This window comes from Grampus griseus (assembly GCF_964374135.1).
Source record: "Grampus griseus genome assembly, chromosome: 12".
In the NCBI taxonomy this organism is placed as follows: Eukaryota; Metazoa; Chordata; class Mammalia; order Artiodactyla; family Delphinidae; genus Grampus; species Grampus griseus.
In genome coordinates this window covers 15,034,157-15,177,795 of record NC_139006.1, presented here as the reverse complement: position 1 = coordinate 15,177,795, position 143,639 = coordinate 15,034,157, and the positions used below count along the sequence as shown (strand labels likewise).

The 143,639-nt window shown below is 46.4% G+C and overlaps 4 protein-coding genes across 8 annotated transcripts; all 4 read left to right on the top strand.

Moving 5' to 3' along the window:
* Positions 1–35,114: 35,114 nt before the first annotated feature.
* On the top strand, positions 35,115–96,498 carry RPH3A (rabphilin 3A; the record flags this gene model as incomplete). Of its 4 annotated transcripts, none has more annotated exons than XM_082667190.1 (20): positions 35,115–35,185; positions 39,224–39,235; positions 47,586–47,732; positions 64,703–64,832; positions 66,231–66,317; positions 68,697–68,862; positions 72,085–72,123; positions 72,223–72,351; positions 73,623–73,730; positions 75,437–75,499; positions 76,554–76,796; positions 78,979–79,058; positions 81,771–81,845; positions 83,413–83,522; positions 87,312–87,438; positions 89,461–89,517; positions 90,217–90,371; positions 93,588–93,669; positions 95,231–95,327; positions 96,368–96,498. In XM_082667190.1, the coding sequence occupies 20 exons, from the start codon at positions 35,115–35,117 to the stop codon at positions 96,496–96,498; spliced, it is 2,109 nt and encodes a 702-aa protein (XP_082523316.1). The 4 variants fall into 4 exon arrangements, with proteins under 4 accessions (XP_082523316.1, XP_082523315.1, XP_082523318.1 ...); XM_082667189.1 differs by having other exon boundaries at positions 72,223–72,375; positions 73,644–73,730; XM_082667192.1 differs by lacking the exon at positions 39,224–39,235.
* Positions 96,499–102,368: 5,870 nt separating this feature from the next.
* LOC309830992 (2'-5'-oligoadenylate synthase 1-like) lies at positions 102,369–109,277 on the top strand (the record flags this gene model as incomplete). Its single annotated transcript, XM_082667922.1, is given in 6 exon segments — positions 102,369–102,548; positions 103,354–103,545; positions 103,549–103,642; positions 105,305–105,489; positions 108,030–108,262; positions 109,088–109,277. Coding segments are annotated over 6 exon segments (1,044 nt in total). The 3' UTR covers positions 109,248–109,277.
* Positions 109,278–111,982: 2,705 nt separating this feature from the next.
* On the top strand, positions 111,983–121,585 carry OAS1 (2'-5'-oligoadenylate synthetase 1). Of its 2 annotated transcripts, XM_082667474.1 has the most exons (7): positions 111,983–112,256; positions 113,046–113,334; positions 114,564–114,748; positions 117,989–118,221; positions 119,344–119,497; positions 120,586–120,736; positions 120,900–121,038. In XM_082667474.1, the coding sequence occupies exons 1-6, from the start codon at positions 112,077–112,079 to the stop codon at positions 120,715–120,717; spliced, it is 1,173 nt and encodes a 390-aa protein (XP_082523600.1). In that variant the 5' UTR covers positions 111,983–112,076; the 3' UTR covers positions 120,718–120,736; positions 120,900–121,038. The 2 variants fall into 2 exon arrangements, with proteins under 2 accessions (XP_082523600.1, XP_082523601.1); XM_082667475.1 differs by lacking the exon at positions 120,586–120,736 and having other exon boundaries at positions 120,900–121,585.
* Positions 121,586–126,454: 4,869 nt separating this feature from the next.
* Positions 126,455–142,764, top strand: LOC309830991 (2'-5'-oligoadenylate synthase 2-like; the record flags this gene model as incomplete). Its single annotated transcript, XM_082667921.1, is given in 14 exon segments — positions 126,455–126,631; positions 128,581–128,851; positions 130,836–131,014; positions 132,397–132,502; positions 132,505–132,631; positions 133,127–133,268; positions 135,477–135,650; positions 138,480–138,852; positions 140,271–140,437; positions 140,440–140,451; positions 141,445–141,621; positions 141,625–141,713; positions 142,596–142,686; positions 142,690–142,764. Coding segments are annotated over 14 exon segments (2,160 nt in total).
* Between the last annotated feature and the right edge of the window lie 875 nt (positions 142,765–143,639).

The window sequence follows — 143,639 nt, the reverse complement described above, 5'->3', positions numbered from 1 at the left end:
GTGTGTGTGTGTGTGTGTGTGTGTGTGTGTGCGCAGTTGCTTCGATTTTATTTTGGGAAGAGTAGGAGAGTCAAATGAACAATTTTCTTTCAGGCATCTCCGCTGAGCTTTCAAACCAAGTCATCCGGAGTTAGCATTTTCCCACCCGGCAGGGAAGAGAGGAGTTGGCAAGAATTTGGCTCACCCATTCCCCCTGCAATCCTCTGGTGTCTCGGTAAGTGATATTCTTCTTAACTGTGCAAATGGGCTAGGGGTATTGGAATCCCAGTTGCGAGGAGATGTGTACATGAGCTTGTGGGATAGAGGGCTGGTGGGAGGGGAGGGATGTTGAGGAATGACCACGTTTGTTTGCCCACATTCTGCAGTGTTTGATCGCCTAAGCAACACCCCAAAGCCAAATGAGATTTCTGCTCACTGCCCAGGGTGAGGGTAAAATATGCTAATGTTTTAGGTAATGCGATCAAAATTGTGGCTTCTGCCCAATTTGTCTTCTCCCTTGCAGCAGAAGCTGTTGGAAGTAGCTGGCAGTTCTCTGAGTGAGTTAACCCTTTGTGGGGCTGGCCAGCCTGGCATGGGGGGGATCACTGGGTGTTCTGATCTAGTGGGTGGGCACTTTGACTCTGGATGAGAAACGGTCACCTAAGGCTGAAGGGTTCACCCTTGCCTAGGGTAACCTAGGCATACCAAGTGAGTCTTGCATAGGACTGGGCTCAGAGAGTACCATCTTCCAGGGAGAGCTGAATAATTTAATTGTGGTGGTTTTTTCTTTTGCAAGCTTGGCTGTTATAAGCTTCCTGAAATGAGAGAACTGGGAGACATGAAAGGACCACATTTTGCTTGGAATGAGTGGTCAGGCAGGCCAGAGGGGAGCAGTCAGCTGTCTGCTGAGCAGACAATGTTTTATTTTCACAGGTGGTATAACCTGTAAGTGATTGTATAGAGGGTGCACCAGCCCAGGGGACTTTATCCTTGAGTCTGTCTCAGAGTAGGGAAAGAAGGGAACAGTGTTTGTTCAGATTCTGGGGAAGGGCTTCAGGCTCCAGGCTCCAGGCTCCAGCTTCAGATCTGTTCCAGGGCAGACCATACCCTGCTCTAGTTTCTTTATTCTGATGGAATAAGCCTCACCAACCTGTTAGTGAGTGGGAAGGGGAGGTCCCTTGTAACTGAATCCAAAGCTCACATTTAATTTTAAATGCCTTTGCTGCTAATCTGTGACCCATCAAAAGGGGATTTTCTTTGCTTCCTGCTTTGATTACATCTATCTTTCTGGAAATGAATGTCCTTATTTTTAGCATCTTCGCTATTATCTCATGGGCCACTTCAGTGTTCTGCACCCCCAAGGATTTCCTCTTTCAGTTCTTGGTCTTGGAGGTGAGAGGAATAAAATATCAGCCCCAGGGCTTCCCTGGTGGCACAGTGGTTGCGAGTCCGCTTGCCGATGCAGGGGACACGGGTTCGTGTCCCGGTCCGGGAAGATCCCACATGCCGTGGAGCGGCTGGGCCCGTGAGCCATGGCCGCTGAGCATGCGCATCCGGAGCCTGTGCTCCGCAATGGGAGAGGCCACAACAGTGAGAGGCCAATGTACTGCAAAAAAAAAAAAATCAGCCCCAGAGACTGGCAAGTGTAAGCAGAGTCACTCAGTCATTTTCTCCAGCCCCAGAGCCAAGTGGGGACACCAAAATCCCAGGGCATATGACTGCTCAGGAAAGATATGTGAGGCAGAGGGGGAGGGATGCTTGGTGGTTAGTACCAAAGATTTGGTCCTCAAAATCCTAGGCTTTCCTCGTCGGGTGACCTTGAGGAGGAAGTTGCCTTCATTTCCTCCCTGGGAAGCCTAAGTGTGAAGGATGAATGTGGGGAAATTTGGTTCAAATCAGGAGCCACGGATCTGTCCATGGGCGATATTTAAAATATTGAACTTTCCATTAACTGGTCAGACTGGACCATGGCTGGGGCCCTGGAGTGGGGGATCTTAGGGATCCCCTGCTGTGCTGAGTGTTAACTCTTTAATTGCTGGATTATGGGGAGGTTTAGGGGGACAGGGGAGTATCAAGGGAACCACAGGGGCCTCAGTGCAATATAACCATACAGTGCAGGGGTATTAATATATATATATAATACATTATAGAAGAATATTATATATTATATATTAGGATATGTAATATATATATCTAATATTCTAATATATAATATGTAGAATATATAGAGTATATAATATGTAGAATTTATATGTTTTTATATATCTATATATAGATAAGTATAGTTGACTTACAGTGCTGTGTGAGTTTCAGGTGTACAACAAAGTGATTCAGTTATACATATATATTATAACAACTGGTTCAGCCATGCAGTGCATGCCAGCCCGCCTGAGGTAGCTGGGACTGGGCTGTCCACACGTGGGTGTTTTTGAACATCTACTTGCTGCCTCCCAGCCTTACTTCCTTGGGGGTGGTTAAGATCCAAGAGGCTGCCCTCCCTCCTCCCTCATCACATTTGAATTGGTGCATTATGGTGCACCAGGGAAAGGGAAACAATCTTCTGGAAAGAGCCTTGGACTTGGATCAGGAGACCTGGGTTCCAGCCCCAGCTCTGCCCCCCCTTTCTGGGCCTCAGTTTCTCCATCTTTGCAATGAGGTAGTTGGTCTATGTGACCCCAAGGCCCCTTCCAGCTCTGAGGTTCTATGACTATGTGATGAGTGTGCATGTGTGTGCACACACTAACGGTTCTAGGAATGGTTAGCACTGTGTTTGGGAATTTATCCTATGTGTTGAGGAGGTTTTGTTTGGGTGAGTCAGGATGGGGATCAACCCTCTGAGAACTTTGCTAGTTCCTAGAATCCTATGCTCAGCTGGAGAGGGGTCTTCTTTGTTTATGGCTTCAGTTGCGTAGACACCCAGGTTTGGCAGCACTTGCAGTCCTTATAGAGATTTATCCCAGGGAGACACCAAGGACCCCTTTGAGAACCTCCACTCTGAAAAGATGCATATACCCTATAGCCCACCTGAGCACCTCAAGTTCGGAACGTCTGATCTAGTCTGACCCTTCACAGGCCCCAGAGAGGGAAAGCAACTTGCCCAAGACCACACAGTAAGTCATTCACAGCAACATAAAAAACAAGGCATTACGCTTTCATTCCTGGCTCCAGCAGCCCCCACTCCCCCCACCCAGCCAGGGTGCAGGGGGAGGACTTTCAGCAGCTCCTCTCCATCCTGTGCTGGTAATCAGGAAGCATAACCGTGGAGACAAATGTGGACATTTCCTTTCTCGCTGGTGGGAGGGAGGCAGCGGCCAGAGATTCTGCAGTCCAGAGCGGTGGCCTGGGAAGTCAGTCTCCCCAGCTTGCTCTGCCTTTTCTCTTTTCTTGCTGCCTGTACACATCCTGGCTGCCTGTCTAAGGCTGTGGGTCTGGTTAGGGTGGTTTATTTGTAGGCTGTGGTATTTACTTTTATTTAACCCTCTCTTTCTTTCTCTCTCTCTCTGTGGGTCATAGAGAGTTTGTGACTTTCTAACAAAAACCACCATGACATATGGACCTGTCTTCTGTTCTTTATCGCCTTCAAGAGGGGAGCTGATCATGAATGCAGACAAATCGGAGTTGATGTAAAGGCGATGAGAAGCGAACAGCATGGTTTATTTCTGTTAAGCACTGTGGCTGTAACCTGGGATAAAAATAAATCTGGGACCCAGTAGTGGTGGGCTGGAGCCGATGAGCTTAAATTATTCAGCTGCCACCCAGGATGGAGATCCTTGATGTGCTGGGAGAGTGAAGGAGGCACCACAGAAATAGCCCCCTCTCCTTCCTGTTCCCCACCCCTGTCTGCTTCATTAACAGCCTTTTTAGCCTCCAGGGGCTGCAGTGTGGGTCCCTGGGAGCAGCCAGACCTGAGTTTGAATCCTGGCTCCAATGCTTCCTTGCTGTGTGACTTCAGGCAAGACCCTAAACCTCTCTCAGCCTCGTTTTCCTCAGGTGCAGTGTGGTGGTGAAGAGTGTGGGCTCTGGAAATAGATCTCTTGGGTTTAGATCCTGGTTCTAACACTTTATAGTTATGTCGTATCATCGCTCTGGGCTTCAGTTTCTCCATCTTTAAAGTAAGGATAGTAAAGGAACTGTGAGAATTTTGAGTTAATGTTTGCAGTGTGCTTAGTACTGAGCCTGGCAAGGAGTAAGTGTCCAACAAATGTGAGTGATGGAGATGCTGTTGGTGATGGTAACAGTGAAATCACCCCGACCAAAGTAAGACTGGGCTAGGATAGAGGAAGGTGAATCCTTTGTGCCAGGCATACAGCTCTGGGACCCAGGAGAAAGAGGACGTGGCTTGGAGACAGTAGACTTCCAGTCCCACTATTCTGTATGTGGTCTTTGTGCAGTTGCTGAGGGTCCCCAGACCTCATTTTATTCACCCATGAAATGGGCATAATGACCTCCTTTCTTAAGCCTGTGAGGCTCTGAGGAAACAGGGCAGTTGTGAGTGTGGTGGGTAGGCCCTGGAGGAAGGAGTTCAGGAGGAGAAGCCCTCCTGACTACTCTGAGTCTTTCGTTCCTCCAAATCCTTGGGAGGCTTTTGCTGAATCATCTCAACTCACCAGCTCGGAGCCCGAGGATTTTTCCTAGGAGACCTGAGCTTTCCCTCCCTTCCCTGCTATGGTGCTTTCCCTGCCACGATGCTCCTGCATACGGCTCCTGAGATGCTACAAGGCGAGATCCTTGCAGGCCAAGGCTGTGCCGTCTTCCTTTTTGGAGTCAGATTTAGCACACAGCAAATGCTCAGCAATGACTTGCATGAATGAATGAATGAATGAAACCTGGATTGACGAGTGAACTGGTCAGTTTGGGGAGGTGCCTTTGGCCTATGGTCCAGCAAGAGAGCTGCATACAGTAGGTGCTGAGTTACTGTTTGTTGATTATGATGAGTCATTGGTGAAGAGTTTAAAAGGGCTTGGCTTTCATCTCAGATCTGCTACAGGCAAAGGACTGGCCTCTCTCTCCTCCTGTCAAGAGTGTTAATTGACATTTATTCATGTGTCATACATTTATGGAGTACTTACAGTATGCCTGGTACCATGGCGGGCATTGGCAAAAAATAGTGACAAAGACATAATCCCTTTGGGACTTAGATAAAGTAAGCAGCTGCCTACAAAATGTGATCTTTTGGGGGGCTGGTACAAAGAGGGCTTCCTTTGTCACCCTAAAGCACTCAGTTCACTGATATGTGAAATTCCATCATTAAAGTTTCATCCTTTGTCTTTAGGCTTTGCTCTTGGATAAAGATGCTTTTGGGTGGAATAATGCATCCAGCCTTATTAGTCATTTACACTTCAGTGAGGAGGAGTTGTAAAATCCTCTCTGAAAAGTGAGGGGAGTGCTTTTTTTTTATTTTTTATTTTTGCGATACGTGGGCCTCTCACTGTTGTGGCCTCTTCCGTTGCGGAGGATGTGCAGGCTCAGCGGCCATGGCTCACGGGCCCAGCTGCTCCGCGGCATGTGGGATCTTCCCGGACCGGGGCACGAACCCGTGTCCCCTGCATCGGCAGGTGGACTCCCAACCACTGCGCCACCAGGGAAGTCCGAGGGGAGTGCTTTTTGGGAATGGGGAGTGGAGTTTGCACATACTAAGCTTGAGGTTTCACCTGAGAGGGCAAAATGCAAAGAAAGACAAACACTGCTGGATTCACATTCTGCTGTAAAAAGCTCTCAATGCTCAAGACTGATTCGCCTGAATTGGGTGATTCATCTAACTCAGTGGTTCTCAGACTGTGGTCCTGGCCACCTCCCCGCCCCCCCTCCCCTCCCCCTCCCCCCTCTCCTCCCCCTCCCCCCCCCCCCCCCCCCGCGGTATTGGCATCACCTGAGAACTTGTTAGAAAGGCAAATTCTTGGGTTATATTCTGGACCTGTCCCATCAGAAACTCTGAGTGCAGGGCCCTGGGATCTGTTTTCCTAAGCCTCCAGTGCTATAAAGGAGTTTTTGAAATGCAAAACACTTTTACAGGTGTTAGTTATAACAGTTCTGGGTGTGTTGTGAGCTTCAGAATTTTTGCCAAGGTCCCCCACCCTCATCATCCCCCGAGGGGCTGAGGTCTGTTGCCTCCTCAGCACACATCATTTACTTTTTGCTACTGGATCCCTCTGTTTCGCACGGGAGCACGAGCTGGACCTACCAGGTTTGACCCCATTCCCTGCTAACCTGAGTGCTCCAGAGGGCTGCTTCTTTCTCAGGCAGCACCCAGGGATTCAGGTTATAGGATGGCTCATTGTCAAGGCGTCAAGGGTCAGCCCTCCAGCCTGGCCAGGGAACAGACCTGGTTCCTCTTAGCCCAACACAGCTTCCCATTTGGGCCAGGGAAATGTGGGACACCACTGTGCAGTGCCGAGGCACCAGACTGCCATATGCAATGTGTCACTGTGGTTTCTTCAAAGTAATTGTCTTGCCGTCATTACTTTTAATGACATATAATGCACACTTAAATCTCATTGCAATGGAGCTGTGTCAGACTCTGTCTTAGGAATCCAGCTAGTGAGCAAGATAACATGCCTCAAGAAGCTGGGGTTTTGCCCACCACTCTGCAATTAATCAACAAGGGAAAATTCATCTGACAGCATCATTATGGTGTTTGGTTTGTGAAGGATTTATTTGCAGAGTGGAAGGAAAAAAAATTTCTCCACATCTCTTAATATAATCTTCTAAGTTCATTCACCTGCCTTTTTCTTTCTTCTCTCTCTGTCTCTCTCTCTCTCTCCCTTCCTAACTTCCTTCCTCTCTCCCTCCCTCCCTCCCTCCCTCCCTTCCTTCCTTCCTCCCTTCCTTCCTTCCTTCTTTCCTTCCTCTCTCTCCCTTTCTCTCCTTTCTTTCCTCTTCTAATGCATCTACACCATGACAAGCGGCAACTTGTGAATGGAAGCAGCTTTCAGTAGAGAATAGATTTGGTAAGCAGGTTTGGTGCCAGCCATTGATGATGAGGCTGCATTCCGGGGCTGCTGAGAAGAGAGATGATTTCTTGAAGTTTGTTGGGAGGCCCTCCATGCGAGATGCTGCCAAAAGGCATCTGTGTGGTCCATTCTGCCCCATAGCCTGTGCCTGCCCCCATCCCCTCCCCCTCTACCTGTCAGTTTTTCCTCTGTCACCATAGCGCTGTGTCTCTAAGTCTGTCTCTGTCTTTCTCTCTCCGCTTTTCACACCCCCAACCCATCCCCTTCCCCATCTTTCCCATCCTTTAAAAATTCCCTTTCTTTCTTCCTGTGGTTCATCTTTCCTCCCCTTTTTCCCCCCCTCATCTGACCTCTCCTGTCTCCCTTCCACTGGCATTTTCTCCCAATCTTTTTATCTTCCTGTCCTAACCCCTGCCCTTCCCCATCCCTTCTTTAGTCTTGTCCATGCAGATATACCAAAGTGACTTGGGAAGGGAATGCATTTGTGAGTCCCAAGACCCCAAGTCAGGCCTCCAAGTAGGATGACCAGCTGTCCCAGTTAGCCTGGGACTGAGGGGATTCTTGGCAGGCAGGACTTTCTGTGTTCAAGCTGGGAGAGACTCAGGCAGACCAGGACGAGGTGGTCATCTTACTGCGAAATCAAATGCTTGGGATTCTGTGGAGCTTTCAAAAGGCCAGAGATGTGGCTTTCTGGGCAAATTGCCGGCCCTTCTGCTCTGGGGAGGGACACAGTGGTCTCTGAAGCCCTTCCCAGCCTTGGTGTGCTCTGCATGGCTCTGGGGCCTGAAGACTACCTGGGCATGCAGAGGCCAGTTGTCAGTCAAGGGCACAGGGCTGACTCCTTCCTCCTTCCCTACTTCCTTCCCCCGACAAGACTGACCACCCAGTCAGTTAGTTATGCACTTTTAGTCATAAGAGGGGATCCAGTGAGAGACTGTAGGTGGTTCTATGGCAGAGATTCGCACACCTAAGCCTGTGTCAGAATCCCTTAGAGGGCTGTTAAAACAGAGTTTCTGATTCAGTGGGTGGGGCCCAAGAATTTGCATGTCTAACACATCACTCGCAGGTGATGTGGATTCTGCTGCTCCAGGAACCCCACTTTGAGAATCACTGCTTTCTGCAAACTCATTCCCTTTCATTTATTTGCTCCATCATTCATTCATTCTCAAATATTTATTGTATACTGCCATGTGCCAGGCACTGGGGACTCAGCAGTGAATGAGACAGAGTTCCCTGCCTTCTTAGAGCTTGCAGTCTAGTGGGGAACAAAGGCAATAAACAAGGAAACACACAAATAAGATGGTTTTAGACCATGTTAAGTGCTATGAAGGAAATGGTATGACATGATCGAGAGTGATAAATGGTGGGGGAAGAGAGAGAATTTAGTTATTACAATTTAGTTATAAAAAGGATGGCCAGGGGAGATGGTAACATTTGGATTGAGAGCTGAGTTTCTAGAAGGAGCCAGCAGGATCCAGGCTGGAGGAACAGCAAGTGCAAAGGCAGAGACACCTGTGGTGTCTTGAGGGAATAGCAAGAAGGCCAGTGTAGTGGGATGAGGGGAAAGTGAGGGGGATGAGGTCGGAGGGCCCTGGGGACTGCAGGACCTGCCAGGGTAGGCAAGGAGTCTGGATTTTATTTCACTGGGAAGGGGGATTTAATCGGGAGAATGACATGACCTAATTTACAATTTTGGTAATGATCACTTTGGTTTCTGAGTGGAGAAAGGACTGCAGGAGGTGGGGTGGAAGCCAGGAGACCGGTGATGGGGAGCAACGATGGCGCCTGGGCCAAGCGGTGGAAGAAAGACGGTGGTAAGATCCGGGGTGGGGGGCTTCGGCAGTAGCTCAGTCAGGTCAGATATGGGGGAGAGGGAGGAACCAGGGCCCACACCAGGGGATGGGACCCTTCTTGGCAGTGGTTCAGCGGTTGTGATTCTGGGGATGTGGAGAGGGGCCAGTGGGTTAAGAGGCAAGACCAACAGGGTGTTCAGAGGGAGGGGCCTTTCAGTGAGGTCTGCAAATTCCCTTCCCACCCGGTTAACGTGCACCATCCCCCCCTCCCCAGAGGAAAAGGCAGCGGCAAAGCCTAAAACCAACAGAATGTGACAAAATGCTGGAAAAAGCAGACAGTTAAAATTGTGCCCTCAGCATCCTTCCTGGTGGGGCCCCAGCAGCTGGGGCTGTGAGCGCTTCCAGGTGGGTGCTCCAAGTCACAGAACACCTGGCTACCGGCAGGTGGCTGATTCCCATGGGGAGCTGGGAGCCCCAGGGTAAACATACAGGGTTCTGTAGGCTACTTCTCATGCTTTGGGGGAAGTTGGGTATCTCCCTCTCCCTCAGCTTCTGTCTTCACCCCGCTGCATGTGCCATGAGCAAACCTCTGGGCTCTTTGTTCTTCAGCACCACCAGTTGGTTGGCTCAAGCCAGGGGCGTGTGTGTACCAGGCATTTGTAGAACCTGACTTGCTTGTGGGATAGCCCAGCTGTAAGGGCCCCGCAATGACAGCTAAGACTCCTTGGGTTCAAATCTGCACTTCATCCCTGTCTAACTGTACAGACTTGGCCAGTTACCAAAGCTCCCTGTACCTCAGGGGTTTTTTCCAACTATAAAATGGGGATGCTGTTAACGACAACATGTATTTTATAGGGTTCTCATAAGGATCAAATTGGTTCATATGGGCAGAGATCCCAGGACCCTATCGTCACCATTGTTGTTATTTCATAGTAGCCGATACAAACTCGTTCTAAGATCTTTGGATCTGCCTAGTTCAGGAAGGCTCTTGGAGATCACTTGCTTATGCTAGTGGTTTCCAAACATGCATCTGGCCTGTTATAAAGTTCGCACTGGCCTTGATGAAAGAAGGAAAATTAGGCCTTTATAGATAGGCAAAATATTGCCAGCTAAATTTTCCTAGAACGGATTTTCCTTTAGTCTGACATTGTCTTTTCTGCTCATTTAATGTTAAAATATGTTCTTTAAAAATGAAACATTGGCAATAGTTGATGGTAGTTTCTTTCTTTAAAAAAATATTTTAGTGCCCTTCCTTGGAAAGTAACAACAACAGCAACAAAAGTTGACAACCCTAGGGAGGGCTCCCCTAAAATTTGGAAGAGAATTTTACTCACTTGAGAAATCCAAATGTCTGGGCGCTAATTTTGCCTAGTCATTAACTTCAGGGGTTATCAAATTTTACCGTATTCAAGAATCTCCTGGGGCTTCCCTGGTGGCGCAGAGGTTGAGAGTCCACCTGCCGATGCAGGGGACACGGGTTCGTGCGCCCGTCCGGGAAGATCCCACATGCCGCGGAGCGGCTGGGCCCGTGAGCCATGGCCGCTGAGCCTGCGTGTCCAGAGCCTGTGCTCTGCAGTGGGAGAGGCCACAACAGTGAGAGGCCCGCGTACCGCAAAAAAAAAAAAGAATCTCCTGGGGTACTTTTTTTAATTCTCAAGGCCCATCCTTAGAAATTGTGATTCAGAAGATTCAGGGTTGTACCCAGGAACCTGCAGGGTAAAGAGTTTCCTGACCGATTTGGTTGCAGCCGGTCCTTGGGTCATTCTGGGAGGAACGCTGCTCTTTCCCGTGGGTGAATCCTCTTCATCACTCCTAGGCCAATGGGCTTGAATGCCTCCATGGTGGTTGGCTCAGCACCTACAAAGTCATTCCACACATTGCTGGACAGGTCTGATCAGCATGATTGTCCTTCCTGGTGTTAACTTTGATCTGGCTCCTGTCGCTCCTGATCATTTTACCTTCTGGAGCCAAACTGAAGAAATAAAAATCCTAAGACAGAACATGATCTGTAAGAGTTAAGTGCACATTAGGAGGTGATTGCATGAAGCTATAAATCTGAGTTCGTTTTTGTTAGGGGGATAATTCAGAAAAGAATGTCTAATCTTCTCTGCATTGAAGTTAGGGGTCACCTCAGTCAACATACAATCATTTTATTCATTCAACATATAATCATCACTATTCAGTTAATAGATATTTATTGACTATCTACTACCATGTAGGTCAGATGGCCCCAAATACAAGGTTGACCTTCAATTTCCACATTTTTCCAGTAAAATCAGTCCCTCCGGGCTTCCCTGGTGGCGCAGTGGTTGAGAGTCCGCCTGCCGATGCAGGGGACACGGGTTCATGCCCTGGTCCGGGAAGATCCCACATGCTGCGGAGCAGCTAGGCCCGTGAGCCATGGCCGCTGAGCCTGCGCGTCCGGAGCCTGTGCTCCGCAGCGGGAGAGGCCACAACAGTGAGAGGCCCGCGTACCGCAAAAAAAAAAAAAAAAGCAGTCCCTCCTAACTTGCACAAAATGGTTAGCCAGACTTTAAAAAATAATCTGTTAGGAGCTGAAAGAAAGAAAACAAAACCTATTAGGGATGTAGATGAAATGGTCAAATGTCCATTTATAGTATTTGATTCATCAATCATATTATACAAACATACTTAAAATCACATATTATATAAAATAATTAATCCATAAAAACTATTTTTTCTGCCACCGACACATATTTTAAAAATAATCAACAGGACTTTGCTGGTGGCTCAGTGGTTGAGAGTCCGCCTGCCGATGCAGGGGACACGGGTTCGTGCCCTGGTCCGGGAGGATCCCACATGCCGCGGAGCGGCTGGGCCCGTGAGCCATGGCTGCTGCGCGTCTGGAGCCTGTGCTCTGCAACGGGAGAGGCCACGGCAGTGAGAGGCCCGCATACCGCAAAAAAAAAGAAAAAAAATCAACAAAGCAGAAAAATGAGGAAAGTTTTATAACTTTAATAAAAGTCATCTACTGCAAAAACCTTTTGTTGAAGAATAGGAAAAGGAAGAGATACCATTTGGAGCCTGATGGATGAAAAGTTTAGAAAGAATTTACGTAAACTATTCCATTATTCAAAAAAGTAAATTGAGAGAGATAATGAGAGACACTTGACAGTGTAAAAAAATATTTTAAGGACCTGGATAGAAGGTGGATTTCTGTTTTCTGAGGGATATTTGGTTGGGGGATCCTTATCTTCTATCTGGTCATTAGTAGTATTTGTCAGGCACTGTGTTCACTGTTGGGATATAGTAGAAAACAATTTAGAGTTGGTACCTTCCCTCAAGGAGGTAGACATAAATCAGTCATGATACAAATGGATGTATAATTAGAACCTGAGGCAAGAGTTCTAAAGAGAGGAACACAGGTCTGTGAGAGCATGTGACAAAGAAATCTGATGTAATCTGGGAGGGCTTCCCTGAGGAAGTGACATTTGACCTGGGAGCTGAAGGATGAATAGGAGTTAACCAAGTAAAAAGAGGAGAAAAGAACATTCATGGCGGTGAGAACAGCATGTGCCAAGGCCCTGAGGTGGTGGTATTCCAGGATCAAAGAAGGCCAGCATGGCTGGAGCACAGGTTTGGGGGGAGCACAGTGTGAGATGAGGTTGATAGTACCTGCAGGGCCATGGTATGGCAACTTGTCTTTATCCCAAGAACAATGCAGTTTCACAAGCAAAAGGATGACCTGATCTGATCTGTTTTGAAAAGGGCTCCCTAGTTGCAGCACAGGATTCACAATCAGGGGAGGAAATACTCTAAACTGACCCAGAAGGAGTTTCATGTATTGGCCAATCCCCCTGCACCCCACCCTCTTTACAGCACTGACTCCCTAGAAAGGAGGAGGACAGTGGGACCCCAACCAGGGAGAGATTATGTTCTGCAATTAACCATGGTGTGGGGTCCCTTCTTGAAAATGAGGGTGGTGAGAGTGGAGGGAGGAGGTAGGGATAGTTGCCAGTCTGCCTAGGTTTGAATCCCAGCTCTGCTGCTGTGACTGAGCAAGTTACTAAATCTCCCTGTACCTCAGTTTCCTCATCTGGAAAATGTGGATGACAATAACATCTACCTTCTGGGGTTGTCTTGGGAATTTAACAAGTCAATATATATAGTCTCTGCTTGGAACAGGCATGAGAGGTGCTCAATAAACATTAGTTATTTTTATTTTGATGGTGGTGATGATGATGATGATGAAATCTCAGAGCTCAACATTCTAAAGAGGGTACTCTTAATCCTTTCCACTCTCTGCCCACTACCTCACTTCCTTTTGGACTTTACTTAAACATCACCTTCACAGTGAGGCCTTTTCGGATCATCTTATTTAAAATTGCACCCCCCTCCAGAATTCTACTTCTTCCTTCTTTATTTTATTTTTCTCCCTAGCACTTAGCACCATGTGACACATGATTTTACTTATTTATTTCATTTGTTGTCTATCTCCCCTCACTAGAATGTCAGTTCCACCAGCGCAGGAGGATTTGAGTGTTTTATTTATGACAGTAAGTTCAATACACTGTATCCCACAGTGTCGGCACACAGTAAGTGCTCAATAAGTAGTATTTGTTAGATAAATGAGCACTGACAGTGTCAAGCTAATGCTCCTTGCTCTTGTTCGAAACCTGACCCACTCCCCAGGCTGCTGTAACTCATCCTATGGTTCATTAAACAGCAAAAGCAGTAAAAGAAAAAACAATCCCCATATCTTGAAAGGGGTGGGGGACAGTCAGGGAAGGTGTTGAGCCACCAGAGATTTTGGTGATGGGGAAGAAAGTGAAGGTCTTTTATAAAACCAGCTCAGCAGCCTGAGCTTTGTAACCTGATTAGTCATATTAAGCCTTTGTCGACATCGACATTACCTCAGCCCTGGCTGTGGCAATTGGTGGAGCAGCAGACTTATTCAATATTTAAGAAGACCTGCATTGCAGGAGAAGGGTTTGGGCCATGTGTGGAAGAACAAGCAGCAAATGCTCAGTGACAGTCTCTTAAGTGGTGGATTATTTTTAAAAGGAGAGAAATAAGAGAAGAAAAAGCCCCAAAGTATTCAGCCTCGCCCCTGGCCTTCCTTGGTTTCTGGTAACATATGCTCTGACCCAGAACAAAGAGAATGCTGTTGGCAGAAGGGAAACCATGGACCAGGAAATTTGGTCTCCTGGGTTCCGTTTTTCTAGCACTGCACACAGGGGTGGTCCCCAGAGTGTGTGTGGCCCCTAGACCAGCAGCATAACATCACCTGGAACTTAGAAATGCAACTTTTGGGGCTCTGTCCCAGGCTTCCTGAATCAGAAACTCTGGGGCTGGGAAGTGGGCATCGGTCTCCTTTCCTGAGCCCTCCAGGTGACTCTGACGTACATTCAAGTTGAAGGTGCTCTGGCTGGAGGAAAGGGAGGCTGGAGAAAAGGGAGGCTGGAGAGAGTGTGGATCGGGGCACATGGTTCTAAGCTAGTGGTTCTCAGCCCCAGCTGCACATTATAATCACCAGGTGGACTTTCAGAAAGTATGATGTAGGTACCCACCATGAGCATCTTCTTTAGTTGGTTTGGTTGGGGTTCTGGAATTAGCATTATTAATTCCTCTCGTCCCCCACCATGATTCTAGGGTGCAGCCAGGGATGTGACACTTGGTTCTAAGGCAGTCCCTCTGTTTACCACTGATGTGCCTTTGGTGAGTCATCTTAACCTTATGTGCCCTCATTTTTGGCATCTTTAAAGTGGGCCCTAAAACTCCTATCTTACGTGACTTGCAAGGAAATGGTGATGCTTAAGAGGGATGCTATTGTGAAATCTTTGCAGTGTGTTAAAGTGCTATGCAGATAGGAGAGTTGATGAGGGTCTCCCGGGTTCTGTCAGTGCCTTTTGACAGTTCTTGACCACTTCTTTCTGGTTGCCCCATCAGCCCCCCTCATCATCTTGGGGATCTAGGGCCACAGAATGCTCACCCCCCGAGCTTTCTAAAAGATCACTGAGGCTCCTCAGTATGGAGATTACTGTACCTGGGAGAGGAAAGGGCAGCACAAGGTGCAGAAGGCAGAAAAAACAAAAGGACATGAGTATAAGTTCAAACCTTACAGGCTATGGTTGGCAATGAGGACTTTGTATTAGAATTATCATTACTCTGGATTGAGAGCTGCCAGTTACTGAGCATTTAATGTAGGCCAGCACCATGCTGGGAGCACTACGTGTCTGGTTTCAACCAGTTCTTCCATCGGTCCTGAGTAGAAGGTACAATGATAAGCCCTATTTTCTGGACAGGAAAGCGAGGGGCCAAGGTCCCAGGCTAGCAAGGGATAGAGCCAGGACCAGCCCTAGTGAAGTGTCTAGATTTAAATACTTCATATCCAATGAGTCCCTAAACTGAACACAGGTTGGTTTCCTAGGAGAGGTGATTATTGAGGAGAGGTTCTGAAGCACCAGATGAAATGACAGTGGTAGGAGTTGAACATCACCTTCTTTCCTCTTGCCTCTAAATCCAGACCCTTAACACAATGCCTCCTGCTGGCTTCAGTTCTAAGTCACAAGAGCTTGGTTTTTCACTCAGGGTTTCTCTGTCCCCAGGTCCCATGAAGCCTTCTTGGGGACACTGTCGTTTCCTTTCTTGATTTTCCTTGCAGCTTGGCCATGCAAAAACCAGACCCAAAACTCAGAAATAACTGCAAAGCTTTAACTCCTCTTTTAGAGAGAAATCACCTTCAAGTTTGCCTTGCTTTCCTGAAGAAGGAGCTGGAAATCAGGGCCAAGGGGACTCAATCCTCACTTGTCCTCAGCTTTGAAAGATGAGGACCATCCTACTCCCTCAAATCAGCCCTCATCAGTGACTCATTTTATTGCAGAAACTGAGCTGGCAGCCTGGCTGGAGAGGAACCATTTGCAACTACCCCTGGCTCACTGCAAACCTTCCGCCTCTGAGCATGCTCTGCAGAGGCTAGAGATTGAAAATATACTTACCAACCCATTTGCTCCCAGCCCTGGTTTGTTATCTGATTAGGCTCCAGAAGGACTGTGTACTAGATGATTCCTGCAAGTTTTCCATCCCCAGTGAATCCCCAAGTCAATTTGTTCACTCCTGGCTGGTTTCTATTCTTCTGCTTCACCTCATTCTGCCCCAGAATGGTGATGGTGTAGGAATGGGGTTTGAAATGCACCTTTGGTTTTGCATGGGAGAAACTGGCCAGGAAACAAGCCATAATGACAGTACTTTGTATCTCCTTGGCAGTTTTCCTCCCTAATTACCTCTTTGCATCAATTATCTTATTATCTGCCCTTTGCCTCTACCACACTTGAAAAATACAATAGAAAACAGACCAAACTACTAAGCATTTGTCCCACTTAATAGTCCTTATTGTAAGAGGAAAAGTGGAAATGTAGGAGTGCTTGCTGATTAGTATTTTATATATATTTACATATAATACATATGTATGTATATATGATATATAACATCATTACATATTATGTATATATTATTTATTTTATATATACAAATAACTTGTATATATGTATGTATGTGTATGTATATATCAATATATACATATCTATACATATATAGGGGGAGAGAGAGAGAGTTGATGATCATTATTTGTAGTAGTTATGTTCTGTGAAGCACCATGATCACTGAATTAGCAAATACTCAACCATTGCTCCCAGGGGAAATACAGGGTTAGGTTCCTGCAAGCTTCTGGTCACACTGCATCAACCAGTCCATACATATCCATGTTTTATGTGTTTCTGTAAAAAAAACCTTATGTAATACTGATGGCAAACCTAACTCAAACTAATTCAAGTGATACAAAGGGACATCTACTGGCCAATGTAATCAAAGAGTCCAAATCACAGCTGAGGCGTGACTGGATCCCGTGGCTCTAGGACTGAGTTCTAACCATCTCTTAATTCTGCTTTCCTTTGGGGTAGCCTCACTAGCAGGCAGGCTTTCTCCACCTGGTCGAACCTCACCAAGTCCAAGTTTGTATTTTCCCATCTTCAGCCCAATAAGGAAAAAAACAGAGAATCTCCCTCCTAAGATGTTCCAACAAAAGTTGCAGAATTGAGTCTAATTGTCTTGTATTGGGTAACTAAAACAACTTTGAACCAGAAGAGGGGAATATGCTGATTGCCCATACCAGGGTCACGTGACTGCCCCATAGCTGGTAGTTGAGGTCAGCTCCATCAGAACCCCATGGATAAGATAGGAAAAGGATGGTTCACTAAAAGAAAATTGGAGCATTGATAACAGGAGAAGTTCCATTCCTCCATGGAATTTTCAGTCTTGTGGATGATGATTTCTGTGAACTATGGGAGGCTAAGCCCTGAGTTTCTGAATTCCAAGTACATTAAAATTTCAGAGAAGAGAGGGCTCAGGTGACTGTAGAAGGCATTATGGGACGGTGAGGGTTGAACTGGGATTTGAGGTGTTAAGTGGAGGAGCAGGAACATTTCAGGGGATGAAAAAGGCTTCTCAACACCGTACCATCCTGGTAGCTTCTGCTGCATGAACCTCAGGGAGAAAAGTGTGAGTCACATCATAAGAGGATGGTGGATCCCAACTTTTAGGAAGTGCATCAATTACTGGTTTCATTCCTACACACACACACACACACACACACACACAGAGAGAGAGAGAGAGAGAGAGAGACACTTCCATATATTTACTAAAACGGGGAGTAAAGTACATGTGCCACTGTCTATGGTCTTGAACCATAGCTTTGGCCAAATCTCTGCTGACATCTCCCCAACTTTTCTGAGGAATGAGGGCTTCTAGTTTGTTGCTGCTGTTGTTTTCTGTCTCCATGAAAAATATGTGCTGTTGACACTGCCTGTGTCAGTCAGGATCCCAGCAGGAAACAGATGGCAATTCAAACTGTAATTTGAGGACAGTTTTTAAGAGGAAAAAAGCATGAGCAGGATTAAGGAAAACCAGCCATGGTTAGTGAAGTACCCTGGGGCTAAGAATAATGGGGAGCTGTTACCACCCCTAGTTCTGAAGGGGGAGATAAATAGAATTACCAGAATCATGTGAGAGCTGGAGATGTAGTTATAGGCCAGGGCCTTCTGACCAGAGATGTGACCTTTGTCAAGGGAGGCAGCCCTTGACTGCCCATGACAACACTGCAGAAAGGGAGCCCTGACCTCACTCTCCTACCTCCATCCAGTCTCCCCTAGTGCTCTCCATGAGAAAAATCAGAATGGAAGCCAGAGGACAAGGGAGTTGTTTGAAGTAATATATACAAGTCAGCCTTCCACAGAGTAGAAAAGCGTGGGTAGTAGATGTGGAGGGGCAAGCAGAAGACATGGCACACTACCAGTATCAGTTAGCTATTGCTGCAAAACAAATCAGTCCCAAAGTTAGTGGATTAACACACAACCATTTATTTACTTGTAATTCTGCAATTTGGGCTAGAATCAGTTTGGTGGTACTTCTGTAGGTCTTGCCTGGGGTCACTCATATGGCTACAGTCATCTGGAGGCTTGATAGCTATATAGTACAAGATGGTCTCACTCACCTATCTGTTGATTATCTGGGCTCTTAGCTGGGAGCCTTAGTTTTCTTCCATGTAAGTGGACTGGATTTCTAACATGGTGGTAGGAACACTCCAGAGGGTAAGTCCCAATAGGCAAGCACTTATCAAGCCTCTGTTTGTGTCATATTTATTGACTTCCCATTGGTGAAAGAAAGTCACATGCTAAACCCAGAGTTAATGTGGGAGGGACTACACAATGTGGAGGCATGTTCATTGAGGACATCATTCCAACAGGCTACCGTGCTGCCGCAGTACAGATAGAATCATTGCCAGTATTTTACATTTTTGCTGCTGGCTTCATATCCTTTTGCCAGCTCATGCAAGTTCCTATTAAAAAAATGATTCTGGAAAGTGGATGTTGAGAGGGTGTGTGTGTCCATGTCTGCCCCAGTGCAATGTAGATATTTCACTTACTAGAGTGAGAAGAGAAACTAGACCAGCTTCAGATGTAGTTTTGATATAATGTCTCTTGAGAAGGTCTTAAATCAGGGAATAGACGGTGGCTTATCTGGTGTAGCTTAAGGTAGGGTGTATGTGTGTGTGGTGTAATACATGTATGGTGTATGTATATCTCTGACATCTGGAATTTGAATACTGGCTCATTGTTTGTGACTTTGGGCTAATACCTAACCTCTCTCTGCTTCAGTTTCTTGGTATAAAATGGGGCTAATGATTGAGCTGAGGATTAAGTTGGGTAATACTGTGTTAAGTACCAACATGTGGAAAGCACTTAGCACTGTGCCTGAAACAAGATGAAGGTTCTATATTTATTAAGGGTTCAGTGAAGAAGGACGGGGAGGAGGAAGAAGACGGTAGGGGGTGATTTAAAGTCAATCAGGACTGTGTTTAAAGAAACCCTACTTCTTACTGGTTCTGATTCAGTCTTGGGGAAAGCCAGTGAACCTTTATAAACATCAATTTTTCTATCTGTAAAACGGACTCAGTGGTGTCTCTTTGCAAGTGTTGTATGAGCCCATGTATGTAAATCACTTAGTGTGGTGCCTGGCACACAGTAGATGGTAAATACCATTATAGCTGTTATTCTCAGCCTTTATATCCTGGAGATGTGACAAGGGTAATGTACTTCTCTCTATTTAATTCTAACCATGTACCAGACACTCTTCTAAGCACTTTACAAGTATTAACTCATTTAATCCTTTAACATCTCTATGAAGTAGATACTATTATCACTATTATTATGAAGTTTTTCATACGAGGAAACTGAGGCACAGAGAGGTTTAGTAATTGTCCTAACATCCTACGGCTAGAAAGAGGCAGAGCTGTAATTTGAACTCTGGCCGCTCGGCACTTTTCAGCCTCTGCACTCCCCTGCCTCCAGTGATGAGGGACATAGCGCCCACCTGCCTGGTCATTGTGAAGACCGAGGGCTTTGTAAATTGCAGAGTGCTCCATCCATACTTAATGTTCTGATGGCTGCTTTCATGGGGACATAGGGAGAGGAACAGGAACTTTGAGGTTCATTCATGTTCTCCAGCCAGCACTGACCAAGGTTCATTTTTCTGCTGCTTTCCCCCACCTGGTGTCAGGACGGCCTGGGAGGGAGAGAGGAAGGGATGGAGCCCAGTCTTCAAGACTTATTATTCATGGGAACTTCCTGATGTGGTCTCAGATTTCTTAGAATCCACATCCCAGGAAAGTAGCCATGGCTGGACTGTATGAGGCAAGAAGTATCCTTCCTGGCCAGAGACCCTGTAACCTATGTTATTTTGGAGGGTGGGGTTCTGCAAGAGCCCCTGGGTGACACCTAGTGAGGATTTACCTTGCACCAGAACTAGCCTTGATACTCTCTGCTGCTGTATTTTCCACTCCAGCCTCTCAACAACCCTATGAAGTAGGTGCTGTTACAGCCCCCATTTTACAGACAAGAAAATCGACGCTCTGAAATGTTAAGTATTTTGCCCAGGCTCACCCAGCTTGAGTTTAGCTGGGGGTTGAATCCAGGTGTATGTGACTCCAAAGCCTGAGCTCTTGACGGAAGATTCTGTCATGACATTTGTACCATGGGTGAAAGTGAGGGTGGTGTGCGTGTGTGTGTGTGTTTTGGAGCTGAAGGTGCTTGGGGTGTAGGTGAAGTGGGTATGGGAGTGACTGGCGTAGATGTGGGTGTGTTGTGGGTGGGATGGTGCTGGGGGAGAGGTGAGCAGAAACATGTGGAGTGTGTGGCGGACGGCGTGTGGACGTGTAGTGTGAGTGTAGGTGGGAATGAGGGCATGAGGACGTGTTGTCAGTGGGAATGGGCAAGTGTAGGTGTGTGGTGTGGGTGGGTAGGAATGGGGCTGAAGCAGATGTGTGTGTGTGTGTGTGTGTGTGTGTGTGTGTTGAGGTGAGAAGACAAAGCTCTTCCCTGGGCTCTAATTGCCTCTTCTTCCAAGGATGAAGTGAAATATGCATTTTCCCAGGATAGGGAGCATCTAAGGCCAGAGTACTTATTCTTTCTGTCTGGTAACCAGAAACTGGCTCTGCTTGCTTGGTAAGAGAGCCAGACCAAGTCAAAGATGAAGAGCTTTGCCTGCATATGAGAGGAGAGTCTGTGAGCTTGAACCATTCCTTTCCAAATGCAGAAAGAGGCCATCTCAGAAAAGCATATTGCCCTTTTTACAACAGCCCCAGTGAGTAGTTTTTCTGTTCGTGCTTGATTACCTCCAGTGAATGGGAACGCATTACTTCTCAAAGTAGCACATCCTCCTTTTGATACCTCTGATGGTTAGAGAGCTGTTCTTTACCTTAAGCCAGACTTTCTCTTACTGTACCTTTCACATTTTGGTGCCGGGTCTGACCAGGCAGCTTATATGAGTGGCTGTCCAGAGTAGTGGTCAAGAGTGTTGGTATTAAGGGGAGATACACCGGAATTTATACCCTGGTTGGCTCCACCATTCCTGGCTGGGACCTTGGGCATATTAAGGCATCCTTCTGAGTCTCACGAGTGGAAATAACCTCATAGGCTGGTGTTGAGGATGAAATGAGGTGGTATATGGAAATTGCGCACCTGAAGGCTTGTGATGTTAATTTCTGTGCTACCCTGCCTTTGCTAAGTATAGACCCTCAGGGCAGGAGAGTGAGTTGGTCAAGAGCACAGGCTCTGGAACCACACTGCCAGGATTCTAAATGTGGCCCCATCATTTACTAGCTGTGTGACCTGGGAGAAGCTACCCAACCTCTCTATACTCCAGGTGTATCACCTGTGAAAAGGAAATAGTCATTGTTTATTAGATCATTGTGAGGATTGGGTGATTCAGTAGCCAGAACAGTGCCTGGTATATAGAAAGCACTCAGAAATTGATCACATACCCAAAGGAGTAAATGAAGAGAGTTTAATTAAGAGACTATTTATAGTCATGTGAAGGAACCAACAAGGTCAAGGGAAACCAGGGTGCTGAAACACCCCAGCATCCATCAAAGGAAGCCATCACCATCTCCAGGCCTGGAGAGGCAGGAGAAGGAACAGTTATGGACCCAGAAGAGAAAGGGTTATATGAAGAGGTCCTCCTGATGAGAGTTACCACCTTTAGTGTAGGGCCCCAGCCACCCCGTGGTGACCACCACGAGGGGTCCAGGGAAGAAGTACCCCAGCCTCTTGCTCTTTCTTCCCTCCAATCATCTGCAATCCCTCCAATTAGACAAATCCAACCAGAAACCAGAGGGTAAGGGAACCACTGATGCTGTCCACACAGGCCAACCTCCCAGGGCACAGAGTAGGGTGGAAGGGTGAATAGATCTGGAGAGTGAATGGAAGATACTCAGCAAACCTATTTTTTATTATTAGTTTGGCACGATGATGCCACTTTTTAAAACCATATTTGCCATATAAAACCAGCATATGCTTAACCAAATATTATATTATTTGCACCAACAGTCAAGATAGCAGGTGTCTCTCTCCCACCTGCAAGAGGGAGGGGTTATGGGGGTATGTGTATACGTATAGCTGATTCACTTTGTTATACAGCAGAAACTAACACACCATTGTAAAGCAATTATACTCCAATAAAGATGTTAAAAAAAAAAAAAGATAGCAGGGTGGTCCGAAGGCTCATTTATATAAGACCCAGGTCCAGGAATATCTTTGGATATTCCACCTGCTACCAAGTGACCCTGGCAAGCCAGGGCCTGTTTCCTTATCTGTAAAATGGGAATGCTACATCTCCCATCTGTGATTTGTGAAAATGCTCCTCAGATGAGAGGATGCTGTTTTTTTAAGGGGTAGATGCCCCTCTCTACCCTGAGTATTTCATCCCTGAGGCAGAGAAGGGATCAGGGTGACACCTGTGGTCTCTGTGGCATGAGGATAGTTAGGGCTGCAGATAAGTCAGTTCCAACTGAGTTTTAATCAGAATGAGTGTCACTGCAACTTGACCCTGGGTGGCAGCTGGAGGCCATTAAGCTAAATGACTTGTTTTAATACTCAGACCTGTCTAATCACATTTTCTTGTTTGGAGCCGAGTGTGTCTGTGCATGGGTGCTCAAGTGCAGAAATAAACCTGAGCTTTTCCTCTTCTCCTTACTCACCACAATGTGGTTGGAGCAGAGATAAGCTCCATAAGCAACACAACAAAGGCAAGCTTCCACTTTATCAAGGAATCAGGTAATTGGCTGGACTGTGCAGGGAGCCCTGAAGAGTGTTCTGTTAACAGTGTCTGCCTTTGCGTTTTTTTGTTCAGTAGTTGGGTCTGTAGACTCAGGGCTCAGAGGGATTCATAACCCAGGGGAAGAAGGAAATGTTGAGGGTACCACTGTCCAGCAAGAGACATTCTCCCCAGGAAGATCAATTCTAGATGCTCTGCCTTGCCTTCAGTGTGTGTCATGTGTTTTCCACTGTGGACTCATTTCGAATGCATGCACTGTTGTGACTTACTCGCTGTGTGTCCTTGGAAAAATGACCTTACCTCTCTGGGCTTCAGTTTCCTGATCTGTAAGGCTGGGTAATAAAAGGTCTTATTTTCTAGGATGGTTACGAAGATCCAACAAGATGTTGCACGTGAAACACTTAGTGCAGTTTCTGGCCCCTAATGAGCACAGACAGGATGGGTTAGGTTTTGCTGTGGTAACAAACAATCCTCAAAGTTTCAGAGACTGAAACAACAGAGATTTGTTGCTCACTCATGCTCCCTGGATATGGTGGGTTAGCAGGGGGTGTCTGCTCTGCATTTGTCCTCACACAGGGACCCAGACTGAGTGGGGATGGGGCTTCATCTTCATTCATCCATGATTGTCAAGACAGGAAAAAGGGGAAGTGCTAAAGTGGGCACCAGCTTTAGAGTTTCCACCTGGAAACTTTTATTGGCCAAACAGGTCATGTGACCACTCCCAGCTTTCCATGGAGAGGGAAGGGCAGTCCTATTACATGGTGGAAAGCCAGAAATATTTAGTTATCAGCACTAATGACAACCATAGCACTATCAAATGACCCTTGCTTCAGTACAATTATATTGTCATTATAATAACAGAATATGTTTTGTTGTTGTTTTTATTTCTGTCATTCATCATTATCATGCTTCATGTACTTAATCTGGCTTCAAGAATCCTGAAACATTTCCCTCTAGTGCCGAAGTCGGGTTCCCATCTCTTTAAGAAAACATACCTGAGATTATTATTAATAATAACATAAATTAATAATAGCTCCCACTTGGCCCCAGACCAAGGACTTCACATATATCATTTCATTTAATCCTCACAGTTCTCTTTTGAGATAGGTCCTATTATTGTCCCCACTCTACAGATGACGAAACTGAGGCTCAGGAAGGTGAATTCACTTGTTGGGCTCATAAATGGCAGAATGGACTTGGCCCCCAAATCCATACCCTAAGTTGCCTTGCTGAACTGTCTGCTAAGAATATGTTGTCTTAGCCTCTGGATCTTTAAATGGGGAAGCAGTGGTTGTCTGGGTGGAGAGTGCTGGAGACACTATGCATGATCATTGTTGAAACCCACAGAGACAGGGGTTCATCGCTGGGACCCATCCACTCTTTTCTGTCCTGTTTTCCCCTCTTCTCAGCCCTGCAATCACCCCAGGCTCCATCCTCATGAATTTCTCCATTCCCTAAATATTCCACATCCATTGAAGCCTCTGAGCCTTTGCTCACTCAGTTCCCTCATCCTTTCCTCCATCCTTCATGTCTTGCACACCCCAGCTCATCCTTCAGGGACCAGCCCCAATATTCCCCTTTTTGGGAACACCCACCCCACCCCCACCCCCACCCCCAGGCAGAGCCAATCCTATAATCTGTCTGCTCCCATGGCATTTTGTACATTAATAAATCTAAACCTTTTCTACACACACACACACACACATACACACTCTCACACTCACAATACAGTCCTTTTAGAGGAGGGAAGAAATTATTCTTTGTTTTTTTTTTTTGCGGTATGCAGCCTCCCACTGCTGTGGCCTCTCCCGTTGCAGAGCACAGGCTCCGGACGCGCAGGCCCAGCGGCCATGGCTCACGGGCCCAGCCGCTCCGCGGCACGTGGGATCTTCCCAGACCGGGGCACGAACCCATGTCCCCTGAATCGGCAGGCGGACTCTCAACCACTGAGCCACCAGGGAAGCCCTATTTTCACTGAATTTTAATTGTCAGTGCAGGGTCTCAGCAGACCTTGGTGAGGGTGCTTTACAAATGTTTCTTGTCCTCCTGCACCACCTCAGCTTTGGTGGCAGTGTCTCTGAGGTAAAGTAGGCGGGGATTCTGGGGGTGGCTGAAGGCAGGTGTGTTTTTTTTCCATACCTCAGCCAGTTCTGGTTGCCTTTGAGATTCCTGTTTGCTTCAAGGTAGCTGGTCTATGAAGACACATAGAGCTTAGGAGCGTTGCAATGGCAGAAATTCAATTCAAATTTGACTTCAGGAGAAAAAATAGGAACATATTGGCTCGTATGTTCAACATATGGTACCAAAAAGACCAGGATTGATTCAGGTGTGGCTGGATCCAGCATTGTCATCAGGAATCAGTCCCTCTCCATCTGTCAGCTCTACTTTCATCCCTTCACAGACCTTTGCCATTTGGTGGCAAAAGTGACCAGTAGCAGCTCCAGGCTTCTGTTCTACCAGTTTAGCAATCCCAGTGGAAAAAGGGTGCTTCTTTCCATATAGTTCCAGCAAAAATCTTAGGGCATGCCTTCATTGGTCCACATTGGGACATGTGCCTATCCCTGAACCCATGGGGCATCATACATTGATTGATCAGAGGTGGATCATTGGCCCACCTCTAGGGACCAGGTTTGGGTGCCCCCTCATCTGAGTCACACAAATTGATACTGAGAGAGGGATGGTTTCCCAAAGGAAAATTGGGGTGCTGTTACTCAAAAAAAGAAGGGATAAGTGCTGGACAGGCAAAAAACAAGAAATATCTACCCCAGGTGTCCACTGCAGTGTCTCACTCAGGCCTAAACAAACACCTGGAATTTAGACATTTGTTTTCCTCCCCAGCCCCACCCTCAAATAACACTAACAGGGGGCTTCCCTGATGGCGCAGTGGTTGAGAGTCTGCCTGCTGAAGCAGCGGACACTGGTTCATGCCCCGGTCCGGGAAGATCCCACATGCCGCAGAGCGGCTGGGCCCGTGAGCCATGGCCGCTGAGCCTGCATGTCCGGAGCCTGTGCTCCGCAACGGGAGAGGCCACAACAGTGAGAGGCCCGCATACCACAAAAAAACAAAACAAAACAAAACAAAACAACACTAACAGTGACCTCCTTGCATAATACTTAAAAAGCATTTTATATTACCAGGCCCCTGCACATGTGTTAACCCTTCAGCTCTTCCCAACAACCCTTTGAAGTTGGCATGACAAAGATGGGAATTTTTATGTCCTCATTTTACAGATGCAAAAACTGAGGCCCAGAATGACTAAGTGATGTGCCAGGAGATGAATAGTGGAGCTAAGGTTGGATCCCAGGACTCTGGGTCCAAGACCAGCAGTTGTTCTACAACAATGGGCTGTACTATCAGCCAGCTTTTGCTGCATAACAAACAAAGCATCCCACAGCGGTTTAGAACAACAGCCTTTTTTTTTTTTTTTTTTTTGATGTGGACCATTTTTAAAGTCTTTATTGAATTTGTTACAACATTGCTTCTGTTTTATGTTTTGGTTTTTTGACTACGAGGCATGTGGGATCTTAGCTCCCCGACCAGGGATCAAACCCGCACCCCCTGCATTGGAAGGCGAAGTCTTAACCACTGGACTGCCAGGGAAGTCTCATAAGCCATTTATTTATCTCAAGATTGTTTAAGTCAGTGACTGGGTTGAGTTCAGCTGGGCAGTTCTTCTGGTCTAGGCTGGACTTGGATGATCTTGTCTGGGCTTGTTCACATCTGTGGTTAGCTTGTATGTTGGCTGGGCCTGGCTAGTTTATGATGGGGCCCCCCGACAAACGTGGCCTCTGTAAACTGCCAAAGTTGCAGAGCAGTGCGGGATGAGCTCTGTGCCTCCCTTAAAAACCCATAAGATGGGGACTGTCCTATGGGATTTCTTGAAGGCTCATGGCAGGAACCATCTGTTATTGCTATATGGTGATGGGAGACCCATAGGGAGGTGACAGTAAATTTGCTCTGTTTCAAGGCCAGGAGCACAGAGGTGCCTTCATCTCGAGCATCTCTCAGACCTGTCTCTGTCCTTGTCTTGGATGCCTGCCAGCTCAGCATGGAAGGAGTCAGGCCTTGTCATTCTAGCTTTGGCCTGGTTCAGCGGAGGCTGGGGATGTCCCATCTGGCTCTCGGAGCAAAGAGAAGCTAGCAGCAGCCTGCACCCTCTGGATGTAGCTGGACCTGTAAGGGATGCTGGGGCTCTGAGAGAGGGAGCTGGAATGGCAAGGCTTGCAAGCGTGTGGAGGGGCACTCAGCTCTATCAGTAGTAGGCAAGGCAGGAGACCACCATCTTTCTCTTTGCTGAACCAAGTGTTCTTGCCATGGCAAATGTGTATAGGAACCCTTAGTGCCTGGCAAGTGATCAAAGCTGGATGCATGGTTGAGGCAGAATAGAATATATTCAGTTCACTTCTCAAAGCCCTTCTGTGGCTCCTGCATCACTCAGAGTAGAAGCTTAAATGGTCCTAATGATCTGACGTCCCTTACCACCCCCACTGCTGCTTCATCTCCCACTTACCTCCCCCTTGCTCACTCTACTCCAGCCACTCTGACTTCTTGTCATTTCTTCAACTAACCAAGCACATACTCACCCCAGAGCCTTTGCACTTGCTTTCCCCCCCAACTTAGAATGCTCTGCCTCAGATATCCACGTGGCTCAGTCCATTAACCCACTTCAGTCAGGTCTTTGCTCAAATATCATTACTCAGTGAGCCCCCATCTGACCACGACCAGCTTTTTTGTTTGTGTGTTTTGTTTTGTTTTGTGTTTGCCGAGGCTTGCAGCTTACGGGATCTTAGTTCCCCAACCAGGGATTGAACCTGGCCCCCCTGGTGGCGAGAGCTCCGAGTCCTAACCACTGGGCCACCAGGGAATTCCTTGACCACCTACTTAAAATCAAACTTCCCTCTCAATCACCGATCCTCCTTCCCTGTTTTTCTCTAAAGCACTCATCACCAGCTAACATGCTTTATATTTGACTTACTGTTTCCCCACTAGAAGCTAAGCTCCCTGAGGACAATGATTTTCCTTTTTTATTTGTTTTAATGCTGTATCCCCAGTGTCTAGAACAGTGTCTGGCACATAGTAATAGATGTTCTATAAATATTTTTTTTATTCTTCCCATTTCTCAAGAGAAGCTGGTAAACTGTATTATTAATTAAATCCCGTGCTTTTAAAATATTGGCTTAATTTTCCTTTTAAAAAATACTGCTTGGGCCAAACAAAAACATAATTTCAGCCTGGATGCTGTTCGTGGAGGCCGCCCAACCCCACTCCACCCTTGTTTGGTGCCCTTGGTGTAAGTTGCATTTCTCACGCTGTCAGACAGTCCAGGTGATTTTTTTCCAGGTTCTTTTTTTTTTTTTTAACATCTTTATTGGAGTATAATTACTTTACCATGTGTGTTAGTTTCTGCTTTATAACAAAGTGAATCAGTTATACATATACATATGTTCCCATATCTCTTCCCTCTTGTGTCTCCCTCCCTCCCACCCTCCCTATCCCACCCCTCTAGGTGGTCACAAAGCACCGAGCTGATCTCCCTGTGCTATGCGGCTGCTTCCCACTAGCTATCTATTTTACGTTTGGTAGTGTATATATGTCCACGCCACTCTCTCACTTTGTCACAGCTTACCCTTCCCCCTCCCCATATCCTCAAGTCCATTCTCTAGTAGGTCTGTGTCTTTATTCCCATCTTACCCCTGGGTTCTTCATGACCTTTTTTTTTTTTTTCCTTAGATTCCATATATATGTGTTAGCATACGGTATTTGTTTTTCTCTTTCTGACTTACTTCACTCTGTATGACAGACTCTAGGTCCATCCACCTCACTACAAATAACTCAATTTCATTTCTTTTATGGCTGAGTAATATTCCATTGTATATATGTGCCACATCTTCTTTTCCAGGTTCTTAATTGAGCAGAGGTAGGCTGGACTCAGGAGAAGAGGGAAGGGGCAGGAAAAAAGACAGAGGGACGGAACTGACAGGGCACCGTCCGAGCTGGTGGCTACAGGCTCTGCTGTGAAGCATCTGGTTTAATTCCAACACTGTGGGGCTGGGAGGCTGACTGTGGCATTGAACTCTACGCAGATAGCTGCAGCTCACACTGGTTCCCTGCAGCGCCCTGAAGTACTGCGTATGGCCCCTGCCAGCCCAGCCCAGGCCCACCGTGTCCCTCTTAGACACCTGCTGTGACTCTGAAGCTAAATGGATTTTCAGGGTTGTTTTTTCAGTTCAACTAAAACCAGCAGAAGACCTTGGAGGTTCTGGGGGATGGAGGCACCGTTCCTTAACAAACTGTGCTAAAGGGAGTCAGGGGAGAAGTAGGTAGAACAAAATGTAGAGGGAGAAAGGCAGGGTTCTGGAATCTGGCTTTTCTGGGCTTGGGACAGGGTCTTCGTGTTATTTTAAGATGCAGGTGGCATAAAGATTAGTACCAAGCTGTGGAGGTGGGCAGATCTGGGATAAGGCCTGGCTCTGTCACTTACATGCAGATTTATTGAGTGCCCACTGCACTCATGGAGCTCTGTGACTTGTGTGAAGATTTATTGAGCATCTACTATATACCACACTCAGGACTGGCTGCAAAGTGAAAAATGCAGGGCCCCTTGTTCAAATATTATAAAGAATTTCAAGATGATGACAGCAGAGCATTAAACCAAGTGTGGGCCTATCTAAGTACAGGGTCCTTCTAAGCTTAGGGTCCTTCTATGCATGGGGCCCTGTGCACCAGTATAGGTCACAGGGCCATGAAGCTAGCCCTGCATGCACTGGAGTTACAACTGTTGAACAAATACAGACCCGGGCCCTGCTCTCATGGATCTTACAGAATAGGTGGGGAGACAAACAGCGAATAAGTAAAAAATAATAATTGCAAATCACAATAACTATTATAAAGGAAACAAACAGGATGCAGTGAGAGTAAGTAAGGGGTAAGAGGAGGTGACTTAGAGAGTATAGTCAGGGAAGGCTTCTTGGAGGAGGTGACGTTTGAGCAGAGACCAGCAGAGCGTGAGCAGAAACCAGCCATGAGAGAGTGAGAGGAAGATGCTATCAGTTCAGAGAAACAGCAGAGGCAAAAGCCTGGCAGCTGGAAAAGCCAGCGTATCTGGAGCACGGTCCAAGATATACAAGAGTAGCAGACAGAGGGTCATGACAGCTGTTTGAGGTCACGGAGAGAGTCTTAAATCTTATATGCAATGGACAGCCATTGAAGCACTTTATTATTTATCTTTTAAATAAGTCACTTATTTTTGAATAGCCAACATATCCACATGGTTGCAAATACAAAGGGGTATCATGTGAAAATTCTTCCCATCTCAGTCCCAGCCTTCCAGTTTCCCTGCATAGAGGCAAACAATGTCGTCCATTTCTTGTGTGTTCTTTGCAGAGAACTTTATGCAGATACAACCCAAAATCACATGCACATATCCTACTTGCCCTTGTGCACACAGATGGTGTTGTTCTGGAATATTGTTCTACATCTTGGCCTTTCCACTAGACAGTTAATCTTGGTGATCAATCCATATCCGTCATAAAGCATCTCATTATTCTTTACAGCTGTGCAGTCCTCCACCGTACAGATGCACCAACATCCAGCTAGCCAGTGCTTGTTATTCGGCATTTAGATTGCTTCATTGAGTAAAGCAGGTCATTGGGAAGCCCACTTAAACTCTCTGTGACTCAGTTACTCATCTGTGAAATGGAATAAGAAGAACATCTACCTTCTAAGGCTATTGTGAGGATTAAATGAGATAAAACCTGAAAGGCACTTAGCAGGTACCAAGCCCTTGATATTTGAACTAGCGATTGTTGCTGTTGTTGCTTTCATTCCTAAAAGCAGACTGTTCCTTGGGGCTCACACCCAGGCTGTGGGGGACCCTGTGCCCAGGAAAGACCTGAGCCTCTGGCTTCCAGGGGAGGCAATTATTTTATGCTTTCTGAACTTGCAGCTGCAGCACTAGATTTAAGCCAGGACTTTGACTCTGGTGGAGCCGAAGCATGTGATCTCTCAGAGTCTCCAGGCAGGGGTCTGGGTGGGCAGGTCTCTGTTCGTTGCTGAGGCTGAGGTGGGAATGCAGCTAGGAGCCAATGGCCATCAAACACTCGTCAGAACCCAACAATCTGAAGTCCAGGGAGGAGTGTCCTACAGGTGTGAACACAGTGGTGCGTAAGCACCTGGGCTTTGGAGACAGAGTTCAAGGACTGGCTCTGCTACTTGGTAGCTGTGTGATTTTGAGCAGGTGGCTTAACCACTCTGGGTCTCAGCTTTCTCGCCTGTAAAATGAGGATAACACCACTTACCTAGGAGTAAGAGTATAAGGATAAAAGTTTCATTATTTAATGAAGCTATGGAATTTGGCGCATAGTAGATGCCCAAGAAATGTTAGTCCTTACTGTCGGATAAACTATGATCTAGGAGAAGTAGGAAAAGGGAGTTACCACTCTACAAGTGCTTACTGTGCATCAGGGACCGTGGAGGTGCTTAAACTCATCATCTCAATGACCCCAAGGTTCTGCTGCGGTCCTAGGGCTGGAACACACATTTACCTCACACACACATCTCTACCTCTGCTCCTGGGACCAATGGTTGGTTTCCCTCTGCTGGTCCTCCCTGGCTTCCTGTCCATTATGGTGATGCTTTCTCTGTAGTGGGCAATGAGAAAGATGGGATGATCTGAAAATGTCAGGGGCTCACCATTGGGCTTCCTCCGTTTCTATTAACTCACCCTTAAACTTGAGATCTTGGCTGGACTTCATGGAGTATTATTTGCAGGCAGGCAGGGGATATGTTAGGATCCAGCTCTGTCAGATTGGAAATGGTTAAGCAGCTTGCCTGGGGTGACATAATGAGCTCTGGGACCAGAGCCCCGCTTTCCTAAGATTCTCCCCTCTACTTTCACATGAAGTCAAGTTCTCTGGAAGCAGAACCTGAGACAGGTTTTTTAAAAAAATTTTATTGAAGTATAGTTGATTTGCAATGTTGTGTTAATTTCTGCTGTAAAGTGACTCAGTTATACATATATGTATATTTTTTCATATTCTTTTCCATTATAGCTTATCACAGGATATTGAATATAGTTCCATGTGCTATACAGTAGGACCTTGTTGTTTATCCAGTTCTATATATAATAGTTTGCATCTGCTAATCCCAAACTCCCAATACTTCCCTCCCCCACCCCGCTCCCCCTTGGCAACCACAAATCTGTTCTCTGTGAGTCTGTTTTTGTTCCTTAGATATGTTCATTTGTGTCATATTTTAGATTTCACATATAAGTGATATCATATGGTATTTCTCTTTCTCTTTCTGACTTATTCGCTTAGTATGATAATCTCTAGGTCCATCCATGATGCTGCAAATGGCATTATTTCATTCTTTCTTATGACCGAGTGATATTCCATTGTATATATATATACCACATCTTCTTTATCCATTCATCTGTCAGTGGACACTTAGGCTGTTTCCATGTCTTGGCTATTGTAAGTAGTGCTGCTGTGAACACTTGGGTGTATGTATCTTTTCAAATTAGAGCTTTGTCCAGATATATGCCCAGGAGTAGAATTGCTGGATCATATGGTAACTCTATTTTTAGTTTTTTGAGGAACCTCCATACTGTTTTCCATAGTGGCTGCACCAATTTATATTCCTGTCAACAGTGTAAGAGGGTCCCCCTGTCAATTAGTCATGGCCCTGGGCTGCTCCCTGGGGTGGGGGTAGCTTCTTAGATATCTCTGGACAAGGCAGCTGCTCTCTTTGGCTGAGGGCAATGCTCTGTAAAATGGGGCTACCATAAGCCCCTAGTTGCTAACACTCCTAGAGGCTGGGGGTGGGGTGGGAGCACCACCTGTAAAGGGCATCAACAATTTCTGCTATACCCACTCACCTCCACCTGCATCTCCACCCCCAGCTGAGATGTGGACCCATGACCTTCTTTCTCTGGGCTGTTACTCCAGTTGTTCAAATAGCCTTGATTACTCAGGCTTCCCTCTCCAGGCCCAGGCTGCTTGACCGGGACAATGAGCCCATCCTGGGATGTTACACTCTGAGAGGCCTGGGTGGCAAAGCTGAAATAACCAATGCTGTCCAGGGTGGCTTCTGGCCTGGAGGGACAGAGCTGGGTGGTTTCCATGGGGCGGCCAGCCAGTGAGTTTGGACTTTGCAGGCAGAATTTTAACAGGAAATGAGCTCCCGGTATGCCTGGCTGAATGCAGGAGAGGGTGGGCAAGCCACATTCTGCCTTGAGGGCAACAGAATTTGGAGATCAGAGTTCCTGGGAGGGGACAGTGTATTCCTTGTCCCAGCTCCCCCCCCCCACCCCAGCCGCCACCTCCTGGGATCCTCCAAGGTCAGTGCTGCCTCTCTGCCTCAAAGCAGGAGGCGAGGCAATCAAATGAACGTTCGCTGTCCAGACCAAGGGCAGCTGAGGACGCTCATTACCGGGAACTGAAGCTCTCGGTACCAGCAGGGGCCAGGGGTTCCCAGGGGGCCCAGGGCAGCCTCATTCAGCTCTTGGCACAGGCAATAATGAGACGTTAAGGTTCTCTTCGGCAGATTTCCTTCACAACAGGAGTCATCTCTCCTTTCTTTCTGTTTTCAAAATGGAAACAATGAAATGGTCATATTAATCTGGGAAGATTATGTTAACCACCCGGGAGCAGATGAAATGGCTTTTCTCTAAGGGGCCTTTCCTTCCCTGTGTCCAACCATCAGCCCCCTGATCCCTGGCTTCACCCACACGAAGATTTAATAATTGCACTGGCTGTAGAATAGGAAAGAGAGTTCTCTCCCTGTTCACCTCCCAACTGCTCATCTATTCAGCTTCCTAGGAAAAAAGACTGTGTTGTACCAAGACCTTCAGGGAAATCAGAACCCACTGGACACAGTAACCTACCTTCTAAGGCTTTTTTAAAAAATAAATTAAATGTGATCTCCATGGTCTCTTTCTCCTTATTCTTTTTAGAGATTTATTTATTATTTACTTATTATTATTATTTTTGGCTGTGTTGGGTCTTAGTTGCGGCATGCGGGATCTTTTGTTGCACCGCGCGGGCTCTTCATCGTGGTGCACGGGCTTCTGTCTAGCTGTGGCGGTGAGTTTTCTCTTCTCTGGTTGTGGTGCTCAGGCTCCAGGGTGCGTGGGCTCTGTAGGTTGTGGCACACAGGTTCTCTAGTTGAGACGCGTGAGCTCAGTAGTTGTGGCGCGTGGGCTTAGTTGCCCCACGGCATGTGGGATCTTAGTTCCCTGACCAGGGATCGAACCCACGTCCCCTGCATTGCAAGGCGGATTTTTTACCACGGGACCACCAGGGAAGTCCCTCTTTCCCCTTATTCTTTGCTTAGACCCGGGGGAGGGGGAAGGAGGGGAAGTTCAGAAAGGACATAAGCTTGGCTGAGTTCAGCTAAGCTTAGTGTTGATGGAGACTCATTCACACATTCAACAAATATTTATTAAGTGCCTTCTATGTGCCAGGTGCTATGCTGGGTATTGGACATTAAGCAGAGAACAAAACAAAGAGTTCTGCAAGAGGCTTAGATTTTAGCAGGGAGATTCTAACCGTGATGGTGCTGTTTTCACAAGCTGTGATTTAACTTTGTGATGATCTCCCTAGTCACTGTGTAGAGCATGGACTGAAGTGGGCCAACGGCAGAGGCAGAGAGACCGGTGAAGAGGCTCCTGTAGTAAGCCAGGCCGGGATAGTAGTGGTTTGGATCAGCATAGTAGCAATTTAGGCCCAGAACATTGGGAAGATTCTGGATCTATTATGACAGTGAAGCCAGCATGACTTTCTGATGGCTTGGGTGTAAAGTATTAAAAAGAAAGCAAGCCAGGGATGACTGTGGCATTTGGGACCTCAAAACTCTGAGACATGGGTTTGTTTTCTTTTTGACCTGAGCAAGTCCAAGTTAACTAGTACATGAGTCAGATGACTTCCTCTAGTAGAAAGACCCTGGATTGGAGTTAAGAGCTCTGACCCTCCCTCCTGGATATGTGGTCTTGCATCAACAATGAATGCGACGAACACAGATTAAAGGGAGGAAGTTCTTCCCTCTGATCCATTTCTGCCACAAGGGAGCTGTGACAGTTTCCCTCTTGGGGCCCGAAAGTCCCCATCTGGAAAGCGGAGAAGCTGGGTGAAGTTCCATTTCTTCTCTGTATCCCCCAGAGTGCTTGGCATAGACCAGGGGGCTGAGAAATAAAGGGTGATTGAATGACTGTTTGCATGATGTCCTTTCTGGGCTGTTGTTTTCCAGGAGCACTGGGCTTCTACCATGACTGACACCGTGTTCAGCAACAGCTCTAGCCGTTGGATGTGTCCCAGTGACCGACCCCAGCAATCAAAGTAAGTTGCTGGGTGTTCCTGGGAGTTGTTTGCTTTGGGGCAATGAGGTCCTGATCTACACTTGAAGGAGGAGAGGAATAGCAAGGAAAGAAATTTCTCTCCCTGGGGTGGAGGAAAAAGAACCTAGTGGGAGTTTGTCGTGGAAACTTCACTGATTTTACTTCTTTGCAAGGTTGGAGTAACAAGATTAAATTCTGAGCTCCATGCCCTAAATGAGAGGTGGCTTGGTGGAATGGAAACAGCACTGACCTGGTGGTTAGAATCAGACTTGGTTCTGGTTCTAGATCTGAGCTACTCTGGGTGAATCTCTTTCCCTTCTTTGGACCTTGGTTTCCTCATCAATTAAATAAGGAAGTTGGACTAGATCAGAGATTGCAAACTGGCAGGCCACCAGCTGACTCTGACTTGCAGAAATGTGTTTTTTATTTTTTATTTTTGGCCTGATCATTTAAAAATTGGGAAATTTCACATAAAATAACTTCACATACTCTTTCCAGTAACTATTATACCTGAATCAGTGGTGTGCTGGATCTGTACCATGGTGGTTCCTTAGAGCTGATGTTAAATTTTCAGGAATTTTGCAAGTCAGTTGTTAAACATGGCCAGTATTAAAAATTAAGTTGTATAGTTTTACAATTAAATTATATTAAACACAAAGGTGGTGAATACTTAACATTAATCACTTCTTAATTTTTTTTAACACCTTTATTGGAGTATAATTGCTTTACACTGGTGTGTTAGTTTCTGCTGTATAACAAAGTGAATCAGCTATGCATATATCCCCATATCTCCTCCCTCTTGCGTCTCCCTCCCATCCTCCCTATCCACCCCTCTGGGTGGTCACGAAGCACCGAGCTGATCTCCCTGTGCTGCTTCCCACTAGCTATCTATTTTACATTTGGCAGTGTATATATGTCCATGCCATTCTCTCATTTCGTCCCAGCTTACCCTTCCCCCTCCCCATGTCCTCAAGTCCATTCTCTATGTTTGCGTCTTTATTCCTGTTCTGCCCCATCACTTCTTAATTATTTTACTATGTTTTGTTAGTCTCCATGTTATTTGTGCCTATGATACCTGTATGGTGAAATACTATATAATAGTACACTACTGCATGTTTCCTCCCAGTTCTGCATTTAGTGACATCATATAGGTACTTGAAATCAGCCACAGTGGGGCTTTTTCTCCAGAGGTTCAACTGGTAAACATTTACCAGCACACCACTGCCTGAAGACCTTTACAGTGTAAGTCTATTGTTTATCATCCCTGCAGATTTTCACTCAAAGGTCTTATTTTTTAAACGCTTGGTAATTTTTATTGTTAGCTCAATCTGTGAGAATCCTGGGGATCTACCATAGGAATATTTTCCTCAGAGAGGTTTGCACTTGCTTCTGCCAGGAATCAGGTGTGCTGCTCACCCAGGATGTGACCTGAGCTCCCTTAGAGGGTCCTGGCTCAAAGTGGGGGTCTCAGATTCAGCTTCCTCACCTTGTTAGGAGCTCAGAGTCAGCCTCTGGAACATAATGCTGGTATTTACATTGGCTTACTGCTCACAGCTCCCTGTTCTGGATTCAGTTTGCTGGATTTTCTTTTTCTTTTTTAAAAATTTGCCACATAAAGGGGTATAATTGATTTACCTCCAATAGTACACATTTAAAGTACAGTTTGATCATTTTTACACATATGTGCATACTCATTCCCCTTTGCAGTCTCTCCTTTCTGCCCCTCCCTCTCCCCACCCATCCCTAAGTAATTACTAATCTTCTTTCTGTAACTATAAATTAGTTTGCATTTTTTAGAATTTCTATAAATGGAATCATTCAGTATGTACTCCCTTTTTGAGAGATGTCTTCTTTCACTTCGCATAATTATCTCATGATCCACCCATATTGTTTTTCATATCAATAGTTTATTCCTTTATATTGCTAAATAGTATTTCATTGTGTGGATATACCACAATTTGTTTATCCGTTCACCTATTGATGAACATTTGGGTTGTTTCCAGTTTGGGGCTAGTACAAATAAAATTTGTATAAACATATATTTTCATTTCTCTTGAGTAAATACCTAGGAGTAGAATGTCTCAGTGGTATGTATAGTAGGTATATGTTTAACTTTTTAAAAAACTGCCCGTTTTCCAAATTGGTTGTACCACTTTAAGTTTCCACCAGAAGTGTACAAGAGTTCCATCTCTCTTCCTCCTCACCAACACTTGATATGATTAGTCTTTTCCATTTTAACCATTCTAATGTGTGCATAGTGGTATTAGTTTTGTGATTTTAATTTGCACTTCCCTAATGACTAATGATGTTGATTGTCTTCTTTTGTAATTTTGCCATTCGTATAACCTCTTTGTTAAAGTGTCTGTTCAAATACTTTGTCCATTTAAAAACTGGGTCATTTATCTTCCTGTTATTAAATTTTCTAAGCTTTTTTTCATGTGTTGTAGATAAAAGTCCTCTGCTGGAGACACATTTTGCACATATGTTTCTTGGTCTATGACTTGCATTTTCTTTTTCATAACAGTCTTGAAGAGGAAAAGTTTTTTTATTTTGATGAAGTTTGTTTTGTTTATTTGTTTCGAAGTAGGAGGGTTGTTGGAGAATTCCCTTATTTTCTAACAGTCCTAGGGTCTTTTGGAATATTTAGTGCACTCATATTCTTGAAGCAAAAGTCCCTGTCTATTTACTACTTCTACCTAAAACCTCCTCTAGTTATACAAGTTTTATAGTTTTGAAGACATTATTGAACTCTGTTGGTTTCCTTTTTGAAAGGAAACTTCTAGTTTCCAAGCCCTTCCCATGATGTCCTCTTGAAGCCAACCTTACTTGGCAGACAATATTCCATCAGCCAAAAATTGTCTCTGTAAGATAAACAGTTGACTGAAGGTGAATGGGGTAAAATATTTATTTTATTTAAGAAATGTCAGTTAATTAAAACCCCATACATAAGAGTTTACTTTAGTCAATATGAAGCCAAACAATTTGCCTTACAATTAAATTAGAATTATTCAAACAGTCTGGATGCAGTTTCATTAAAGTGCTTCTGGGCTCCTGTGAAACATCTTGGCATTCTGAATGCATCCGGCTGGCTTGATTGCTACTGCGTTTTCTTCAGATGTTAAAATTATTTTCCAATAAATGCTAATGGGTGAATTATAGTCATCACACATGCTATCTAGTCTGCAGCAGTGATGATGTGCAAATGCAGACGCTTCAAATGTCTTTCTCCAGTAAATTAAGAAATCTAGTCTTAATTAACTGCTGGCTAACCAGATACTCTTTACTCCCTTTGTGATTTCTCTCAGCCTCCTTGAATCTAACGATGGTGTTTGGAACACAGTTGTGGTTGTGTTTGAAAGAAGTGAATGTATCTGTTTCTTGCATCGGTAGGACAGGGCTTCAGCTGTCTATGTTGGGGATACATGCGGAGAAATGCTGGTCTCCGATAGTTGATACTTCTCTATAGTTTTCAAGTCTGCAAGCCTGAGAGTGCCAGAGATCAGAGGTGGAAACTGAGGCACAAAGAGGAGATGTGACCTGCCTATGGTAGCATGTCTAATAAGTGAAGAGCCTGGTCTCCTTTTTAGAGTGGAAGGACTTGCTTCCCCAAACTGGGGCACTGCGAGTTCTGCTTTCGGATGATCCAGTCACGGTTCAGGGCTCATTGCCTACCTCAGTGTGCTCCTTATCCCCCAGTGTTTGAAACAACAGAAACCAAGAATGTTATCATTAAGTGATTCCTTTTTAGTGCCAAAAAACATTATTCAAATACATAAATGATCAGATTGGTTAATTAATAAGCTGAACTGATTGGTCATTTTAATCAAGGCTGTGGCTCATACAACCCTACATTGCTGCAGCCTTGTTTTAGATGTGCTGGAATAAGATAATAATGACTGATAACAAATGGAAGTAGGTCATTGTGATTTAAACAGAACTGTGCGGTTGTGGCATCCAGGCAGTGTTGATATTGTTAAGAGATTTTTTCCCCTAACTTTATTCATTTTGTTCTTTCTCTTCTTTCTTTGCCTTCCTTCAGTGATAAAGAACAGTGAGTATTTTGTAATACTTTTATTTTTCTGCAGACTGAATTTTATCTCTTTTCTGATTAAAGTGGCTTTAAAGATAGATGAAGAGAGATGGTTCAAAAAGGAACTAGCATGTTTTACATATCTAAAAACAAATTCAAGTTGTTAAAAAAAACACATACCCCTCTTGATAAAGAAAAATATGAAATTTCAAAAAAAAATCTTGGTAAAAGGTTGGAAAATATTCCTTGGGAGAGCCCTCAATTTAATTTTTGTTAGCAATTAGTGGGATTCAGCAAGGTTATTAACCGCCCTGTGCCTCTGTTTCTGCAACATTTTGCCTGGGAACACTGTTTTTATTTAAAGAAAATATTAACTCAAATGACTACTATCATTAATCAAAGATGATGATGAGTAGAACAGAGCTTGTGGGAAGTTATGTGCTATACACATGGTCTCTGTCACATCATGGAAGGTCAGCCTGATTTCCCAGTGAAATGCCTTTGACTCAGAGGTCCTATCTTTGCTCATAACTTTTGTTTTAAATTGGATTCATTTCCTAAATATGCATGACAGATTGGATGCTGGGTCTAACAAATGAACAGTCAGGCTGCAAAGCAGATGGGACTTTGGTTGTGTGTACACATTGGGAAACTATGGGAGGTCATTTTTACCTTCCCCTTGATGGGGAAGTGTTCACAGAGCCACAGCCAGAGCGCCGAGTCTAGCCTCAGAACACCCAGGTCTGAGTCCTGCTCTGGGACTCAATGTCAGTGTGGCCTTGGGGCACTGCCCTTCACCTCCTTGAGCCCTGGCCATAATGTGGGTATGTTAACCCTGCCCTTCCACCTTCACTGGGAGGTGGTACGGTCAAATGAGATGCATGGGAAAGCTTTGTAAACCGTAAAGCACCAAAATCAGAGGAAGGTGTGGATCACAACCTTGCTTTACCCTTGTGTGTATTTTATATATATATACCTTGTATGTATACATTGTGTGTGCATGCATATATGTATGGTGTGTGTTCTACAGTCTCTGTGTTGGCTGGTAAGATTTTGGTCTCTTTATGAATATTGTGAGCATATCATTCAGACATGCTAGGGAGAGATGCTGAGATGTTGTGCGATTATAAATATGAACATCACAAGAGAGAAGTTCAAGACTTCAGAGGGTCCCAAGTGCTTCAGGCTTCCTGAATGCTGAAAGCTGAAAGGTAGGGTGTGTGTCCCTCCTCCTTCCCTCTCTCCTTCATCCTCTCCCTCCTCTCCTCTCCTCTCCCCTTTCTCCCTCCCTCCCTCCCTTCCTTCATTAACAAACACATATCATGCACTGTGCTAAGCACCAAGAATACAAGGTTAGCCAAAGTCTGAGTGGGGATGTCTAGAAGGGTTTACAAACAAATAGTCAGTCACCAACAAATACACTTTATAGTGCAAGGAGCTATAATAGCAGAATCACAGCGGCCAAGGGAGCACAATGATGGGCACCTAACCAAACTTTGGGGTCATGATGGGAGAGCTTCCTGGAAGAAGTAATGTGTAAGCTGAGACCATGTAAAGGAGGTACAAGATAAAGAAGAGACAGAGGAGTTCCAGGTAAGGGAACAGCATGTGCAAAGTCCAAATAGGAGAGAGAGCATGGGATTTTAGAAAAGCTGAATGGCACTCAGTCTGGCTTAAAAGATTACCAGGAGCCCGAGATCCCCTTAGCTTTCTGAAGGGAGTCGGGGAACCACAGCATCCTTTTGGCACCCTCTTTAGTCTGTTAGGGGTAAATTTCATCAAAACGGGCCTTTTTACCAGCAGGGCTTATGTAAAGTGTTTTGTGGTGTGGATGCCCCTCCTTCCACACTCTCCCCTTCAGGATTCATTAAAATCTCATTCACTGAGCTGTAAAGAGACTTCCTGCTGACACCTGCTTCTGTCGGCATCCTGGGGGAAGGGAGGGGATAAGAAGAAAGGAAAGAAAAAGGATTAATTTTCTGCACACCACCGCTGTTTAATGCTTCAGAGCCTTCGTGCCCTGACAGCATTTCCATCATCCCACTCCTTTTGGGAGTTATAATATATTAATAGAGACATCCAGTGGGTATTTATTATGTGACTGTTGTGTGCATGAAATGAAGAATCAAGGTGGGAGGCAGGAAGGAGCTGGGAATCTGCCTTTTGCAGTATTTTAGGGGGAAACATCTGTGAGGGGCTTCCACCTGCAGTCAGGACTAATTTCCTTTTGTGTTAGAGGCCACTGGTGCTAGTTTGTTGGGAGAGTTCCTTCTGACCATCTCTAGATGCACCTAAACAAGTACATTCAGGTCACAGATGAAGCACGTCCAGAATGCTGGTGTCTCGAGCCTCTGACCATATTCTCCCCACACAAGAGAATTTCTTGGCAATTCTCTTCCCTCTTCTGAGTGTCAAGCATCTGGAAGATGAGCAGGTCAACTGCAGTGATCTTTAGACTTCTATTAGCAGCAAAATTCTTTCTTTGAATACTGTTTTATTCAGAAGCTAAATATATAAGACAGATAAAGAGTGGCGATGGATAAAGACCTGTCATGGCTGAAAGCATTAAACATACCACCGTGCAACTGTAAGTTAAAATAATACCAAACTGTAAAGTAGGGAGTTTAACAAGCTTCACTTTTTTGTTGCCACAGTAGATAGTGTGTCAGTTATCTTTTGCTGTGTAACAAACCACCTTAAAACTCAGTGGGATAGAAAAACGATGGTTTATTCTCAGGGACCTGGGCTCAGCTGGTGGCTCTGCTGATCTTGGCTGGGCTTTCTCATGTATCAAAGGGTTGTCTGATCTAGGATGGCTGTGGCTGGAGTGACTCAGCTCTGATCCACATGCCTCTCATCCTCCAACAGGCGGTCCTGAGCTTTTTGTCATGGTGATGACAGAGAGTCAGAGAGTAAGTAGAAACACACAAGGCTTTTGCAGGCTTAGCCCCAGATGGCACAACATCTCTCCCCTGTCTTTTATTGGCCAAAGTAAGCCATAGTCCAAGCAGGATTCAAGGGGTAGGGAGAAAGACCCAGACCTTTTGGTGAGATCAATTTCAAAGTCACATGGCAAAGGGCATGGATACTTAGAAGGGTGAAGTATTGAGGTCACCAATGTAATAAACTATATCTCATGATTTTATTAAATATCAAAGATTAAATTCTTAAAAAAATTTTTTCTCTCACTCTCTTTTTTTTAAAACTGGCATCCTTGCTTTGCTAGTGTTGGGAACCCAGCACTGCCATCTGGGCTGACATGAGGATGGAGGGCCTGGTTCCCTGCCCACTCTGTCCATCTACGACCCACTCACCTGCAGCCCTTTGAGATCCCTCCAGGGAACTACAGACAATAGTTTGAAAACCATGGCTTAGACAGTTTGGGGAAGTAGGAGGCAGGTGCCCTTCAGTGATTCTCCAGGAAGCATTGTCCTAGGTATGTGAACGAGAGCAGAGATGGGCCAGCCCTCTTCTCCCTGTCTCAGCCAGTAAGCCAGGGGTCACTCCTCATGCAGCTACTGAGGGTCAGGAGTAGCCTCTGAAGGTCCCCGCAGGAAACAGACATGAAATCATTCCCACTTAGCAGATCTGGAAACTGACATTCAGAGTGTCTCAGGGCCCTAGTACACACTGCTAATAAGCCACAGGTCCAGGATTCCAATCTTAAACCCCGCCAGGTCAAGGAGGGCTCAAGTTGGTGCACAGTAGGCCCTCTGGGTATTTACTGGACTGGATACAATGCTCTGAGTAACTTGTCCAAGGAGGCAACACTTTAGTCTCCACCTTTGGTTTTTAACGAGGTCCCAACACTGGACTCTGGTCTTAAGGACGTGGAGCTGGAATCCTGTGCCCAGAGGCCCTTGGCAAGGGTGCCACCATCCTGTCACAGGAGCATTCCTAAGGCCCCCATGCTCACAGTGTTCTCCAGCCCAGAGGAGGCCCAGACGAGCCCATTTTCTCCCTTGAGAGCAAAGGCTTTGGTTTGAAAAACCATCTCCTTTCCCTCTGTTTACTTTTGGGATTAAAACATGAAAATCCACAGGAGGCTTTCGAGTCCCCACTGAGACCAATCAGTGACATTTTCAAACACTAGATGAACTGTTTGTCAACTGCGTGTTTTTGAGCAGAGGATGGGGGTCTGCAGAGGTGCCGGCAGCCTCTAGCAGGCCTTCTGCTCATCTGCAGATGGAGACAATTATCCTAGGCAGGCCTCCTGTGGACCCCCATTCCTGCTTATCTTTCTGCAGCCGTGCATTTCCTGTGCATTCTGATTCCAGCGAGTTGTGTGGTGGGGTGAGAGGCATTGGCTTCAGGTCTGACCCATGGCTGACCATACCCATGACCAGACTGTGAGCTGTGGGAATGTGCCCTTGAAAGGGTCTCCACTGGGTCTGAGGCCCAGCATCTCACCTGTGCTCTGTCTTGGTCACTGAGCTACTTTGTAGAGGCAGGAAATAAATGGAGGTGGCGATCAGAAGAGAATGAAGGAAGAAAAGAAGGGATGAAGGAAGGAAGAATAGGGGCAGTTGAGGCATCCATTTCCACGGAAAACCAGAGGGACCTGGGGAGGTGGCTGGATGAGGTTATAACTAAGGCTCTTCGGGAAGGATGGGTGGTCTTCATTATGCAGGAGTCCAGTGTATCCTTTACAGTTAATGGGAAGAAACATCAGGCTGAGGGATATTAGCACACTGTAAGGAAGATCTTTCCAACAGAATGGCATAGACTCCTAATGAGAGAGTGAGGTCTTCATCACGGGGAGCATTCAAGCAAGGCTGAAAGACCCCTGTAGGGAGGCTGTGCCAGATGGGCTTTCAGGTGATCCTCAGTGGCCCTCATGCCTTTGTGTAACCTCCTCGCCTTGAATGCGTGCAGGACCTGGGATGTGTTTCTAACCTATAGAATATGACAAACAGGATGGAACATCACCCTTGTGATTACATCATGTTATATAAGACCCTGTCTCATTTGACCGGAGCTTGAGAGTCACCTTGTATACTTGATGAAGGAAGTGGCCCACAGGATGAAGTTGGAGAAGTCTGCTTGGTTAGGAATTGCAGGCTGCCTCCAAGACATGGAGGTGACTTCCTCCTAATAGCCAACAAAAAGCTGGGGTCCTAGGTCACATGGCTGCCAGGAAATGAATTCTGCCAATAACTCAAATTTGCCTGGAAGCTGATTCTTCCCCAGAAAGGCTCAAGATGAGAACCCAACCCAGCTGACGACTGATTGCAGCCTTGTGAGATGCTGAGCAGAGGACCCAGCTAAGCCATGCCTGGACTTCTGACATGGAAACTGTGAGATAATAAATGTGTGTTGTGTAAAGCCCCTAAGTTTGTAATAACGTGTTATGTAGCAGTCGAAAATGAACACAGACAATATCAATGGGGCTTTGTGCCACCCTGTCTCTATCCTCCAGCTGGACTGATTTTTCCAGTTATCTAATGCTACAGAACAAATCATATCAAACGTAGTGGCTTAAACAACAGAAACTACTTACTACTTCTTGCAGTTTTTGTTGGTAGATATTTGAGAGTGGCTTGGCTGGGTGGGTCTGGCACAGTTGTAGTCTTACGTCAGCTGGGGCTGCAGCCATATAAGGGCTCGACAAGGGCTAGAGGATCACACAGCTGGCACGTTAGGTGCTGGCTGTTGCCAGGGGCCTTAATTCCTCTCCACATGGGCCTCTCCACAGGGATGTTTGAGTGTCCTCATGACATGGCATCTGACTTCCCCTAGACTGCATGACCCAAGACACCAAGGCAGAAGTTGCAATGTCTCTTGTGACCTAGCCTTGGAAGTCACCCACGGTCACTCCCATTGTATTTAGCTGGTCACACAGGACCAGCTGGGATTCTGTGTGGGAGGGGATGGCACAGGGAGGGTGTGAATACCAGGGGGCAGAGATCCTTGGCGAGCATCTTGTAGGCTGGCTACCATATTGATCTTCCTTCACCTCCTCAAGCACACTGCCCACTCTCTCAACTCCAGGCCTTTGCAAAGACCATTTCTCTGTCAGGCTCAGTTTCTTCCTCTGCCTTCCTCTCGCCAACTCTAGTTTATCTCTGAGGTCTCAGTAGGAGCCAGCCATACCTTTCTGCAGCCTGCAGTTTATGTAATTTAGGAGAGCCCTCTTCAAAATAAAGAAGACAAAAATATCTCTCTTTTACAAAATTTTCAGGACAGATGATCATTACGAGAGCTCTTCCCAGGGCCTTGGAAGGTGCCTGTGCTAACAAAGGGTCCCAAATTTAAGCTCCACCAGCATCACAGTAAATCCTCTTCAGGGTCTCAGAGTAGATGTCACTCCCTCAGGGCGCACTCCTTGGTCCCCTAGAATAAGTGACTTCTGTTGCTTCAGTCTTGCTGTGGGTCACACTTATAATCAGACATTTATCATCCCTTTTGGCCATAAGGTATTGTGTCTTATTCAAAAACTCTTTCTGTGCTTACCCTCAGACACTATTCTAAATGCCATTGAAATGATAGTGACCCAGACAGGGTCCCTGTCCTCCTGGAATCCTACGTTCAGGTGGGGGGAGAGAGGCAACAAACAGGTAAACAACAAACTTCTTTCAAAAGATAATTTCAGTTAGTGATGGATACAAGTGAACCTGGGCAATGAGAGCTCAAGGAAGACCTCTCTGAAAGGCTGACATTTGAGCTGAGACCTGAATGATGAGAAGGGGGAGATCTGGGGAGATAAGTCATCCTGGAAGCCGGGACAGCAAGTGCAAAGGCCCTGAAACAAAAACAAGGTTTCAGTGTTCAAGATTGAGCAGGGAGGCCAGTACAGCTGGAGTGTAGTGAGAGGGGGCGAAAAGGATGGAGAGTCAGGTAAAGCACAGATTGGGTAGGACTTTGCAGATAGGCAAGAAACTAAGTTTTACTTTTATTAAGGTAAAATTCACTTAACATGCAATTAACCGTTTTAAAGTGCACACTTCAGTGGCATTTAAGCACATTCACCACATTGTGCAACCACAACCTCTATGTAGTCCTGGGTTTTATTCTAAATCAATGAGAAGCCATTGGAGGGTTCGGGGAAGGGGATTTGAGTATGTTTAGCGTTTGTTCATCCCCTGGATCAGAGGCCCCTGATCCAAGGCAAGATGTGTTTCCACCAGAATTTCCCCAGGCTACCCCCTCCTTCCCTTTCTCGCAACAAGACTTGCCCCCAAGACATCTGCTTCCATTGCTTTCAAACTCTTCCTTCTGTGCTCTTCTGAACAAACGAACTAAGGTGGGAGGATGGAAGAAGAGACGGGAGCAGGGAGGAAGATGGGGCCTTTAATTTCCAACTTTGAGTGTCAAAAGGGAATTTCATGCCTGCTGACGTGATTAGAGCAGTGGAAGTAATAGAGGCTGGCAGCTGATGGGGTGCTGGCTCCAGGGGATTCATAGTTACTGATTTTTGCCCCAACAGGGACAAGAATTTCTAGTGGTGTTGAACCCTGCATTCCACTTGGGCGATGCACCTCAGTGCCCTGGGGTGCATCGCCCAAGGAGATAAGGTCCAAGGTCTATACTTTGCCATAGACCACAGCGTTAGCTCTCTACCCAGCAGCCTCTGATCCTCTGCAGCGTTCCGTTCTCTCCGTACTGTGGAGGTTAAGTGTGCAGACTGCCCAGGTCCGAATTCCACCTCTGCCACTTCCAGCCATGTGACCTTGGGCAAGTGGTCTAATGTCTCCTCACCAGAAAATAGACAATAACAGTCCTGCCTTGTGGAAATGTTGTGAGGATTAAATGAGAAAATGTGGGCAGCCAGTAGGTGCTACATCAGTATTTGCTTTTTTTATTTTAAAAAAAAGATCAAGGAGAGCACAGGATGGAACCCAAAATGCTATAGGAGCTTTGGAGGCAGGAGGGCTAGATGTTTATGTGAAATCAAGAGATTTTTATAAAACTAGTTGACCACTAGTTTAAACTTTTTTTTAAGGACTCTGTGGCCTACACCAAATGTATTTGTGCCAGACAGGGCCTGGCGTCAACCTGGGATCCAGGGCCTCAGACCAGCCTCCCAGAATTGTTTCCGCTCCTGCTGTAGAAGTCTACTGTTGAGATTCTTTTCCTGAGAACACCATTATCCTCCAGGTTTCCCTGAACTTCCTGCAAATGCTACTTCCAGAGTGTCTGCCATGTGCTAAGCACTTAATAAACTCATCAGAACCTTATGAGGGAGGAGGTATGTGTGTCCTGTTGTACAGATGAGCAAACTGAGGCTCTGAGAGATTGGATTCTTTTACCCAGGGTCTCCCAGCAGGGATTTGAACTGAAGTTTACCAGACTCCAGGAGCTAGAGCCCAACCACCACTCTGCAACTGCTGACTTTGTCTGCAGCCTCACACCTTCCTATATTGCCTTTCAGGCTCCAGACGGGATGGTCTGTTCACCCCAGTGGTCAGGCAGACAGAGGGAGGAAGCAGGAAGAGCTGACAGATGAGGAGAAGGAGATCATCAACAGGGTGATTGCTCGTGCTGAGAAGATGGAAGAGCTGGAGCAGGAGCGCATCGGGTGAGGCCTGACGCCGCGCATCCGCATCCGGCCTGAGAGCCAGAGACGCCAGGAGGCTGTGCTGCTCAGGGCGGGTGCGCTGTGGTGGGGCAGGGCTGCCCTCGGGGTTTGTGACCTGTGATGTGCCAAGCCACCCGCTCAGGCAGAACTGGAATCCTTGGTGCATGAGCTGCGAGAGCTGGAAGACAGAAAAGAGAACAGGGGAGAGAGTGGGCTGGGGGCTGGCTGGGGAGGGGCTTCTGGGCTGGGGGTGCATTAAAGATGGAGAAGGGAGGATCTTCTGAGAGGGGGATGGGAGATTGTCTCTGAAGGCTGGAGACGCGTGTGTGAGCACAGGTGTCATACCCATTCCAGCTGCATAGGAATATGTTCTAGAGACATTGGCCATGCAGGTGCCAGAACGATAGCCGAGGGTGAAGTAAGGGGGAGGAAGTGTATGTCAACGAGACAGTGCGTGAAAGAGAGAGCACATCTGAAACGAATTATAGGAGAGAATTGGAGAAATCCATCCTGAAGGGAGACCAGCATGAGAGCGAGGTAGCAGAGGTTGGGTCTGGACTCTAAGAACTCGGCTTCCATCACAGCTCCCCCACTTGCCGGCTGTGGATCCTGGGCCATGTTGCTTCACCCTCTGAGCCTCAGTTTGCTCACTTGTAGAATGGGAGAAATAAAAGGAATAGTCCCACAGGATTGTTGTAAGGAGTAAGTGAAATGATGCTTGTATGGTTCCTGGACCAGGCCTGGTCGTACTTCATGCTTAATGAATGGTAGGAGGAAGGGAAAAAGTGGGGTTTGGAGGGCAGAGGTAACAAAAAACATGTATGGGATGTAAGAAGGTGTGTGTGTCAGAGTATCAGTGAGCCAGGACAGTGTTAGAGAGAGAGGGAGGGCTCTGTGTGTGGGCTTGGGAAGGGTGGAGTGGGGAAGTGAGAGGGGAGGAGTGTCTGGGAGAAGAGGAGAGTGAGCGTATGTATGGGGGGGGGGCTCTTGGCGTGGGTGGAAACTTCCACTGCTAGGATGCAGGGAGGCCACCAAGGCATCCTCTAAGACTGAACCTCAAATGGGAAATGGGAGGAGCTGCTGAGATGCCACCCCTTCCCCAGACCTTTCTTCCAAGGGGCAGCCTTTGCCAACTGCTTACAACTGGTTTGGGCACTGGGGTGCCCTTTCATCTCCCTACCCAGCCACTCAGTGGGAGGTTAACAAGATTCTTGGATGGAAAATGATGCTGTGAACACACAGGAAGTGGGTGCCTTTGATTTGAGCCTCTGCAGATCATTTTATTCAGAGTGGGCTAGGGAGATCAGAGGTGCCATTGACAAATGACAAATAACCTGGCACAGGCGGAGTCAGCTTTGTGCTCGGCCCTCCGTCAGGTTCCTCAGTAGGTTGCTAAAGGGATGGGTCTTGAGGGGTCTGCTTATAGGGTTGAGTTTTTATTTTGCTTTTTAAAAGATACATCAGGAGTGAGGAGTTGTCCAGGCGGGAGGTCTGTGAGCATGTGTGTAAGTGAGTGTGGGAGTGTGTGTGTGTGTGTGTGTGTGTGTGTGTTCACTTCAACCAACAAGGAGCCTCAGCCTTGCAGGAAGGAAGAATATAGATGTTAAATTCTTGCTTGGAAGCAAGAATTTCCAGCCTTTTTCCTGCGGAGCACTTTCCACTAGCTAACTTTGAATTTTATACATTGATTATCTCTCTCTCCCCTTTAGATTATAAGATTCCTGAGTGTAGAGATTTTTGCCTGTTTTGTTTGCCACAGAATCCCCAGTCCTAGTACACAGGAGGTGTTCAGTAAAATATTTGGTGAGTGAGTGAACATGGTAGACAATGCTGCCCCCCAATTTCTTTCTGCATCTCCTGTGAACAAGAGGCTGGAGAGCTTAGAATTTTGTAGTCCAGGGTCCATATTCCCAGGGAAGACACTATGATTGGCTGCCTTATGTTTATATCAGATTCTGTCCTTGTTAACTGTGGCCAGAGGTGCTGGCTACATTGTGCAAGCGTGGCCACTAGGCTGCCTTTGGGTGTAAAGTTAAGGGGATCTCTGTGGACTGAGCGGATTCTGGCTTGAACATTCTAGAACAGGGCTGATGGGTTCCCTGCCTTGTCCCCCATGTCCTGCCACATTGCCTGACCTGGTGACATGGTGGGAGAGCACAGTGGTTAATCCCTGGGACCCCAGAGTCAGAGAGACCTGGCTTCAAATTCCAGCTCTGCCACTTACTCCCTGTGTGACCTTAGATAAGGCACTTTACCTCCTCCTCAGCTGCAAAATGGGGATAACGTTAGCACACATGTCCCAGGGAATGTTTAATTCACATTCAAAAGATTATCGTGGTACCTGGCACAGAGTGCATGCTCAGTTAATGGTGACAATCATTAATGACAAATTTGCTGAGGAAACTTATTTTTTTACACTGGCCAAGGTCTCCGTTCTAGAATCATGCCCGAGACTCCTGTTTGGCAAGCCCCTGGCTTCCCCTGAAGGAGATTTCAGAGCCTTCCAGGGAAGCTGGGGCCAAGCCCATGGTGACAGAGTGTCCCTTTGCTGAGAGAGTATGTTTTCTGCCGGAAAGGGGAGGATAGTCCTAGAAGATTCTGGCTGAGGCCCTTTCCCCTGCTCCCTTCCAGCTGCCAGCCCTTGCTGGTAGCATGGCCAGAGGCAAGCCCATGCTATTTGTGTCTTATGACCTTGAACCTGCCCTCATTCCTGTTCTACTCACACTTCCCTGGGAGAGGATCAGAGTGAAGTCAGATGTAAGGAGAGAGACATATCAGACACGGATCGAGACTGAAAATGGGGCGCCATCAGGGCTCCCCCTCCAGAACCTGAGGCTCAGTTGATGAGCCTTGGGGGCTTCAGTTCTCCACTTGTCCAGTGAGGCGGGTCAGTCTGAGTCTCAGGATCCTTCCTGATCCGACTCTACAGTATTTGGGGGTGTCTGGTGAAGGACCCTGTACCCTGTGGTTGGCTGCACCTCTCAGAGCAAATGAGCTCCTTCTGGCTCTTCTAAGTGTTAAAACTGCAGATGTAGCTGTATCCCCTTCTGGGTCTAGACACCAGCTCTGTGATGCTGAGTTTTCTTTTCTATTACCGAACAGTCATCTGGGAGACACGTGAAGTCATCGTTTACATAGTAAACAATCATTATAAATGGGTACCATTTAGTGATTGAGCACTTACTATGTGCCAAACATCAAACCTAAAAACTTCATATGGATTTAACTCATTAACTGCTCCTCTCAACCCTATCAAGTAGGTGCTATTTTGCAGGTGAGGAAACTGAGGCTTAGAAAGGTTAGGTCACTTGTCCAAGGTCACACAGAGCTAAGATATATGTCCCTGTCTGTCTGGCTCTCAGAACGATGTTCTAAACTATTAGGTATCTTTCCTGAAGGTGTGGCCTCAAATTCTTAGACTTTGCAGGACATGGACATTTTTAAAGCTCAGGTTTGGAGGGGGCATTTGGGGAGCTACAAGCTAGAATCCCTTCTGTGCTGGCCCAGTGATTCCTTCCCAGTGATCTTATTAACCTGTTTGTACCTCCAGAGCTGCCAGAACTGGTCTCCATGGTCCTAAGGCCATGGAGAGTTCCCTGGGAGAATCACCCTAAGGCGTCCCAGGAGGTGCTGCCTCCCTGGGGCAGTTTTGCTAGAGTTTCTGCCCCAGGGAGCACCAGATGATACAGTGGACCAGAGTTGGTTCTCACCTTGGAGCCTCTGCTTTTGCCCAAGGTGGTGTCTAAACCTTCACTGAGTGGTAACTCAGCCCACAACCAAGCTCTGCTCTCTTCAGCACCCCCAGAAGGAAAGCTGATGGTCAGAAGGGAAACTCATTAAAGAGCCTCATTTTGCCCCACATCCCTTATTCAAGGCTAAGTGGGATCTCAGAATTTATTTTGCATGACCTGATTGCTGTAGATTTTCTATACTAGTGAGGACACTTGGCTTGCAAGAAAAGGAATTAGTTCCAGCTAGGTGGTTTCGGTTATCTATCACTGCATAACAAACCACCCAAAACTTACTGACTACAAGCATCAGTAGTATACTCTTTTTCATAATTCTGTGGGTTAAGAATTTAGACAGGGCTCTGCTAGGTTGATTTTTGCTCCATGTGGCATAGCCTGGGGTCACTCACTCAACTGCATTCAGTGGGTGGCTGGGTTGGACTGGAAGGGCCAGGAAAGCTCCAATCCTTTGTCTGTGCCTCAGTGCGCTCTGCATGGCCCCTCTCTCTCCACGGAATCTTTCCTTATTCAGTAGTCTGGCCCAAGCTCCTTTACATGGCAGCTGACTCCCAAGAGAGCAAGGATGGAAGTCTCCAGGATTCTTAACAGCTAGGCCTAGAACTGGTAAGGCATCGCTCCACTGCAATCTATTAGAGAGGAGAAATAGATCCCATCTCCTCCTGGAAGAACGACTTATGCATCCAGGGAAGGAAGATGTTAATGGTGGTCATCTTTGGAGACTGTATCCCATTAGGCAAAAGGGAAATTTAATATAAGGATTCAGAGGTATCTCAAGGGATCCAAGGGCAGGAACACAGCCTAGTCTCATGAAAGGTCTGCTTCTCATCCCACATCTTAGAAAATATAATCTCATACTATACCTTCCTAGTTGTTATATTTCTTCTTAGTCCTAATTCCAAATTCCCGGGGAAGGAACTCTGATTGGTCCAGGTCACCCTGAGTGCTGCCCCTCATCCAATCAGCTGTGGCCAGAGGTGCCAGGCTATACAAACAAGGCTGCTGAGTGCTACTCCAGAGAGTGCAAAGGGCCTTTGTAAATTGAACGGACACCCAGGGGGTGTCCACAGGACTTTTAAAACATATTAAATATGGAATTAAACATTTGGGGAAATTTGTGTGTGCGGGTTTTGTTTTTGTTTTGTTTCCCAGTGGTAGGTTCCTCCATGTCTTTATCATATTTCTTTCTATCCAGAGCCTCTCAAAGGCATTACTCATATATTCTGCCCGCAAGGGGACAGGCAGCTTGGTGGCTTCCATTTGAGGTCAACATCCCTCAACAGATGGGCCCAAAGAAGTAATTAGGATTTGGCATTAACCTTGGTGTCCAGACACTGTGATGGAGGAGGAAGTGAAAGAGACACAGAGAGACCTGTCGTTGACAGAATCTGTTGGATTGCTATCACCTCCCCATCCCAGTTCCACCATCCCCTATAGTTTTGGCACAGAATTTTTCCAAAATGTGGACAGGGGGAGAAGTGAGTAATAATGATTGGAATTTGCTACATCTAATTAGGTAGGCATCTTTCCTGTGGTTTGACAAGCTGACAGTAAACCAGATCATAGTCTCCTCTTTCCAAAGGAAGATTCCCCTACCGCTCCGCCCCTTTTTTTTGTTTTTTGACTTGGAGTCCTAGACATTCTGTGGGTAGAACTCCTGGGGTATCCTGATATTATAGACATAGTCATCCATGTGTCTGTGTGCTTTTTTTTTAAAATAAATTTATTTATTTTTTATTTTACTTTTGGCTGCGTTGGGTCTTCGTTGCTGCATGCGGACTTTTCTCTAGTGGCGAGTGGGGACTACTCTTCGTTGCAGTGCACAGGGTTCTCATTGCGGTGGCTTCTCTCGTTGCGGAGCACGGGCTCTAGGCACGCGGGCTTCAGTAGTTGTGGCACACGGGCTCAGTAGTTGTGGCTTGCGGGCTCTAGAGCACAGGCTCAGTAGTTGTGGTGCACGGGCTTAGTTGCTCCGTGGCATGTTGGATCTTCCCAGACCAGGGCTTGAACATGTGTCCCCTGCATTGGCAGGTGGATTCCTAACCACTGCGCCACCAGGGAAGTCCCTGTGTCCATTTTTAAGAAGAAATATTCATAGATTTCATCAGGTTTGGGGGGACTCTGAACCCCTCCCATGTTGAGAACCACTGAGTAGTATCTCAGTTTTCTCAGGGATTGGGTCGATGGCCTTCTAATGTCCATCCAGCCTTAATAATTTATGGAATCTGTTTGCACAAAATGAAAATGAAGTCTTCCTAATTCCTTAAGCAGCCCAGTGCCTGGCATAAAAGAGAAAGCAAATGAATACATATTGGATGAATTCTTAACCCAACTGACTAAGCCTCTCATTGAATGTTTTTAACCTCAGGATTTCCCGGACCTTATCTATAAAATGGGGAGTTGGACCATGTGGTCTCCAAGTCCCTCTAGCCCAAGGTTCCTGAACCTTGGCACTGTTTACATTTGGGGACAGATAATTCTTTGTGGTGGGTGCTTTCCTGTGCACCATAGGATTTTTTAGCAGCATCTCCCACAAACTAGGTGCCTGTAGTAACCGGGGCTGTTACCAAGCTGTGACAACCCAAAATGTCTCCAGACATCGCCACGTGCTCCCTGAGGGGCAAAATCACCCCCTGTTGAGAACCACTGCTCTAGCCTTTTTGTTGAGTGGCTCAAGAAAGGAAGAAGAAACAAATGAGAATTTCCCTGCAACCACACTCAACTTCTAGAGAAATAATAATAGCCCACCCTTACAAAGCACCATGTGTTGGCACTGTACTCAAAGCTTTATGTAGATTCATCTATGTAACCCTCACAACAACCCTATGCATTAAGCCGCATTATTATCATTCCCATTTTACAGATGAGACAACTGAGGCACAGAGTGGTTAAGCAACTTGCCCAAGGTCACACAGTTAATAAGCAGTACAACTGGGATTACAAACCCAGGCTGGCTGGCTCCAGGATTAGAGTCCTATTCTGCTATTCTATAGAAAGATAAACATTTATAGCCAAGCATTGTATGAGGAACTTTCAAATATGTTGTATTTCCTTTAATCTCTCAGAGAGACAGACTATTGTCTTTGCTTCACAGACGAGATTATTGAAGTTCATGGAGGTTAAGACACTTGCCCAGGGGCACACAGCTTTTACATGGCCAAACCAGACTTTGAATCTGTCTTTCCACATTATCCTATTGCCTTTTGGCAGTGCAGGTAGGGATGGCAATTGACAAATGACTTCAGAGTTTCAGGGAAGTCAATAATTTACAGGGTGTCTCACATATTCACTCAGGTTGATTGGTTCAGTCTCATACTTCTTCCTACCATAGGAGAGTTCACCCCTCTCCACCACAATGACCCTTGTGCCCTGTGGGCCTCAGCAGCACATTCTCTCAACTCTGCTTTCCACAACAGAAAAGGGCAGGTGGAGGGGTTAGAAAGAGCCCCAATTATAAGCACTGAAATGAAACAAAGGCTTCATTCTTCCAAGGCGGGTAACAGCGTCTGGGTAGCTAGACCTAGCCTCCGATCCCATCTCTGCCACTTGCCAGCTGTGTGCCTTTGGTAAGTGACTCCCTGTCAGTGTGCCTCGGTTTCCCCATCTGTAAAATGGGAGTGAATAATAGAACTGACCTCACAGGTTGTATGACTTAAGGAAAACAATGCACATGGAATGCTTAGCACAGCTCCTGATAACTGTTGCTATTATTGGGTTTAAATGACCCAGCTCCTTGCCTGACTGACTGCATTAGCCCAGTGGAGCCCTCTAGCTGTCTTTCTCTCTTGGCTCCAACTCTGACCCAGGGTGACCCACTTCCCCAAAGTGCTGAGGTCCAGACCGGAATCCCATTCACCAATCCATCAAGGAGAGAGATTACGATCAACGGCTCCCCAGGTAGTGACGGTAATAAACAACGGTGGGAATTAATGAGTCTGAACTGCACACACCCTGCATGCCAGCCGCGTGGCTTCATGACAGAGCAACTTAGTCATTTAAGGACAGGTTCCTGAGAGACCCTGGCATTGGAGTTCAGACCACCCCCCTTCAGAGCAGCCATGTCCCTGTTCACAGCTGATGGCCCAATCTAGGCTTCAGAAAATGCCGAGTTTGATAAACTTAATGGTAACATCCACTTGGCAATTAGGGTGACGGGATAAGCGGCATGATTCTGGAATTAATGGTGTGTGTGTGTGTGTGTGTGTGAGAGAGAGAGAGAGAGAGAGAGAAAGAGAAGTTGAGAGACAGAGAGACAGAGATAGAGAGAGACAGAGAGACAACATGACATCCACTCTCCTACTTTGCTGCATTTTACAAACCATTGTGTAATCATGCTCAATCACAGCTCTAAAGGCAGCTGCTCTGGCTTCATACCATCAGTGATGGAACCCCAGCTTTTCACCATTTCCCTCACCAATTCAGGAACCAGCACATAAAGCCATCACACCTTCACAGGTAGGGTGTCCTCAACTCTGCAGCTCGCCACGTTAAGCCCACTTCCTGGAGCAATTGTACATGCATTAGCCTTCTCTTCGGCATTCGTCAAGACACTGCGGCAATACTGGTTTGAAAGCTCAAAAGCAGTTGCCTGAACGTTTCTGAGGCCAGTTTGAACTTTTTTGAGGGAGCCTGGGCTTAACAAGTAAGCACTGTCTGAGCTGCATTGGGCTTATATCCTTGTCTGCAGAAGGCAGCCAACTAGGGCTTGGCTCCCTGCAAGAGCAGAGTGTGTACAGCCGTGTGTGTGAAAGTGTGTTCTGTACATGGGTGCTGATCATGCACCTGTTCCTGTGTGGGTATATGTGCCATCCGTGTGTGTATTTAGAGATGGGCACACGAGTCCTGTCAGTTTCTAGTCACTGCAGCCCCTTTAAAAGCTTTAGAAAGACGGGGCTTCCCTGGTGGCGCAGTGGTTGAGAGTCCGCCTGCCGATGCAGGGGACACGGGTTCATGCCCCGGTCCGGGAAGATCCCACATGCCGTGGAGCGGCTGGGCCTGTGAGCCATGGCTGCTGAGCCTGCGCGTCCGGAGACTGTGCTCCGCAACGAGAGAGGCCACAACAGTGAGAGACCCGCGTACTGAAAAAAAAAAAAAAAAAAAAAAGAGCTTTAGAAAGACGGATTTCATGGGCAGATTTTAGCACCCTCGTTATATAGGAAAAAAATGTGAGTATAGGGAGCTATAAACGCCACAGATTTCCAGAAGAAATAATTAGCAGCAATCATGACTGAGTAGTTACCATGTTCTGGACATTTTACAAACACTCCCATTAAAAAAAAAATTTTTTTTAACATCTTTATTGGAGTATAATTGCTTTGCAGTGGTGTGTTAGTTTCTGCTTTATAACAAAGTGAATCAGCTATACATATACATATATCCCCATATCTCTTCCCTCTTGTGTCTCCCTCCCTCCCACCCTCCCTATCCCACCCCTCTAGGTGGTCACAAAGCACCACTGAGCTGATCTCCCTGTGCTATGCGGCTGCTTCCCAGAGTAAAATAGCTATCTATTTTACATTTGGTAGTGTATGTATGTCCATGCCACTCCCTCACTTTGTCCCAGCTTACCCTTCCCCCTTCCCGTGTCCTCAAGTCCATTCTCTAGTAGGTCTACATCTTTATTCCCATCTTGCCCCTAGGTTCTTCATGACCATTTAACTCTCATTTTATCTTTGCAACAATCCTAGGAAACAAGCACTTTGTTTTCCCTAATTTACACACGAAAAACAGAGGCTTAGAAAGGTTAAGTAACTTCCTTGAGGTCACAGAGCTAGGAAATAGCAAATATGGACCCAGGCAAGGTCACTCCAGAATGGACACCCCAACACCTGCATCATAAGTGCCTTGTGGGACTTCCCTGGCAGTCCAATAGTTAAGACACCATGCTTCCAATGCAGGGGGCGCAGGATCGATCCCTGGTTAGAGAACTAAGATCCCACATGCTGTGCGGTGCGGCCAAAAATTTAAAAAAAAAAAAAAGTGCCTCTTATTTCTAAATTCTGAAAGTGTGTGTGCGTGTAGGTGTGGATGTGTGTGTGTATGTGTGGAGAGTCTATGTTTTCCTGGGGTTGTACTTGGAGAGGGTGATTAGAACCTCACAGAGTCCAAAGTCTGATTTGTCTGACGTCCACAGCAAGGCATGGAGGAATTGCCCAACCCTTGCTCTGGAGAGGAGGACTGGAATCTGATCTGGACCTGAATCAGGTGGAAATAGAACCTAGATGGCAGATGGGGCGGGGAATGTGGGTGTGGTGGGTAGAATAATGCCCTCCCCCACCACAAATATGTTCACATCCTAATCCCTGGAACCTGTGAATATGTTATCTTACATGGCCAAAGGGACTCTGCAGGCATGACTAAGAATCTTGAGATGGGGAGATGATCCTGGATTACCCAATGTAATCACATGGGTCCTTATTGGAGGGAGGCGGGAGGGTCAGAGTCACAGCAAGATTGAAAAATGCTACACGGCTGGATTGAAGATGGAGGAAGGGGCCACAAGCCAAGGAATGTGGGGCAGCTTCTAGAAACTAGAAAAGGCAAGGGAACAGATTTTCCCCTCGAGCTTCCAGAAAGAACACAGCCCTGCCTGCCAACACCTCGACTAAGTGAAACCCATGTCAGATATCTAATCTCTAGAACTATTAAGATAGTAAATAATATATGTTGTCGTAAGCCACTAAGTTGTAATTTGTTACAGCAACACTAGGAAGCTAACACACAGAGTGACTCCTTGAAGCTGGCTAGCGTGCAATGGCATCTCTCACGGCCTTCCTGCTAGTGTACACTTTCACCACCACTGAGTTAGACCCACTTGGGGCAGTCTTGTAGTTTTAAGAGACCTGGTCCAGCCCCATGTGTAGACAAAGTCCAGGGACCTGCCTGCCTCATTCTACCTGGAACCACTGCGGCATTTGAAACTCTCACTGCTCCGAGCCTCCCAAGGACTCCATTCCTATGTCCATATGTTGTCTCAAAATGGGGAAAGTTGAGTCTCCTCTACTTAAAGCCCTTTCATGCTGTCCCATCACTCTTAGACTCAAGACCCTGCATGGAGTGGCCCCTGCCCACCCTCCAGCCTCATCTTCTACCATCCAGCCCACCAGCCCTGCTAAGCATCTCTCAAGTCCCTTGCACATGCTGTTCCCTCTTCTTCCAGTGCTTTTCCTCACCCTCTTTACTGGGCCAGCTCCTCTTTATCCTCAGGTCTCAGCTCAACAGTCACTTCCTCTGAGGCCCCATCTTACTGTTCGTGTCCCTCTCTGTGAGTTCTCATAGCTTCCCATACTTGTCCTTCAGAGCACTTACTCCGAGTGTAGTTATGATGATCGATGTGATCATTTAAGTAACATCTGAGTCCCCCACTAGAATGCCAGCTCCATGATGGCAGGCACCTCATTTGTTTTGCTCCCCCTTGGGTCCTCACTGTCTGCTGTCACACGGTAGGTTCTCCATAAATATTTGTCGAATGAATGAGTAGACCGTCTGCATCTATTGGGACAGCAAGGTCAGAGCAACTTGGGAATCCACTTCCCACCCCCTCCAGAGGTCATCTGTTGGTGCTCAGAAGAGGGGACATATAACCTTTCTGGTGCCTCTGGGAGCATCCTGGGAAATGGGAGATGCCCACCCAGCTTCACTGAGTAACCGTCAGCTCCCCTAAGCACCCAGCCTGGTGATATATGGGTTTCCTGGATTGAGGTGCAAGTAGGAGCCATAAAGTTAATCAGACGTGTAAAGACTTAACTAGAGAGTGACAGCCACTTACAATGTCCAGCTAATTGGGCCCTTAATGTGGAGACATTAGACAGGCAAACAAAAGTATCCTGCCATTGCAGACAGGTCTTCTCTTAGTCATTGAAGGTCCTTCAGTTTCAAAACACAAGGGGAAATCTTGATGTTTCAGCCTCAGCATCTGAGGATCCCTGAATGTTGCCCATGGCAGGAAGCTTGAGGTGCGTCTCATCTAACCCCTCACATTATTGTCTGGGAAGAGGGCACGCAGAGAACAAAGCCTTTTCAAGGTCATTGACTGGATAAGAGGTAGGATTCAAAGCCATGACTTTTAACCCTTGGCTTACATGTTCTCTGTCTTCAGAAATGCACTTTATTGTCTAATGTAACGTAACGCATGTTTCTTGTAGAAAGTTAAGAAAGTATGAGGAGTCCAGGTAATTGGTGCTTTAGGAAAGGGGGTAGCAGAAGCTTTATAGAAGGAAATTAAAATTACTCATAATCCCACCACCTGGTGATAATCCCTGTGAATATTTCAGTGTGTTTCCTTTCTAATTTTTTTTTGTCCAGTGCACACCATGAAGATATTCAGATGAGCATGATCACAATTCTACATCCTGGGTTTGGGGGTTTTTTCCCCCACTTAACATAATAAGGAGAGGATTTTCTCATGTGATTTCTCCCACTGCTTCCTTCCTTACTGAAGCATTTCTCAAAGTGTGGCCAGGAATTCACCAGCATCAGGATCATATAGGGAGTCACTTCAAAATGCACACACTCTGGACACACCCCAGTCCCATAGAATCATTGTCTGAATGTTGAACACTCTCCCCAGGTGATCTAGATGGACCATACATTTTGGAAACATCCCCCCATGCCGTGGCTCTCAACAGGACTGCATGCTGAAATGCTGGTATCCGGGCGTAACCAGATCCATAGCTGAGAAGTTTTAGAGCTGGGGCCCCAGGCATTGGTATTTTAAAAAAATTCTTTCTGGGTCATTAACACGGGTTGAGGGTTGCCGGCATCTTTCGTAATGCACATAGGTCTCTCCTGCCAAGACTGGTAACAACAAACATTCCTTATGGGGTGAAGAAACTGAAATGTTTTATCACCAGGATAAAGACCCATCTGTGACTCATGGTCTGCCGTGACGTAATTTGGACTTAACTTCCTGCAAAGTTTTATTTCCAAGTTTATGCTACTTGGCTGTTGGGGCCCTCCCTGTTGAGGCCCTAGTATTCGGGGCTGCAGAGAGGATGTCCAAAAGGGCGGGCTCCAGGAACTCCCCGCTCATCCTGATCTTTGAGCAGAGAAGGAAGGTCTGCCCATCCCCACTCCACTTCCTTCTCTCTTTATTGGTCTGGACTGAATTCACAAGTAACAAGGGTCTCTACGCTGAGAGATGTGAATAATGATCTTCAATCTGTTGTTTTTCCATGCCATTTGCTGCCACTGATAGAAGCTAATGAGACGCTCCCTGTACAATGCGTGTTAATGGGGGCTTTTGGAGTTGAGGATCGAATGGTGGAAGGAACAGGCATCTTGGTAGGGATGCTAGAGTGTGGGTTTGCAAGAGGTGGGTGACTCCACACCCTTATTTTCCAAGAGGAGACAAGTAAGCCTCGTAGGTTTCCTGAGCAAAGTACACTGCAGTTTAGAATTGGGTCATCTATCCCATACTGTCTTCCTGAGCTGGGTGGGCAAAGCTTGACTTGAGGCAGAAGGCCATGAGGGGACTCCAAGGAAAGCAAAGGTGGTTCACTGACACAGAGAATGAGATTCTAGCCCAGGCTGAGTGACCCAAGTGACTCTGTGCCTTGGGACCCCCATTGATAGAATGAGAAGAACAAAATCTAACCACTTTCTGGCTAGGTCAGTCCATGAAGGAGAAAATAGGTGAGAACAAAGGTGTGTGCCAAAAAAAGAGAGAAAAAGAAAATATATATCACTGTGCAATTTCCATCCCCTGCCCCCGTTAGCTTACCTCACTGTCTCATAATTCTGTGGCATTGAAAGGCAACCTGAAATTCATCTGCTCCAGATGACTTCAAACTGTTTCTTTAAACAATGGAACGAACTTTCCAAAGGAAATCTAATTCAACAGCTCAAACAAATGAAAGAGATAAATGCAGACATGCTCTGGACGAAATGGGGTTTTTTGGTTCCTCAGAATCACTCCCACCATACCTCTATAGTGGGTGGCCCCAAAATGGTCTCTGAAGAACCCCTGGGGCGCCATAAAGCACAATTTGACAACCACCAATTTAGCCCAACACCTTCCCTTTTACAGATGAGGAAACTGAGGCCCAGAGAGGCAAAATTCAGGGCTAAAATCCAGATTTCTCAACCCTATGTTGAGGATTCTTTAGGGGAACAAGATGATGGCACAGCTGTTGGGTGTCTTGTCCCGACCTCTGAGAAGTCAGAGGCAGGTGAGATAGAAGCAGCTGGGGTGACTGCACGTGTGCAACTTGGTTCCTACCAATGATGGAGGGTCCCTTGGTATGGGCAAAGCAGGGGAATTGAGCAGGATGGAGGTTGGACTGTTCAAGAAGGTCCCCATGGCTCTGCTTGGCAGTAGTGGCAGTGAGGTCTGATTAAGAACAGGAACTATAGCTGATTCATTTTGCTGTACAGTAGAAACTAACACAACATTGTAAAGCAACTATATTCCAATAAAAATTAATTCTTTTAAAAGAAGAAGAAGAACAGGCACTCGAGAGCCAGACTGCCTGGGTCTGAGCCCAGGCTCTCTCCACCTCCCCGCTGTGTGACTTGGATACCTCACTTAACCTCTCTGTGCTTCACTTTTCTCATTTGGAAAATGGGGACAAGAATAGTCTTTAGCTTATAGTGCTGCTGGAAGGATTCATTAAGAAAATCCATGTGGAGTGCTTATCTCTGTGCCTGGCACATTGAAATTGCTCAGCAGACACTGGCTGCTGGTGTTCTGAGACTGAGGACTGGGCGCTTCTGGTTTGTGCTGCCTCCCATCATCCTATAAAAGCAATTTCTAGGGAAAATGTGGGGAGGGTTGGGGTAGAGGAAGAGGAGGAGGAGGAAGAGAAGAGCGTGCTGCCTTTGGTTCTGCACATCCTGCCTCTCAAAGCAGCTCTGTCCAATCTGGGTCACAGCAGGCGCTAGAGCCTACAGGCTGCTTTGGGCTCCTCTGTTGAATGGAACACAGAGGGAGAAGCTGCTGTTTATAACACAGCGAGTAGCATGCTTTGAGGGGATGGCAGGAGCGAGGAGGACCTGTGGGGAGAGTCAGCATCAGGTGGTGGCCAGCAGGTCTGCCAGGGACTTTCTGGAGCCTGTGATACCCACAGCTGATGTCCACAGCTGAGAGCCAGTGCGTGGAGGGTGTGGGCAGGGTCCGGCTCCATCTGGGTCCACTGGCTGTGGCTGGAACAGGAACAATAAGGTTCTGTTTGAGGAAAAAGCAAAGAGGTGACTTGAGGCCGGTGGGAAGGGTCAAAAACAACCCACCTGAGATTGAAGCAGGATGCCCCCACAGGTGTAGTCATTATGTGTAGCCTTGCTATTCAGAGTGTGCCCTTGGGCCAGTAGCATCCTGTGGAATCACTTGGGAGTTTTCTAGGAATGTAGCACCTCAGGCCTCACCCCAGACATGATGCTTCAGAATCTGTTTTAACAAGATGCCAGTGTGACTTGTGTGCACATTAAGTTTGAGAAGTGCCAGTGTAATACACATGATACCTGGCTTCCAGTTTTAGCTCTGTTACTTCCTAGCTGTGTGACCTTGGACAAGTAATTTAACTTCCTTGTGCCTCACTTGCCTTAGTTGTAAAATGGCTTCTTAATAGTGCCTGTCTCTTAGGGTTGGGTGCCAAAGCACTTCATACCATGCCAGGCCCATAATAAACACTATGTAAGTATAAGCTGCTATTGTATGTCACTTGACATTCAACTCAGCTTACTTTTGCTGGATACAAATTTGGGAAGTGGCCTGCCTTCATTCATTCATTTGTTCATTCATTCATTGGTTCGACCATCATGTGTGAGCACTCACTGTGGACCCCAGGTACCGTTCTGTTCCTGAGGACGCAGCAGGGAACAGGACAGACAAGATCCCCAGCCCAGGGGAGCTCAGAGTCTAGGAAGGCAGCCAGGTATGGACTCACAATTAACTAATTACTTAATGTAGACAATTCCACAATTACTTACAAATGTGACAAGTGCTATGCAGAAGGGTTGCCAAAAAAGTAAATAAAATGGATGGTCGGAGAAGGCTTCTAAGAGGAGGTGATATTTTAACCGGAATATGAAGGATAAGGAGAATTTAGGCAGGAAAAGTGTGTGTGTGTCTGTGTGTGTGTGTGTGTGTGAGAGAGAGGGAGATCACCAATATGTGTAATGAGGGAGTGCTGCATTCCAGGCACAAGGACCAGAATGTGCAAAAGTGCTGAGGCAATTAGGAGAACTAGAACTCAAAGAAGGCCAGTGTAACCAGAGCAGTGGTTCTTAAACTTTTGTCAAAATCCCCTGGAAGGCTTGTTTAGACAGATTGCTGCCCCACCCCCGGAGTCTCTGATTAGGGTTGTTGTGGAATGGGGCCCAAGAATTTGCATTTCTAACAAGTTCCCAGGTGACACTGATGCTGATGGTCTGGTCGTCACACTTAGTGAACCACTGAGCTAGAACATTGAAGCAAGACCAAGAGGGCGAAGAGGTTTGGGGTTTCATCTGGGGCCAGACCACGTAAGGTCATGGAAACCTCATGGAATGAGAACCAACTAAAGGTTTTAAAGGGAAGTGGGAGTGCCATGATCAGATTTATGTTTTAGGAATATCACCAAGGCTGTGATGGGGAGAACAGACTGTAGAAGGCATGAATGAAGAAAGCATGGAGACTAAGGGGTTAGTCATCCAGGGGAGAGATGTCAGTGGCTTGGTTGAGGTGAAGACGGAGAGAAATGGGTGGATTCCAGAAGTGTTAGAGCGTTAGACATGATAGGATTTGGTTGGGTCATTGAATGTCCGGGAGGAGGGGCTCAGGAAGACCCTGTAGGTTTCTGGTTCAAGCAAGTTAGCAGATAGTGGTGCCATTTCCTGAGAATGGGAGCAGGTTTGCTGGGGATGAGGATGAAGAGCAGCCAGGATGAAGAGTTCAGTTGAAAGCACAAGTTTGAGACCCAAGTGAAGACGTCATGCAGACCATTAGATAAACAGATCTGGGCCTCCGAAGACAGTTTCTGGAGGAGGTGACATGAGAAAAGACTAGATAAGGTTCTTAATCTGAAGTTGGTAGAATAGATGGGCTTTGGGGATGTCAGAGGGGTTCCGTGATGTTCTGAAAATATATCAGAATGTATGTGCCTTTTTCTGGGGAGGGGTCCAGTAGTCATTATCAGATACTCAAGAGTCTGTGACTCCAAGAAGGTTAAGACCATCAGCCAGATAATGAGGGAGAAGCTGGTGGTCCCTGGTCCTTTGAGGTCCGTATAACCCTGACTCTGCTTCCAGGCGCCTGGTGGACCGTCTGGAGAACATGAGGAAGAACGTGGCTGGGGACGGGGTGAACTGCTGCATACTGTGTGGAGAACAGCTGGGGATGCTGGGCTCTGCCTGTGTAGTGTGTGAGGACTGTAAGAAGGTACCATCGCCCTCCCCTTCCCTGCTTCCCCGCTCATCACATGCATAGGGGCTAGGCCTGGGCTCCAGCCTTTGGGGGCCTTGGGTCTTGGGGATGGAGCTTGGATCGGGAAAGGTAGTTGCCAGAATATGATTCCTTCTGGGATGCTCCCGTGCCCAGCTGTATTCCGAGGTAACCCTGATCCTGGTTCCTCCCCTAGAAGTCACTCTGACCCTTCTGTCTCCTTGGAGCTCAGCTCCATCCAGGATGAACTTGGGAGACTGAAGTAGGACATGAACTATGGTTGAGCCTGCAAGTATCCTGGTTGTGGCTTAGCAAGTTATAGGTCAGGCTAAAGAGCATGCTGGGGGAATTCCCTGGCGGTCCAGTGGTTAAGACTCCACGCTTCCACTGCAGGGGACACGGGTTCAATCCCTGGTTGGGGAACTAAGATCCCGCATGCTGCACAGTGTGGCCAAAAAAAAAAAGCATGCTGGGCTTGTGTCTACATGGAAGACACGTGTACATGGAAGCCCTACCCAGCATTCTCTACCCTGGGGTACAGTTCAAGCCACTTAGAAAGCCCCTCTCTAGCCAAGTTAGGCCAAGTTAGACTTTGGTCGTCTTAAGCATTCACTCTTGAAGGGGAGTCTCCCTGTGCTCTCTCCACCCTGCACCCTCTCCTCAAGCTGTTTGAACTTGACAATTCCAGGACAGAAATACAACTGTCCTTGGGTCTGTCTGATTCCCAGGAAAGGAGTTCAGGGGAGTGACCCAGCTGGAGATATCCATAATGTCACTTGGCATCTCCTACTTGGGGTCCCATTTAGCATTTAGAATGGAATATTGGGGAAAGGTTATCTACTCCAAAAAACTTGCCTTCTGTAGTTGACTAGATAGTGAGAATTTTGTGACCTATTTGTTTTGACTTCCAGAAAACTCAGCCAAAATTATAATGTTCCATCATATAGTCATGGCATTTACTCAGATAACGTCTTTCTCCATAAGGAGTTGAACCTGTAGTCATAGTCTAGGGTGTCTCAGATTCATTTGGGAAAGAAAGAAGAAATAAAGTAATAAAATGGATATACAGTCTCTCATGATTAAAAAATCATGTCAGTGATCTCCCTTGTATGGATGTTGAAAACTCCAACCCCACAGGGACTCTTGGAGAATCCCTTCATCCCGTGCTTGGGAATGACTCCAGTTCTTGTTATCAAAAATCAAGACTCAGATTGGAACTTTATTCTAACTGGCCTTGGTCATGGAAGGGACGTGAGGAAAGGAGAGTTCTGTTGCTTTATGTCCATCAAGGGAGAATAGGGCTTCATTGCCACCATTGCCAGCCACTTCTCCTGATCACCGGCAGCTCCAAGCCTGGCATATCTGAGTGTGCACTGGGCTATGTTTTGTCCCCAGAATGTCTGCACCAAGTGTGGGGTGGAGACCTTCAACAGCCGCCCACACCCTGTGTGGCTCTGCAAAATCTGCATCGAGCAGAGAGAGGTGAGTGGATTGGTCCCATTCAGCTCCTGGAGCATCCTCCCTCCTTTGTACGGTTCCCCCTTCCTTGCTATAACCAGGGGAGTAAGGTGGCAGTTGGGGGGCTGGGGAACCTGCTCAGGCACATGTCTTAAGGGATTGGTATAAAAGGAACCAGCTCAGCTGTGAACACTGGCAGGACACAGTATTTGAATGAATTTCTTTTCTCACCTCTCGCTTCTGTGACTTTTCCTTCTCTCCCTCCCTGCTCTCTTATTCATTGCCCTCTGACATCCATTATTCCCTACTCCCCATTTCTCATCTTCTGGGTCTTCCCCTACTGCCACCTTCTCTTTCCCTCTACTTCACTTCTTGTCTCACACTTTCCCTCATTTTCTTTTCTTTCCCTGTACAGATCTTCCTCAACTTACAATGGAGTTGCGTCCTGATAAACCCATCGTTACGTGGAAAATGCATTTAATACACCTAATCTAGTGAACGTCATAGCCTAGCCTACCTTAAATATGCCCAGGGCATTTACATTAGCCGACAGCTGGGCAAAATCATCTAAGACAAAGCCCATTTTATAAGTGTTGAGTATCTCCTGTAATTTATTGAATACTGTACTGAAGGTTAAAAAAAAAAAGAGGGGCTTCGCTGGTGGCGCAGTGGTTGAGAGTCTGCCTGCCAATGCAGGGGACACGGGTTTGGTGCCCCGGTCTGGGAAGATCCGACATGCCGCGCAGCGGCTGGGCCCGTGAGCCATGGCCGCTGAGTCTGCGCGTCCGGAGCCTGTGCTCTGCAACGGGAGACGCCACAACAGTGAGAGGCCCGCATACCACACACACACACAAAAAGAATAGCTGCATGGGTACAGAATCATCGTCAGTGTACAGCTGTTTCCCATCGTGATCGTGTGGCTGACTGGGAGCTGTGGCTCCCTGCCCCTGGTCAACATCACGAGACAGTATCCGATCGAGTATTGCTAGCCCAGGAAAAGATCAAAATTCAAAATTCGAAAAGGGCTTCCATGGCAGTCCAGTGGTTAGGACTCCGAGCTTCCACTGCAGGGGGCGTGGGTTCGATCCCTGGTCAGGGAACTAAGATCCTGCATACTGCATGGTGTGGCAAAAAAAAAAAAAAAAAAAATCAAAATTTGAAGTACGGTTTTTATTGAATGCATATCGATTTTGCAACACTGTAAATTCAAAAATATCATAAGAAAACCATTGTAAGTCGAGGGCTGTCTGTACTCTCCTCCTCAGAGCTCTTTTTTCCCTTTCATCCTTATCTCCTCTGCCTTTTCTTCTTTCTCTCTTTGCCTCTCACCCTTCACACTTCTTTCTCTGCACTGTCTTCACTCTATCTCTGTTTTTTTCTCTCATGGAATCTTTCTCTTACCTAGGCTTGCTTTTTATTACCCACTTTGTCCCAATTAACTCCCTTCGCCTTTTCCCAATTTCTTCATCACTCATCTTCTGCTGCAGATTTCTGCCTTGGAGACTGTTGCAAGGACCATATTTCCCTCAATATCAGTCAGGGTCCTGGGAGAACAGATGGCACAGTCCATCAGGATTATCAAGGAAGCTTTGATAAAGGTGCTGTTTGCAAGGGTCTGGGCTTGGATAAGGAAGATCAGCGAGGCGTGGTGAAGCTCGCAGCACCAGCAATAGCAGGGTTGCTGATACCACTCCTGAGACTGAAGGAGTGGAGGAGGGAGCAGTTACCAGACTGGACACTGGGTATCAACCAGCAGGAATGTAGCCACTGCCTGCCTAGCAAGGAGGGAGCCAAGGGACTCAGTACCCTGACCTCACTATCTTCTTTCCGCCGATCCCCCACTGATGCTCTCCTTGACCAGATCCACCTGGAAGGTAGAGATCAAGAAATTCCAGTTACTGTAGTCCTTACTGGTCAGCTTCCTGGGGCACAGAGCAGGGTGAAAAAACATGTAGAACCAATCTGAAGGGGCAACAGAAGATGTCCAACACACTGCCCCTGGTGGAACGCTAATCCACAAGGCAGGGAAAAGGCCAGAGGTCTTGGGGAGGATGTACGTGGATCATCGTCTTTACAGCAGCCAGTGTAGTAGGGAGCACAGCACATTTAAGAGGTGGGAGACTTGGTGTCAGTCCACTCTCTGGCTGTGTAACCTTATACCTGTTCATAACCTTTCTGATATTCAACTGTTTCCATCAAGAGATTGGTTATTCTCTATTGAGTGTTCAGGGATATTGTGTGAATCAAATAAGATTTGTGAAAGCTGTGTACTGGTGAGAAAATGCACTGCCTATTGTGTCAGTGCTCTGTGAGCAGGGAGAAAAGTGAAAAATTGGCTCTCGTGAAGGCAGGAGCGATAGGGCTTGGCTGTCGTGTCTTCATGTTCTACCTCTCCTCCCCCAGGTGTGGAAGCGCTCTGGAGCATGGTTCTTCAAGGGCTTCCCCAAACAGGTCCTCCCACAGCCTATGCCCATAAAGAAGACCAAGCCCCAGCAGCCAGCCAGTGAGCCCGCTGCCCCTGAGCAGCCCACCCCTGAGCCCAAACACCCTGCCCGGGCTCCAACTCGAGGTAGGAAAATACAACTTCTCCTTTCAGAACCAAGGACGGGTCTTGGCTAACTGGTCTACCTGAAGGGTGCCCTGACATCATGTTTGTGTTTCTACCCAGTTGGTGGACAGCCAGCCTCTGGGCTTGGGTCTAGGTCCCCTGTGTCTCCTTCACAGCTCATCACAAACCTTTATCAAAAAGATAGTTCAGGGAACTCTCCAGCAATGCCAGGCTGCCAAAAGACTTTGTTGTCATCCCTGATGGAGTATTGAGAGGTATAACAGGTGGAAATCAAAATTAGGAACTGAGAAAGACTCCCAACATCAAAATACACGCTGGAGTCTGGGGGCGGGGGAAAGGGGGCTTGCTGAGAAGGCCTTCTTTGCTCCTGATTAAAAATGAAAGATGAATAGCAAGGAAATTAGTAAAAGAAAATTACCACTACTCTGGACATTACCACTATTATCTAAGTATTATTATTAATTATTAAAATGATGGTAAAAAAGGGAGAGACAAAGCAATAAAAAGAAAAAATATGACCCCAATGAAAACACATTTTAATATATTAAGGCCACTAAGACTGACCAGATAAAGCCCTTGCAATACTTTCAATTAGCTAAGTGATAAAATCTGGTCTGAATGACAATTCTAGAGTTGAGCGCAGTCAGTGCTTCTAAAAGGAAGGTTATAGTTGAAGGTCTCAAAAATCGAAGTGTCCAACTATAACTTCTCAAGGTGCCCGCTACAGTGTCTGGCAGTCAAAAGGCACTCAACAAATACTTTCATCCTGGCAAGCCATCAGCAATTTCTGCTCCTTGCAGAGACTCATCAAATTGTCAACCTATACTGCATCCCTGAGAAGCCCCACGTTTCCACCTCTAGAACATCTTTCTTCCTGGTTAAACATTACTCCCTCTAGGCTGAGAAGACTGCGTAGCTTTACTGTCAAGATCTTGAACATGGGAGCCCAGGAAGACCTGAGTTTGAATTCCAGCTCTGCCACTTACAAGTCATGTGAGCTTGGATGAGTGACCTAACCTCTCTAAAACTCTTTCCTCATCTATAAAATGAGATTAATAACTCACTGGGTTATTTTGAAGATTAAATGAGATGCTACAGGCATACCTCATTTTATTACACTTTTCTTTATTACACTTCATAGTCACTGCAATTTTTTATAAACTGAAGGTTTGTGGCAACCCTGCATCAAGCAAATCTGTCGGTGCCATTTTTCCTGCTCACTTTGTCTCTCTGTGTCACATTTTGGTAATTCTCACAGTATTTCAAACTTTTTCATTATTATTATATTTGTTATGGTGATCTGTGATCGGTGATCTTCAATGTTACTATTGTAATTGTTTTGGCTTTTTTTTCACAATAAAATATTTTAAATTAAGGTATGTGCATTTTTAAGACATAATGCTGTTTCACACTTAATAGACTACAGTATAGGGTAAACATAACTTTTATATGCAGTGGGAAAAAATTCACGTGACTCACTTTTTTTGTGATATTCGCTTTATGGCAGTGGTTTGGAACTGAACCTACAATATCTCCAAGGTATGCCTGTACATGTACAGTACTTTGCAGAGTGCAGCACTTAGTAAATGTTGGCCAATAGTACATAATATTAATCACCTATACACAGACACGTACACTTACACACATAAATGGTATGAATTAGCTTATTATATAAACTCTAGTCAAAACAAATGACTCTGAAAATATTCACCTCATTGGAAAGAAGTAACATCACCTGCATTGCATAGCAACTCCTAAACAATTGTTGGCAATAACATCTAGTGCTGGTGAATATGTGGAGAAATGATGGTATAAACTGTTGGTAAGACTATAAGTCACCCCCAGCCTCTTCAAAAGTAATATGGCAGAGGTTATTAAAATTTGAAGTGTATATACTATTTGATCCAACAGTCCCCCTCTGGGAATATATTTAACAGCAAGAAAAGTACCCATGTAAAAGACATATGTATAATCGTATTTATTGCATCGTTGTTTATGGTAGCAAAAATACTGAAAAAAACTAAGCGTTCATTAACGGGGTAATTGTTGAATAGATTATGGTATATCCACACCATGGTGTATTAAGCATCTTTTAAAATTGAATGCTATAGGGACTTCCCTAGTGGTCCAGTGGTAAAGAATCCGCCTTCCAATGCAGGGAACGCAGGTTCGATCCCCAGTAGGGGAACTAAGATCCCACATGCCATGGGGCAACTAAGCCTGTGCACCACAACTACTGAGCCTGTGTGCCTCAACGAGAGAACCCGTGTGCCGCAAACTACAGAGCCCATGTGCCCTGGAGACTGCGCGCCACAACTAGAGAGAGAAAACATGTCGCAACTAGAGAGAAGCCCGCGTGCTGCAACGAAAGATCCCGTGTACTGCAACTAAGACCTGATGCAGCCAAAAAAAAATAATAAAGAAAATAAATAAAGTAAATAAATATTTTTTAAAAATTGAATGATGTAAATGTATATTGTAGATTTGGAATTATACCCATGATATGAGCTTTCAGTATTCTCTTAATGAACAGTTACGGAACACCTAGTGAGTTCCAGGCTCTGTTCTATGCCCCAGGGAATCAGTGAATGGAACAGATAAGATCCATGCTCTCATGCAATTAAAATTCTAGTGGGGGAAACAGATGCTCAACAAACAGCAAATGCAAATACAACATAATATCAGGTAGTGATAAGTGCCAGGAAGAAAAATGAAACAGGTAGAGGGGATAGAGGCTTCATGTTGGACAGAATGGCCAGAGAAGGGCTGTCTGAGAGATGATATCTGGGGAGAAACCTGACCAAGGTGATAAAGAGGGCTCATAGAATCTTCGGAAATACCGTGTGCAAAGGGTTTGAGGTTGGAGCATGCTTGGTGAGTTCTGGGGAAATTCAAATTAAGTGAACAAAGCACATTCTAGAAACAGTACGTAGCCCATGATCCCAATTTGTTTGCAATGGAAATAATGTGAAATTTGTAGATAGGCTCTATATCAAAGGGGAAGTTGGGAAAAGAAAGTTTTAATTTTTTTTTTGAAGTTCTTGGGAATGGTGGATGGGCCCTTTTGTGAGCTCCTTAAGTGTCAGCTCTCCAGAAGACATCAAATATTGGGGATTTGCCAAATATTTCATTTGGGTTTTTCCATAGGATGTTACAGAAAAACCCAGGTGAACATTTTGGCCAACCCAATACATACTTCTCATCAGTTTTCTCTCTCTCCAGGTGACTCTGATGACAGGAGGGGCCCAGGTCAGAAGACAGGTGGGTTCTGCCGACTCTGTCTTCTGCTTTTGAGACAGGAGTCCTTTTCCCCATTCCTCCATTGCCTTTTCTCCCTTCAATTCATGCTTTTCCTTTCAGGCCCTGACCTGGCCTCTGCTCCTGGGCAAGGAAGCTATGGGCCTCCTGTGCGCAGGGCCTCCGAGGCACGAATGAGCTCATCTAGCCGGGACTCAGAGAGCTGGGACCAGAGCCACGGCGGAGCTGCTGGTGACCCCAGCCGGGGCTCAGCAGGTGAGAGAGATGGGCAAATCCAGACAGGCTTCCTGGATGAGGAGAATCAAAAGGAATGGGGAGAACAGTGGTTTTTTTCATTTATTCATTGGCGCTCGGTAGGCATTCAATGAACACTTGTTGAATGAGTGAGTGAGTGAATGAGTGAGTGAGTGAGTGGATGGATGGATGGATGGATGGATGGATGGATGAACAAGGACCCAAATGAACAAGCAAATGGAAGTGCTAATGCAGGACCCTGGGACAAGAATTTGTAAGCCCCAGCCAGAGGTGGCAAAGCACTTTCTGTCATGATCATTCAAGCATCTCTCCAGTGAAAAATATTTGGATTCAGGAAAGGTGGGATCTAGCCCAGTGAGGTGAGAGAAGACAGGGTATTCTTCTAGGAATGTCATACTTTCTCAGTACCAGGAACTGCTGTGTATATCATCCCCATTTGATCCCCCAGCTGCTCTGCAGGAGGCAGTAGCATCTAATAGTCTCAGGTAGACTCTGGAGACCAAATGCCTGAGTTCAAACCCTGGCTCGGCTACTAACCAGCCAAGAGACGTTAGGTGAGCTCCTTAACCCCTCTGTGCCACAGTTTCCCCGTTTGTAAAATGGAGCTAATAAAGCACTCACCTCAAAGGGTGTAGAGATGAAATAAGTTCTTATAAAAATGTTAATCAAGTGGGTAGAGTTGTTGCCTCCATGAAGCATCTGCAGTTCAGAGAGGGTAAGTGACCAGCCCAAAGACACACAGCTTATAAAAGAAAAATCTGGGATGCAAAGCTAGGTCCATGCGAAGATAAGAACAGTCTTTCAATAATTATAAAGTAATATCAACATCTGCCAGATGTTGAGTGTCTACTACATGCCAGGCACTGTTCTGAGCATTTTACATGTATTGTATTATTGTGTCTCCACCACAACCTTATGAGGTAAGTACTGTTATCCCCATTTGATGGATGAGGAGACTGAGGCCCAAAGAGGATAGGTCATTTGTGCAAGGTCACAGATGTCGGAAGCAACGTCACAGAACCTGAGCTTTTCAACATCCATGTTGTTGCAGTGAGTTGCCCAGGGGCATCTGAGTATTGGAAAGAGAGAACACACGGAGGGGAGGAGAAGAGGGTCTGAAAGAGCTGGAAGTGTCAGGGGGCTGCATCCAGTTTACACCCAGAGGACCATGCCTCATGCCAGCTGACTGGTCCCAGGCTTCTTCCTGCTTTGACTGTGTGTGAGTGTGTGTGTGTGCGATATGACAGGCTCTTTCCTTTCCCCTGCAGGTTTGAGACGGGCCAACTCAGTGCAGGCCTCTAGACCCACCCCGGCTTTGATACAGAGTCCAGCGCCCCCCCAGCCTGGGCAGCCAGGTACGTGCCACTCACCCACCCGCCCAGGCTGTCACTCAGCTGTGACCCCAATACCTCCCACCCTTGCTTGCAGAACCCGCTGGGCTTTCTGCAAAGCTGCAGCCACCACCAAACCCTAAACTCTTCGAAGACCTTTAGAATGAATAATACTCTAGGCTGGGAAGCTGGTGGGGGTGGGAGGAAGGGTAGCATCATATCTACCTAAATGCAAGAAGTGACAGTACTTCATCCCTCACTGTTTCCCACCTTCTGACGTCATCACTCCAATTTCACAATTTTTACCACATGCACCTATGATCTGCCCTCTTATTTCCTTAATGTTTTCTTCAAATTGACCTCCTTTAAGAACATAATTGAGAGAAGTTATCATAAACTCTTTCAAGGAAATTTTAAGGACTTCAGACTTTAAGGAAAAGGCAAAGGTTCTCAGACAGATATGTGAGATTCAGGAAGAAATGGTGGGCAAAGAGATTAGTAATATGAGAAAATCTGAACATATATGGCTTGTGTAAAACAATGGAAATAATTCCTAATTGGTGCAGTTAAAATCTGTTATTTTAAAAGAAACCTATAATAATGGCATAAGTGGGAAACCAGTATTCCATACCAGAAAAAGAGAGTATATTAGTTTGCTAGGGCAGCCATAACAAATATCACAAACTGGGTGGCTTAAAATAACAGAAATGTATTGTCCCACAGTTCTAGAAGCCAGAAGTCCAAAATCAAGGTGTAGCCAGGGTTGGTTCCTTCCTTCCTGTCCCAGCCTCTCCTCTTGCTTCTGGGGGCCTCGGGCATTCCTTGGCTTGTGGATGTGTCTTCACATCATCTTCCTTCTATGCATGGGTCCCTGTGTGTCCAAATTTCCCCTCTTTATAAGGGCATAGTCATATTGGATTAGGGCTCACCCTAATGACATCATCTTAACTTGATCACCTGCAAAGATGATCAAATATTCACATTCACAGGGACTGGGGGTTAGGACTTGAACATTTTTTTGGAGAACACCATTCAACCTATTGTGGGGGGCTGTTATAAAAATTAATGTGCTGAAAATACATTGCAGGTGCAATGACATTCTCAGTACTCTGGCCTGCTGAAGGTTCGGAGCCTGAGGCCTGTCCTCTTTTGCTCAAAAGGGACATTTACAAAGGTTAGAGAAGTGTTAAAGTAGCACCTAGATGAGACTTTTCCCATGACGGGATCAGTATGGAAAGGCAATGGGAACCCAGAATGACTTTCTCACTCTGTCATTGGATGTTATTTCATGCCCCATCCCTGTGGCTCTCCCCCACATCCCAAGCTTCGGAAATGTAGTTATATAGAATCCTCTGGACCAGTAATGACCCCGTAATAATGGTGGACTCAAAGCCTGGACTTGCCCGTTACCTTGCAAGCGATTCTTGCTCCATTTGTTTGTCGACCTCATAACAGCCAACAAAACATGAAGAGCAGATAATACCTGCTCATCCCCACTTCACAGAGGAGGAAGCTGAGGCCCAGAATGGAAGGATTTGGGCTTGAAGCCAGGGCTTTCCAACACCAGAATCCCCCAATGGGACTGTTCCTGCAACCCTGGGTACCTCTGCACATCACCTGCTGCCCCTGGGCCTGTGTCCACACCTGTGAAACGAGGGGTCCTCAGGGCAAATACCCAAATGATGCCGCCTTCTCTATTCCAAACTTCTTTCTCTCTTTGTCCCACTCAGGACCCCCAGGAGGCAGCAGACCCAGTCCCGGGGCAGCAGGACGCTTTTCAGATCAGAGACCAGGCAAGTGTTCGCCTCTTTCTGTGCCTGCGCAGGTGACCACCTCTTCCACTGACTGAGAGAGAGAGAGAGAGCAGGGGCTGCCAGACATTGGCCCATTCTGCATCCTGAGACCTATCTGATGAGCTCTAAGGGAATTCCCTAATTCTAAAACTCTAGAGAGTCTGTACTAAGATTAGATAGATAGAAAATGACAATACATACAGTGATTAAGAGTATAAGCTGCCTGCATTCAAATCACTGCTTCTTTACTTCCCAGCTCTGTGACCCTGGGCAAGTCACTTAACTTCCCAGAGCCTCAGTTTCCTTATCTCTAAAAGGAGAATAATCCAAGGACCTACCTCACAGAGGTGCTGGGAGGATTAAGTAAAACCAATACATGGAACACCTTAGCACGTGGCCTGCAATGTATGAAGACCACACCGAGTGACAGTGATTATTACACATGATATATATGCAGCAGCACCAATCACTACAACAGATTCATTGCTTTCTAATGCACCAGCTAGTGTGCTAAGTGCTGTGCACATACTAGAAAATTTTTTAAATGATAGCTAATACTATTTGAGCACCTTCAGGTCTTAAAATTCCCATCTTACAGGTGAGAAAACTGAGGCCCAGAGATAAGTAATCTTGCTCCAGCTGAGATTCAAATCCAGGCTGTCTGGCTTCAGAGCCCATACCAGTGAGGGCTCTCAGTGAGGTCTGTTTTGCTCATGGAACTTGTTATAAAACATAGATTCCAAGGCCCCACCACAGGGCCTGCAGATTCTAGATGGAGCCTGGGAACCTGCATTTTTGCAAGCCTTCCTTGGGTGGCTTTGACAAAGGCAACATTCTGAGAACCGGTGAACGGCATGATGTGGCCCCCCTGTCCACTGGAAGTGGCAGTCCCCCATTGCAGGGCAGTGGGTGATTCTGGCACAAAGCTCGCCAAGCACCTGGTACACAGTAGGTGCCCATCACTCGTGGTAATGCTGCAGCATTTGTCACTGCTGTCGTTATGACACAGGGACTCAGCTGCCTCTTTCCCACCCTCTCCCCATCTCCCCTGCAGAGGTGGCTCTGAGTGACCCCGCCTGTACAGGGGCCACCGCCCCACCGCGAGAGGAGAGAGTGGGGGGAGTTGGGGGCTATTCGGCAGTTGGAGCCAGGGAGGACCGAGCGGGCCACCCACCCTATTCCCAAGCGTCTGCTGCTGCTCCCCAGCCGGCCGTGGTCCCAGCCCACCAGCCCCCACGCCCAGCGGAGGAGGAGGAGGAGGAGGAGGAAGCCAACAGCTATGATTCAGATGAAGCAAGTAGGTGACGCGTAACGGAGGGGTGGCTGGAAAAGTCACTTCAGCGGTCGCCCCCAGGGAAATAGGAATGGCTCTGGGGACAGCTCTGTACATCCCCAGCCCCCCAATATGCCAAACCTAATAAACATATTTACCAAGTTATAAAAATACAAATTCGTGTTACTAAATTCACAAAATGACATCAGCTTTCTAAAGTATAAGCGCATCTATTTTTTCACTGTTGTAAAAGACACATGACATCAACGTTAACCATTTACATAATTTTTTAAGAGTGCAATTCAACTATATTCACAAAGTTCTATTTGGTGGTTCCATAGAACTATCATATGACTCAGCAATTCCACTCCTAGGTGTATATATAGATAGAAATCTATTTTAATTGTTTCCCAGACTCTTTGGTGTGTGTCTTCTAAAAAGTCATTTTTTAACCATGACTTTAAAATTCCTGACACTTCCTCTTGCATCCATCCATTCAATGATTTATAAAGTGCCTGCTCTGTGCCACACACACACACACCAGTGGCGCTTCTCCTGGGTGGGGCTGGGAGCAGCAGGGGAGAGCTGGGGTGGCCTTTGTGAGCTGCAGGGAAGCATAGATGGGTTGTGTCTGGACCTGATGCATGCTGTGGGGTTGGGGGAACGTTCTAAGAGCTCCTGGTCAGATGGGGAGACTGGACCCACTCAGAAGAAATGGACCAAGGGCTGTAATCGGCGGGATGGCTTTGGCCCATCGTGTCACCTCCCCTCGTTGTAAAAGGGAAAGGAAATACCACCTCCCATGCAGGGCTGAGGGCTCGTAAACTGAGGTACCTGCTGAGAAAAGGCTTCATGAGCCAGAAATCATTATTATATAGTGCGAAACACACGTGAGGAATTATTATTATATGACATGCACATCTGAGGTAATAATAATCAACACTTGTTGAGCCCTTATTTTGTGCCGGGCACTTTTCTAATTGTGTTACATGCACATGCTCAATTTAATTATCCCAGTGAGCCTGGGAATAGTTGCTTTTCCTATTCCAATTTCACAAATAAGGAGACAGAGGCTCGGAGAGGTTCAGGGACTTGTCCAAGTTCATATGGCCAGTGAGTGGAGGGACTGACAGTCTCATTGCTGCAGCAGGCCAGAGGCCAGACCTGGAGGGAATATCAGCTGTCCTGTCTCTCGCAGGGGTCATGAGTCTGCAGGCTCAGGGGAAAGGAGTCTGAGGAGCCTAACCCCACCTCGCTGGCTGGGGGCTGTTTCTGCCCTGGAAATGCACCATGTCTATCCCACCTTCCTGGCTTTCCACATCCTGGTCCTTCTGCCTGGAGCAGTGGCCACTGCTCCTTCCATCTGCCTTAAGTGTCTCTTTGCTGACCTGCCAAGCCTAGAAGATCCCTCCCAGCCGGTGTATGTCCCTGTTAGGAGCTGTCCCTAGTGATTTATAACAAGCCTGTCTCTGTATTCAACTCCCTCCCTCACTCATCTCTATATTTGACAAGTATTTATTGAGCACCTACGAGGTGCCCCCAAACTATTCTAAGTGCTAGGGTTACCATGGCAAAAAAAGAAAAAAAATAATAACAGACAAGATGGCTGATCTAATGGGACTAATATTCTAGTGGAGAGAAACATACCAATGAGTTCATTTCAAATAAAGACAGAGCACCGTGAAGGAAATAAAATAGGGCGAATGACCATGAGGGTGGCTGCTTTAGATGGAGCAATCAGGGAGGGTTTCTCTGAGGAGGTGACATTTAAGCTGTGATGTGGATAATGAAAAGGCACTAGCCATGTGAGGTTCTAGAGAGAGAGCATTCCAGACAGAGGCAACAGCAAATGCTGAGACTCATTTATTCCTTCAGCAAGTAAGTGAGCACAAACTGTGTGCCCTGCACTGTGCCCAGCGGGGACATAGCAGTGAACAGGGCAGTCACAGCCTTGCCCTCATGGGACTCTCAACCTAGCAGATGGAAGTCATTAAGTAGGCAATTGCACAAATGATTAACTGATCACAGGTGTGCTGAGGGTTCCAAAGAAGAGGAGGGTCTACCAGGATGGGGAGTCCAGAGGGAATGAGTCTTCCTCTCCTCTGTAGGCTCAATGGCTAGCCCAGACTGGGCACACGGTAAGTGCTCAGGAAATGTTTGTTGAATGAATTAATGTCCTCTTGGTACCTGCCTCTGTCTTCTTCAGCCACCCTGGGTGCCCTGGAGTTCAGCCTTCTCTACGACCAGGACAACAGCTCCCTGCACTGCACCATCATAAAGGCCAAGGTGGGTAAGGGGGCCAAGCTGGGGACCACTTAGGATGTTCTGGCATTTCTAGGGGACTTGGGGAGGGCATGGGTGACCATGTCTGTCTCCTGTCATTGCCTTGTCTATCTGTGACAGTGACAGTGATGAGGAAAGAGCAGGAATTAGCCACGGCCAATTCCTTTGCAGGGAGGACTTCCTCCGGGGAAGGTCCCAGAGGGGTTTCACTTAACTGCAGCTGCCTCCTGGGAGTGGAGGAAACCAAGCTTCAAGGGCAGAGCCAAGATCTGCCCAGCCCCATCCACACCCTCTGGAGGGGATCTCAGAGGTGTCACCTGGGAGCAGTGACAGCCTAACTTGACAGCTGACATGCCACTGAACAGCTCCTTCTATAGACGGGGCTGTCAAGCTGGAGCTACAGACTGAGTCAGGACTTATTGTTGCAGATACAAGGACAGTAATCTGGGCTTCTGGGGTGGGGAGGGGGGGCGAGGCAAACCAGATTGGAAGAGCATCTCCATGCTACAGGCTCCAGGGGCAGTGAGCCAACTTTACTGCAGCCCGCAAAGAAAGCTGGATGATGCCAATGCTAATCCCAGGAAGTAGTTGACCAGGATCTCCCCCTGCCCCAAGTCTGGTCTATAGAAAATAACAAGCAAGGTTCAGGAACCAGACTTCCTGGGTTCAAATACCAGCTCCGCCCCTCCTAGCTGTGGGATTTGGGGGAAGTTAACCTCTCTGTGCCTCAGGGATAATAATAGAGTCTCTTCCATGAGGATGTTGGTGAGTGTTACGTGGAAGGTGGCGGGGTGTCCCAGTTTGCACAGATGGTCCCCAGCTATGCCTGTTGCCTTGATGAAATAATTAAGAACTCTCCTTTCCACTCACAAAATGTCCCAGTTTGGATGATCAATAATGTATGAAATGCTTAACACAACTTCTAGATCAACGTACCCAGGTCACTTCTTCAGCAGGCACTTAGATGCATTTACACGTGCCCTCCAATAGCACGGTGAGGTAAGGCCCTACGTTATCTTATTTCATCTTCATAGGAACCTCTGAGGAAGAGATTATTATTAGCCCCATTGTACAGATGGGAAAACTGAGGCTTAGAAAGTTAAAGCCTGAGGCCACTCAGCTGGTAAGGGATAGAGCTGGATTTGAATCCAGATGTAACCATCTCCAGCTCCAGAAATGGGGGAAAGCCACACCATTACAGCCCCCTTGCGACAGGGGTACAGAAAACTCAACGGCTCAGGGGCTGGGCTGGTAAAGAGATGAGAAAAACATGTGAGACATTAGGGAATGGTAGTAACTTTGGTAAACTAAACTGATGTGAGCAGGACCCAAACAAAGATGTTCAAGTTCAAATTTGAAAAACACAGCGTCTGCCAATTTGTAACCTCCCAATCCAAACAGACATTCCAGACATGTTTATTAAGTACCTACTCTGTACCAGGAACTACCCTGAATGTTGGGGAATGTTAAAATGAGCGAGAATAGACTGTGCCCTCATGGAGAAATGGACAAGAACCCAGCACTATAGCATCTCCTGAGTATAGTATACCCTCTGGGGCTTTCTACAAATTATTTCTTCCCATTTAATCTTCACAACAAACCTATGAGGAAGGTTTCATCATCGTTCTCATTTTATAGATGGGGAAATTGAGGCACAGAGAGATTAAGGGACTTGCCCAAATCACACAGCCAGGAAGTGGTGGAGCTGGGATTTGAACCAGTGTTGTCCAGCTCAAAAGCCTATGCTCTTACCTTCTAGGCTACCCGGCCAGATTTCCTCCTTGCACCCCACTTTGTGGCCTCCTCTCCCCACCTAGTAGTAGCAAACGTTGTTCATACTGAACTTGTGCCAGGGCCAGAGTTCAGCCTTCACAGGTGAGATCTCATTTTACCCTCCAAGAATCCCATGAAGCAGGGTCTGTGATCAGCCCCACTGAACAGCTGAGGAAACTGAAGTCCCCGGAGATCACAGGGCACGATACATGGGATTGGGGATTAGTGCTGTGAGAGAAGAGAGTGGGAGCCCAGAGATAAGACACCTGCCTCAGCCAGGGCCTAGGGGGATGGGCAGAGCATATCTGAGCCCCGGGAATTTTGGAACTGCTCATGTTAACAAGCCCAGCTTAACTCCTACCCCGGACAAACTGCTCTCCCCCACAGTGACTCATTTTAGCCATTTTAGCCATTTTAGCCAGCTCTGTGAGGGGGGCCAGGCAGAGATTGTGATCCCCATCATACGGATGGAGAAACTGCGGTCTCAGAAGTGAGTGCAAGGGCCAGGGCCAGAACTCAGGCCTCCTTTCGCTGGCCTTTCCTCCTCTCCCACCCATTCTGGGACATGTCCTCCCATCCCAGCAATAACAATCCAGCCTTGTTGGAGCACTTCCTGTGTGCCAGGTACTGTGCCAAGCACTTTACCGATGGGATCACGTTTAAATCTCACCAGCCCATGAAGCATCCCATTTGACAGGTGAGGAAAATGAGACTCAGAGAGGTTAAGAAACTTGCCTAAGGTCACACATCCAGTAAGTGACTTGGCCAGGCTTTAAACCCCGTCTGCCGGATTCCAGTGCTCATTTCAAGATACTGCATTTCCCTTCTCTTTCTTTGCAAGGGGAAGCACACAGGATGGGGTGATAGCTGTGCCCATTGCCTGTGATAGCTGAGCGCCCAGCCCTCCCCAGGCCCTCACGCCACTGCCTTCTTCTCTTACAGGGACTGAAGCCCATGGATTCCAATGGCTTGGCCGATCCCTACGTTAAGCTGCACCTCCTGCCGGGAGCCAGCAAGGTACCATATGGCCTGGGCCTCTTGGCAAGGGGGGCACATGGGCTCTGGAAAGCACCCAAGGTTCCCAGCTTAGAGCCTAAAATAGCCCTCCCCAAACCCCCTCTTCCCTGATTGGCAAAGTTCTTACAAGGGGTAAGGGATGGGCCAGAGCCATTCTCCTTCAAGAGGCAGGGGCTCTGCTCATTTCTCTAACTCAGAAACCTGGGATCCAGGAGAGAAGCAGATACCCTGATTATGCCCTTGACCTGCTCAAACACCTTCAGGGCTCCCCAGTGCTGACCATGGTCCACCTCCCCCACCCATTTTTTGCCCCAGCCAAACATCTCTCAACAGAAATGACTAACTCTTTCCAGATAACTTGAGAAAAGGTTCTATTATTAAGAGAAAATTTACCCCCATCCCTTCCACCTTTCTGGGAGGGAAAGTGAGATTAATTCTCCTTTCTTTGGATTGACCCACTCAGAGCACATGGCTGGAAATGGACGTGTGCCTTCTTGGGCTTTATTTTTTGCTTTGTTGTGTTAATTTGACATGGATGTCCTAAAAACAAGGCTGCCTATATACTTGGTTACATGATCTTAGAAAAATGCCTTTCAAAAATCTCTGCAAGGGCTTCCCTGGTGGCGCAGTGGTTGGGAGTCCGCCTGCCAATGCAGGGGACACGGGTTCGTGCCCCAGTCTGGGAAGATACCATATGCCACGGAGCGGCTGGGCCCATGAGCCATGGCCGCTGGGCCTGCGCGTCCGGAGCCTGTGCTCCGTGGCGGGAGAGGCCACAGTGGTAAGAGGCCCGCATACCGCAAAAAAAAAAAAAAAAAATCTCTGCAAGTATCAAATGCCCCATAAGACAAAAAAGGACACACACACACGCACACGCACACGCACGGGCACATACACTTTATCTCTTTTTTTGTTTGGATCAAGGAAAGACAGTCCCACCTGGCCATGGCCAAACTTGTTGGCCACTACTCCTTCTGACTCCCCAGCGACGTTTGCTTCTCCTTGACCCACTTCTTTGCCCACTCCTAAATCCAAACCTGCTTTGCCAAAGAATCCAATCAGTCACTTACATGTTAGAATGAATTAGATTTCGCACCAGGCTACCAGGTGCGTTTCTAACCTTCTCTCTTAGAGTAAAATGAAAAATTTTGTCCTCTCTAAGGAATTTCAGGCATGGAGGATGCTATCTGGGGAAACAGAGGGGACCATCCCAATATCCCCAGAAATTATTTCTTCACTGCCTAGGAATGGGAGACTCTCATTTCTGCTTCCCTGGCCTAGAAACAATACTTTTTCTCAAAGAAAAATATCTTTGCTTTCTAATCTTTATAAAGAGTTCAAAGAGGGGGCCCAGTACCTGGAGGGAGGGCTGGCCCAGTATCCAGTGTTGGTGATGCACCCTAGAGGATGACCCCACTCCCTGAGAACATGTATTTGGGAGCAACAGAGCCCCTGGACACTCCTGAGGGAAGTGGACTCCTAAGTCACCCACCCATCGCAAATGAGCCCAAGGGATGGAGCTGCAGGGCTGACTCCCCACTGAGACAGATGTCTGTCTGGGTTCTAGTCCAACAAGCTTCGTACAAAAACCCTGCGGAACACCCGAAATCCCATCTGGAATGAGACTCTGGTCTATCATGGCATCACGGATGAAGACATGCAGAGGAAGACCCTCAGGTGCTTGCCGGGAGGGTGGGCAGAGAGGGGCCTGAGGCTGGGCAGACTGAGGCATGCGTGGTTCCTGGGGGCAGCGCTTTAAAACATCTCAGAGTAGTTTTTTGTTTCTTTTTTTCTTCTAAAAAGCAATATATATTCCTGATAGACACTTTTGAAAATACAGATAAGTGAAACTGTTAACATCTTGGTGTCTGGACATTTGGGTTTTGTGTGTATGTGTTTGTGTGTGTGTGTGTGTGTGTGTGTGCGAAAGTTTTTTTTTTTAATAAAGTTGAGTGTTTTTAAAAGTGTTTATAAAGATGGACCATCCTATTAAGTAATCAGCCAGTTTCACTTAACAATATACTGACGCCACTTCATATTCTTCTACAGTGTATTAAAATGCATTTTAAATTATATAAGTAATAAATGAGTACATTGTTCTTGTAAAGAGTTATTGAGAAAACAAAGCTGCTTTCAGATGTTAGTCCCCTCCCTCAGCCTGGGTTGCCTTTCTCCTTCTGTGAGCGTGTGTATATTCATTATGTACATACATACACTGTATATATATGTGTATATATATACACACGCACACACTGTCGTTTACAATATAAGAAATATCATGTTGAATATATCTGGAACGTGTCTTTTTCCTTAACAATATATCTTGGGGCTGTGGCCATGAGAAGACATTTAGATCTACCTAATTTTTAACTGCTTCAGAGTACTCCATAGCATGGGTCTATCACAGATTTTTTTAGTGTTTTATTATTAAGTGTTATGAATATACAGAAAAATATAGAATATAATAAAAACAAATACCCGTGAACCCAATACTCAGTCTTTCAAAAATCTTAATATTTGTTGTATTTGCTTCAGCTCTTTTTTGTAAGGAATAAAGCACTACAGATGCAAATTGAAGCTCCTTTTGTATACTTCATCCCCCACCCCTTTCTCTTCTTTCCTCCCCAGGGCGAAACACTATCCTGAATTCTATGGGTATCATTTCCAAGTGTGTCCTATGCTTCAGCTACTTAATTATGTATCTATAAACAATATATGGTATTGTTGGCATGTCTTAAAATTTTATGTAACTGTTTACCACTTTATCCAGTTCCCTGTGGACAGACATTTAGATAGCTTCTACCTTTTTTCTATTACAAACAAATTTGCGATGAGCATTCTTCATGCTTCCTTGTGTTCATATGAGTATTTCCTTAGGACAGAAACTAAGGAGGGATATTTGCTGGATCACAGAATATGGGGTGTGGGTCTTTTTAATTTGGCAAGGCATACAAACTGGGCTGTTCCAAGTACATTCCTATCAGCTACAATATTATTTTAAGGAAACATAAACATTTTTATTGCAATGTAATAACATCCATTTAGAAAAGTGCACACAGAAAAAGTGTACAGATTGATGAATTTTCACCAAGTGAACACACTGGGTTAAGAGAACAGAACATTCCCAGGCTACAGAAGCCCTCCCCTTGTGCCCCCTTCCAGTGAGGACCTTTTCCCCCAGGGGATTCACTACCCTAACTGCTAACAGGAAAAATTAATTTCATCTAGTTCTGTACTTTATACAAATGAAATCATACCACATAATTCCTTTATGTCTGTCTTCTTTCAGTTAATAGTATATTTGTGATACTCATCCGAGTTGTGGGTACTTGTAGGTTGTTCTTTCTCATTGCTATTTAGTATTCCATTGTGTGAATATAACACGATATTATTTATTCATTCTACCGTTAATTGGCATTTGGTTGGTTTTCTGTTTGGGGCTATTACAAATAGTGCTGCTGGGAACATTCTAGTAGCTATTTCTTGCATACATTTCTGTTGTATATACATCTGGGAGTGTAATGGCTGAGCCATGGTGTATGTATATGTTTAGCTTTATTAGAAACTGCCAGTTTTCCATAGTGATTGCACCAATTTACACTGCTACCGGCAATGTCTGGGAGTTCCAGTTGCTTCACATCCTCATCAACACTTTTCCATTTTGGCCACTCTGGCGGTTGTGTAATGGTGTCGCATTGTGGTTTTGCATTTCCCTGATGAGCAATTACAACATTATTTTCAATGCATACTGTTACATTTTTAGGGTTACTTCATAATTTTCTTGAGAAGTCCCCCCATTATAGAATACTTATGTTATTTCTGCTTTTTCACAACTATAAACAAAACTGTGGTAAAGATCTTTGTAGTTACGTATTTTTTCACTTATGTCTTCAAGGTAAATTCCTAGAAGTGGCGTTACTAGGTCAAAAATGGTGATTATTCGTGAGTCTTTGGAGACATACTGTCCTGCAGAAAGGATGGTGGTGTTTACACCCCCACTGGCTGAATGGAGACAATTTCTTTCTCCAGTTGTGTACAGTGTGGGGCTCAGCAGGAGGGTGTTCTGACCCTTCAGAACTTTGAACCTTGTTCAACAAATGTTAATGGCCAAGAAGCAAGGTGCTGTTAGTTCCTGTCTGTCCCCCATGGGGGGAAAAGTCCTTTCTTCCTCTTAGTATATGTCAGGATGAATTATCATGCCTCGATTGGTCCTTTTGGCCTCCTGAGGGACCTTTCTCATGACCTGCCCCTTTTTGTGCCTCTGGTCTACTCAATGCTGTGCAAAGTAGATAGCAAAAGACAATATAGTGTTCTGGAAATCAGGAGCTTCAAATTCTGGTTCTGCCCCTTACTGGGGAAAAATTATTCAACATATCTGGGCCCCAGTCTCCTCTCCAAAGTGGGAAACTCAGAGGTCTGGGGGGAGAAAGAATTAAATGAGAAGAGTCAGCTAAGTTCCTAGCCTAACTTTGCAACAGATGATGCTGAAATGACCATAAAGTAGATGTAAAGGGGGCTGAACTTCATTAATCATCAGGGAAATGTATTGGGTTGGCCAAAAAGTTCATTTGGGTTTTTTCCACAACATCTTATGGAATACTAATAAATTAATACTACAAGGAGATACTATGGCCCACTCAGAATGGCTAAAATTAAAGACCGACAAAATCGAAGTTAGAATGAAGAGCAACCAGAGCCTGCATAAACTGCTGGTGGGAGTGTAACTGGTGGAATCACTTTGGAAAACTGTTTAGAAGTTTCTACTGAGGTTAAACTTGTGTGTAGTCCATGGCTCAGCAATTCTGCTCCTAGGAAGATACCTAACAGAAATATGTATCTATGCATATAGAAAAGACATGAACATGAATGTTCCATTGCAGCTTTATTCATAACAGCTAGAAATGGCTCAAAACCAAATGCCCATAATTAGCAAAATTATTACAACGTATTTACACAATAGAATACTATACAACCAAAAAAGGGACAAATAACTATAGACATGGATGAATCTCACAGACATAATGTTGAACAAAAGAAACCAAATGTAAAAGGGTATACATCTGATTTTATTTAAATGTAAGTCAAAAACAAGACACTGAATCTTGCCAAGAGAACAAGATAGTGATTACCTCTGAGGGAGGTAGTGACTAGGAGGGATCATGAGGGTCTTCTGGGAGCTGGAGTGTTCTATATCTTGATCTATCTGAGTGGTAGTTACATGGGTGTATGCAAATTCAAAAATCCAACAAGCTAGAAATTTAAGATTTGTGTATGTTATTGCTTGTTAAGTTATCCTGTGATCACGAAGAAATTAGAAGTACCTGGCCTAGTGCTCCATAAATATGAAGTTGTATTATTCCTGTGCACATTACACGTTCCTTGCCAGCATCAATCAGAGCTCTTGGCACATAGTAGGAGCTCAATATATGCTCTTCTTTCTTTCTCCATCCTTTATGTCAATCGCAGGATCTCTGTCTGTGATGAGGACAAATTTGGCCATAACGAGTTTATTGGTGAGACCAGATTCTCGCTCAAAAAATTGAAGCCCAACCAGAGGAAGAACTTCAATATCTGTCTGGAGCGGGTGATCCCGGTGAGTGCCTTTGCCCCAAGGGTTCAATGGGGAAGAAGAGTTGGAGAGGTGGGTGCTGCCTTCTTTTGGGGCTGTAAAGGATGTGATAGATCTGTAGGGTGCCAGACAGGAGAGGGGCTTTGGCAGCTGTTGGAGGGAGGGTGAAGATTTCAGGTCAGAACATGGGGGTTGCATCCTGGCTATGCCTTCTACCAACCCTGTGTTAGCATCACTTCTGAAGGTCAGAGTGGTGTGGCAGAGTGGCCTGCCTGGGTTCAAAGCCAGCTCTGCCGTTTCCCTGCTCCCTGGCCTTCACCAAGGGTCTGAACTATTCTGGGCCTCAGTTTTTCTTGTCTCTAAAATGGGTGTTACAACAGCACCTGCCTCATAGGAGGCAGAACCTAGTACCTAATAAGCACTCATAAATTAACTGTTGTTATTATAGTAAATAATACTGCCTTAGCCACCTGTCAGTCAAGAAGTCATAAAGAATCATAGAGATACACAGGAGGCAGGATACCATAGCGCGTAAGAGCATAGGCTCTGGAGCCAGACTGGGATTGAGTCCCAGTTTCTGCCACTTATAGTATAACTTGAGTCAAATGACTTAACCTATCTGTGCCTCAGTTTTCTTGTCTGTAAAATGGGATAATATAGTACCAACCTCATAGGGTCTTTTAAGGATTAATGTAAAAGTACATGTAAAGCATTAAAACTGTTATTGTTAGATGTGATACTCACCTTTTGAGAAAGAACAAGAACCAAATCGAGGTTGTCCAATTGGGCTACACCTCAGAATCAACTAGAGATTTTAAAACCAGAGTTTACAAAATAGATTCTGTGGGGGATCTCCCTGGATATTCTGACTTAGCAAGATAGGGTGAGACCTAGCAATCTGTATTTTTAGACATAATCCAACCTACCCTTTTTTACATCTGAGCCACCTGGGGCCCAAAAAGAGGAGCGAGTTGCCAAGGTCATACCGCAAGTCAGGGACCGTGTTCTCAGGCACCAGCCAGAGCCCAGCTTTCTTGCAATGACCTGCGTGCCTGCTCCCCCTGGGCAGTGGGCCAGCGCCCCATCGGGAAGCCGTGGGGGGTGGGAGGGGGACTCCTGCAGCATCCTCCCACCAGATGGCCAGCCTGAGGATGGACTATCTGTGTGCTGCACCATATTTTATAGCACAGACAAAGGAAGACACAACAGGGAGAATTGCAAGGAAGAATTTACACCGAATGCCAGGCTCCCAATAAATCATTAGATGTGCCTAGGAATGAAGCCTTTCCTCTGGGTCTTTGCCTGGTAACAGTTGGCTCTTCAGGCTTTGTCATCCTTCCGTCACTCAGTGAGTCCAGTTGGTCAGCTCCTGGGTCTGCCATCTCACTGTGATGGACGCAGCCAGCCTCAGAGGCACAGAGGTGGCAGGACAGGCCCGCACTGGCCCCACAACCCTGCTGATCATCTCCTTTGCTCTTAAACCTCCCACCACCAACTCCCCTCTTATGCCCCACTAAGGACAGGGACCTCATAAGCTCTGACCCCTCTCCTCTGGACTTCAGTTTTCCTCATTTCTAAAGTGGAGAGGTTGGATTTAACCAGTGCTTTTCACATGGTGTTCCCCAGAGCCTTAGAATCCTGCAAAAGGCCTTAGGAGCCATGGGGGAAGAAGCACCTGGTGGCCCCTGTGCCACTTCATCCAGAGCAGACAAAATCTTATCTGTTTTGTGTATGGGCTACTTTGCCACTTATTGGTTGTGGCAAGTGGTTTAACCACTGTGACCCTCAGTGTCATCATCTGTAAAATGGGGATAGTAATACAACCTACGTCAATAGGCTGTTGTGCATTAACATGGTCTCTCAAATGGTTAATGTTATATACATTTTAGCTGAATGGGGGAAAGCTGGAGGGCCACAGAAGCTTGGAGAACCCATCCTCATGGCTCTGGATGCCAGTGGAGGGGAGAAGGTGTTTCTGGTTTTTCTTGTGTAGGGAGATGAGCCCCATTGACAATGTTATTTTTCCTTTCTGTCTCCTTCCTCAAGATGAAGCGTGCTGGAACCACCGGGTCAGCCCGAGGCATGGCCCTTTATGAGGAGGAGGTGAGCGCTGAGTGGGTGTTGAAGCCACAGTCGGGGTCTGGCATCTCCCTTTTCTCTCCCTCCCTGGCCCCTTTCCCACTCTTTTACCCCAAACCACCTGCCTGTTGGTTCACCATGAGAGGTGCCCTTGCCCAAGGCATTAGAACATGAGACCAGGAGCATGCGTTTCACACCTGGAGCCCCCAAGGTGGGGGAAGCCCCATCCTCTCATAACCGAGAAACACCCTTGACCTTGGCAGAAGCTCTGCTGGCAGTTCTGCTGCACTCGAGCAATGCCACGCTCCCTCCATGGGGATGTAGGGCAGGTTCTCTGAGCTGTGTGTCTGGCAGAGGCTGGAGTTTGGCTTCACAACCATGCCCTCGGCCCCAAGAACTGCACTTTTGAGAAAACTGGGTGGATGGGGGGAGTCTGAGCTGAGTCACGTTGGAATCAGGGTCAAGCTCAGCCTATGATCAGAGTCAGGGTCAGTCCGTGTCTAAGGGTAAAGCCATTGGCCCCCATGTGCCTAGGACTGGGCCCCGTGGCTTTCATCATTTGCTCCTCCCTGGAGTCTGGGGTGTCTTCTGTCTGTAGTGCTGATTGCACTAGCACTGGCCCACCTCCTCCTACTTTCCACAGACTCTCTCTTTAATGATCGCCATCCACGTTGCCCAGACCCCTTCCCTCCTAGGCCCACACACCCTGTTCTCCTACTGCAGCAGGTGGAGCGTATTGGTGACACAGAGGAACGCGGCAAGATCCTGGTGTCCCTCATGTACAGCACACAGCAGGGAGGCCTCATTGTGGGCATCATACGCTGCGTGCACCTGGCGGCCATGGACGCCAATGGCTACTCAGATCCATTCGTCAAGCTGTGAGTCAATGTCTGGGGACTATAAATGGGCCCCAGAGGGGGGTCCTAGATCCTTGCAAAGAGAGAACCAGAGAGCTTCCCCAAGATCATTGTACATTGAGGCCCAGAGAGGGCAAAGAACCTGCCCAAGGTCACACAGTGAGACGGATGCCCAGAACCGGTGAGTGTGAGTCTGGAGTCTCAGTCAGCCTGGTGTGTCACCCACCCATGTGAGAAGTTTTGTGGCTCTCCTCCTGTGGGAGAGGGATGGTCAGCAAGGTTACAGTAATCCCATTTGTAGCACCTGGGAATCAGCAACACATCCCTCCAGAGTCCAGAGCCCCACCACCAAAGAAGCAACCTGACTTTTTCTGGATTCAGTCTGGAAATGCTCAAAGAAAAGACCTTAGGCTTTGGGGTTATTCCAGTTATCTCAGTCGTGGGGAATAAGAGAGACTTTGTGTTCTGGGTCCTCTGAGAAGATGCCAAGAGGGGATTAAACAGAGGAGAAATGCCTGTGTGAGGGAAAGTAGGGGGAGAGTCAGGGGAAATGGGACAGCAGTTAGACGGCCATTCGAGTCTGACCCTAAGTGAGGGGACAAGGGAGGGAGGGATGGGTGGAAGCATCCCAGATGCAAGTTCAGCAAAGCCATCAGGAAGTCCTCAAGCCAAAACTGGCCATCACATGAGGCCCATGTCTCCTAGGAGTAGGCCTGCCATAGGTATCCCTGCCATGTTCGGTAGTCAGCTGGGAGTGTGGCTTGGCACAAACATGGCATGGATTTCCAAGCGCGGCAGCTGGGGCCTTGGTCATTTATGTTCCCTGTAGTTGGAGGTCCTTCAGGCACATTCTCCAAGCCGCCATTGAATCAGACATGGGATGCACCTCCCATCTCTGCCAGCTACCAGCTATGTAACTGTAAGCAAGTTATTTGATGTCTCTGAGCCTCAGATTCTTCATTGGTAAAGTGGAAAAACCAAGTCCACTTATTTCCAAGAGTGGCCATAAGGCTCAAATGAGATACCATATAAAAGGAATAAAATTACGCCTGGTACAGAAACATTTAGCTACTCTGAATAGAATTCTGCCTTGCTTGTGGCAGTAAAATGTGTGTTTATGTGGTTGTTGTTGAGAGCCTGAGCTCTGGATCCAGACTGCCCGGGTTTGAATCCCAGATCCAATAGTCTTCAATATTCTCCAGCTGTGTGACCTTGGGCTCATGCCTTAACATCTCTGGGCCTCTATGTCCTCATCTATGAAATGGGAAGAGTAGTATTGGTCATTTGGTCCTGTCCTCCAAGAAGCAGACACCAAGACTAGATGAGATGCTAGGAGATTTGCTGGGGAAAGCGCCTGGGAAGGAAAATTGAGAGAGAGCTGGAGGAGGACCATAGAGACAACAGGCCTGGTGCACGTCTGCTTCCTGGGGGGTAGTGGGGGGATGGTTGGGCAGGAAGAGTCTTAGACTGCAGTGCAGTTCTGTTAAGTTTCAACCATTGTGGTGCGGAATCCTTGAGCGCAGTCGCCCATTAGAGGAGCCCCGCATCTCCCAGAAATGGGGCTGCCTACTGTCGCTGCTGGCTCAGGTACTTGCTGAGAGTAGCCTGTGGGGAGCATGGCCACATGAAAACATAGTGGTGAATTCAGAGCCCAGCAGCTTGTCAGTCTCCCCCTGCAGTTGGAGATCTGAGAGATACATTTTCATGGAGTCGGTGCTCAACAAATACCTGCCATTATTGTATAAATAATTACTATCACTATCTTACTCATGGCAAAGAGTGTTTATTAATGATCTCTCCAACCTGGGAGACACTCCTTCCCCCATCCGCACTGCCTCTGACAATAGAAATCAATGCTTCCCTTAAGGTCATGGCTACAAATCAGGCCACAGTGGACTTTGCTCCAGATTTTCTTTGAAAGAGGATTTTAGTTAACAAAAGAACACACATGTCTGGAACGCGTTTGATTTCTAGGAGTAATTTTGTGTAATTTTCTAATTTTCCCACATGGTCCAATAGAGAACATTAGCTCCTGGGCTCCTGTCCTGTACTCCACTGAATCCCAGACACATGCAAATTGTTTTTCTTAAATAACTCTCCCCACCACCCCTTCTCCCATCTACCCAACCCTCCAGAAGAAGTAGAGTTGCAGTGGTCACCAGTGAATCAGCTGCCCTGGTGGGCATTGTAAAAAAGAAAACAGGAGATCATTAACCAACTTAAGATCCAACAAAGTTTTTTAAAGTCAGAATTGCCCTTTATTTTTGTTCAGCATCTGGTACCTTTCAAATCCCCTTTTGTATCTCTTCTTTCAGATTATCCTCAAAAGCAGTTCTGTGAGTGAGAAAGAAAAGTTTGCCTTCTTTACAGATTGGGATGCTGAGGCATGCCGAAATTACACTCATGTTGAGAGTTGCACAGCTAGTGACAGCTTGCATCAGAATCCAATTGTCCTAACTCTTAAGAGTTTTTAGCCCATTTTATTTATTCGCCCAGAAAATGTTGATTGAGCACCTACTACGTGTCATGCATTGTGTCTACACTGGGGGAAGAGCCTTCTAGGCAGAAGAAATAGTATGTGCAAGGCCCTGGGATGGAAAGGAGAGTGAATGGGGTGTGGGGTGAAGCACGTGGCACAAGATCAGGCTGGACAGGAGCAGGGACCCAACCACGTAGAGCCTTAAGGCCACATTAAGGATTTTGAACTTCACCTTTAGGTCAAAGGAGAGCCATGGAATAGTTTTGAACAGGAGACTGATCGTAATCAGATTTGCATCTTCTCCCTTTTGTCCATATCCTCATCATCTCCCCAGGACCTGGGGGCAGCTTAAGAGATAATCAGTAGTGAAGCCCCAGGCACCGTCTTCCAGGTTCTCAATGATCCATTGGGAGAAAGTCCTAGCTAAGAGCACAGACTCCAGAGGCAACAGCTGGGTTGAGTCCCCAGCTGTGTGACCAGAGGCACATGTCTCAACTTCACTCTGAACGCTCAGTTTCCTTATATGTAAATGGGTGGTTGTACCATCTAGGGTTTGTTGAGGATTAAATATGCATAAGGTGCTTAGGTAATGCCTGGCACCAAGTAGATGCTCTGATGCACATTGGTCATTATTAATGTTGATTCACTTTCTGATCTGTTCATTATTCTCCTGACACTGGGAGGACCTTTGGGGTCATTAAGAGGCTGTTCTTATTCATTAAACTTCATCCATAATAGCCTCTCATGTCTCCTCTCAGCTGGCTGAAACCAGATATGGGAAAGAAAGCCAAACATAAGACTCAAATTAAGAAGAAAACGTTGAATCCTGAATTTAATGAGGTAAGGCTGCCCCATTTTTTGCCATGCTCTGGGATAGTTCCTATATGTGAGGGAGGAACAAATTCCCTGCTAGAAAGTTGTAAAGCACAAAAAAAAAAAAATTTTTTCTTACATAGATCAGCTTGAATTATCTAAAGAAGGAATGAGTTCCTCATCATTGGAGGAAATCAAGCCTAAAACAAAAGCCTATAGATTTGGAATGTCATAGGGAAGACACTATATTTGGAGAGAGAATGAATTAATGTCTTTTACCAATGTCTTTACCAACTCTAATAGTATATAATACTGATATTTGAGCAAATAAATAGGGGCAGTTGTCCCCTTTACCACCCACCCAGTTGCCACTGCCCTCTCCCTCTCCCTCTCCCTCCATCCTCAGTGCATCCAGTCCTGCTAAAGCCACTACCTAGATACCCATTGAATGTGCTTATTCCTCTGTATTCACACTGTTGACTTGTCAGGCATCTAAATACTCAAATGTTGAGCACTAGGTTAGGTCCAGCCACACAGCTCTTAGACAAAGCCATAAAAGTGGTGATGCAGAAAAACAATTAAAAATAAAAATAGGACTTCCCTGGTGGCGCAGTGGTTGAGAGTCCGCCTGCCGATGCAGGGGACACGGGTTCGTGCCCCGGTCCAGGAAGATCCCACATGCCGCGGAGCGGCTGGGCCCGTGAGCCATGGCTGCTGAGCCTGCGCGTCCGGAGCCTGTGCTCCGCAACGGGAGAGGCCACAGCAGTGAGAGGCCCTCGTATCACAAAAAAAAAAAATAAAATAAAATAAAAATAAAAATAAAAATAAAGTGGTGATGTAGGAAAAAAAACCTGCTAACATACAAAGTTGGTTTTTACCATATGTTATAAAATGGAAAAAGGAAGCCACAGTACAGTATATTCATATTATATTTCTATAATACAATATTCATATATTTCATATGGTATAAAATTCATATTAATTTTTCAAAACAGACACCAATATGGTCACACATGGGGAATGTTGACAGTGGTCATTCTTGGGTAGATAGATAACGAGTTTTTGGTTATGGGTTTTTGTGGGTTTTTTTTTTTTTTTTTTTTTTTTTTGCTTCCTTGTTCGTTTTAAAGATGAACAGGAATGAATTTTGTGATTAGGCAGAAGAGTTATTGACAAAATCAGATTATCTGAAAACATAGGCACCTAACCCTCAACTACCTTTAATCTCTGAACAATGGAGAGTGAGGAAAACCACTTCAGAAGCTATCAGAATGGAAGGACTGAGTTCATGGCTATCTGCCTTTAAGGAAACTTGACCAGGACCAGCCCTCTTAGAAACACCCCACCAGTCTTCTCAACTTCAAGCAGTGTCATTGAAAAGAGAATTATAGGGTCTGGGGGGCTTTATTATATGGAGTGTTAGTTGAGAGGGGTTCTTCAGGCCTGGGGTAAAGGCCCCTTTGATTCCAGATACCCAGTACAAGGTCCTCCTCTTGGTCCATGAACCCCTAAGACTCAGCCTCTTAGCTTCCGATGCCGAAGGCTCAGAGAACCCTGTCACTCACATGTCTTCCTCTGCTGCATCTAGGAATTTTTCTACGACATCAAACATAGTGACCTGGCGAAGAAGTCACTGGACATCTCAGTCTGGGACTATGACATTGGCAAGTCCAATGATTACATCGGTGAGTGCTCCCAGCTCCCGGGGAAAACCCTATCCTCTATCCTCCCAGGAGGGGGGAGCCTTACCCAGGGATGCACAGGGTTGAGGGCACTGCTTTACTTTGGTAATTACATTGTCCAAACGCTAAGTCGGGACCCATGGTCCTCACTTGGGTCCAATTTGGCTTACAAAGCTGGGAAGATTGGATCACGATTGGTTATTTGCTGAACAAATCACCTCCAGCAGAATAATTAAATTACAGAAGAGTGGAGCGTGTGGCCTCTGCAGAAAATAGGGTGTAGGGCTTCCCTGGTGGTGCAGTGGTTGAGAGTCCACCTGCCAATGCAGGGGACACGGGTTCATGCCCCGGTCCGGGAAGATCCCACATGCTGCGGAGCGGCTGGGCCCGTGAGCCATGGCCGCTGAGCCTGTGCATCCGGAGCCTGTGCTCCGCAAGGGGAGAGGCCACGACAGTGAGAGGCCCGCATACTGCAAAAAAAAAAAAAAGAAAAAGGAAAAGAGAAAATAGGGTGCAAAGGAAGTCTCCTTAATCTATTTGCAAGTCCAGAATGAAGGTTCTCCTGTTCCCAGTCCCCCTCCAAATAATGAGGTGGAGTAGGAGTCATTACAGGTGGAGTAGGGAGGGAATTCCAGACAACGGATACAGCAAGAGCAAAGATGTGCAGGCAGGATTGAGCAGGGTGATGAAACTGACTCTGGAAATAGATGATGAGTACCAGAAGTAGTGAGAGAGAATTTCAGTGAGTGGATTGATGACTTAAAGAAGGTCTTTAAAAATAGACAATGAAGTTGTGACTTGATGCCACAGTAGGGAGCCATTGCAGGTTCTTGAGTAGGTAGTCTGTAGGCAGAGAAAGCCAGTAGTAATAATAACATCATAACCACAACCTCCAGAGAGAATGGATCCCAAGTGGCTGGAGCGGGGGTGGGTCACTGCTTGGTGGCAGTTTTTCCCCAACTAGACACTTGGGTCCAGAATGAGATTCCCGTGCATCCTTCCACTCTGACTGCCTGCCCCTATCTTCCCATCTTGTCCTCCAGGAGGCTGCCAGCTGGGGATCTCAGCCAAGGGAGAGCGCTTAAAACACTGGTACGAGTGTCTGAAAAACAAGGACAAGAAGATAGAACGCTGGCACCAGCTACAGAATGAGAACCACGTGTCAAGCGATTAGGATGGCGCCCAGGTCCCCACCTCCATGCCCCAGCCCATGCCCCGTCACCCCACAGCCTGTCCCAGCTGCCCGTTGCACTCTGGTCTCTCTTCTCTACGCCTCCCCCAACCCCATCACTCCTGGAGCCTGCCTTTGAAGTCTCCCCTGCACCTTGGACATTGCCACCAAAAACCTCCCCTCTCCTCAACACTGCGATGCGGGCTCTGAATGCAGCCCCTCTCTGATCCCTCCAGGATGGAGCCATAGGGATGGGGATGGGGAGATTTTTCACAAGGAGGTTGTTAATTTAACAACTTCTCAGCCTGGGTAAATTACAGAGGCTCTTCATCATTTAGGACTGTCTTTAGACCCTCCTGGCCTTGGACACACGCACATAACACACACACACACACACACACACACACACACACACGCACAACTTGTTTCCTATGTCGACATCCACCTATACCCTCAGTTGTCAGCAGAGCCAGACAAGGCTGTGAGGATAAGCATTTGGGCAGAAATAGAGCATCTCAGGTCCCTCCACCTCTTCACATCATACACCCCAATTGCCACAAAACAGACCCCCATGTTTAAACTCCCCGGTGACTAGGAACACACCCTCCCGGCTCCAGGTGCATCAAGAAGTGACCATGCAGAATACCCAAAGGAACTGGGTAGCCCCCCCACTTTCAGGATGTCCCCTATTTGCTTCCTAGCAGAAACGAGCTCCCATTCTCTACCACCCACCTCCCCACCTCTCCTCTTTCCCCTTCCCTTAGCCCAAGGCCACGTTCACCGCTCCCTTCCTCACCCTCTCACCTCTTCTCTCTACTCCCACCTCTTGCCCCTTCTTCTTTCTCCCTCTCTGAGGGGGTAAAATAGCAAAAGCAGAAAAGTGTATCTTAACACAGCCTCGCCTCCTCGCCGCCTCTCATCAGCCTGACCAGCAAATGCTGAGAAACTGGCAAATCCGTGAACTTCCATGTAGGTCTAAGCTTCTACAACCACCCACTTCTCCCCTTGGCAGAGCCGGGTGTCCTCGGGCCTTGGGCTGCTGCTGGCGCTGCCCTGGGTGCATGGCAGCATCCTGCAAGCTGTGTAGACACCCCGTAGAGGGGCTTTCTCAGCCCCTGGCCTCCCCAAGTGGGCGCAGAACGTGCTTAAACCAGAGGTCTGGGTTCCAGGAGGCCTCTCCAAAGCCCCTAGCCTTTCTCCTTCCTTTGCTCTTAGCTAAATGAACAAATGACCCCCACCCCCACCCCCACCCCTCTCTCTCTCTCTCTCTCTCTCTCTCTCTCTCAGACTCTCTTGCATCCTGTCTCTCACTCAGAATCGCCTCTGGTCTCTCTGTCTCTCTATCTCTTGCACCCTCTTCATTGTGTCAGGAGAACAAAACACCATCATGGACATAAAACTTTAGAGAGTGACAGATCCTGACACCAAAGGCTTTTGTTCCATCATGAATTGTTCAGTCTTTCTTCCTAAAAATTAAGAAAAAAAATTTTTTTTTCAAAGGAGGAAAAGGCAACGAGGACAAACATTATAAGGTTCACGGTTAGGTCATCTTCAGTGCCCTGTGAGAAAGGTTTGATTTTTCCCAATTTCCAGTCAGTCTTCCTTCATGAAAATTGCCCCCCCCTCCAGTACCCCACCATTATCTATAGAAGTAGCCAGAGGGACACTAAAACTCTCACTTTCTCCAAACACACATCTTTTAACCTTCCATTTCTGGGCCCTCCACCCCTAGCTCCCTTGACAAGTCATTGGAAGTCATTGATTTCTTGCCTTGAATAACCATTTTCTAGACCCCAGGTATTTCGCCTTCTCCACGATGGCCAGCAGCTTCCTGGCTGCCATCTTCCCTCCTGACCCTCTCTCTCCAGTGGCCCCCTTGGAGTGCCCACTCTCAGCCCGCCTCCTGTTCATGGTTTGCCCTTAGGAGAAAGCATGCTGGCTGTGTCTCCCAGGCCTAACGCTGGCATTGGTGCTGGACTCAGCATGCGGCTAGCTCACAGTGCCTCTGTCCAGGCGCGCCCCCTCCCTGGTAAATGTAAGCACCTTCCTGCTAGAACACACACACACACACACACACACACACACTACACGCATACACACACACACACTACACACATACACACACACACACACACACACACACTACACACATACACACACACGCCCTCTGGTGCATGCAGAACCACCCATCGCCTTTCTTTGTGATGATGTAGCCAAAAATAAAGTAGGAATATCCAGGAAAACTGATGGCCTGGGTTTTTCCTCTCTGGTTTCTGGAAGCTTTTTCTCCCCACCAACACACATGACGTACCTGGATAGTCAGTAGTTAATGAGCATCTACCATGTTCCAGCCACTGGGGATACAGCAGTAAACAAGGCAGATGCGGTCCCTGCCCCCGTGAAGTTTGCTTTCTGATGGATATCATCTTGGAAAGGTGGGCTCCAGCCAACTTGACTGACCTCACGCCCTCCTGGAAGAATGCTTTTTGCTGGTGTCCACCCAATAAGAAGGTAGCATCCTCATCTTTTCCCGACTAACCCAACCTTGGGGAAAACTCCCTAGTGGTCATGGAATGAGATAATTTCAAGGCTGAAAGAGACCACAGAGTTGAGCCAGAGCCTGGTTCAGTCAGCTCACTTATCTGACAGATGAATAACCCAAAGCCCAGAGAAGGGAATGGGCACATCCAACATCTCATGGCTGCAGTGCCAGGAAAGGAGCTAGATCGTTGGATCCCCTGTGCAATGCTCTTAACGCACTGATGATAAGAAGGCAGATCACCAAACACCTCTTTTATATTGAAGCACTTTCCATCCTGCGATGAGCCTTTTCAGAAATGACCCCTTACTTGAGATTCTCAACAGTCCTGAAAGTGAGCTAGTGAGTAACTAACTTTCCAGAAGGATTTTTAAACTCACTACAAGTGAGATTTTCAGCTTACATCAAAAGAGCTTAAGCAACTCATCAGGAAGATTGGTTGCTTCTCAGAAGGAGCTGACAATTCCATCCAACGGAAATTTCTCTTCCATGCCAAGTTTGAGGCAATTTCCTTTTCTCACTCCCAGAAGGGTGGTTCTCACTGTTGGGGGCAGAAGTTGGCATATTAGAATCACCTGGGGAGATATATTTTTCAAACTACCCATGCTCTCCCTGCCACCATCGCCCCTTCCTGCAGATTCTGCTACACCCCGGGGACCAGAGGTATATTTGAAAATATTTCCTGGTTGATGGCTTGGGCTTCCCACCTCTATCGTGACTTTGCAAACCACTGCCCTAAAAGTCCATCATTTTACCTACGATTCAGTCAGCTGCCACTAAGTGGAGAGGGGTGCCAGCTAGGGCCACACAGGCCTTTCGGAATGGCAGGAAACCCTACTTGCTGCGCTCTTTCCCTGTGCTCATGGTGGATCACTAATCAATATGGCATTTTTCCCACAGAACCCACTAGCAGCATCTGCATTCTTCTCAACACAGCAGTCTACCCCTGGCAGCCACCGCCAGTCAGTCATAGGCAGCTGAGAAGAAGCCTAATTTCCACCTCTGAAATGGTAGATCTCCTTCCCTCGGCGTGGGACATGCTTAACAGGCTGAGATGAATACACATGAGGAAAGTTTTCATAAATATCAGTACACCTAACTTGACTAATTTTCTTTTTTTCCCCACTGAAACCAAACATAGTGTAAGAAGCAATGTGGTGTGGTAGAAATCACCTGACCAGAAAAGCACACCAGCTTTTTAATCCACTCAGTGCAACATTCAGATCCTGACTGTCACTTACTAGCTGTGGAACCTAACCTCTCTGAGTCTCGGTTTCCTCATCTGCAAAATGGGGACGATATGTGAGCTTGAGCAAGTCCCTTCTTCCTGTGGGTCTTCAACTGTATAGGCAGGACATCGTTTGTGGTCCCCCGGGCCCACAAATAATGCCTTCATTTCCCAGTCATTCAAAGAAGACCTAGACCTCGTTGAGGGCAGATCCCCTGACTGCAGTCCTGCATTATGTGTTTTGCATAAAACACACAAGAATGAGCAATCTATAATTTCCTGTTCCTGTTTCTTTAAAGAAAACAAGAACGTAAAGTCACCTGCAAAGACATGAGGGCCTAATTCTGGATTTTTCCAATTATGCCCTCAGTTCTTTTAGAGTTGTCTCACTCATACCTAATTCTCTGCACTGTTTTATGGTACTAGGCTTTATTACATCTTTACAAAGAATTCAGTGCTGGTTTTCTAAGGACAGATGGCTTTCGCACTCATGTCGGATTTGTTTACATATATTTTGTCAAAAGTATATATTTCATTAACAAGTACGATTGCCCAAAAAGCATTTGGGAGCAAACAGAATCTTTGATAAACATACATTCCAACTGTATGTATAGAGTGTCACATAGATGAATGCCCATCCCCTTCATGGTTCCACATGCCTTAGGCATTAAGTCAATATGTTATACAGAAGGAGTGGGGAGTGTCAATTAATTGATGAGCTGGTTAAGACAAGGGTGATTCAAAAAGATAGCTAATTGGCACTGACTGCTTCACCCAACAACAGCAGAATACACATTCTTTTCAAGCTCACATGGGATATTCACCGAGATAGACTACCATCTGGGCCATAGAACGCACCTTAACAGATTCAAAAGCATAGATAGCATACAAGGTATGCTCTTTACCACAATGGAATTAAACAAGAAATCAAGAAAAGAAAGATCTGGAAAATTCCAACGTCTTTGGAGATTAAATAACACACTTCTAACACACACATGGGTCTAAAAGTCTCAAGAGACATTGAAAAAATATTTTACACTCAAGGAAAAGAAAAAATAAAATAAAATTTAGAGACACAGTGAAAGCAGTGCTTAGAGGAGAATTTTTAGCACTGAATGCATATATTAGAAGAGAAGAAACATCTAATCTCAGAGATCGTGGAGCAACAGGTGAGACTATTCTGCAATGATTTCATAATTGGTGGAGACAACACATTATGATTTGGCAAACCCATAAAATGTACAACGTAGTGTGAACCCTAAAGTAAACTTTGAACTTTATTTAATAATAACATGTCAATATCAATTCATCTTGCAACAAATGTACCACACCAAATTTGATAACAGGGGAAACTATGGGTGGAAGGAGAGAGGACATAAGTGAACTCTGTACTTCAATTATTTTTTAAACCCAAAACTTCTTTAGGAAATAAAGTCTATTAATCAAAAGGGGGAAAAGTATAGGACAATGTCGTTTAACAAAAAATAGACACATGGTTAGAGTTTGTGTGTATGTGTGTGTGCGTTAGCCTAGAAAAAAATATCTGGAAAGATCTCCACCAAAATGTTTATAGATGTAGTCTTCAAAGTTTAGGATCCTGGATGGTCTTTATGCTCCCTGATTTTTCTGACATGTTTCTTTTTATAATATGCAGGTACTGCTGTAAAGATCATAGGTGACCATAAACCAATTTTGTAGGTAACAAAAAAAGACAAAGGAAACCCCCCCAAAAGTTTTTACTTATGACTTCTCTTGGGTGAGGTACTAAGCTGGGTTGAAAAGCAACATTTTCAGAACAGTCTGAAGAAAGGCCTGATGTTCTAGGGGGCTGGATAAAGGCAGAGTAAGTCTCAGAGAGCAGGGGAAAGAGCTGGGAGACACAGGGTCGAAGGGGTTTTTGATTTCTTAAAGGCAAAGAACAAGGTTATGGCTCCTCCCTTTCAAAGAAAGGAAACCAGTGACAGTCCAGACTCAGGGCACAGCTCTACCCTTTCGAGAAAATGAAACTAACAGCCTCCTAGACCCAGGCAGCGGAAGAGGTAGAAGCTAACAGGTTTTGGCAGCCAACTCTGCTGCCTCTGGCTCTCCTGTCCCTGCCTGATCATCATGAAGAAGTTTAGAAAGACCCGAGCCAACCAACTGGACAAGTTCATCGAAGACCGCCACCTGCCAGACAAGGATTTCCGCACGCAGGTCAATGAAGCCATCCACATCATCTGCAGTTTCGTGAAGGAGAGGTGTTTCCGATGGGCCCCTGACCCTGTTCGGGTGTCCAAAGTTGTGAAGGTGAGTCCAGAACTGCCTGGCTGGGGAGAAGGGGGCTGAATGAGCAAGTGTTTCCACAGAGACAGAGAGCAAAAGGTTGAGGTCTCTGGGGCTGGTGGTTTCTGATTTATCCATGCCAGAACTATAACCACAGCTTGTGAAAGTAGCTTCTGGGGTGAGGGCCTCCACCTGTAAGTTTTTAACAAATGCCCAGGTCAAGTTTATAAACCACCTATGTCACGTCCACTACAGAGATAGACAAACTGAAGCCCAGCTGTATCAACAATCCGCTAATCATCGACTGGGGACACACCATTCCTGCAGATTCATGAGCTGGTTAAGAGTGTAAGTTTTGAAAGCAGATAGCACCTGCTGCTGTGAAATCTTGGGCGAGTCACTTAACCTCTCTGTGCCTCAATTTCATCATCCATAATTCCCAGTACTTTGCAGGGCTTGCAGATCAAGTAAAATAAGCCATGGGCCAGTTTACAGTATTAATTATATAAGGTCAAAAAGAACAGGGAATAAAGAACACAGACCCTGTAAAAAGGCAACCAGGGTGTGAATTGCATCTCTGCCACCTACTAGCTGCGTGATGGGGCCAATACATAATCTCTCTCAGCATCTGTTTCTCCATCTGGAAAATGAGAACAGATAATAATAGTAACTAAATCATAGAGTTCTTGTGAGCATTCTAGGAGTTGACTGGTAATGCCTTCAGAACAGTGGCTAGCACTCAGAATGTTAGTGATTGTTCTCAGCATTTTATTTAGGAAGGCTCTTCTCAGTGATAAATGTCAGTTCTCCTTCTCACCACCTTTTTTAGGGTGGCTCCTCAGGCAAAGGCACGACCCTCAAGGGCCTATCAGATGCTGACCTTGTCGTCTTCGTCGCCAGTCTCACAAGTTTTCGGGAACAGCTTCAGCACCGAAGAGGATCCATCAAGGAAATTAGGAGACAGCTGGAAGCCTGTCAAAGAAAGGAAACATTTGAAGTGGAGTTTGAGGTCCAGAAACGGTGAAGGAAGAAGCCCCGTGCTCTCAGCTTCGTGCTCAGGTCCCCTCGGCTCCTCCAGGGGGTAAAGTTCGATGTCCTGCCCGCCTTTGATGCCCTGTGTTAGCAGTCACAAGGTGTTTCAGCCTTTGTCCTATGTCAGGGCTTCTTCCTCTTTTTTTTTTTTTTTTTTTCATGTTTCTGAGCAGAAATCTTCCTCAGTTCAAGAGTCTATTAAAACATAAACATGCCTTCAACATGAGGAGGAGATCTTAGCATCTCTCTCAGAGCAAGATAACTAGGGTCGTATTCAGCCACCACAGTGACATTAAACAACAAATTGGTACAATTTGGGGGTAAGACTTTTTTTTTTTTTTTTTTTTTTTTTGGTACGCAGGCCTCTCACTGTTGTGGCCTCTCCCGTTGCGCAGCACAGGCTCCGGACGCGCAGGCTCAGCGGCCATGGCTCACGGGCCCAGCTGCTCCGCGGCACGTGGGATCTTCCCGGATCGGGACACGAACCCTGTCCCCTGCATCGGCAGGCAGACTCTTAACCACTGCGCCACCAGGGAAGCTCAAGACATTTCTTATACAATACCTGCCAGGCTTACTAGTTCTACTTATGGCAAATTGTGTGAATCTTACCTTTCTACAAATGAGGCAGCAAAAGATGTACACTACTACATATAAAGTAGATCACCAGCAAGGTTTTACTGAATAGCATAGGGAACTATATTCAATATCTTATAATATATCTTATATATTTGTAACTGAATCACTTTGCTGGACACCTGAAACTAACACAATATTGTAAATCAACTATACTTCAATTTAAAAAAATAGATAAATCCCAAAACACTGAGGCAGCATATATCTGGTGTAAACACAATATGTTAATTTCATCTTTTATCCAAAGCATAAGGGAATATCATCAAATTTATCTGAGGGTTGGAATCTGTAGACAATCTGCAGGAACATTGGGACAGGAAGCAGTACATCTCTGAGGCTCATTTCCACTGAGTACCTTCCATGTGCAAGGCACTGTTCTATGGCCATAAATGAGACAGACAGGGAACTTCTCTCCTGGAGCCTGACAATAATAATTTAAATACCATAAATGAAAGGATAACTTGTTGAGACAAAAACTAAATATGGTGATTCAAAAGAGAATGATGGGGCTTAGAGGGAGTGTTTAGACAGGGCAACAAGGGAGGTGACCGCTGACCCGAGGCTCGAGGGATGAGAGGAAGCCAAACCTGGGAAGATCTGGGGGCTCCAGGAAGAGGAAACAGCAAGTGCAAAGGCCCTGAGACAGGAATGTGCTTGGCATATTTGAAGAAGTGAAATAACCGGGGGAGTAAGTAGCAAAGGGATCAAGGCAAGAGGTGAGACGGCAGAGGTGGCAGGAGACAGGTCACACCAAACCTCCTGGGCCACTGCGAGGACTTTGGATTTTATTCGGATGTCCTGGGAAGCAAGAAGTGGAAGGATCAGGTTTTAAAAGGCCTCTGTGGGTGCTGGGTAGAGAATGGGCTGTGGAGGATCCAGGAAGGAGGCTGCTGCCATCTCTGCTGTGTCCAGGTGAGAGATGATGCTGGCTTGGATGGGGTGATGGCAGTGGAGATGGGAGTGGCGAGGACTGGGGATGGTCCTCAGGCCTCCTGGCTCTGGGCCTACTGACCTTTCCACTGCACCCCATGGTCAGTGAGCTTGTCTCCTCAGAGGGATTGAAAGAAACTCAGAGAAAAGCTGACATCTTCACATTATGGATTAATTCCCAACAGGTCAGGTGATCAAAGGGTACAGACCTGACCCTCAAGTCTACGTCCGGCTTATCCAAGAGTGCGAGTCCCTGGGGAGAGAGGGCGAGTTCTCCCCCTGCTTCACGGAGCTGCAGCGAGCCTTCCTGAGGGACCATCCAACCAAGCTGAAGAGCCTCATCCGCCTTGTGAAGCACTGGTACCAAATGGTATGGCATGTCCCATCCAGACAGAGAGCGGAGGAGGAGGAGGAGGGAGAGAAGGAAGAGAGTGAGGACAAGAGGAGGAGGGAGGGGTGGAATAGAGGGAGGGAAGGAGGAGGGGGAGGTGTGGGGAGGAAGCAAGGATGAGGCATCGGGAGGGGGAAGAAGGAAGGGGAGGGGACGGGAGAGGAGTGGGGAAGAGAAGAAAGAGGAGCGGGAGGAGGAGAGGAATCTGAAAGGATGGGGGAGGAAGGAGGGAGATGGACAGAGATGAAAAGAGGGAAAGAGCATGAAGGAGGGGAGAAGGCAGGGAACAAGGAAGGAGAGGATGAGAGGAAGAAGGTGGAAGAGTAGAGGTTGTGGGGAGGAGGGGAAAGGAAAGGGAGAAGAAGGGTAGGGCCCGGGACAGGTGCCAGTGGACTCAGGTGTCTCATTCTTCCTGGTCTTCCCGTATCAGGAAATAACAACTCCACCCTTCCAGTTACTCTGGACAAAACCATGGCTCTTTCTTACCTTTTTCACACACACACACACACACACACACACACACACACACACACACACACACACACACACACACACACACACACACACACACACACACACACACACACACACACACACACACACACATATCCAGCCAGTCTGTAAATGGCTTGGTCCTGTATCTAAAATATACCCATTATCATCAACCATCACCACCTCAGTCACTCCCACCCTGGTCCAAGTCACTTGGGAGGCTCACAGGATCTGCCCTCGACCTCTCTGAACCCCCATCTCTGCCCCCTCAGCACTCCCCCAGGCCATGCTCTGCTCTTCGTTAGTCCTCCAAGAGGGAAACTCTACTCCAGCCTCAGGGCCTTTGCATGAGCTTATTTGTTTATTGCCTGTCTCCCCACTAAAAATGTACATAAAAGAAGGGATTTGTATATTTTCTTCACTGCTGTATCCCCAGAATCTAGAACAGTGCCTGGCACATAATAGGTTCTCAGTAAGTAATTACTCAACAAATTAATGAGTGCTAACGCCCCCACCCCCCAACACACACTCTTCTGTTCACTTCCTAGCTGTCCGAATTTGGGCAAATGAATTAACATCTTGCCCCTCCTGTTTTCTCACTTGCAAAGAGTAACATGGCACAGCAGTAGTAAATCACATACCACAGTGATGCCCATGTAGATTGCTTTGGGTAGTATGCACATTGTAACAATATTAATTCCTTGAATCCATGAGCATGGTATATCTTTCCTTTTATTTTTGTCATCTTCAGTTTCTCTCATCAAAGTCTTATCAGGGTACAGGTCTTTCACTTTTATGGTTAAATTTATTCCTAGTTTTCTTCTTCTTTTTGATGCAATTGTAAATGAGATTGTTTTTAAATTTCTCTTTCTGATAGTTTGTTATTCATGTATAGAAATGCAACAGATTTCTGTATATTATTTTTGTATCCTGCAATATTCCTGTATTCAGTTTTTAGTTCTAAAAGTTTTTTGGTGGCATCTTTAGGGTTTTCTATGTATAGTATCATGTCATCTGCAAATAGCAATAGTGTAACTTCTTCTGTTTTAATTTGGATGCATTTTGTTTCTTTTTTTAATGTTTTTTTAAAAGTTTATTTATTTTATTTATTTATTTTTGGATCTGTTGGGTCTTTGTTGCTGTGCGTGGGCTTTCCCTAGTTGCAGCGAGTGGGGGCTACTCTTCGTTCCAGCGCACGGGCTTCTTATTGCAGTGGCTTCTCTTGTTGCGGAGCATGGGCTCTCGGCCCGTGGGCTTCAGTAGTTGCAGCACACAGGCTCAGTAGTTGTGGCACACGGGGTGGGCTTGGTCGCTTCGTGGCATGTGGGATCTTCCCGGAGCAGGGCTTGAACCCGTGTCCCCTGCATTGGCAGGCGGATTCTTAACCACTGCGCCACCAGGGAAGTCCCTGCATTTTGTTTCTTTTTCATGCCTGATTGCCATGGACGGACTTCCAATACTATGTTGAATATATGTGGGGAGAGTGGGCATATATGTCTTGTTCCTGATCTTAAAGGAAATGCTTTTAGCCTTCACCATTGAGTATGGTTTAGCTGTGGGTTGGTCATATAGGGCCTATATTGAGTTATGTTCTCTCCATACCCACCTTGTTAAGATTTTGTATCACAGATGGCTGTTGAATTTTCTCAAATGTTTTTTCTGTATCTGTGGAAATGGTCATATGCTTTTTATCCTTCGTTATGTTAATGCAAATGTATCACGTTGATTGATTTGTGGATACAGAAGCATCCTTGAATCCGTGGAATATATCCAACTTGATCATGGTGTATGATCTTTTAATATATTGTTGAATTTGCCTTGCTAATATTTTGTGGAGGATTTTTGCATCTATGATCATCAGGCCTATAATTTTTTGTAATATCTTTGTCTGGTTTTGGTGTAGAATGAGTTTGGAACCATCTCTTACTCCTCAATTTTCTGGAATAGTTTGAGAAGAATAGGCATTAACTCTTCTTCACATAAAAGCTGAACAAACTCATTTTCCTAATTTTTTTTCCTCTTCTCAGTGTAAGATGAGACGTGGGAAAAAACTGCCCCCACAATATGCCCTGGAGCTTCTGACAGTCTATGCTTGGGAGCAAGGAAGCATGGAAACAGGATTCAGCACAGCTCAGGGATTTCAGACTGTTTTGGAATTAGTCCTGAAGCACCAGCACCTCTGCATCTACTGGGAAAAGTATTATGACTTTGAAAACCCTATTACTGGACAATACCTGAGAAGGCAACTTGCAAAACCCAGGTACTCTATCCCCACATGGCTTAGCTCCCCACATAAATGAACCCATGAATACAGCTGTGGCACCTTGGAAATGTAGGAAGTGAGAGGGATCCATATTTATTGATCATCATCTATTGTCAATCACTGGGCTGGGCACTTTACTCCTACCATCTGATTTAAATAATAAATTTAAATAATAACCTCCAATCCAGTGAGGCAGGCAATATGCTAACCATTCTACAGATGACTGAGGTTTGGAGAAATAAGAGCTTGTCCAAACCTTAACAGAAAATGAGTGAAATACCTGAAATTTGACTAAAATAACAATAGCTACAGCAACAATAATGACTGCTCCCAGGAAGTAAGAGCTTGCTGTAAGACCAACACACTCGAACAGAATAGTAAAATTTTGGTTATTAAAACTGACATGTATGGACCCCTTATTATGTTCCAGTTACTGTTCTGAGCACTTCACATGCTTGTCTAGATCCTCATACAGCATGCTTTGAGGTAGGGTTATTCAAATCTCCCCATTTCACTGATGAGGATACTGAGGATTAGAGATTCAGGTGACCTGCCCAAGGTCACACCACTAATAAAGAGCAGAGGTAAGATTCAAACCCAGGTCTATCAAGGCCCGAATGCAAGCCTCCTTCTCCTTGTGTCCAATGCCCACCGTAGGGGAGGGCACTCAGAACACACCCCAGGAAGCAGTGCCCTCCTGGGCCCCTCCTGCTGCCCCGAGTCCCAGTCTGCCCAAGTTGGTATTTTGCTCTGCCAGGAGCTCTAGACCCCCGCAACACAGCCCACATACTCACCTGCCCCTCTCTAACTGTTGCTTTTCAGACCTGTGATTCTGGACCCAGCTGACCCTACTGGAAATGTGGCTGGTAAAGACCCATATGGCTGGCAGCTGCTGGCACAAGAGGTTAGAGTCTGGCTGGGATACTCATGCTGTAAGAATTGGGATGGGTCTCCAGTCAGCACCTGGAAGGTGCCGGTGTGACCTCCTGATTCCCTCATGTGACCTGATATTAATGGCAGGTTGAAATAACAACTTCTAGAAATACTGCATTAAATCAAATTGAATTTCATCTCTGTCTTTGTACTCTTTTACTGTGGTTACTAGAAAATGTAAAATTACACATGTGTTCTGCCCCAGAATGAATCACCGGATTAGACAATAGGCTTACCAACTCACATTGTCATTTACAAAAGTCCAGTCAATAAAAACTCCCTTAAGGAAGCACAAAAGATCAAGCATGTTCTTACCACCTGAGTCACTGGTCACGTGTGTAGCTGGGAAACAGTCTTTGGCTTCTCCATATTACTGTTCCTCCTTTGAGTCCTCCAGCATCCCTGTGAGATGGGTCTTATTCTTGTTCTCATAATAATACACTGAGATTTGGGCACTTGCTTGAGTCACCAAATATTCCAGCAGCATTTGTTGAAGGGACCATCCTTTCCCCACTGTTCTGTAAAAGCCACCTCTAACATATGTCCAGAGCCCGTCTGTGTGTGAGTCTGTGCAGTTCCATTGGTCAACTTTGGCATCCTTGAGTTAATAGTACCTTGACTAATTACTCTAGCCTGGTATTAATTCTTAATATCTTGTAGAAAACTCTGTTTTTATCCAAACCAATGTCTTCTCTTGGCTCTATTTCTATGTTAATATTATATTCTGTTTGTGAAATTTCACCCAAAATACGGGGAGGCATTTGATGAGAATTCCATAAATTAGTTCAGGGAAGATGACATCTATTGAGAATCCCAATCCACAAACTTGGAGCTTCTTTCCATTAATTTTCCTCTTCTTGAATTACTCTGTAACTATGTTTTATAGTTTTTCCCTGCATTGGTCTTAAGTGTGTTTTGTCATATTATTCCTAGATACTTGTTTTTATGTTATTGTACTTAGTACGTTTTCTTTAATTTCATTTTGTGATGGTTGGTTTCATGAAGACCTAAATGTTTTCAGTGGGTATATATGATTAAAGCACGGTGAGCAAGTGAGCTTTATACTTTTCTGAATTTTGTGATTTTTGTTTTGCTGTAAATTTATACTGCTTGAATGACCACAAGAAACAGTAAAGCATTTTGTTTCAAAACCTTTTGTGATAAGTATTTGTCAGCTGAGCTCTGATAGTTTGGGCAAAGCTGGCAGACCCAGGTGACAGAAGGCTCAAGGGTGCTGCAGTTTGGAGCTGCTGGCTCATGAGGTTCAGAAGCAGAGGAGCAAGTGTGTTAGGGGTGACGGAAATGCTCTCATGAAATTTGAAGCACCCGAGTCATAAATTCCTGACTGCCCAGAGCTGAGTCCCCATTCTGGGCAACTTCCTGCTGAAGAAATGAAACTGGGAAGAACTAAGGTTGAAGCAACAGATATGAGGGTGGAGTTCTCTGAGCCGCCCTGGGCACTCAGCATCGTGGTCAGGTCCCCTAGCCCCACCAGGAGGTGCAGTTATTTTTTTCATTATTATTAACTTTTATTGGAGTGTAGTTGCTTTATAGTGTTGTGTGGGGTGCAGTTTGATGTACTACCTGCCTTCCACCCTCCCAGCCACATGGAGTTTCAGCCTTTGTCCTGTATCAGAGCTCCTTTCTCTCTCTGTTCATATTTCCGAGCAGTTTGAGAGCCCGCACAGTTTGAGAGCCTTACCAAAATAAGATGTCCCTAAAAAAATGGGGAGGAGATCACATTGGGTGGGCCAAAAAGTACCTTCGGTTTTCAAGTAAAAATAAAAGACCCCTTTTTCATTTTTACCAAGAACTTTATTGAACAACGTAATCACCCTTTTGTTCCACTACCTTCTTCCATTTTTCAGGCAACTTCATAATTCCATCTTTCCAAAACTTTTTATCTTTTTGAGCAAAGAACTGTTCCAGGTGCGAACCCACACCCCCTGCACTGGAAAGCAAAGTCTTAACCACTGGACCGAGAGGGAAGTCCCTGTCCTTTATTTTTGCTCGGCATTTGATACCTTTCAAATCCCCTTTTGTGTCTCTTCTTTTCAGATTATCCTCAGAAGCAGTTCTGTGAGTGAGAAAAGTTTGCCCTCTCTACAGATTGGGACATTGAGGCATGCCCAGTTACACTCGTGTTCAAAGCTGCACAGCTAGGGACAGCTCGCAATTTTTCTATCGACTTAAAAATGCCTTAAGAAATAGTCTATTAATCAAAAAGTAAAACCATTATAGTCATGCCATAAAAAAAGAGAGAGAGAAGGAAATTATGTTTGTGTGTATGTGTGTGTTAACCTAGAAAAACATCTGAAAAGATCTGCACCAAAGTAGTTGTAGTCTTTCAGGTTTAGGATCAGGGATGGACTTTATGCTTTTGGATTTTTCTGACCATTGCTGTTTGCAATATACATGTACTGCTGCAAAAATCACAGGAGACAATAAAACAATTTTGTCAGCAACGAAAAAAGAGGAAAAGGAAACCAAAAGTGTGTTTTTACTCATGATTACTCTTGGGTGAAGTACTAACCTGGCTTAAAAAGTACCTTTTCAGAGTACAGTCTGAAGAAAGACCAGATGTTCTAGGTTGCCTGTTAAAGGCAGGGAGTAATTCTGGAATACTGGAGGAAAGAGCTGGGAGACTGAACAGGGTTCAGAATCAAAGGAATGTTTGATTTGCTGAGAGACAAAGACTCAGGGCAAAGCTCCTCCCTTACAAGGAAACGAAACCAACAGCAGCCCAGACTCAGGGCACACCTCCTCCCTTCCAATGAAGTGAAACTAACAGCTTCCTGGACCCAGGCAGCAGAAGAGATAGAAGCTAAAAGGTTTTCCCCTCCAGCTCTGCCCTCTCTGGCTCTCCTGTCCCAGCATCATGATGGAGCTCAGTGATACCCCGGCCAAGTATCTAGACAAGTTCATCGAAGACCACCTCCTGCCAGACGAGAATTTCTACACACAGGTCAATGAAGCCATCCACATCATCTGCAGTTTCCTGAAGGAGAGGTGTTTCCAAGGGGCCTCCCACCCTGTTCGGGTGTCCAAAGTTGTGAAGGTGAGTCCAGAACTGCCTGGCTGGGGAGAAGGGGGCTGAATGAGCAAGTGTTTCCACAGAGACAGAGAGCAAAAGGTTGAGGTCTCTGGGGCTGGTGGTTTCTGATTTATCCATGCCAAAACTATAACCACAGCTTGTGAAAGTAGCTTCTGGGGTGAGGGCCTCCACCTGTAAGTTTTTAACAAATGCCCAGGTCAAGTTTATAAACCACCTATGTCACGCCCACCACAGAGATAGGCAAACTGAAGCCCAGCTGTATCAACAATCCGCTAATCATTGACCAGGCTGGGAACTCACCATTCCTGCAGATTCATGAGCTGGTTAAGAGTATAAGTTTTGAAAGCAGATAGCACCTGCTGCTGTGAAATCTTGGGCGAGTCACTTAACCTCTCTGTGCCTCAGTTTCATCATCCATAATTCCCAGTACTTTGCAGGGCTTGCAGATCAAGTAAAATAAGCCATGGGCCAGTTTACAGTATTAATTATATAAGGTCGTAAAGAACAGGGAGTAAAGAAAACAGACTGAATTGCATCTCTGCCACCTACTAGCTGTGTGATTGGGCTGATACATAATCTCTCTCAGCATCTGTTTCTCCATCTGGAAAATGGGAACAGATAATAATAGTAGCTAAATCATAGAGTTTTTGTGAGCATTCTAGGAGTTAAGACTGGTAATGCCTTCAGAACAGTGGCTAGTACTCAAAATGTTAGTGATTGTTCTCAGCATTTTATTTAGGGAGGCTCTTCTCAATGATAAATATCAGTTCTCATTCTCATCACCTTTTTCAGGGTGGCTCCTCAGGCAAAGGCACGACCCTCAGGGGCCGATCAGATGCTGACCTCGTCGTCTTCCTCACCAATCTTGAAAGTTTTCAGGAACAACTTCAGCGCCGAGGAGAATTCATCAAGGAAATTAGGAGACAGCTGGAAGCCTGTCAAAGGGAGAAAATATTTGAAGTGAAGTTTGAGGTCCAGAAACAGCAATGGGAGAATCCCCGTGCTCTCAGCTTCGAGCTTAGATCCCGTGAGCTCCAGGAGTGGGTGGAGTTTGATGTCCTGCCCGCTTTTGATGCCCTGGGTGAGCACTCTCAGCCACAAGGTGTTTCAGCCTTTGTCCTATGTCAGGGCTTCTTCTGCTCTCTTTTCATGTTTCTGAGCAGAAATCTCTCTCACTTTGAGAGTCTTATTAAACAGGGCATCCCTTCAAGTGGGGAGGAGATCCTAGCATCTCTTCTGGGGCAAGAATGTTTAGGGTCATACTGAGCCACTGCAGTGACATTAACAACAAATTGGTACAATTTGGGAGCAGTATATTTTTATAGAACACCTGCCAAGCTTACTAGTTTTACTCTTGGCAAAGTGTGTGAATCTTCTTTTTCTAAAAATGAGGCAGCGTATGTCTGGTGTAAACACAGTGTGTTAATTTCATCTTTTATCCAAAGCATAAGGAAATATCAAATTTATCTGAGGGTTGGAATCTGTAGACAATCTGCAGGAACATTGGGACAGGAAGCAGTACATCTCTGAGGCTCATTTCCACTGAGTACCTTCCATGTGCAAGGCACTGTTCTATGGCCATAAATGAGACAGACAGGGAATTTCTCTCCTACAGCCTGACAATAATAATTTAAATACCATAAATGAAAGGATAACTTGTTGTGACAAAAACTAAATATGGTGATTCAAAAGAGAATGATGGGGCTTAGAGGGAGTGTTTAGACAGGGCAACAAGGGAGGTGACCGCTGACCCGAGGCTCGAGGGATGAGAGGAAGCCAAACCTGGGAAGATCTGGGGGCTCCAGGAAGAGGAAACAGCAAGTGCAAAGGCCCTGAGACAGGAATGAGCTTGGCATATTTGAAGAAGTGAAATAACCGGGGGAGTAAGTAGCAAAGGGATCAAGGCAAGAGGTGAGACGGCAGAGGTGGCAGGAGACAGGTCACACCAAACCTCCTGGGCCACTGCGAGGACTTTGGATTTTATTCGGATGTCCTGGGAAGCAAGAAGTGGAAGAATCAGGTTTTAAAAGGCCTCTGTGGGTGCTGGGTAGAGAATGGGCTGTGGAGGATCCAGGAAGGAGGCTGCTGCCATCTCTGCTGTGTCCAGGTGAGAGATGATGCTGGCTTGGATGGGGTGACGGCAGTGGAGATGGGAGTGGCGAGGACTGGGGATGGCCCTCAGGCCTCCTAGCTCTGGGCCTACTGACCTTTCCACTGCACCCCATGGTCAGTGAGCTTGTCTCCTCAGAGGAATTGAAAGAAACTCAGAGAAAAGCTGACATCTTCACATTATGGATTAATTCCCAACAGGTCAGGTGACCAAAGGCTACAGGCCTGACCCTCAAGTCTACGTCCGGCTTATCCAAGAGTGCAAGTCCCTGCGGAAAGAGGGCGAGTTCTCCCCCTGCTTCACAGAGCTGCAGCGAGCCTTCCTGAGGGACCGTCCAACCAAGCTGAAGAGCCTCATCCGCCTTGTGAAGCACTGGTACCAAATGGTATGGCATGTCCCATCCAGACAGAGAGTGGAGGAGGAGGAGGAGGAGGGAGAGAAGGAAGAGAGTGAGGACAAGAGGAGGAGGGAGGGGTGGAATAGAGGGAGGGAAGGAGGAGGGGGAGGTGTGGGGAGGAAGCAAGGATGAGGCATCGGGAGGGGGAAGAAGGAAGGGGAGGGGAGGGGAGAGGAGTTGGGAGGGAAGGGAAATCACAACTCCATCCTTCCTGTTACTCTGGACAAAACCAAGGGTCATCCTTGACTTCTCCACACACACCCCCATCCAACCTGTCAGCAAATGATGTTGGTCCTGTATTAAAATATATTTATAATTCATCTATCGTCATCTCCTGTGTCACTCTCACCCTGGTCCAGGTCATCTTGAGAAGCTCATAGGATCTGCCCTCGACCTCTCTGAGCCCCAGTCTCTGCCCCCTCACCACCACCCCCAGGCTATGCTTTCCTCTTCATTAATCCTCCAGGAGGGAAACTCTACTCCAGCCTCAGGGCCTTTGCATGTGCTTATTTGTTTGTTTATTGTCTATCTCCCCACTAAAAATGTACAGGAACAGAAGGATTTATGTTTGAATCCCTGCTGTATCCCAGGGACCTAGAACAGTGCCTGGTGCGTAATAGGAGCTCAAAAAATAATTGTTAGATGAATTAATGAGTGCTACGTCCCCACGCCATCACCACACACACACTTCTGTTCACTTCCTAGGTGTCTGGCTTTGGACAAGTGAATTAACATCTCTGTGGTTCCTGTTTTCTCATTTGCAAAGAGTAACATGGCACAGCAATAGTAAATCACATACCGTGATATCTGGCATATAGTCGGTCCTAATAAATGTCCTTTCTCTGAGCTGCCACAGGAAAACACATCATAAAAGCTAACATGGATTGTGCACTAAGCTTATGCCAGATTCATCATATTTAAAATTTTGTGGATGTGATATTCATTTCTGTTTACTTTCAGATGTCCCATATCTTATTTAAGCATCGTGGTGATTCTGTGACCTGGTTAAGGGTATTATTATTAAACCCCTTTTACAGAAAGAGAAACTAAGTGTCAGAAGACACTTTCAGCTAATAAACAGCAGAACAAAAACAAAAACAGCATTTGGGTCTTCATACTGAAGAGTTTACTTAACATGTAATAAGCATTCTATATATATTTAGATGAATAAATTGAGTTAAAGAAAGTAATTAAGGATAAACTTCCTACTTTAAAAACATTTGCTGGACATCTCAATTTGCTTTGCAAGAATTTTGATCATGGCACTTGAGCGTTTTAGAACTTACAAAAGTGGTTCTTGACAAGTGCAGCACTGCCCCCCAAGACATACTGAAGCTTCATAAAGGCATTTTTGTGATGTGGGATAAAGATGCTGCTGATAATAAGTGGAAAGAAGCCAGGAATACTAGTTGTTTTACAATGAGCAAGACAGTCCTACTCAACAAAGAATTGTCTCTTTATTTCCTTTTTTCTCCTTTAATTCCTCCCTCTCTCCCTCGCTTCCTTCCTTCCTTCCTTCCTTCCCCTCTTTCTTTTTCTCTCTTCTCTCTTCTAGAATAATAGAGGAATTGTACAATACTTTAACTCCTCTAGCCCCATCATCACCACCTTTAACTTACATCCAACTTTTGTTGTATATTTTAAGTCTCTCAATATTGTCAAGTGCCCCAAAGCATTAGTATTGTTTTACAGAGCCAATGATCATTGAATCTACCCACGTGTTTACTGCTTTCTTCACTATCGATTCTATCCTACCTCTCTCACCTTCCATCTGGGATTGTTCTTCTTCTTCCTGAAATATGCCCTTTAAGATTTCTTTTGGTGATCTTCTGATAGTAAATATGTCAGTTTTTGTTTGTCTGCAAATGTCTTGATTTTCCCTTCATTGCTGTCAGGTATTTTTGCTGGATTGGTATGCATTTCAGTACATTGGATATATCATTCCATCTTCCAGTGTTGCTAGTGAGAAATCAGTTGTCAGTGTCACTGTGGTGCATTTGTAGGTAATCTATCTTATTTCTCTGGCTGCATTTATATGTTTCACTTTTACTTTGATTTTGTTTGGTTTCAAGCTGATGTGTCTTAATGATGATCCCTTTTTATTGGTTCTGCTTGGGGTTCATGGGGTCCTTCACTGGGATTCCTGAATCTGTGGATATCCTTCATCAGTTTTGGAAACTCTCAGCCATTCTCCTAAAATATTATCATTCTCCCTTTCTCTTCTTGCCTCTTAGAACTCCCATAAAATGTATGTTAGACCTCCTCGTTCTCTCTTCCAAATTTCTATCCCCTGTTCTACATTTTCCATCTTTTTCTCTCTCCATGCTTTATTCTGAATAGTTTCTTCTAATTTACCTTCCAATCACTAATTTTTCCTTTAACTGTGTCTATGCTACTGAGCTATTAGTTACCTTTTTGTCCTTTTTGTTCTAGGATTTCTATTTCATTCTTTTTTAAGTCTGCCATGTTACTTTTTCTGGCTTCTAGGTACCTACTATTTCAAATGCTTATATATTTGAACATAATGTTCCTAGTTATTTTAAAGCCTGTGTTTAAATCTTCAATATTTAAAGTTTTGTAGATTTATTACTATTTTCTTTTTTGTTTTTGTTAGTCATCACTCTGAGTGTCTTGTTTCTTTGTGTGCCTGGATACTTATGTGATGGTCATTGTACATGAAAGTTATCTGTGAAAGAGTTGGAGACTTTGGATTAAATATCTTCCTCCAGAAAAAAAAAAAAAGTTTGCTTCTTTAAGCTCTTAGGAACACTACAAGTCCTTCCTCTCAGTTAATTTTCATAGTATCCTTCTGAGGAAGGTGCAATTATTACCATTCACTTGGCAAATGAGAAAAAATAAGGCTCCAAGAGTCTACGTTGTCTGCTCAGAATCAGATAATGGTGGAGCCAGGATTCAAACCCACATCAGTCAGAATCCAGAGCGCAAGCCTTTAACCAGTTTACTGGTTTACTGATAAACTTTTTCGTAAAGGGCAAGTTAGCAAATACTTTAGACTTTATAAGTCACACGGTCTCTGTCACAAATACTCAACAATGCCTTTGTAGCATGAATGCCACCATAAACTACACATAAATGAATAGGTGCGGATTTGCTCTCAGAAAACTTTATACACAAAAACAAGTGGCAGGCTGAATTTGGTCCATGAGAAATGTGCTTTACACGAAAGCTAGAGAAACCCACTTTTCTGATTGTTTTTCCTCTACTCAGTGTAAGGAGAAGCTTGGGAAGCCGCTGCCCCCACAGTATGCCCTGGAGCTTCTGACAGTCTATGCTTGGGAGCAAGGAAGCACGGAAACAAGATTCAACACAGCTCAGGGATTTCAGACCGTCTTAGAATTAGTCCTGAAGCATCAGAAGCTTTGCATCTACTGGAAAAAGTATTACAACTTTGAAAACCCTACTATTGGACAATACCTGAGAGAGCAACTTGAAAAATCCAGGTACTCTATCCCCACATGGCTTAGCTCCCCACATAAATGAACCCCTGATTACAGCTGTGGCAGATTGGAAATGTAGGAAGTGGGAGAGTTCCACATTTATTGATCATCTTCTGGTACTAATCATTCTGCTGGGCACTTTACTACTACCATCTAATTTTTTTAAGCATTAAAAATATATATTTATATATTTATTTTTGGCTGCTTTGGGTCTTCGTTGCTGCGTGCAGGCTTTCTCTAGCTGCATCGGGCAAGGGCTACGCTTCATTGAAGTGCACAGGCTTCTCTTGTTGCAGAGAACAGGCTCTAGAGCGCAGGCTCAGTAGTTGTGGCACACGGGCTTAGTTGCTCCGCAGCATGTGGGATCTTCCCGGACCAGGGATTGAACCCATGTCCCCTGAATTGGCAGGTGGATTCTTCACCACTGCGCCACCAGGGAAGCCTTTCCATCTAATTTTAAAAACAATGTGCAAGCAACTCTGTGAGGCAGGCACTATGCTACCTGCTTTACAGATGACTAAACCAAGATTCTGAAAGGTAAAGAGCTTGTCCAAACCTTAACAAAAAATGAGTGAAACAGCTGAAATTTCAACTAAAATAACAACAGCTGCAGCAACAATAATAAATGCTCCCAGGAACTAAGAGCTTGCTATAAGACTAACACACTCTAATAGCATTGTAAAAATTATGATTATTGTAACTGCCATGTATTGACCCCTTATTATGTCCCAATTACTGTGCTGAGCATTTCACATGCTTGTCTAGATCCTCATACAACATCCTTTGAGGTAGGGATGTTCAATTCTTCCCATTTCACAGATGAGGATACTGAGGATTAGAGAGGTCAAAAGACCTGCCCAAGGTCACACCCCTAATAAAGGGCAGAGGTAAGATTCAAACAGAAGTCTATGAAAGCCCAAATGCAAGGCTCCTCCCTCTGTTCACTGTGCTCCATAGGGCAGGGCACCCAGGACACACCCCAGGGAGCAGTGCCCTGCTGGACCCCTCCTGCTGCCCTGAGTCCCAGCCTGTGCCAGACTGGTACTTTTCTCTTCCAGAAGCATCTAGACCCCCCAGACATAGCCCAGCTTCTCACCTATTCTCTCTCTAAATATTGCTCTTCAGGCCTGTGATTCTGGACCCGGCTGACCCTACAGGAAACGTTGCTGGTGAAGACCCATGTCGCTGGCAGCGGCTGGCACAAGAGGCTAGAGCCTGGCTGAGTTACCCATGCTTAAAGAAGTCGGACGGGTCTCCAGTAGGCTCCTGGGTTGTGCCGGTGAGACCTTCTGCTTCTTCCCTGCCGTCCTTCCCCCACCCCCTCCACACAGCATGGGGCATGTAGATAGAGACCATTCTTTCCTAAGAAATTGCCTCTTGCTAGAGGTCACTCACATTCATATAGTGTCAGGCTGTGCTCTCTATTTTACAATCATTTTGGCCCCATACAGAGAGCTCCTGGACTTCTCACATCCCTCACCCAGAGTTCATTCTTTAATTAATGCCTCCTTGTCTGGAAGTAACTTTTTTAACAGCTCCAGTTGGCTCATTCCACTAAGAAGAAAAATAAACAATAACAACCACCACTTAGTAAATACCTGCTTTGGGCTCAGGTTCTGTTCTAAGCCCCTTAAATTCCATTATTTCATTAAATCCTCACAACACCCCATGAGATATGTTTTCTACTCCCATCTTGCAGATGAGAAAAGGAGGCTCAGAGAGATGAAGTCACCTGCTCAAGGCCACTCAGCTAGGGAGTGGTAGAGCTGGGATCCTAACTCGGTAGACTCTAACGCCAGTGTTTATTCCACTGAGCTAAACATCCTGCCTTGTATCCCCTCCCCCCTCAATATCATGTGACAAATGAGCGACTCAGAGCAGCTGAGGACGTGGGCATGTCACCCAGCTAAGTAGGTGCTGAGGGTCTGATCTTCCCACTCCAAGAGTAGAGATCTTTCTCATGCCGGGGTGGGGAGGGTTGATGATGTCATAGATGGGTTTCCTAGGAAACAGACTCTGGGATGAAGTTTATGTGCAGGATGTTTCAGGGGAGGACCATTGGATCCAACACCTGTGTAAAGGAGGGGAATTAAGCGGGTACCAGCACAGGGAGAGGTGCAGCTGGGGAGCCCTGGAGCTTCAACGGCCTTCAGAGTTGTCCTGCAGAAGGCTGAGGTGGCAGGTCTTCTTTACCCTAACATGGATCGGCCACTGAATGGACAACTCAGGAGGGGGTGTGTCCTTCCTCGAAGGGAATCCAGGTGGCACATCACAGTGTCCACCTGTCCACCATAAATGTTCACTGAGACCCAGTGCCAAGGTGGGAGGCCCAGCTCTCCAGTGTGACCATGTGCTTCACCCTTTCAGCCCCAAGACCATAGTGACCTGACGTACGAGGCCTGTGGTTTTAGACAGAGCTATAGAACCTCTCCGAGACTCACATTCCAGGGAGGAGCCCCTCCGCAGGTGGAAGAGAGCTGGACATGTGCCATCCTCTGAACGCCAGAAGCTCTTAAAGGCAAGGTCTCCGGGGCCATCTGGGCCAGACCTCTCATTTCTAGGGGCGGGGCGGGGGGCCTCAATCCCGAGAGGGCCATGAGTTGGTGTCAGACCTGGGTCCAGAATCCAGGTCTCCTGACCCCTATCCTTCCCGCCATTCTGTGCTCTCTCTTCTTTTACAGATAGCCTTTTCCCACAGCTCCCTCCCCACCAGAGCCTGTTCTCCGACAATATCCTCTGAGAGGCAGCAGGAGAGACTCAGACAAAAGAGAGGAATCCCAGTCTTCACGCTCTTCTCTGTACCTGGTGGGAGAGCTGTGGTCCAATTTATTGTCAATAACAACAAAAATAGTAGCAAATGCCATTTGTTGGGTGTTAATTAACCGCAAGGCACAGAGCCAAGAAGTATATCTGCATATTATATGTGTGTGTATGTGTGTATGCGTATTCATTGATTCAACTTAAAATATTAATTGAGCATCTGCTATGTGCCAAGCATCGTTCTGGGCACTGGAACATAGCAATGAGCAAAGCAGACAAAAACCCCTGCCTCATGGAGCTGACATTTTGTGGAATATTCTACTGTTGGATAGACTAGGATCCTTCCAAGTTTCAATTACAGGTAATCCTGAGACAAACATCTTTGGTTCACCCTTTGTCCACATCTCTGATTATTTATCCAGGAAAAGTTTTAAAACTGCCCTGTGTTAATACAGTAATCACTATTGAGCACTTGAAATGTAGCTGGACCCAATCGAGATGTGCTAATCTTTATACTTTTTTGAATTTTCAGATTTTATTAATTTTTGGCCATAAGTTTGTACTGTTTGTATGACCACAAGAAATAATAAAGCAATGTTTCTTGCACAAAAAAATTTAATAAGTATTTCTCTCAGCTGAGCTCTGATAGTTTGTGCAAAGCCAGCCGGCCCAGGTTATAGAAAAGTCTGGGGCACTGGTATTGGGAGCTGCTGGTTCAAGTCCAAATTCATGAGATTTGGAAACAGAGGAGCACCTGTGTAAGGGATGACGGAAATGCTGGAATGAAAATTGGAGCACCGGAGTCATAAATTTTTGATTCCCCGGAGAGAAAGCCCCATTCTGGGCAGTTCCTTCTAGGGAAACAGAAACCGGCAGATCTAATGTTTAGCCAAAGGAGATAAGGGTGGAGTCCCTCCCTGCACCCCCCTTTTGAGGAACCACCTTGCTGTAGCCCATAGCAGCTGCACCATTTACATCCCCTTCAGCAATAAATGGGGGGTTCAGTCTCTCCACATCTTTGCCAACACTTTGTAATTCATGATCATTTTGATTATCACCATCCTAGTTGGTGTAAAAGAGTTATATACTCTCAAAATAATCGGGCCTGCTAAGCAAGGTCAAGACCCTACCTGGGAAAGAATGGGACCCTGACACATAGACTGCGGACATAAGAATGGAAGCCCCTGAAAATCTTGAATCCCCAGACTCCTCTGAACCTGGGGTTCAGAAATGTCCCATCTACCCCTTCTGTTAAAAGCTAGCACCTCCCCCCTTGCAAGGAGACTCTGCAGAGGTCTCTCTTCCATAAGACCCCGCAGGACCGGCACCCACTTGCCCTCCTGCCCACTAGGACTGAGTAGGGTTGAGTCCCAAAATAGCCCAGCCGGGGGCGCGCTGGGCCTGCTGAGGGAGGGATGGACCTATATCCCAAACAGCCAGAAGACCCGGTCAGCATGTAGCAGCAAAAGTCAGGTGGGTGTGTGTGGAAGTGACCCCGAGGGCACTTGATCAAGGGGCTACAGTGTCAGGTCAGATGCGGAAGAGTTTATTGACTTGGAAGTCCCCTCCTGGAATTCAGGACTTCACACCCTGGCAAGGACCCCAGGAGACCGTGCAGAGTTGCTGTTAGCCAGGCTCTTAGAATGGAAAAAGTGAGAGCCTCTGCCGGGTGAGAACAAAATGCTGATATTCCCATGGGAGATGGTGGAAGATGGGATTCAAAGGTCAGGGAAGTGAATATGCTTGGGTGGATGTGCTATATAAGTCCAGAAAAGCCACCAAATTATCTCCCGTGGAAAAGCAGAGAATACAACGTTACCAAGGCCATAAAGAATACGCCAGTGAGAGGACTCAGCCTCACTAAGAAGCTCGGGTGGCCTCCTCCATAGAAGATGCTGTCACAGGCCTCCTAACAGCACTGGGGATGGTAGAACCCCGAAATCATAGCGGCCATGAGACAACACTTACCCGTGACGTGGACACACTTCTCTTCGTGAGTGGTAGGGTGGAGGGGCAGTCAGGATGGCCTGACCCACAGAGAATTAAGGAGCTGGTCATAAAATATGGTGTCCCTGGGGCCAAACTAAATGGGCCACAAACGAGGGACGCTCAATCTGCCCCATCAAACTACTTCAAGGATGGACCGTTAGAACACTGAGAGATTCCCCCGATAAAAAGTCACCATCCCTTTCCCAGTGGCTTCCCAGGAGACCCATCTCTGACACATGACATCTAAATGTAACATGATCCTAGATTTGGGGGAGGGGGGGTTGCTATAAAGAACAACATTGGAATAACTGGTAAAAATTGAATATAAGAATATATCCATTGTATATGCTATAAGAGATGATAGCATTGTATCAAAGGTACAATTCTGAATGGGGTTGTCATTCTGTGTTTATGTAACAAGATACCCATATTCTTAGGGGATACATATGGAAGTATTTAAGAGTAAAGGGGACTGGGTGATTCTGATGTGTCCATGAAGGTTCATCACTTGTAACAAGTGTCCCACTCTCCCACTCTGCTGGGGGATATTGGTAGTGGGCAAGGCTGTGTGGCTGGGGGAGGGGGAGGAGGCGGGGGGGGGGGCGGTGCAGTATACAGGAAATCTCTTGGCTTCTGCCCAGTTATCTGCAACATGCACTCAAATGGCTCAGTAATAATGATACTGATACATAGAGAATGAGGAGCAAATGTGACTTTCAGGATGAAGGATATGAGAGAGTTCTTTGTGTTTCAAAAGATTTCAAAATAAAATATTTTAAAAATAAAAATAAAGCATAGACTTTGGAAAACGGGTAGTTAGAACCTAGTCAGACAACTTACAAGCTGTGTGACCTTGGGCAAATTTTTTCAACTCTCTGAGCCTCTATGTTCTTATCTAGAAAAGAAGGCTTATGACCTCTGCCCACCCAGCCTACCTCTAGGTGTTACAGCAGAAGTCAGATAAAGGCAGGGAAGGGCCCTTAATGCGCAGGTGTGATAAGCAACTTTCTCCAGAGAAACTGAACAGTGAAAATGAACACATAAAGGGAAACCTCATTTTAAGTGGAGTCAGGAGACCAGAAGGGGGCGCTCTCACACACCTCAAGTACCACCGTAATTCAGTCATAGGAAAGACAGTCTTTCAACAGACCCCAACAAGAAGCATCGACAGGAAAAAACTGCCGATGACAGGCCTGGACAGGAAAGATGTACATTGCACCTCTTGGAGGAAACCGACTACCCCAGCAACTAAGCCAGTCACCTGTCATCAGCCTGAATTCTTGCTTTTCTCCAATGGACTCTCATTCAAAACAACCCCTCCCAACTTCCTCCTTTTTCTCTATAAAGTAATGTTCCTCTTCTTTGTTTGTTGGACTTGCCTATGGCTTTTGCTATAGCCTGCTTGTCCCAAATTGAAATTCTCTGCTGTTCCCGAATAAAGCCATTTTACTGGTAAAATAACTGGCTGTTTTACTTTTGAGGTTAACAGAACTATAGGTTTTATAGATCTAGATTTAGAGAAAGATTTGTTTTAAGGAATCGGCTTGTGCCATTGCAGGGGCCAGCAAGTCCAATTTCTGCAGGGTAGGCTGGCCGGCTGGAAACCCAGGGAAGCATCTGCTGGTAGAGTTCCCTCTTCCTTGGGGGAGATCAGGCCTTTTTCTTTTTTCTTTTTTTTTTAATTGATATTTTTGGCTGCATTGGGTCCTTGTTGCTGCTCGCAGTCTTTCTCTAGTTGCGGCGAGCAGGGGCTATTCTTCGTTGTGGTGCACGGGGTTCTCATTGTGGTGGCTTCTCTTGTTGCGGAACACAGGCTCTAGGCGCACAGGCTCAGTAGTTGCAGCATGCAGGCTCAGTAGTTGCAGCACGCAGGCTCTAGAGCGCAGGCTCAGTAGTGTGGCGCATGGGCTTAGTTGCTCCGCAGCATGTGGGATCTTCTCGGACCAGGGCTCGAACCCATGTCCCCTGTATTGGCAGGCGGATTCTTAACCACTGTGCCACCAAGGAAGTCCCCAGGCTTTTTTCTATTCATGTCTTCACCTGATTGGATGAGGCCCACCCTCATTATAGAGAGTAATCTGCTTTCCTTGAAGTTTACTGATTTAAATGTTGATCTCATCTCAAAAATACCTTCAGAAAAAGATCTAGAAGACTGTTTGACCAAATATCTGAATACCATGGTCCTAGCCAAGTTGATACAAAATTAATCATCACAACAGAGAAGGGGGTCTGCTTCTGTCCCACCTTGGAGATGTTTGCCTTCTGTGTTACAGAGGAAGCCAGTGGGAGCTGCCTGGGAGTTTCATTTTCATGGTCCTGGACACAAGAGTTGCACGTCTGTCTCCCCTCTGGCCTGTGTGCTCCTGGGCCTGTTTTCCTTCCTTGCTGGGTGGGGTAAGTGCCCGATGAAACCTGGCAGGTGTCCATGTGTGTGCTGAGGAACTGGGCACACAGACACAGACCTCTTGGGACCTGTGTTTGCTCGGTGGCAGAACTAAAACCCAAGTGGCTGAGCCCTTGCCTTGCTGTGTGTCCCTGAACAAGTCAGCGCCCTCTCTGGGTCTCTTTCTCCTCGCTGTTCTCATTAACTCTGAGTTCCCAGGCCATTGGGAACAGGGAGAAGGGGAAAGAGCCTCAAAAGATGACCTCTGAGAAAATAATCTAAAAAAACTATATATAGATATAACTGAATCACTTTGCTGTATATCTGAAGCTAACACAATATTGTAAATCAGCTATACTTCAATTAAAAAAAAAGAAAAACAAAAAAAGAAAGAAAAAAAAAGAAAAAAGATGACCGTTGGCGCCCTATGAAGTTATTTGCTTAACAAACACTTTACAGCTCTAGCCATGTGCCAGGTCCTGTTCTAAGCACTTTGCAAGTCTTTAATCCTTGCATTAAGCCTGTGAGACAGGTACCATTATTATCCCCATTTTATAGAGGGGGAAATCAAGGCACAAAAAGGACTGGCAATGTGCTCAAGGACACAGATGTCGCATGTATCAAGCCCTCATAGTCCAGCTCCAGAGGCTGCATTTTTTTTTTTTTTTTTTTTTTTTTTTTTCAGTACGCGGGCCTCTCACTGTCGTGGCCTCTCCCGTTGCGGAGCACAGGCTCCGGACGCGCAGGCTCAGCGGCCATTGCTCACGGGCCCAGCCGCTCCGCGGCATGTGGGATCTTCCCGGACCGGGGCACGAACCCGTGTCCCCTGCATCGGCAGGCGGACTCTCAACCACTGCGCCACCAGGGAAGCCCTGGAGGCTGCATTTTTAACCGTCAGTATTCCTTGAGAGCAGCTGAAAGGCTGATCTTCACAGCTTGGGGGAGGGCAAAACCCTGGATTGAGGCAGCCGGCTTGGGAAGTTTCTGTGAGTTTCCTTTTCCCCAGACATGAGTTTCGGTTTCAGTCTCCGGGCATAGGAGTTCCTCATTCTCTTCTGCCTCCAGCTCTGCCATTAGCTGTCATCTCAGCAGCCAGCCAGAGCAATGGGAAACTGGGAGTCCCATCTCTACGAACGGCCTGCCCAGAAACTGGGTGAGTTTACCCAGGACAACCTGAGGCCCTTTGAAGACTGTCAGAAACAGATCGACCAGACCGTGGACACCATCTGTGCAGTCCTGCAGGAAGCTGAGCAGTTCCCCCTGGTGACCGGCGTGGCCAAAGTGAGTAGAAGGCTGGGGTCAGGGCTTCTGGGACCCAGAAGGCAGAGTGACTTGGTGCTGAGCATCTACCGTGTGCCGGGCCCTGGGCACACAAGAGACCATCTTGTCTAGCCCCACACTCAAGTGAGATGGTGGAATATGGTGTAGAGTTTAGGAGTACAGGTTGGGGAGCCGGTTCTACCCCTTACTACTATGTGACGCAGGGCAGGTGGTTTAACCTCTCTGTGCCTCGGTATCTGAATTTGTAAAATGGGAGAGAAATAATACTCATTGCAAAGTGTTATGAGGCTTAAGCCCATAATGTTCTTGCACAGGGCTTGGTACAAAGTTAGTGCAGTAAATTAGCTGTGGTTACTTTTATTGTTTTTATTCTCCCCATTTTACAGAGGAGTAAACTGAGTCTACAAGACTTCAGTAAAACTACCCAAGGATGCTCTGTGTCTTCTCAACAGCAAGGGGTGGGGAGCTGTCATCAGTTAGAAATATTTGGTGCTATGGGCACAAACCCCAGGGTTGAGCCTGAAGATTCTGGACCTTTGGGGAAGAAAGGGTGCTGGGACGGGGCCAGGACCCTAGGGTGGGGAGGGGCTTATGGATGCCCACCACAAACCCCATGCTCTCCGGCACCGAAATCCCACTTCTCTGTAGTCACAGTGCTTTCTGGCCTCTGCCCTCACACACACCCACTAGCCCTAGCAGTAAAGATACCTGGACACTTGGTGTCTCCTACCTTGGCCCAGATGAGGAAACTGAAGCGTGGAGAAGTTATTTAATAGTTGGCATCTGACCTGGGATTTTAAGCCCAGGTAATCTGTTTGGGAGCATGCACCCTTAACCACTATACCATCCTACCTCTCAATATTGTTAACTTTTTTCTAATTAAAATATTAATCATACATACAAAAAGTGCACTGATCTAAGTGTACAGCCTGATGGATTGCCACAAACAACATACATGTGTAACCTACACCCAGATCAAGAAATAAAATATCCCACCCCCGACCCAAGAGCCCCTGAACCCCCCATCCAGTCGCTACCCCCAGCCCCAGGCAACCACTCTCCTGACTTCTGACAGCATAGCATAGATTAGTTTTGCCTATTTTTAAACTTTGTATAGAGTGACCAACCATCCCAGTTTGCCCGGGACTGAAGGGTTTTCTGGGACATGGGCCTCTTGGTGCTAAAACTGAGCATGTCCAGGGTAAACCAGACAGGTTGGTCACCCTGTATAAAAGAAATCATGCACTGTGTGGCTTTAGTGTGTGGGGTTTTTTGACCCATCTGTTGACGAAATTTATGTTGTTGTGTGCAGCTGTTGTTTATCATTTCATTGCTGTCATGTGTTCCCTGTATGAATACACCATATTTGTCCATTCTACTGCTGATGGCCGTTCGAGTTGCCTCCAGTTTGGGGCTCGTAGGAAAAGTGCTGCTATGGGGCTTCCCTGGTGGTGCAGTGGTTGAGAATCCGCCTGCCAATGCAGGGGACACGGGTTCGAGCCCTGGTCCGGGAAGATACCACATGCCACGGAGCAACTAAGCCCATGAGCCACAACTACTGAGCCCATGTGCCACAGCTACTGAAGCCCACGTGCCTAGAGCATGTGCTGCACAATGAGAGAAGCTACTGCAATGAGAAGCTGGTGCACCACAACGAAGAGTAGCCCCCGTTCGCCGCAACGAGAGAAAGCCCCCGCGCGCAGCAACAAAGACCCAACACAGCCAAAAATAATAAATAAATAATACAATAAATAAATTTATTTTTTTAAAAAGTGCTGCTATGGGTATCCTGATTTAGTTCTTTGGGTGGACAAATGAACATCTGCCACTCCACTTTTAGACTATGTTGACATCTGGGGCTTTTGAGGTGAGAGATATTTCTGCCTGTCGGGGTGCCCTGTGACCCCAAAAGGTTCAGAGTCTCACATCCACTTCTCTGTTGCTGGCAGAGTGGCTCCTATGGCCGGAGAACGGTCTTGAGGGGCAACTCCGATGGTACCCTCGTCATCTTCATCGGTGGCCTTGAAAAATTCCAGGATCAGAAAAAAAGCCAACATGACCTCCTCAGCAAAATCTGGGCACAGTTGAAATGCTGTGAGCTCGCGATGAAGCTGGCAGCCAAGATGGAGATCCAGAGCATCAGTGGCAAGCTCACCATCCAGCTGTCCACAGAAAAGCAGAGCATCACTTTCGAGATGCTGCCCGCCTTCAACGCTCTGGGTGAGCCCCCCTGTGTGTGTGGGGGGGCGGTGGAGGTTCAGGTCTGGAGGGGCTTGTCAAGAGAGCAAAGCCAGAAAAAGGAGTGGTAGATAGCCTGGCATCTGAATAAATACCCCTGGTGCTTTCCAAAATGAGGGACTGTAGACTTTCCCTCCTTCCTCTCTTTCCCTCTCTCTCTTTCTCTCTCTCTCTTCCTTCCTTTCTTTCTTCCTTTCCTTTCTTTCTTTCTTTCCTTTCTTTCTTTTCTCACTGTGTGGCATGCAGGATCTTAGTTCCCCTACCAGGGATGGAACCTGCACCCCCCGCAGTGGAAGTGCAGAGTCTTAACCACTGGACCACCAGGAAAGTCCCGAGAGACCGTTGACTTTCAAAAGAGGAGATTCCTCCTACCCTGAGCTTACTCTCTTCTGTAGAATTTCTCCCTTATCTCCTAGTTGACTTTGGAGGAAATGTTCTAGACTCTGGAGTAGAGCATCTCAAACTGTGACACGCACACAAAGCACCTGAGAAACTTGTTAAAATGCAGGTTCTGATTCAGGAAACTGGGGTCCAGGATTCTATATTTCTAACCAGTGCCATGATATTGCTGCTCTTCTGTGGACTACACTGGAGGATTTAGACTAGAATAAATGCTGGTTAGAGATAGAGGATGGGGCAAACATCTGGGAAAAGTTCAGCTGGAGCAGGTATTTGGAATGTGCCTCTAATCAGGTCAACATCAAGGCAAAGATCTTCCATGGGCAACTGTTTGGATGGATGGATGGATGGTTGACTGGATAGATGGATGGATGGTTGATTGAATGGGTGAGACTAAGCATAGTTACAGCTTAGTCTCAAGCATAGGTACATATATTATCACAAACTTAAATACCAGAGCTGGAATTCAACCCCTCATTAAACAAGTGAGGGGCTTCCCTGGTGGCGCAGTGGTTGAGAGTCCGCCTGCCGATGCAGGGGACACGGGTTCGTGCCCCGGTCCGGGAAGATCCCACATGCCGCGGAGCGGCTGGGCCCGTGAGCCATGGCCGCTGAGCCTGCACGTCCGGAGCCTGTGCTCCGCAACGGGAGAGGTCACAACAGTGAGAGGCCCACGTACCGCAAAAAACAAACAAACAAACAAAAAACAAGTGAGGAAGCAGAACGAAATGAATGTGTCCACGGCCACACAGCCAGTTACTGACAGAACTAGAATAAAAGCCCAGGTCTTTTAAGCCCCAGGCCCAGTGCCTTCAAGGTGGACACACACACACACACACACACACACACACACACACACACACACACACACCCTGACGACTTACATTCACAGAAATGTGACCTAGTGCAGAGAAAAATGCACCAGTTTGCAAGGTAGGCAGCCTTGAATTCTCATCCTGGTCTTACTACTAACACACTTCTGCCAACTGTAAGATCAAGGCTAGAAACAGCTAACTTGCAGGATCTTTAGGATGATAAGGGTTGAGTATACGTGCCTGACTCAAAGGAAGGCTGGAGTCAAGGTGAAGAGACAGAGTGTGACTCAGAATTCCTAGGAAATCCTATGTTCTGTCCTCTGGTTCAGAGCACGGTGGCTGGAGATTAGGCCAGAGCGCCCTCTGCTGGCTGCACTCCATCTCGCAAAGAACGATGTGAGAACGAGAAATCAGCTCTTCCTCACATGTAGTACCGAGAAGCTGCCACCAGATAGCGGCAGAGCTACACATTCCAAACAGATAACCTTTCCTAGACGGAAACAATAATGGTCGCTTTCTGAGAAAAGTAAACTACTGAGAAATTTTTAAATTACTTTCTGTACTAAATATTAGCCTAACTACATTTTATTATCTAGCAGGACAAGCCACCCCTCACCTTTTATGCAAATGCACCAGTCCTCTTACAGATGAAGCAATGAACGTGTGCTACCAAACCACATCCAGCCGCCTTTGTGGGCTCACCCAGGCCAGGTTCCATGAAAACCAAAAGTTCTGTTTCTGTTTCACACCAGGCTTAAGTGAGAAGCCCAGCCTCTGCACCTATCGAGAGCTCAAAAGATCCTTGGATATGGTGAAAGCCAGCCCCGGTGAGTTCTCGATCTGCTTCACTGAACTCCAGGAGAAGTTTTTTAGCAACCATCCCAGCAAGCTGAAGGATTTGATCCTCTTGGTAAAGTACTGGTGTCAAAAGGTAAACGTCAAATTGCATGTTTATTGCTATTATCCGTTTCCCTTTTACTGAGATAACTCACGTTCGGTAAAGTACAACAATGTTAAGAATACAGCTCAGGGATTTCCTGGTGGTCCCATGGTTAAGATGCTGTCCTCGCAGTGCAGGGGGTGCTGGTTCCAAACCTGGTGGGAGAACGAAGATCCCACATGCCGTGTGGGCAAAGAAAAAGAAAAGAATACAGCTCAATGTGTTTTTATAGCCTTTCAGGCAACACCCAGATCAAAATAGGGCACATTTCCCGCACTCCAGCGGGATGCACACTCCCAGTCCATGCTTCCCCCAAACAAACCACTATGCTAGCATCTGGTACCACAAATTAGTTTTGCTTGTTTTTAAACTTGACGTCAATGGAATCATACTGCATGTACTTCGTGTTTGCCATCTTCTGCTCAATATTATGCCTGAGAGATTTGTCTGTGTTGTTGCAGGGAGTAGTGGTTCTTCATTGTTTTGCACTATTCCATTGCATTAATACACTGTACATGGATGCATTCTACTGCTGAGGGACATGTGGGTCATTCCCAAATTGGGGCTGTTATGAATTAGGTTACAGTGGATATTCCCCTACATGTCTTTTTGTGAATTTAAGCAGTCATTCCTCTTGGGTAAATATGCAGGAGTGAGACTGCTGTGCTATAAGGTATACTTTATATATATGTGTGTGTGTGTGTGTGTGTGTGTATATAGATATATACATATATACACACACACATATACCTTATATATATACACACATTACATATATACATTATATATACCTTATCTGTGTATATATACATATATGAATATATATGTATATGTGTATACATATACACATGCATATATGAATAAATTTGTGGAATATATACATATATATATATAACTTTAGTAAATACACCCAAATAGTTTTTCCAAACGGTTGTACCAAATCCCACTCCTGTCCGCAGTGTATGACAATTTCAGGTGCTCCACATTCTTATCAACACTTGTTGTCAGTCCATCGAATTTTAGCCATGTATCATTTCAATCATTGACAGGGGACATTGACTTCCTATAGACTTCTAGTTTCATTTTTTTTTTTTTTTGCAGTACGCGGGCCTCTCACTGCTGTGGCCTCTCCCGTTGCGGAGCACAGGCTCCGGACGCGCAGGCTCAGTGGCCATGGCTCACGGGCCCAGCCGCTCCGCGGCATGTGGGATCTTCCCGGACCGGGGCACGAACCCGTGTCCCCTGCATCCGCAGGTGGACTCTCAACCACTGCACCACCAGGGAAGCCTTGACTTCTAGTTTCTTGATTTCAGACCCCTGGCATGGGCGGAACTGGGTTCCAAATTATCTGCTACACTTTTCTCCTTCCACAGTGCCAGGAAAAGCTGAAGGATTCATCCCTGCTGCCCCTGTATGCGCTGGAGCTGCTTACGGTCTATGCCTGGGAACAGGGGTGTGGAGCAGAAGACTTTGACATAACTGAGGCATCAGGACTGTTCTGGAGCTTATCAGGAAGCAGGAGCAGCTATGTGTCTACTGGACAGTCAACTACAACTTTGAGGATAAGACCGTCCGCAACATCCTGCTGGGCCACCTCCGATCCCCGAGGTACCAAGCTTCCCACGGCCCTCTCTCCTTACCTCTTTAGGTACATGCCAGGCTGTACCCCCTTAGAATGAGGGTGCATCCCTGTCTTTCCCAGCCAAGCATGCACCAAAAGAATGCCAGCAGCAGTGGGTAGGGAGGCAAAGAGAGGTCTGTCTGAAAGAGGGACGCTTCGATGCTTTTCACATTCTAAACCATTGTCACATTTTGTCCCAAAGCAAACACTTCCCCTCATAGAAGGAAGGGGCAAAGAGAGGAGGGGTCAGCAGAAAGAGGAGACCGTTTTATTAGGTTATGAATGGAACATGCCTGTAAAGCGGAGAACACTAGACACAGAGAACACCAGGACCAGAGAGGCTAGACATCTTAGACAGAGCACTTCAGCAATTGGGAGGAACTGCAGGAGGTAAAAATCCAGGTTTCCAGATGCCCAGTCCAGGCCTCTTTCCCCCAAGATGATTTCTTCTCCCAACTGATTTTTTTTAATCAAATTCATAGGCCAGTAATCTTGGATCCAACTGACCCAACCAGTAATGTGAGCGAAGATAACACCTGCTGGCAGCTGCTAAAACAAGAAGCTCAAACCGGGTTATCTTCTCTCAGGCTGAACGAGTCACCTGGACTGTCCTGGAATGTTCTGGTGAGAGGGCTTTCCAATATAGTGCGTGTCCTGCTGCAGGCAGGGCCCTCCCGATACTCAGACTGCAGTCTTATCCAAGATCACCGTGAGTTGGTTTCCCAGAGATGCCATGACAAAGCACCATGCACTGGTGGCTTAAAGCAACAGAAATTTACTCTTTCACAGTTTGGGGGGCTAGGAATCCAGGATCAAGATGTGGACAGGGCCATGCTCCCTCTGAAGGCTCTAGGGAAAAGTCCTTCCTCACGTCTTCCAGCTTCTGGTGGCCGTTCGCGGTCCGTGGCTTGTGGCAGCAACACTCCGATCTCTGCCTCTGTTGTCACATGGCCTTCTCTTGTGTGTCTTCACAATGTCCTCCCTCCAGGCATGTCTGTCTCTGTGTCTCTCTCCTCTTCTTATAAGGACACCAGCCGTACTGGATTAGGGACCACAGTAATGACCTCGTCTTAACTTGATTACCTGTTTGCAAAGACCCTTTTTCCATATAAGGTCACATTCATAGGGTCTAGAGGTTGGGACTTCAACATATCTTTTAGGGGGACACAATTCAGTCTATAACACACCATTAGGGACCTCCCCTTCCATTAAAATGATAGTAATGTGCAAAATTGAAGAAAGAGAAAAGGCGGGCACCTGCAGATGAGAGACTTCAATTAGTTTCTGCAAGAGAGAAAGCAGGTGAGAAGGTGGTGACAGATGAAATGGAGCAGAGCCCAAGAGACGTGGGTGGCAGTCACCCTTGCGGATGCTGGGACAACCTCTGAGCTCTACTGAAGCAGGCGTTGGGGGCGAGAGCGAGAAGTGAGGCTGCAAATGGGAGAACTAATGAAGGGCCAGATGCATTGGGTTTTCCCCTCCCATCCCCCAAAGGAGAAGCACATCTATCAACACAAATTTGATTATATCTGCAAAGTCCCATTTTCCATACAGGGTAACATAGTCGTAGAGCAGGACGTGGACTTTGGGCGGTGGGGGTGGATATCACTATTCTCCCTCCCACTAGCAAGAAGTAGGCTGCCTCTGCAGACTGAGGCCTGACCAGAGCATGCAGAACAGGGAAGAAAAGATGCTCAGGTGAGGTGTCATGACCTGTGGTCCATGGAGCGCATCCCATCTGATGTTTTCTACTGAAGAGGAGAGAACTTCACTTTTATGCAGATGTCAGACCCCATTTAGACATCAGAATATGGTTTCCTTCCAAAAGTGACCACAGGTACAGAGAGTGAGCAGGTCCCACCCTCCACGGTCCCATTGGATTAGAGAACAGGTAACTGTCCCTTCAGACTGAACACACAGCCCCTCTGACTCCAGGACGGCCCTTCTCTTCAACACACTTAGATGGAACAGCATCCCCTGGTGTGGAGGGTTGAATAGTGTCCCGCAAAATTCATGTCCACCCAGATCCTCAGAATGTGACCTTCTTTGGAAGTAGGGTCTTTGCAGGTATTACCAGTTAAGAGGTCATCCTGGATCAGTGTGGACCCTGAATCCAATGACTGGTGCCCTTATAAGGAGACACACAGGGACACAGACACAGAAGGGAGAAAGCCACGTGACAAGAGAGGCAGGGGTCAGAGTGATGCAGCCACAAGCCAGGGAAGGCCGTGGACTTCCAGAAGCTGGAAGACACAGGAAGGATTTCCCCTAGAGCCTTGGAGGGAGCACGGCCCTGCCTACACTTCGACTGCAGACGTCTAGAAACGTGATTTGTTACGGCCGTTCAGGGAAACCAATCCACCGGGGCACAGGGTGTTTAACAGAGGCTGATAGAACCTTGAAAAAGGAATAATGTGATCATCAGAAGTCAAAAATACCTGTAATAAATGGGAAAATAAGGAAGGAACAGAGCAGTACGAGAAGCCAAGAGGTGCCGGCCATTTGTGGACGGTCCCAGAACAGAAAGTGGAAACTAGACAGTAATTTGGAGCCAGGTCTTCACAGACCTGTTGGGAGAAGGATCCAGATCCCTTCTAGAGGGTAAGAAGAGCAACTAGGAGAGGTTCTGTTTCTGGGGGATCTTGGGTACCACCCGAAACTCTCAGGTATGCTCTTGGGATATGTCAATGCAAGAACTCAGGATGACAAAGGTACCAGCAGGAGAGTTGAGAGCAGGAGGGAGAGATGGGGGAGCAGAGCAGGCAGGGGAGGAAGCGGGGGTGGGGGACAGGCGGCTGGCAGGGGGCGTCTCACAGCGGGCTCCTTCCACAGCCTGTGCCGCTCTACATGACCCCAGGCCATCTTCTGGACAAGTTCATCAAGGACCTTCTCCAGCCCAACAGGACTTTCCTAGATCAGATCAAGAAAGCTGTTGACATCATCTGTAAGTTTCTTAAGGAAAATTGCTTTCGACATTCAACTACAAAGTGTCAGAAGATTGTCAAGGTGAGCAATGGCCTTTCTCTTTGTTATTGGCGGGGACTAAGCCGTTCCTGTAACTCTGCAATGCTCCTGACCACTGGAAGTGTGAGGACAAAGTGTGAGGGAGGGAAGCAGGGGAGATGGGCAACTAGGACCCTGGTTTTTAGTGGAGGGTGCTGATGCACTGCTTACGCCATTCGCAATAGACTTTTGGGGGGTGCACATTGTGCGGCTTGCGGCATCCTAGTTCCCCGACCAGGGACTGAGCCCGGCCCACGGCAGTGAAAGTGCCGAGTTCTAATCACAGTAGACTTCTGATTCTGTGTTAACCTCCGCGAGCTGCTGGCAACGCTTGCCGGTGCTTGGCTTGTGGTGCCTCACTCCAATCTCTGCCTCCCTCTCCCCGTCCCCTTCTCCTCTGGGTCTTTCTTCTCTTCCCTTCTAAGAACACTTGTCATTGGATTTAGGGCCCGCAGATCCCTAACTTCATTACATCTATAAAGACCCTTTTTCCGGATAACATCACATTCACACATGTTGCCAGCAGACATCTCTTTTGGGGGGGCCACCATTCAAACCACAGCAGATTCTAAGCTCCATGTGTATTAAAACAAAAAGTGACAGTCTTCCTAGTTTCAATTCATCCCATCAACTGAGCTAGAGATTCAGCAGATGGGGCCATTCTTGTCCAAGACTCCAAGGTCATGCGCTGACACACTTGCCTCCGTCTGTTGGCCACCAACCAGATAACTGTGTGTCCAGGGTCACAAGAAGGGAGGGGGAAAAGTGCTGACCTGTGAGCAAGAACATTTGCCGTGATGCAAAAAAACAGATCTGTGTGCATGCTGCCCTGGGACGGGTCTGGGGACCAGTACCGACGTCCCACGCGCCATGAGTAAAATGTCTCACGAGGTTAATTTGAGGGAAAACAAGACTGGCTGTGTTCATGGTCTGTGAACCATTGTTGAAGCATTCATTTTGTCCTCTGCTTCCCCAGCCTCTCATTAACATGATAGTAAATAAATAAGAAACGTTAATGACACAGCAAAGAAGAAAATAGGAAGAGAGCCTTTGGCCGATAAGAAGTTGCTTTCTATCTTCCTGAAGTTGGTTGCAAGAGTTGTCTGCTGAGGTGATGGGGGAGGTGCCACCTGGAGGATGCAGGGAGGGGGCTGTGGCCCGGGAGACCAGCTGCATGAATGAAGTGGCATGGACCAGGGATGAATGGAGCACCTGTGTACAGGAAGCTCCACTCCCCTCGCCCCCTAGGCCATGTAGCCAGGCATTCACTACCCATGGGTAAAATAAACATTGCTTTTGCAGAAATCAAATGAGCTTTCTGGGGAAAACCAGGAAAACATGCATGAGGGTTGATGCTCAGAGCAAATCCCACCAAGTTGTGGCATTGAGAGAGCTCCCTGCGAAGCTGGCTTCTCCCCGACTCACCCTCAAAGAAGCCCATCAGCTAAGGAGCTGTGCCTTCAGGGAGAACTTCACAAAACAGACAGAATGAACCTGTGTGCCTGCCTAAGCTGCCTCGTGCAGAGCCTGGCAAGCCAGGGCCAGCGAGCTAAGAGTGGTTTTACTTTTTTTTTTGCGGTACACGGGCCTCTCACTGTTGTGGCCTCTCCTGTTGCAGAGCACAGGCTCCGGACACGCAGGCTCAGCGGCCATGGCTCACGGGCCCAGCCGATCCGCGGCATGTGGGATCTTCCCAGATCGGGACACGAACCCGTGTCCCCTGCATCGGCAGGCGGACTCTCAACCACTGCGCCACCAGGGAAGCCCCGGTTTTACATTTTTACATAGTTGAAGAAGAAGAAGGAGAAGAAGGGAGAGGAGGAAGAGGAAGGGGAAAAGGAGGAGGATGGGGGGGAGAAAAGTGAGGAGCGGGAAGTAGAAGCTTATGTGGCAGAGACACACGTAGCCCACAAAGCCTAAAATATGTATCAGCTAATGCTTTACGGAAAGTTTGCCAACCCCTGCATCTAAATGATAAGTATTCATCCAATGGTCCCCAGATTGCAGGAGGGAAGAGATGATGTCAGGCTTGCCTTAGTTTGATTTATTTCAGGTCACAGAAATTCAAATAAAGCTACATACTCTTTTTTGTCTGTTTGTCCAGAGTATACTGTAAATGGACATCTTGAGGACTGTATTTCATAAGATCAAGTATGCAAAGGGATCTATATAGTGTCTAACAGAGCACATTCAGCTGATATTAATACAGTGCCTTGTGTTTAAAATTTGCTCATTGCGTATTGATCCATTCGAATTTTGTTTTATCTAGGGGGAAAATTTTAGATTTTCACTATTGAGGATTTTTTTTCTCACTATGGTCTCTTTTTAAAATTTATTTATGTTTATTGAAGTACAGTTGCTGTACAATATTATATAAATTACAGGTGTATGGTATAGTGATTCACAATTTTTAAAGGTTATACTCCATTTATAGTTATTATAAAATATTGGCTATATACCCCATGTTGTACAATATAACCTTGTAGCTTATTTTACTGCTAATAGTGTATACCTCTTACGTCCCCACCCCTGTAGTGCCCCTCCTCACTTCCCTCTCCCCACTGTAACCACTAGTTTGTTCTCCACGTCTGTGAGGCTGTAAAGCTACGTTAGTCCTTACCAGAAACCTTTAGGAAGTTGACTTGAGAAGCGGGTCATTTATAACTAGCCCATCCATTGTTTGTGGGCAAATTCACACATCAAATGGCATGAGATGAGCCACCTTTGGAACCAGATGATTCTATTTGTTTGGAAAATGAAACACTCTGCTTCGGAATCAGCCCTAACTGGAGACTCGAACGTGGCACCGCTCCCGGCAACCTCATTAATTAGCCCAACGGGCGCCAGCCCATGGGGGTGAGGGCTCAGGCTCTAGAAAATGCTGTATCTCCAGTTGCCTTTGCTTCCCTGGGGCGGGGGTGGGGGGGGTCAACCGCCAAAGGCACGGCTCTGAAGAGCGGCTCCGATGCCGACCTTGTTGTGTTCGCGGACCCGCTGAAAAGCTACACCTCCCAGAAAAACGAGAGATGCAACATCATCAAGGAAATCCATAAGCAACCGGAAGCCTGTCAGCGGGAGAAGGATTTTGAAGTGAAGTTTGAGATTTCAAAATGGAAGGCTCCCCGGGTGCTGAGCTTAACTCTGAAATCCAAAGTCCTCAACGGAAGTGTTGACTTTGATGTGCGGCCTGCATTTAATGCCCTAGGTAAGACTCCTAAGATTTGAGCTTCTGGAGGAGGAAGAGGGATTCTGGTGTGATGGGGGGAGGTGGGGGAGCGGGAAGTCACGTGACTTACTGATCGGACCTGGTCCAGTGCCCCAACAGGTGGCATTCATAATGACAGCAATACCTTACACCTGTATACATTTTCATTCTCGTTTATTTTATCCCTACGACGGCCAGAACCCACATCTTATACTCCCATGGTGTCATTCACAACATCTATCAAAGAATGGGGTACACGGGAATTCAGTACACAGTTATAGATAAAATGCCTCACGTAGTAGGGAAGGAAATGAAAAAACAGACTGTGGGAGAAATTCTGAGGCAAAGACAGGAAATCTGGGTGTTCGCCTTCCATCTTAGGCAAAAACTCCTTTAGAAATTTAATTCGTGAGTGACAGATACACAATGGTGTATTAAAAGAAACCAAGGAAGGGCTTCGCTGGTGGCGCAGTGGTTGAGAGTCCGTCTGCCGATGCAGGGGACACGGGTTTGGTGCCCCGGTCTGGGAAGATCCGACATGCCGCGCAGCGGCTGGGCCCGTGAGCCGTGGCCGCTGAGCCTGCGCATCCAGAACCTGTCCTCCGCAACGGGAGAGGCCACAACAGTGAGAGGCCCGCGTACCGCAAAAAAAAAAAAAAAACAAAACAAAAAAACAAGGCTATTTCAGGCATTTTCCAAATCAAAATCAAGAAGACTCTGGTACCTTCCCTCTGAATGGTTCTTAGGGTCTTTAGAGAGGAAATGACAGTATATAGATAGGGGGTCAGCTAACTTTTTAAATAAAAGGCAAGATAGCAAATATTTTCAACTTTAAGGACCATAAGGTATCTGTCACAACTGCTCAACTCTGCCTTTGTAGCTTGAAAACAGCCATAGACGATACATTAATAAGTGGGCGTGACTGTGTTCCGATGAAACTTTATTTACAAAAACAAGCAGGCGGCCAGATTTAGTCTGGGGGCCACAGTTGGCAAACTTCAGATCAGCACTATCTAGAAGGCCTTTCTGGGATAACGAAAATGTCCTCTATCTGTGCTCTGTATCTATTGAGAGCTTGAAATGTTGCCAGTACGAGTAAGGAACTAAATTTCTCATTTGATTTTCCTTTAATGAGTTTGAATGCAAATAGCCACCTTGGCTGATGGCTACCCTGTTGGACAGTGCAGGTCTAGATAACGCTTTAATAATAAATACCACCTATACTCATATAAACCATGTAATTTTTAATATCTCATTACTCTGGAGATGCCCCCGATATCTTAGACATCAGTAATTCACATACACTAATAGAGTTCAAAATAATTTCCCAGAATTAAATTATAGTTGTCAACAGTGTTTTGAAATCTGTTACTTTCTATACAGATTAAAGCATAATGTAAATTTCTTCCCCATGTTAGGTGAACTGAAGTCTGACTCTACACCCAGCCCCAGGATCTATGCTGACCTCATCTATTTGCATAAATCCTCAGACACCCTGGGGGGAGAATTTTCTACCTGTTTCACGGAGCTACAGCGCAATTTCGTTTGCTCCCGGCCCACGGAACTGAAGGATTTGATTCGCCTGACTGGTACAAATGGGTACGACAGCTCTTGTCCTGGCCACCTGGTTATTATTTTTATCAGTACTCTGTGACCATGAAACCGGCACTTGTGCTCACTGTCTCCCATGCTGGGGGCTGGACCACATTACAGAATCTTCCCATGCCTAACCCTGAGTATCTTTGTGGAGTTCCCATCACTAACCCCATTGAGATGGGTCAGATGTAAGCATCTCCTCCCAACAAAGCTGCCACACATGGTTTATTTTGCTTTTTCTCTGACACCCAAAGAATTCTGCAGGAATCCAAGTTATCGTGCCTGCAAAGGGCAGATGAAGTTGGGATTTTCATGCCTGCAAGTCACCAGCATGGCTTATCTGCTGCTAGGTGTCCATAATTAATAGACTCAGATGCTACCTCTTGGAAGGCAGGTTGAAGCGACAGGCAGCAGCAGGGGCTGCATTTTCTATACTGGTTCGCCTCCCTCCACTTCCATCCGTCTGCCACAGGGTAGTTTCTAAGTATTCTCATGACAGCAGACACCCAGCACAACAGCACCTCTTTCAGGAGATGTCTCCTTTCTGTGTCCAGCTTCCTGAAACCCGAGGAGACTGAATCCTGTGGTTTCCACGTCTACACCCAGCCCCAGGGTGCTCAGAGTGCTCAGGGCTGCAGGGTGACCTTGAGCAAGTCACTTCACTTCCCCATGACTTCAGCATGGCGACCTCTGCCCGCTGTGTAGGGATGCTGGGGGATCAGGAGTGAATGATGTAGGTGGAATGTCTGGCCCCATAATTAGCACACAGTGGGTCTTTAGTAAATGGTACTATGTTATAACTCTAGGACGGTACATACAGCCAAAGCACAACAAAGAAGCCTGCGTGGGCTGCCTTTAAGCTGCAAAGTGACCCTTCCCAGACCAGTCCCAGCGCTGCGTCTCGAGACCTGGGTGCCCTACTGCGGCCCCAGCAGTCCTTCACGTGCACCCTCTAAGGCTCTTGCTACGCTCATTTCACCTTCCTGCTCTAACCAGTATCGTCTGATGTTCCCACTCTTCCCTCAGTGTGGAAGCAAACTGAAGCAAAAGGGGTCTCTGCCCCCCAAATATGCCTTGGACCTGCTTATCATCTACGCCTGGGAGCAGGGGAGCGGGGCGCAGGATTTTGACACGGCTGAAGGTTTCCGGACGGTCCTGGAGTTGGTCACAAACTAGCAGCATCTCTGTGTCTTGTGGATGGTCAACTACAACTTTGATGATGAGATTGTGAGGCGCTTCCTCCCGACCCAGATCCAGAGAACCAGGTGCCCCAAACCTCAGCCCCCTCCATTTCTTAACCTGATTCCCTCCAACGCTATTTTGGTGACCTGAATTCACCTCCCGTGGGGTCCTGATCCATTATTCCTCCTGTGAAACTGAGAAGGGAATGTGCTGGCCGTCAGAACCGCCCACAGTCTCCAGGGGTAAAATCCCAGGGAGGCAGGAGAACTGTCATCAGGAGGAACAAAGAAGGAAGGACCAAGGTACCAGGTCCCTGAGTTGCTTTCATCTTTCTAGGTCAGAAGGAAAAGCATGGATTCATTAGCAGGTCTAAAAGGTGTGGAAGTTGGAAGTGTGTTCCTGAGAAATAATGCTATTATTCGCTGCTGGTGCATCCTGCAGGCTGTTTATTAGATCAGGTTTTATCTCCCCTTTCCAACCTCCATCCCACAAAACCTTTATCCTTCAAGAATAGGAAGGAATCTTAGTGTATCCACTTAGCACCAGCAGCAGGGAACCAAAACAGTGGAAGCAAAAGAAAAGAGAAGAGAGAAAAGAAAGAAACATTGAGAAAGAATAGAGGAGAAAAAAAAAAAGACAATAAGATACCCTGGCTTGCCTACCATGGGTGTGACCTACTTGACAGTAGAGTTGATTAAATGATACATTATATTTCAGTTGCCCTAGCATGGAGAGATGTTTATAGAATGCCTTCATGTGTATAAGAATGAACAGCTTTCAAAACTTTTCTGACAGATATGATTTAATTCTAGGAAATCACTTTGAACTGTATTGGTACATTTGAATTACGGACATCTAAGCTAGAAAGACACATTGTTTTGTTACGAACAGTAGAATGGGCCCCCAATTCTGAGGCCACTGGTTCTAAAAAGCATGCCTCTAATGACTTCTAATCTCTCGTTTAGGCCTGTGATCTTGGACCCAGCCGATCCTACTGGCGACGTGGGTGGAGGGGACCGTTGGTGTTGGCATCTTCTAGCAGAAGAAGCTACTGAATAGCTGTTGTCTCTCTGTTTCCGAGACGGGTCGGGTTGTCCCATACAATCGTGGAACATGCCAGTAGGAATCATCTAAAGGAAGTGTCATCTGGAGATTACCCTGGGACAGGCCGAAATCAAAGAGCTTCCCTGCTATGGCAACTTGGGATTCACTCAGCCACAAATAACAGATAACCCAACTCAGGAGCCTAAACGACTGGGTTTTTTCTTCCCATAACAAGAAATCCTAAGGCAGGCAACCTAGGACTCGCACAACAGCTCCACTGGACTTTCCCCAGGAGCAGATCACCTCCACCGTGGCACTTGGTACTGGGGCTGGATAGCTCTTCGTGGTAGGGGCCGTCTTGGGCAGTGTTAAGTCTCTACCCACCAGATGCAGTAGCACCACCCCCGAGTGCAACAACCAAAAATGCCTCCAGACGTGACCAAGGGTCCCCTGGGGCACACTCATCCCCAGCGCTTCCTGGCTCCACCCTCTTTAGTCGTTCATTTGAGTCTTCGTGGCACTGAGAGTGGCTATTGCACCTCCAGGTGGCGGGTCCATGGTGAGGTTGGAGGAACAGAAAGGGGGAGGATACCCACCCAGGTAGCTTATTAGAAGCTTCATCCAGCAAACTCTCTTACATTTCAAGCTGCAGCTACCTGTAACCGAAAAGTGGCTCCAGAAAGGGGGGTGAGAGTTGGGTCAGCCAGCCAAGAGTGCCTGCCACCCCTGTCCAAAGCTCCACCGCCAACCAAGATACCTGCCACCAGGTATACTTGGTTCCCCCATCAGGTTCTCTGTCAACAAGTACCCAAAACTGTCCCTGGTAGTAGTCACCTTCTCAGATACACTTCCTTCTTTCTTTTTGGTTTTTTTTTCTGTCTCTTTTAACCAATGGTTCTAACTGCTTGGATATGTATTTTTCTCGCACGTATATTTCTTTCTTTCTAGACAGTGCAGTCACCAGG

Bases quoted from the DNA above. Each gene is read 5' to 3' on its own strand.
- OAS1 (XM_082667475.1), top strand. From the start codon at position 112,077: ATGATGGAGCTCAGTGATACCCCGGCCAAGTATCTAGACAAGTTCATC. The intron at 118,222-119,343 runs GTACTCTATCCC...ATTGCTCTTCAG, and splicing joins GAGCAACTTGAAAAATCCAG to GCCTGTGATTCTGGACCCGG. The intron at 119,498-120,899 runs GTGAGACCTTCT...CTTCTTTTACAG, and splicing joins TAGGCTCCTGGGTTGTGCCG to ATAGCCTTTTCCCACAGCTC.